General features: G+C 56.2%; 1 protein-coding gene across 1 annotated transcript; it reads right to left on the minus strand.

Annotated features, from left to right (window-relative positions):
• Positions 1 to 381: 381 nt before the first annotated feature.
• Positions 382 to 97,004, minus strand: PTPRS (protein tyrosine phosphatase receptor type S). Its single transcript, XM_066205483.1, has 36 exons — positions 96,842 to 97,004; positions 78,340 to 78,485; positions 77,338 to 77,479; positions 68,279 to 68,467; positions 64,959 to 64,967; positions 61,379 to 61,396; positions 58,886 to 58,996; positions 44,980 to 45,249; positions 41,879 to 42,460; positions 40,947 to 41,080; positions 40,651 to 40,795; positions 34,840 to 35,145; positions 32,190 to 32,383; positions 31,749 to 31,775; positions 29,791 to 29,908; positions 26,769 to 27,359; positions 26,003 to 26,100; positions 25,615 to 25,868; positions 25,162 to 25,255; positions 24,760 to 24,975; positions 22,962 to 23,119; positions 22,029 to 22,040; positions 20,198 to 20,310; positions 17,947 to 17,994; positions 14,428 to 14,525; positions 12,225 to 12,348; positions 9,436 to 9,611; positions 8,765 to 8,884; positions 8,488 to 8,642; positions 6,826 to 7,111; positions 6,254 to 6,432; positions 5,667 to 5,793; positions 5,253 to 5,378; positions 4,081 to 4,235; positions 3,260 to 3,395; positions 382 to 2,588 (listed from the first exon to the last, which is right to left on the minus strand). Exons 1-36 carry the CDS (start codon positions 96,927 to 96,929, stop codon positions 2,520 to 2,522), a joined length of 5,814 nt encoding a protein of 1,937 aa, XP_066061580.1. The 5' UTR covers positions 96,930 to 97,004; the 3' UTR covers positions 382 to 2,519.
• Positions 97,005 to 141,119: the final 44,115 nt, after the last annotated feature.

Here is a 141,119-nt window from a genome sequence, read left to right on the forward strand (position 1 = left end):
CCTCGGACATTCCAGGGGTCCGGGGGCAGCCCCAGCCCCTTCCAGGCTGTCCCTGGGCGGGAGCTCAGCTCCCTGCTCTGCAGGTGACACCACCTGGGCCCTGGCTCTGCATCCTCCACCTGGGCAGGGGCAGGAGCTGAGCCTGTGCCTCCCCAGGGACACCCAGCCAGGGCCAGACCCCTGGAGCTGGATGCAGCTGAGCTCCCACACCCTCCCCAGCCTCGTGCCTGTGCCGCCCTTCGGGACGAGCTTTGCAGCCGCCTTTGGCTCGGGCAGGTGCCTGCTCTCAGCAGGAGCAGAGGGACAGCCACAGTTGCCCGGGCGGCAGCAGGATGGACCCGGGAGTCCCTGCCCCTCCCACACACACAGGGCTGCAGCACGTTCAGACAATCTTCCTTTAATACAAAGTCAATATATCTACATACACCGTGGTATGAAAACCACTTACTGTTTCAGTTTGAAATAACAGTGTGAAAGCAACAGCACTTTGCTCTCATACAAAGAAAAAAAACCTCCCCCCTCCCCCCGACTTGTCCAGTAAGATTTTGCTGCAACATACTTAGAAATTTGGGCAACTTTCACACAAATAAGTAAAATCTCGAAGAAGCCTTTCAGTCGATTCTTTTTTTTTTTCTTTTTCTTTTTTTTTTTTCAGTTAAAGACAGGAAATGGGTTGTGTGGGGGGCTCTGGGCAGCACTTGATGGCCATGATTACCCCTTCTAGAAAAATAAAAAAAAAGGGGAGGGCAGAGGTGAGCAGAGTTTGGGGCAGGGTGGCTTTTCTCAGGTATCCCGTGCTCTGTGCAGGGCTGCAGGAAAAGCCCTGGGCACTGGAGGCACAACCAGCACAGGGACAGGCCAGGCTGGTACCTGCAACACACCTGGGCTGCCAAAACACCTGGTGGGTGCCAAGGCTCCGAAATCACAGCTCTGTCTCCAGGCAGCAGAAGCCACTGGTGGTGTTAAATCTCCCAGTTCAGCCCTGGCCCTGCCTGGCCAGAGCAGAAGGGAACTGGCACTGCCACCACCCCTCCACTGCTGCTCCCCCACCCTTCCAGGGACGTGGGATATGTCTGTGATTTAAAACAAGAGAACACCAAAAAAAAAATAATAATAATAAAAAAAAAATCCAGAAAGGACATTTTGTTCTTACATGAGCAAGTTAAACCTTTTAAATGGTAGAAAAGCAATATGTAGAAGTAGCAATTTGCACTGCATTTTTATATATCACAGCCATTACACGTAACATTTCTACAGTGAAAAAATAGACTGTCTTTGAACATAATATGAACAAATAAGCAAATTTTTTCTTTTAAATTCAGTGACTGATATTCTTTGTCTTTTTTTTTTAAAAAAAAAAAAAAAAGGAAAAAATACACTATTTAAAAAAAAGGTAATGTCACTTGTTACAGTTACATCGATACTTTAAAGAAAGCCACTCACAGTATTTGCCATTGGATGCACCTTCCTGGATCTTTCCCAGTTCTTTTCCAGCTGGGGCATGCTGGGGACAGTGGGATGTGGGAGATGTGCAAGGAGTGCTGGGCCAGTCCTGAGAGGAGCTCCCGAGAGCCGCCGGGTCCAGAGGCGAGGGGCTGGCACCAGGAACCAGCTGCTGGATTTTGGGAATCGATTTCTGCGGGTGTTTCCTGGGGCTCCCGGCAGGACCAGGGGGGCACAGCAGGGGGGTGTGGGGGGCCAAGGGCCCGGGGAAGGGGCTGCCTTTCCTCCCGGGGGTCCCACCCCGCTCCAAGGGGAGCCAGAAGTGCTGGGGAGGGGCCCAGAGCCCGCAGAGACCCCAGCCCGGGCTTGGGGAGGGGCCACCCCCCACAGCCAGCTCTGGGGGTTGTAACTCCAGCTCTTTCTCTAGCCTTTTAAATACCCTAAAAAATAAATTTTGGAATTAGAAGAAATGAGGAATGTTCCAAGTATTCAAAATGTGAGCTATAAAACCTCTGGCGTGGCAGGGGCGTCCCGTGAATGCTGTCTGCAAGGTGCCTGCGAGCCCAGAATCATCCCAATGCTCATACTGAGGTTATTAAGACTCCAGCTAGAAGAACTCCTGACCCTAAGTCTGCCTAAGTGTTGAGATTTAGTTCCTTTTCTTTCACAGAACACCTCCAATTCTGCAAGTGACTTCCTTTAAAGACTGCCAACTATATTAGTAAATAAACTGAACTCTAATGATGTAACCAAAGTCGGTTTTTCCTTCCCTTCTCCAGCAGAAACGGTTCCCAAGGTGTGTTGGAGCTTCTGGATCAGTCCCCGTGTCCGTCTGTCCTCCCCAGCAAACACCTCCTGAGGTTCCAGGGCGGTCCTGAGCAGCCTCCCAGGCTGCCCCTGCCAGGGCCAGGTTACAACATGGACTTCCCCAAGGGGTGTTCCTTCCAATCCTCCCCCCTGTCCCGATGAAAAGGTTCTTCTTCTGAGTCAGTTTTGTAAGTTCAAGCGCTCCTCCTGGGTCAGGAGAGGCCCTCCAGGACTGAAGTGGTTGGTAGAGTCTGCACAACGATGGCTTTTTATGTTGCATAGTGATCAAAACTTCCCAGATACTCCAGAGCTGCCTGGTAACAGAACTGGTATTCATCCTGCCAAGAGCAAAGAGAGGCAGCTCAGAGGTGGGAGCGGGCTCCTCGGGGTCCCTGTCCTGCCCTCAGACACCACGAAGCCGAGCAGGAGCCTCTGGCAGCCTCCAAGGGCTCCCGGGAGGGGAACTGCCAGCGCTCCCCTTTCTGCCTGTGCCCCAGGTCCCGAACAGCCGCACCCGCCTGCCAGCCCCCCAGGCAGAGTCTGGGTGTCGGGTGAGAATCGGGGCTCCAGACCGGGAGGGAATACTTAAGAGACTTTATAACAATAGAGAATAGAATAGAATTATATTATATATTATAATATCATTATAATATCATTATAATAGCATTGTAATATCGTTATAATATCGTTATAATATAACAATAAGTTTATATACGATATTATATATAATTAATATAAGAACACATTATATTATAGCATATATTATATTGTAACGAGAGGATTTTTTTTTCTTAAATGTATTTTGTATTTCCTTAGAAGAAGTCAGCAGTGAGTGCAGCCTTGCTGAGGGAGCTCAGGGAAGGGTCTGATCATGGCTAGAAAGGCCAGGCCGGGCAGGGCTGGGAGCAACCTGGGCCAGTGAAGGGAGTGAAATGAGAGGGGCGTGAGGTCCCTCCCAACGAAGCCCAACCCCACCCAGCCCAGCCCGTTTTACGATTCCTCCTCTCACCTCTGTTTGCACCATTGCAGGTCGTTGTGTTCGCAGCATCTTCACTGTCTGGAAAATATCTACAACCCCCTCGTAGCGCATCCGCTCCAGGACGATGCTCAGGGTGATGAACACCCCGGTCCTGCCCACGCCAGCACTGCAGGGAGGGGAGGAGACAAACAGGGGATTGTTTAACGTCCAAATGCTCCTGAAAATGCTGGCTGGGGTGGGCTAGAGCCCTGTGAACATGTTGGAAGTGGAGAGCCTGGGTCAGCCCTCCAGGAGAGATACCCAGAAATAACCCAAGTGCCAGAGCCTGACCCAAAAAAGTGTTTGAGAAAGGGAAATTTAACAAAAAAGCTTTGGGTGGTGGCAAACAGCATTCAGTGGGAGAATTATTCCTAATATGTAACACTGGGCTTTTGAAATGAAATAATCTTAATAAGAATGGATCATCCTGTCCTGCCTGTGGGTAAGGAGGCTCAACTCGTGCTAGCAGCAAACACAGCCCAGCAGAGCTGGAGGTGTACATCGGGCTGAGACTGCTAAAAAATACTTCTGCAGGTCAAATATGGCAGACATTCCATAGACTTGCTACACATAACACTGCGCTTCCCATCCCCTTCAGAGGCACCTCATACCTCTCCTGCAAATATAAAAAAGCCTTGTGGGCAGTGCCAGGGCTGAAGGGAGATGAGTTTGGCTGGCAGAGGGAAGTGTTTGGCACTGGCACCCCCAGGAAATCTCCCTGCAGGGACGGGCTGGGAAAGGGGGGATTTCTGGATTTGATTTCCTTCTGCTCTCCTGCACCCCACGTGGACGGGGTGTGTCCCTGTGCCTACCTGCAGTGGACAGAGATGGGGCCATCCTGGCCAAACTGCTCCTTGGTCTTGTGCACCTGCCCGATGAAGTCGATAAAACCTTCTCCCGATTTTGGCACGCCTTGTTCTGGCCAGTCAGTGAACTGGAACTGACGAACAGTTCGTGACTGACCATCCTGGGGGACAAAGCAGGAACAGTTAAACACCTGGACTCGTGACAACAGGCAGGAAAGGCAAAAAACCGCCCTATTTTTGCTGCTAGTTTGTTAAAGGGCATGAAAAGTTGAGGCAACTGAGTGCTGTAGTCAAGCGCACACATATTTATTATCCAGCCCCACCAGGATGAGGCTGCTTGTGCTGCAGTTGACGTTCCTGGAGTCAGGCTGTCAGCACAGATCCATATCCTGGCAGGTGCTGAAAGCTCTGACCACTGCAGACAGCACAGATGGAGTCTTCAGCAAAGGAACGTTCAAGGTGAGGTGTTGGCCTCTAATCAATCTTCACAAAGAATTGCCACAGTGTCAGAATTGCAGCTGACAGGAAGATAAATCTTGTTCTACGAGGACTGATGAGGCATCCTCCTCCTCAACCTTGCAAATTGAATTATCAGGTTCTGGAATACTTTGGCAACCTCAAAAGCTGTGCTGTGAGAGGGAGGGTTATGTTTGCTACAGAAATTTGAGAAGGTATTGAAATGTTCCTTCGGATGAGAAACCCGACACTGAATCGAAGATTACTGGAGTGAATTTGTCCCTTTGAGCATGACTGACAGTGGCTCCTCTCCCAGCCATAGAAGTGCTCGTTTTCTGAAGGGTGCCGAGAAACCTTTGCAAGGTTTTTATCACCTCTTGGGGGGAAATATTTTCTGCTCTCACCTCAAATAAGCTGCAGCTAAACCTCAAAGCCAGGCACACGTCTAACAGAGCAACTCAAGGCAGTGAGAGAGGCTTGAAACTAATTTCAATTTGTAAGAACAAATATTCCAGCACAATCTGGGTGCGTGTGTTCTGTTCCTCATCACAACTGAGCACCTTGTTCTGTGCAGGGGCTGGACCCCATGATCCTTGTGGGTCCCAGCAGGATATTCTGTGAGCTCTCCTCCTCTGACAATCCCAGAGAAACCTCAGCCAAGCCCACCAGAGCCCCTTTCCTCCAGCGTGCACTGCCCCAGGCCGGCCCACAGCAGCACCTACCCTGGCATCCGTGACCTTGAACTCCCTCAGGATGTACTGGGGCATGTTGTACTCAGCCATGGGGTCCACCACGAAGTACTGGTACCGTGCCGAGCGCTCTGCGGGCCAGTACTGATGGCACTTCTCCTGCCCGGGACAGACAGGTCCCAGTTAGTGCCTGTCCCGCAGGATCCCCCTCCCTCCCAGCCCCTCCTGCCCCGCAGGATCCCCCTCCCAGCCCCTCCTGCCCCGCAGGATCCCGCTCCCAGCCCCTCCTGCCCTGCAGGATCCCCCTCCTGCCCCGCAGGATCCCGCTCCCAGCCCCTCCTGCCCCGCAGGATCCCGCTCCCAGCCCCTCCTGCCCCGCAGGATCCCGCTCCCAGCCCCTCCTGCCCCGCAGGATCCCCCTCCCAGCCCCTCCTCAGCCCCACTCACCCGCCCCATCTCGCGGAGCTTGGTCAGCATCACCACGATGGTGGAGTTGTTTTCCCAGAGCATCCTCCAGAAGTCCTCGGTGGTCTCTGCCAGCGGCCCCTGCGTGGCTATGTAGGCCTTCTGGTGCCTGGGGAGGCAAGGAGGGGTCAGGGGGTCACTGCAGGGGCAGCAGCTTTGGGAAGTGCAAGGCTGGGGAGTGGGAGAGCAAATGGAAACGCTGGGCAAGGACTGGAGCCGCTCAGGGGCTGAAGGGGTTGGGATGTCTTGGGTGCCAGTGGTGAAGCTCTCCTTAAATGTCACTTCCAAGGGGTAAAACCCAACCTGCAGGCACGGGGCTGCCCTAATCCCTGTGTCACAGGTGTGGGGGGGATTTACCTCTGGCACCTGTGTGCAGATGACAGGCCCCTGTGGCAGCCCCAGCGCACAGAGATGGCACACAGGTGGCCCAGGTGGCCCCAGAGTGGCACACAGGTGGCCCAGGTGGCCCCGAGGTGGCCCAGGTGGCCCCAGAATGGCACACAGGTGGCCCAGGAGTGGCACTGAAGTGGCCCAGGTGGCCCCGAGGTGGCCCAGGTGGCCGGCCGTACCTGTAGCCGTCGATGAAGCTGGCGTTGATGTAGTCGGAGCCCTCGACGCCGCGGATGGGCTGCAGGCACACGCGCGTGGTCTCGTAGGGCATGATGTTCACCAGGCGGTTCTTGAACTTGTTGCAGGGCAGGTTGGCGCTGATGAAGCGCGAGGTGTGGGCCTTGGAGTTGGCGAGGCGCTGCGGGCAGGGAGGGACAGCGTTCCCTCAGCTGGGGGCAGCCTGGCCCCGCGCCAGCCCCGGACCTGTCCCGCCCCTCTGTGCCCTCCCGGGGTCGGGTTTTGGGGCTGGGGCACGCAGACTGAGGCCTTTCCCTAAGCAGAACTTCCGGAAAATAGCACTGCTACTGAAAAAGTTAACCCCCCCAGTTTAAGAGGGAGCAAATTCAGCCTGGACGCGGAACGGCCAGGGAAGGCGCCTGCGCGCCAGGCGGGTCTCCCCGGGGAGCTGCAGAACTCAGCCACGTTCACCTCCCTCACGGAAGCAGCAAGGTGCCCGCAGCCTGACAAAGGCTCCGCGCTCACGCCGCGCCCTGGGCAGGCCCTGCCGCGCCATCCCAGCGCCCGGGCTCACCTTGAACTCCAGCTCCATGCCCGTGACGTGCTCCCTGGCCTCGATCTGGGCCAGTTTCTGGATGTAGCTGTAGAGGTTCCGGGCCGGGACCTCGGTGTTGCCGCAGGCCACGGCCTCGAGCAAGGCATCGTGGATGAAGCTGTACTGGTCCTCAGTCTGCACCATGTAATTGCGCTGGGACCTCATGAGGGTGACGTGCCCGTAGATGTCCACGGTCTTCTCGTGCTTGATCCTCTCCAGCATGGCGTCGATCACGATGAAGCAGCCGGTGCGGCCCACGCCCGCGCTGGGGACGGGGACAGGGAGGTGAGGGACTGTCCTCCCACTGGGCCCCTCCACACCGTGTGTCCCCTCTGTACTGCCCTGTCCCCTCTGCACATGCTCCATCCTGTGTCCCCTCCACATGCTCTGCCTCCTGTCCCCTCCACTGTGACACCCCGGGCCAGGCACAGCTGCGGCAGCCCGGGGCTCCAGCCCGGGGCTCCAGCCCGGGGCTGGTGGGATCTGAAGGCTGCAAACGCCCGTTCCATCTCTCAGATCTCAGCCGCTGAAACGCCACCGACGTTGTAATGAGTAACATGCGTCACCTCTCTGCCTCCACGCTTTTGTGCACCGAGGTCACACCAGACCTGCGTGTAATGGCATTCGCGCCTCAGCAGGGCTCTGTGCTCTCTCGTGCCACTGCTAATGAAGGGTTTCCTCTTACCATTCCAGGGCTGTCCCTTTTTTCATCGAGCCCCCTTGATCTCTGTTAATTAGACTGCCTAACACCTGAAGCAAGCAGGTGACTGGAGCTTTGGCAAGGATTTAGCAGCTGATCTGGGAGCCGGTTGTGAGCTGACAGCTCTTTATTCATTTTCTGAGGTGCACAATAATTGCCATCTGCAAGGGTAGTGATAAGTTGCCCACTCGCAAAGACTGTTTAAATGGCATCGTGCGGCAGAGGCAGGATTAGGCTCCCCAGCAGCCTGCACAATTCAGATCTTCCCCCGGTGCCCAGGAACCCGCGGGCTCCTCCGCACCCTCCGAGGAACACGGGCATTTATCTGCATTGAGGCTTCAAGGATTCCTCTCGGGGTTGTAAATTGAATTAGGGAATGTCACCTGCCTTCAGCCTGGCATTATCAGGAAGGCTGCAGCACTCAGGAACCCTCTGTCAATCACTGCCAGCTCTGCCTCCCAAACACCCTCCGAGGTCCCACCTGATCCTCCTCCTTTGTCACTGTGACCAGAGACAGCCCCACCGCACCGAACCAGACACTGGAGCAGCACCAGGCGCCTCCCACTGCTCAACAAGATCATCAAATCCCAGAACGGTTTGGTTCCAAAGGAACCCTAAACCTCATCCAGCCCCACCCCTACCATGGGCAGGGACACCTCCCACCAGAGCAGGCTGCTCCAAGCCCCGTCCAGCCTGGCCTGGAACGCTGGATCCAAATGGTTCGGCACCAGTTACACCCCTCATCGTCTCAGGAAACGCTGTGGTCAGTGGAATCCCCGTGGTCAGTGGAATCCCCGTGGTCAGTGGAATCCCCAGCCTTCCTTCTCCGATGCTGCCTGGGAATCCACCCGTGGCTAAGAGCTGTCCCTGTCCCCCAGGCAGATCCACACCCTCCTGAGCTTCTGCCTCCCTCACAGGTGCCAGGGGAAGGGAAGCAGTACCTGCAGTGCACCACGATGGGCCCAGCATCGGGGGGGTTGCAGGTTTTGACCCTTCTCAGGAAGGCCAGGAACGGGGTGGGGTACTCGGGCACGCCGTGGTCGGGCCACGCCGTGAACTGGAACTGCCGCACCTCGCGCTTCTCGCTGGAGCCGTTCTGCAGGACAGAGCACAGGGTCAGGGGCAGCAGCGCCCAAACTGGGCTGGGCTGGGCTGGGCTGGGAGTGCACACTGGGCCACAGCCCGCCCCAGGGAGAACAGCAGCAGCAGCCAGCTCACCTTGTGAAGGGAGAACGTCCGGACGCAGAACGTGGCCAGCTCGATGGTGTCCAGCAAGATCACCTGGATCATCCCATAGGTGTCTGAGCCTCGGCCTGGCCAGTACTGGTCACACTTGATCTGCAAGACAGGAGGGACGGCTCAGTGCTGGGACAAACCCTTCCCTGCTGGGGGTGCTCATTCCCAAACTGCCCTGTTACAGGTGAAGCTGGGCCGCTGGCAAAGGCAAAGGCAGGTGCAGAAGTGTCTTTGCAGAGCACCAGGACAGGGACAGGCCCAGCAGAAAAAGCTCCTACTGACTAAGCACAGACTTTGATGCTACATCAATCCCATAGACAGCAGACTGGAATGATCCCGAAGATTAGAGGGAATGTACTGGGGCTTGTTAAACAAGAGAACTGAATGTGAAACTTGCCACATGATTAACTCCTAGACAGACGTGCAGTGGGATCCAGCAGCCTCTTCTCCTGGAGTTGCCAAGGAGGCTGCAGCTTCCCGGGGTGAATGGTTTGGTTTTTTACAAGCAATGAATCACTGAACTTTCAGGGTGCTGGCATGGCAGGCAGAATTCCCCCCCTGGCTGCACATCAAAGGGATTTGCTGCTCCCCCAGCTCTCCCCTCCAATCCCCCTGGATTATGACTAACCAGTCATGCCTCTCGTGCGTCTTACCCGTGATTTCTCCTCCAGCTTAGTCATCATGACAATGGTGGCAGAGCGCTGCTCCCACACCATCCTCCAGAAGTCCCCGAAGGTCTCGGGCAGCGGCCCCTGCGTGGCAATGTAGGCGTTCTGCTTCCGGTACCCGTCGATGTAGTTGGCATTGATGTAATCACTGCCCACAATTCCTGTGTCAAATCAGCAGAAATCAGGGGATTGCACAGGGCTTCACACAGCCGGGAGCACGAGGAGATTTTTGCAGGGATGCTGTTAGAGAGAAGCCCCCTGCAGAAACACCAGAGCCTTCGTGGCTTGGTGGGTCAGAGTCACGCAGGCTCTTGGCGAGGTTTCCCCAGCTCGAGCTCCTGCACTGCAGAGAGACAGTAACTCCTTGCAAAAGATATTGAAGAGACCGAATATCAGGCCCTGAAGCCGTGGTGTTTTTACTCATGTGCTCAACAGGAGCAAAGTCGTGGCCCAGGGCTCCTGGTGCATTGGTGTCCAGTAGTACAAACCCAAGTCCTTGTCCCAGCCCGCCCCAAGCCCAGGCAGCAAATGCACCTGGTCAATGACTGTGTGGTCCAGGGGCATTGAGCTACAGCTGGACAGAGTAAAGAATAAAGCCAGGCTTGATTTAGCCAATGAAGGCTTTGAAATTACAGGCTTTGACTGGCTGTAAATTGCCCGCTGTCATTTTTAAGAGTGTTTTTTTTCCTACTCGCATGAGTTACAGGCTATTGAGTTCCAGCTGCTCGCCTGGGTCCCTGCTTGAGGGTTTGGGATGAGCAGGAGGCACTGCCAGAGTGAAGAGGTTGATTGGGACATGGCAGGAGAAAGCTGCTCTGCAGTGAAAACGGCGCTGGCAGGCGGTGCTGCCCAGGTTGGGCTCCGGAACCGGCGCCTGGCACGGAGCAGCCGCACCCGGGGCTGCCTTGGCTGCTCCCGAGCACAGCCAGCGCCTGGCAAGGCTGGCAGGGTCTGCAAACCCACGGTTAACTCGCCGCAGAGCCCTTCACTCCTGTCTCAGGGGAGCAGCACCAGTGGGGCCCTGGGCTGCTGCTGCTGCTGCTGCTGGCGAGGGGCGAGCCCAGAGCAGCCTGCCCGTCCTCAAGGGCACTCGGGAACTTCAGCTCCTGGATTCAATTTCTGGAGTGTTCCCTACCCTTTCTCCCCCCAGTCTGAAATTTCAGGAGGGAGAGAAGGTGGCTGCAATGGCAGGAGTGTGTTCAAGGCTGAGCTTCTGGAATTAATCTCCTCTCCAGCCCCCTGGGGTCCCCTCTGTCATTTGAAATGGTGGCCACGAGCTCCTGCAAGGTTTTGCTGTGTGACAGACCCAGCCTCAGAGAAGTCCCAGAATTACAGCCACTACTTCTTCCTGACCAAGCAGCCAGCGACAATCTGCAGCCTTGGCAAATCCAGATTTAAAACAAAGAGAAAGCAACAAAACTAATTCCTCCAGCTCCTTTCATCTTCCAGCCTTGAGCATGAAATAGAGCTCGGTGGGAAGGAGCACACCAGCCAAGACATGTCAGAACCTCTCAGATGCTTGAAAATTCAACCTTGGCCCATCATCCTTTCACTGTTGGTCCCTCACGGAGCCCTGGGCAGAGCTGGGACTGCTGCCTGCATCCAGCCCCAGATCCAAGACCAGCCCAAGTGTCCTTCACTCCCTCACTTGAGCTCCTCTCCCTTCCCTTGAATGACAAAGCAACTTTTTAAAGCCTCTGCTTTCCTTGGCTCATACAATATTAATCTCGGAATTAAACCAAGGCAGAGCACAGTCAGTCTCACAAGGAGAAACATTTAAAGCCCTCTAATAGCAGACCAGAGCAATCCAGAATTGTGCAGTTTGTTGGCAAACCACCGTGCTCTGCTGCTGCCTCAGCTCTCCCCCTTCCCCGTGCCCCTCGGAGCTACCCTGGCACGGGGAGATTATTTTAGCAATTCCCTGGTCTCAAAGGCTTTGGAATTAACCTCTCCATTCACCAGGCAGTTACCAGGACATCCCACATCCTCTCTGCTCTGATGATCAGCTCTTGGCAACGCAAGACTGGCTTTATCCTCCCGGCACAGCCACATCCTGAGCCCATGAAACTCCACTAGTATCTCGGCAGCAGCAACCCGAGCAGGTGCCCTGCTCAACTCCATCTCAAGCCCCTCTTATCCTGGCGTGCACTGGAGCAGCTCTGTCAAGAGCCACGAGTTGTGAAATTTAATGTAAATTTTCTGACTGCACCATCGCTCACATAAGCAGCTCAGGAAACAATTTATGACCCGCCAGGCTCGCGCTAACCCCTTCTTACCCCGAGCCCTTCAGGGGCCAGGGCTGCAGCAGGGGCTGCGTATCAAGTGATCTTTGTGCCTGCAGAACTCAGCAGCCACATCTCTGCTGCTGCTGCCTCTCACATTTGTACAGTCAGCCCTGGGCTTGCTTCCCCCTCCTCCCCGTGCAGCCCCGCTCCGCGTTCCCTGTTCCTGCTCCCTCTAAAGCGCAGTGTGGTCTGAATTCTTCCTCTTAGTCAGAGATGAATCAAACAGGCATCTCCAAGCAAAGGGAAGGTGGTTTCTTGATAAACCAGCCCTTGATATGAGGGATTGCAGCTCCAGTGGAATGTGTCAGTCACCAGAATTTAACAAACGCCTGGTTAACAGAGGAATCTCCTGCCTGCCAAACTCCCGGGGAGACGTTCAGAGAAGAACATAAACGGAGATGAGAGCAGTGCCTGTGGGATGTGCTCCCTGCAGGAGCTGCATCCCAGCACTGCTGGGGGAGCGGGGATGCTCCGGGGGACGCTCCATACCTTCGATGGGCAGCAGGATGACCCGCGAGTGGTCGTAGGCGATGACGTTGGCGTAGCGGTTCTTGGGCTTGTTCACCTCCAGGTTGGAGTGCTCCCAGGTGAACTGCTGCCCCGGGTCGATGGACTGGAGGGATTGGGACAGGAAACGGGACAGTCAGTGAGGAGAAAAGCAGCAAAAGCAGCTCTGAGCACTCGTTCCCCGTGGCTGCGAGGTCTCACTGAGGACAGCAGCGATCACGGTCTGCGTCCCACAGGAGCCCAGCCCTGCTCCCCGTGGGACAGCTGATGTCCCACCTGCCTCGGCCCCAAAGGTGTGGGAAGGCCCAGCCCCACGGGACAGCTGATGTCCCACCTGCCTCGGCCCCAGGTGGAATATCTGAGGTCATTCCTCCTCTGCACTCAGCACTGAAGGTTTCCCAGTGCAGATGGGGAGGAAGCCCCACAGGAGCCTGGCCGGGACAGGAGTGCATCCCCCAGCACGAAACAGGGGTGAGGACCCCGGCCCTAGGACACTCAATCAACATGGATTTTTCCTAGAAGGGACGAAGGAATAAACAATGGAATGCACTGGAGAGAAAAATCCCCTCTGCCCGTCCTAGTGATTTATGCCAGGTTTGGTGGTCAGGTTTTTTTCTCCTCTTTAAAGTCCAGCTGTCCCAGATATGGAAATTAGGTTAATTACGTTTACCTCTAAATCCTCAGCCAGAGAATTAAATAAAACAAGGGCTTAATTCCTTCATCATTTTGCAGAGCCCTTGGGGTTTGCCTCAATCGGAGGCTTGGCAGAAGGTGGCCAGCTGTGTTTGCCGCTGCCACCCCTTGGGGACACGGCCCCGGATCCCAGACCCGGCCCCCCGAGCCGACCCTCGCCCGGCGCTCTGCCCGCCCTGCCCGTGCCCACCGCGGAGCTCCCCGGGCACAGCTGGTACAAAACCACCCACAGAAAGAGCTGCGGCGCTCCGGCTGCGGAGAATTCCTAACTAATGGGTATTTATACTATTGTAATGTGTCTGTTTGCTCTCCATCCCTCTAATCACGCCTCGCCTTCACTTCATTAGCGATGTTTGTTCAGCTCTGGCTCTCCCTCCGGAGGAGGTTGGGCTGGCTCGGAGCCAGGGCACTCGGGATGTGGCATTATGCAGATCAGCCTCTGGAATCTGGATGGAGCACGGAACGAGCTGCTGCTGCTGCTGCTGCCGCGACCCAGCGTGGGAGGAGAGACCCCGGCGGGGCCGAAAGCGGCTCTGCCAGGCGTGACCCCCGCTGGGGGCGCCGAGCCGCTCCCGGGGATAGCCGGGGGTCGGGGCAGGGAAAAAGCATCCCTTGGTTTGGAAAACATCCCTCGCTCCCTGCCTGCGAACAGACCTCGGCAGTCTAGACTCGTTATCAGGCTAAAAATACCAGCGCGTTTGATGTCTTTCAACGACAAAATCAAGAGCGGAGAGAGGCTTTTTACAAGGGCATGGGATGATAGGAGAAGGGGCTTTAAACTGAAAGAGGCTTTCGATTGGATATTGGGAAGAAATTCCTGCCTGGGAGGGTGGGCAGGCCCTGGCACAGGTGCCCAGAGCAGCTGGGGCTGCCCCTGGATCCCTGGCAGTGTCCCAGGCCAGGCTGGACAGGGCTGGGAGCACCTGGGACAGTGGCAGGTGTCCCTGCCATGGCAGGGGTGGCCCTGGGTGGGATTTAAGGTGCTTCCAACCCACACCAGTCTGAGACAGGGAAACCAAACACTGCCAGGAACAGGGAAGATGTGCACAAACCCCTCAGACACGACAAGGGTTTTCTCTGGCTGCTGATGGCATCAGCTGTGGAGGAGATGATCCCTGCCCGTCTCACTCAAGCTCAGCCGTACAAGCTGGGTGTTGCAACCCTTCACTTGCTCTCCTCTGTGTCCAGCAGCAGGACGTTCTTGGGGTACCCCAAGGACAGCTCCCACCCACCCAGCAGTCACCTTCCAGGACTGCATCCCCTTCTCCCCTGCTCACCCCACAGGAGCAGCTCATGGACCAACCTCATCTTTATGAACCAGAACTGAACGCAGCAAAGTGCTCAGCAAGTGCTTAATTTCCAACACATAAATAGCTTTTAAATTTCAGCTAACCAGATCTTTAAAAAAGCTGTTCATTTGGATGAAGGGCTGTCTGAATTCCCTAATTCCTGGCTCTGCAAACCCATGCACAGCACTCACTCTTGCTCATACCTCATACTCTTGGGATAATTTCAGGTTATCATTAGCTTTGAGATGCTCTGTGTGTTCAGCCAGCTCGGAAACGGGGATGGGTGGGTGGCTGAGCATACCTAAAAGACAAGACAGCAGGAAAAGAATCTCATTTAATAATAACTAAAATTCAGAACCGTTGCGCATTTTATAAGAAAGAGGGAACAAGGAAAGAAAATAAATTACAATGTAAGATCTGCAATGAAAGTAGGGAGGTTAGAAGAGAAGAATTCAGGGCTCGAAATTGTGTCCTTGGAAGTAAAAAAATAAAAATCAAGGAAATTAAAAAAAAACAAACAGTAAAATGAGAGTGTTCCCGTGATGGCCCCGTTTTCAATGGAAATCAGAGCAAAACAAAAAGGAAAATCCGAAGAGCAGATGCGTGTTAGCGATTCCAAAGTGGACTTGGAATGAGCAAACGCTGCCAGAGGAACCCACGCAGCAAATGGCACAGCACCCGCCGGGCCCAGGAACCAGCTCCAACAGAAAGGGAGGCAGGGGCAGGATCCAGCCAACCATGGAGATGTGGGCAGGAGATGGGAATATGCAGATGGGGGGAAGCAGGGGAGGCTTTTCAGGAACTGCACTGGATGATCTTGGAGGTCTTCTCCGACCTCAGGGATTCTCTGTTGCCTTTTGCCCATCAAGGCTCTGGAAGTTCTCGGTGTGCTCATGGACCCTGAGCTCTGACCTGCACCGTCCCCAGAGTGCAGCCAGGCCTGGAAGCACCCAGAGCTGGCTCCTGTTCCCACTCCTGGCTGGTGGGCGATGTTCCCTCTGCAGCACAGCCCTCCCTCCCTCCCTCCCACTCTCTTGGGTCGTCCCGGGCTGTGCTGGGAGCGTCGTCACCTTTTGGGATGGGCAGGCAGCAGATCCTCCTCAGGAGGGGGACTGGAACAATTTGCTGCAGGGCCTGATGCCCCTGAGCTGGTTCAGCTGCTGCCCCTGCAATCCCCCCCAGCACTTTGGTGCGCTGCTGTTGAGGCAGCCAGAGCTGCAGGGAACTCGGCAGTCACACTGGGAGGTCCCACTGGCTCAGACTGCTCCAACTGGGGCACATAGCCACCACTGGGCTGAGCAGCCACAGCTGGCTCAGTTCTCAGCCTGGGGTTTGCGCATCCTGCTCTGGAAGGGGCAGCTGGAGCTCTGGGAAGAGCAGGGACCCTGCCCTGCCCTCGGTGGCTGCACTACAACCCCAGGGGGAAAAGCTCTCCGTGCTTTGCTCATCTGCATGGGATCATGTCTTTCCAGAGGCTTCCCATGCTGTCTGCCAGCCCCTCCCGGGGCCTGCAGAGCAGCATCCCCAGAAGCCCTGGGCAGTGCCCCCGATGAGAAGGACAGGAGTGGAGAAGAGATGGAAGCCAGGGAGAATTTCGAGCCCCGTGGGTGTTGGTGGGTGACAAAGCAGCGGCGTGGCAGCAGCATGGTCAGATACTCTGAAAACTCAGCACAGAGATGGCAAAGCAAGCATGACATCCTCAGTTTTACAGTGATTTGGGAGAGGGGCTGCTTCCCCCAGGCCTGGGCACGGGAGGAGTCTGCCATACCTGGACAGGTTTCTCCTAAGCTCACCACACATCTATTTTCAGCACAAGGGAATACAGCTGAAAATAGAAGGAGAGGGGAAATACACCGAAAAAGCTCACAAAAATAACCCTGAACTGTCCTGGGGGCTGTGCTGGCTCCATTCCAGCCTGCTGGGATCGGGGCAGGAAACCTCCCTCAGCTCACGGAGGAAAAACTCCCATTTCGTCTCTTGTTGTCCTGGCCCATCACAGCTGCAGGAGGATTATTTCTCCACCTGGATGGAGGATTATTTCTCCACCTGGATGGAGGGGGCTGCTGTCCACCCCAGCACCTGACCGGGGTGTTGGGAGGAGCTGATCCTCTCCCACTGTGGGATGGGGAGGCCACCCTGGCTGAGATGCTCCAGGTCAGACCAAACCAGTTTAACACCACCAACACTCGATGGACATGCAGGTTAAAAGGAGAAAATAAAGAATCTGAAAGCCCAGGAATAACGAGCCAGAAAACCCCCAGATCCTCCTCGGCTCAGAAGTCTTGGAGCAACAAGTGCAAGAACCTCTGAGCCAGTGGGCTGCAAGGGCAAGGCCCCACTGTGCCAATCTGGAATGGGGAGTCACCTTCCTCTTGAAGGAATTTCACAAGTTTCCTTCATTAAAGCTCCCGGGAAAACCCAGAGTGGGACCAGCAGCTCTGCCCTTTGCTGGGGGTTGTCCTGCCTCCCCTCCTACCCTCCCTGCACAGAACCCGCCTGGGAGCACACGGGAACTTCTGCTGCTGCTGTTAAGGAGAGAAACTCCTCGTGGGATTGATTTCTAGGGCTCTTTGGAATAAAAGAGCCTCTGCAGCAATAAACACTCCCCTGGTCAAAATGCCAAGTGCATGGGGTTTCCAACAGGATCCGGGAGTTTGCTGTGAAACGAGGCAGGAGCGGCGCTGCCTCGGCTCAGCTGTGCAGCTGCTCTTCTCTCCTTTCATTCAGGAACTCATTCTGGGGCATGAAGGGCTGAGTTCAGCCAGGAAAGTACCAAAGAGACCGGTATTGGGATTGAACTATTCGGGGAAATATCCCAGCCCTCGCATCTCCGAGCACAAGCAGCACCTGTGACTCTTCACATTCATCAGCTGAAGCCTCACATCCTTCCCTGCCCAGTATTAGAAAAAAAAATCCAAGCCCAAACCACCCAGCAAGGCTGGGATCTTGGCTCCTAATGGGATGAAATCTTTTCGAGCCAGTCTCATCTAACATTTCAATCACTCGAATCTCTCTAATCTTATCACAAAAGACTTGATTCTCCGCGCAGCAGCCAAGTCGCCAGAAACGTCACCCTAACATCTGCTCCGTGGGCCAGAGCCCATTTATCCTGCAAAAGCACCGTGGCTGGAGGAGCGTTTCACCTCCTGTGAGATCCTGGGGTGGCCCCTGCGCTCCTGGGACAGCTCGGTGCCAAGGAGCAGGCACCTGCCACAGCTGGGCAATGTCCCCACGTGAATGCGAAGGTGCCTGGGTGGCTCTTTCGGAGGGGCAGCAGCAGCTGCAGCTCCAGTTTCCCTTTCCCTGCCTCGCAAACACCACAGCACAAACCCCCCAGTGACAGCAGGGCACGAGCACAGGGGACACTGAGGACACTGAGCCAAGCACCAGCGATGGAACATCGTCCACAGGGGGGAAAGGCAGCCCTGGACGCTCCTGGGGACACCAGGGGGGACAGGGAACCCCGGCCTGGGGCTGCCCCCGGCTCCTCCTGAGGCCTCCAAAGGGAAACTGTAAAACTGGAAGCGCAGTTCAGACAAACAGATGGCACAGAGAAGGGATGGGATGGGCAAACACCGCAGGAACACGGAGAGGTCGGCAGAAAACCAAAATATAGTAACAGGAACGGAACAAGAATTGGAAAGGAAAGTGACAGAAGAGGAAAATAATAATGGGGAGGGAAAAAATGAAACCAACAGGAACAAAAACACACAGGAACTAACTTTCCAAGTCAAACTCAGGGTCACTGAGAGGGCTGCTCAGACCAGAATCTGCAGAAAACAGTAAAAAATAAATAAATAAAAGATACACTTTTGTAAAAATTTCATGCTAATTAAAAGAAAAAACCAAAAACCAACATAAATCTAAAGAGGAAAAGAAAGGTATTTTTTGTGCTGATTAGGACAGGATATCTAAGATGTGCTTTGCTTTCCCCTCTCTGAGCTGCACATTCCCATTCCCATGTCCCTCCTCACCTGTCTGCAGGAGAGCCTACAGGCCCCTTCTGAACCACACTATATTGAATTTAAATGCCTTTAACTCAGAGAGCACCTGTGGACTCTTCCCCTGCAAACTGCACCACAACCTCTCCATCCCTGCCAACACACTCCAAGCTCGTTTTCCATTTTCACCCAATGTTTCCAAAATTCTGTGGGAGGCAGGTGATCAACTCCCCCAAATCCTTTAAAACCTTTTAGTGCTTCACAAATTCTAGAGCAGGGTAACACCAGGTAGGTCAGCTGCGGCCAGATAAACCTGGAAAGGAAAGGGCAGCACCTCCTAAAGCCAGACCGGACACAGGCAGTGTCTTCTGGGATCTGCGGAGCCTTACTGCAGGTTCTGGTGTCTCACAAACCTCTCAGAGCCAGAATTCAGAGGTCCAGCATGACCAAAGCAGAGGGGTCAAGAGGAGACTGACTCCCCCCTCCATGGATCCCATTACCTGATGGAAGCACCCCCAGCTGACCCTGCTGTCCTGTGGGACACTCAGGGAAACACAGGAACCAGCACTTCCAGCTGCCTCCTGGCACCACGACCAAGCTGGAAGGCCACAACCTTTCATTTCTATCTCAGCACAGCCTTTTCATCAGAGGGAGTGCAGCTCCTTCTCTGGGGTCTCCCACCTCCCTCCCCCTGGAGCACCCACAGAACGCTCCCAAAGGCGCCCAGACAAGGGCAAACTGCTGCTGAGCTGCAGCTGGGGGCACCCGAAAGATCTCAGACACCTCCAGACTGTCCTGCAAGAGCAGCACTAAGAGCTGATTCAGGGACCTACCTGTGCCGGACTGCTGTCCCTGCACGCTGGAGTGAACCCGCTGCCATCCCTCAGTTGTTCCTAAGCTTGGCCGATCCCAGCAGGTGCTTCCCGACCCATTTTGGTAAGAGCCCCTCAGCTCAGCTCTGCCTTGTGCTTCCCCACAAATCCCTCCGGGTCCCTCCTGCCAGCCCCACCCTAAGGAAACTGGACAAGGCTAAGGACAGGACTGGGACGGGAAGGGGAAACAGGAGCTACAGAAACATTACCAACGAGCACAAAACAGCAAAAAAAAAAAACCAAAACAAACAAACAAACTGAAAACAACAGCCAGCCCCCAAAAAGCACAATAAATTCCCTTCCAAATCCTCAAGCACCAGGAACTTGGAGGCAGAGGCGTGGCCAGGCACGGGGTCAGCGTGTCCGTGTGTGTGAGGACGTGGTGGCTGCAGAGGTGCCATGCAGCAGCTGGGACATGCACGGACATGGGGACACGTGTGTGCAGGAGGGAGGGTGCACAGAGCCTCTGCCCAGAGCTCAGAGCTGCAGGGACAGGCTGGGCCAGCCCTGGCAGTGCCCAAGGCCAGGCTGGACAAGGCTTGGAGCAGCCTGGGCTGGTGGAAGGTGCCCTGCCCGCGGCAGGGGGTGGAACTGGGTGGGCTTTAAGGTGCTCCCAACCCGAACCAGCCTGGGATTCCACGGATTCCACGGCAGCACCTGCACCAAGCCAGGAGACGCTGCCTCAGCTGCCCCAGGCAGGCAGCTGCTCTCTCCCTGCACGGCCCCGGGCAGGCCTGGCTCCCAGCAGGGCTGGGCTGGCACCAGAAAACACCAGCTCCACGTGTGGCTGGAGCACAGGGGGCTGGGCAGCTGCCACGCTCCATCTCCCCACCCAGGAGCTCCCGGCTGGGGCACGGGGCAGCCCTGCTGCTCTGGTGTGGCTGGCACAGCCCAGAACGCACCAATTTATCTGGGAATCCAGGAAAAGCCTTCTTCTGCCTTGCCAGCACTGGTGCAGGGTCCTTGAGGATCCCAGCAAAGGCTCCTTCCAGCATTCCCACCGAGCACAGAGCAGGCTGGGGCTCCCGGCTGTGCCCAAGGGCAGCACTGGCTCTCCAGGCAGAGCCTCAGCAGCTCCAGGCAGGCAGCCAGGGCTCAGGGAAGGGGCAGGTGCTCCACTCCTGCCTTCCCAGCGGGACAGGCTGGCCAGCGGCTGTTACCTGGAGTCTGGAAGTTGATTCTCCTCATTTCCACGGGGTCCTTGGGGTGGTGGGGGGCGATTTCTGCGTTGTTCAGGAGGCACTTGGTCCGTGGCTCGGAATCTTTCCGTTTGCTTCACAACAAACCCAGAATGACACAAAAGAGACCAGAAAGAAAACGCAGCTTAGCTTGTGGGCCTTGTGGTCTCAGCTACTCGTGTTCAGGCACGAGCAGAGCTCCCACCGAAAATCAAAGGCGCAGCCAAGGGTTTAAGTACATAAAACACATCAGAAGAGGGAAGAGGTTTGGAAGCGTTGCCAGTGCTGTGTTTTAGGGGTTGACAATGGCCTGGGAGCCCCCGAGCAGCTTTCAGGTAAGTCTGGAAGTTCCCCCCTTCTCCAGCAGCAGCACAGACTGGCAGCCAGGAGCAGCTGAGGTGCTGTGAACACACAGCTCACCCTCCCTGCTCAGAGCAGCCTCCACTGAACTCTGCAGAGCAAAAATGTTCCAACTCTGGCCAAGCCACTTCCAGCCTGAGAGAACCAGAGCCAGCAGAATCGTTTGGAAAAGTACAGAACCTCCTGGCTGTGACCTTGGATGTCAAGCTCTGATATTGCTGTTGGCTGGTTCAGGAGCTCTCAGAGCTGCCCTGCTGCAGACAGAGAAGTCAGAGCAGCAGTTTTCAATCTTTTTTGAACTGCAGAACCCTAAAAATCTGGGTTCAACAAACAGTGCAGACACATCCTCTCCCAGCACAGCTGTGCCTGCTGAGATCCACCTCTCCCTGCCAGCAGCCAGAGCCCGCTCCAAGCCGCCAGCTGAGCTGCACATGGAAGTGCTTCCTAATATATTTTCCTCCAAATGGGTTAGGTTAGCTCAGGCAGTTGGAAAAGTCTTTGCTGACCTGGCTCATTCTCCTTGAAGAGAATTTAGAAGCAAAGGTCTGTGCTGACCTAAAGATGTGATAAGTTCTTGCAAAGAAACAGTGCTGGGAGCTGAACTTCTCCAGGGAGCAGAGAACGTGGCCGCCACCCCGAGGCTTGGAAAGGGGTCCCAGCCCTTCCAGAGAGGGGCTGAGCTCCTCACCTCCCCTGCCTGGGCTGCACAGGAGCCTCCAGTAATTTGCCTGCAGCAGCAATGGCAGTTACTTAGGCAGAGAGGAGGTTATTCGGGACATTTTCAGCTGTCTCTTGATGTCATTAACAGCCAGAAGAAGTGGTCTGAGCCCTGCCAGCACTGCATGGGGCAGCACTTTGGAATGACACCACTTGGCACTTCGGGAGATGTTTATTTCTGCCGCAGTTCTGAAACTGCTGCGAGCAGTTCAGGGACTGAACCCATCAGTTACTTCCACTGAAAGCTCCTCCAGTCTTGGAAATGGCTGGGGAAAAGTCTCATTTCTGCAGCCATAAACACTCTGTCAGAAGCCCTTGGCTGAGGGGGCAGGAGCAGCTTCTGCCACGGGACAGGGACAGCTCCGCGGTGAGAATCTGCCAGTGGCTCAGGGACAGCCCTGTGGAGCAGCCAGACATGAGAAACTCACTCACCCTCACCTCTGCCTGGACACAAACGAGAGCTTCTCTGCTCCATCAACCCAGCACTTTGTGAGCATTGACTGCCACTGCTGCTCAACCTGAGAAACGGCCCTTTTGTTTAGGAATGGACAACAGGAGGAAACTGGCCTTGCTTTGCTTTTCCTGCCCCAATTCAAACATAGTCTGACACGGGGTTTCTGTGAGGACAGATCTAGAGGTGGGAACTGCACCGACAAAGTCCCAACACCCCAGAGCAAACACTGCTTAACACACAGCAAGCAAGAACCTGAATAAATGGGAAATCCGGTGCTCTTACCTGTCTGGTTTGCTGTCCAGGAAAGCAGCAAGTGGAGGGAAGACAAGACAAATGTTCACGTTAGAAAGGACTTGCAGGGGGAAGGGGAAGCATTTGCTCAGCTCTAACCCTGGCAGCAGAGGTGGGACCAGCACAGATCACCCAGGCAGAGGAGCACCAAGCAGGAGCCCTGAGCCCCTGCCCCAGAGCAGCCTCGCACGCTGGGATGCAGAGGCCACACTCCTGTCAGAGGGGAACACACCTGTGCAGGTCAGAGGTGGAGCAGGGCTGGGAGAGCTCCCCCCACCCTGGGACTGAGCTGTCCCAGCTAAGGAGCCTCTGCTGGCCTCTGCCACCTTTATTTCCTTCAGCCCCTGCTTCCCCTCCCGTGCCCTTCCCCTGCCCTGCGTGTGCTCAGGGGACCCCCAGTTCTCCTCCACACACCACCAGCTGCTCAGAAAGGGAAAGGGAGACGCTTCCAGGGGTTTTCCCTTCCCTCTCCTGAAGACTCACACCCTGCTCCCGTCCCCCAGCTCCAGCAGAAAGGCAGCCTGAGAGCAGAGGGGGTCTCTGGTGCCCCAGAGCTCAGGGGTGCCTTCCCTGCAGCCCCTCACTGCCCACAGGGAGCATGGAGAGGGGTGCCTGGGGCTGTGAGCAGCAGTGCTGGAGTCCTGACACACTCGCTGCACGCAGGGCCAAGGGAGTGTCTGTGGGACAAGCACAGCTTTCCCTGGGAGTGCCCTGGGGCAGAACCTGCCGCAGCAAATCCCTCCGAGCCCCGGCTAGTCCCCCTGTGCTGGGCAGACTCTCCCTTTCCAGCATCGGCGCCTCAGGGCTCCTCTCTCCTGGGCCCAGGGAGGGGCTTCCCCGCAGCTGACCAGGACAGAAATCCCCTTCAGGGAGCCCTGGGGACACTCAGAACCACCCCAGGCGTGGGCAGACAGCAGCTCTTACTTTTTGTAGAGCAGGATGGCGATGACGATGCAGATGATGAAGACCACGGCCAGGACGGGCCCGATGACCCAGATGAGCCCCTCCTCACCATCAATGATGGGCTGGGGGTCAGGGTTGTCCAGCTGGATGGGGTCGGAGAAGGGGCTGGCAGCATAGGTCTGGAACACAGGGAACGGGAGGAACACAGCTCAGAGATGGGATGAGGAAGGGGCAAGCACACGATATTCCACGGGAGGAACTGCTGGACAGGAGGTGAGCTCTGTGCAGCACACCCCAAATGGCAACGGGGAAAATGCCCTCCTCAGCCTAGAGGGAATGCCCTGTCCTTCTCCTCCTCAGCCTAGAGGGAATGCCCTGTCCTTCTCCTCCTCAGCCTAGAGGGAATGCCCTGTCCTCCTCCTCAGCCTAGAGAAAGTGCCTGTTCCTGAGCACCCACATGAGGGGCATCCTCCACTTCCAACACTCCAGAGACAGAGCACAGAGAGATCACACCCGTGCGAAGCTGCAGCCCGCCCTGTGCCTGTGGCTCACCCCTTCTCACGGCCAGGAAGGTGCTTTTAGAGGTCCAGCTGCTTCTGTTCCACCACAGCCCTGAGCCCTCAGCACTGCCACAAACACACAAACACTTCCCAAGCTCTCGTGTAACCGTCTGCATTTTGACAGTCAGATGGGATTACAGAGCAAGGGGGAAGGGATTAAAACAAGAATTAATGCTTGGTCTGGTGACTGAAAAAACCAACCCTGACAAATAGATATAAAGAAGTAAAACAGTGCGTGTGTCCTCTGCTGCCTCTGCACTGAGCCGGGTCCTTGAGGAGGATCAAACCCTTCAGAGTCCTGACTAAGGAGGAATTCCCATCCTACACAGGAACTCCAGAAACTGAACAGCACAGAGAACTGCATGGCCTGGTCTGGGGGAGCAGCCAGGGACAAGGACAGGGGCTCTGGGTCCTCGAACTCCATCAGCTCTGAGCAGGCTGGAACCCTGCTCCACACTCAGGAGCTGCTGTGGATCCAGGCCACGGGGAGTGAGTCTGCAGCACCTTGTTCTAAACAGAAATTACCTCAAGCTGCAGTAATCCGATTGAGAAACCCATTCAGGAGCGTGTCAGCCTAATCCTTTAATATCAAATACACAACTAAATATTTATTTGGGGAAAAAACCTCTGAAAACCCTTAATTTCCAATAGCTCCCTGCTACAATTCCGTAGGGGGATTTACAAACAACAAAGTATTAGGTTCTTTCCCATTGTGTGTGAGGGAGGAGGCAGGTAAATATTAAAATAGTTGTTTTCATAAAGGCCAGGTCCAGCCCCAGTGAAAACAGCAGAGATGCTGAATTGGTAGAGAGAACTTGTAGTTTTCCATAAAAAAAAGATCCCCTCTGTGCTTGGAGAGCAATGCCCAGAGCGTGACACGCTCTTGGAGCAGAATGTCTGGGGTCATTGCTCCGAGGAGTTAAAGAACAGCCTTTAAAGGAAATTATTGTTCAAAAAGGGGTTTGACCCGGGGCTCTCTGAACTCCTGTGCCCTCCTGAGGGGACAGTTCAGTGTTCCCCCATTCTGGACTCCTCTCTGGAGCCACAAGTGCACGAGTTCTGCCCTCAGAGACTGGGGCAAGCACGGCTGCTCGTGTCCTCGGTGCTTGGAAGGCACGAATGCAGGCACAAGCACAAGCAGCTCACCAAGCACAAGAGCCACATCCAACAGCCCCACAGCTGGAAGGAAAAGCCCCTCAAGGACACCAGGAGGGCAGTGGCAGGGAAGGGAGAGGCCTGGGGAAGCCGGCAGCACTCACAGCCTCGGGTTCCTGCAGCACGGCCAGGATGAAGAGCACGTATCTCTGCCCCGGCTCCAGGGCTCTGTTCTCGAAGTTGTCGTAGTGTTTCATGTCCCCCAGGACGAAGTGGGAGGGCAGCGAGCGGAAGCGGGCGGCGATGTAGGGCCGGGGGAACTCCAGCTGCCGGGAATGCCGCAGGCTCCGCCGCCGCAGCCTGGCGATGTCCTGCACCAGCTGGGGGAGGCAGGGGAACAACCCTGAGAGCCTGGAAAGCCAGAGCAGCCCTCCCAGACTGGCTGCTCCTTGGTGCCCTGAATGAGGAGCACAGGAACCCCAAAGCCCCCTCCCAGCCCTCAGGTCCCCATCCCGTTCCAGCTGTTCTCTCCCACCTAAGCTGAGTCCAGTTTCAGCCACGCTCACCTCCTCCAGGTCCATCTCCTCAGGGCTGCCCAGGGGGTTGAGGAACTGTCCTCCCCGGGACTTCCTCAGAGGCACCACCACAATGTAGAAAGCTCTGGGGGTTGGGGATGAGAAGAGCAAACAGAAGGAATCAGCCACGGAAGAAGAGAGCACACACTGATGTGAGTTTGCCCAAACTGCCCCACTGGCCTAAGCCCCTTATTTTTCATTCAGCACGGTTGTTGTTCCTGGAAGGAGCTGGATTCAGTGGCAGCTCCATGTCTCCTTGTACTCCCTTCACACTTCCCGTTAGTTGTGGAAATGCCTCCAAAAGGCGACAGTCAGGAAGGCTGGAAATGCAGGGATCACCCTCCTGGTACTGCCCCTGTGGGTCTGTGGTGGTCTCCAGCCATCAGGGCCGACCCCCAAAACACGAACTGAGCACCCCACCCCAGCAGTTAAACAGAAACCTACTGGACAGGCACAGAGCTCTTCACGTCGGGGAGAATCACCACCACGTTGCCATCAGCATCAGGCTTGTGGGTCACCTCTGGCTTCTTGGACAGCATGTCAGCAGCAGTCCAGGCTGCAACGTTCTGCTGCAGCCCCCCCATGCTGTTGCCCTGGTTCATCAGCACAAAGTTGTAGAAGGTTCGGGGCCTCAGGTGGGTGATGAGTTTCTTGGTGGTTCGTCCATCCACGTCGACGTGCAGCCCGTTGTACTGGATCTGTGGGAGGGAGGAGGTTGTTCCCTCAGCAGGGCTGCTCCTGCTCCAGCTGCTTCCTCCCCATCCCTTTGGTTTGCAGGAACACCCAGCCCTGCAGAGCTGGGGCAAACACGGGAAAAAACTCCTGCACTTGCCTTGTATGGGGTAGGGGAGTTGTAATTCTCAGGGAACTCCCAGCTCAGAAGGACAGACGTCTTTGTCACCATCTTCACCTTGAAGTTTTTGGGTAAAACTGCAGAGAAAAAAGTGAGGAGGAAGGGGAGAAAGGAGAAGAAAAGGCAGCAGAGGGAAGGAAGAGCAGGAAAGAGAAGGAAGAGAATGTCAAGTGCTGGAAGAGGGCCCTGCCAGGCTGGCTCTGGCTGCGGCTGCAGGAACAGAAGGGATTGCTCCCTCCTCCACTGTGCTGGAGTTTTGCCAAGGTCCATCTCCCAGTGCTCCCTGTCCCCGTGCCTAACCCCAGCAGGGCGCGTGGCTTCGCCCCCACACTCTGGGCCTGGGTGGCTGCTGCAGGAACGAGGTGCTGCCTGGCTGAGCATGCTCAGGTGAGGAAAAACCCATCCCAGGTCACGGCTTCAGGGTTTGCTTTGTTTAGAAATTTTTGCTCTTTTCTTTTGGCTGTTTGCAAAAGCTGAAGAAAACGCTCTTCCCACCTGTACAGCGACCGGCCCCCCCGCGGGTGCCAGCGACAGAAGGTGTCCGGACTTAACTTAGAAGAAAGCGGTAAAAGGGACTTACCTGGCCCAAGGCAGAGAGGAGCGGAGGGACTGAGTGTGACACCAGAGTGCTTTGCATTTACTCACGAGCCCGGCTGAGCCTGGCCTGACCTCTCCAGCTCTCTTGCCTCCCGGCACCAGCCCCGGACACAAGGGGAGAGAAGGAGGAGAAACCGGTGAGTCCTACCTTGGTCCAGCTGGAACGTCCGATACTGGACGGTCGGGCTGTAGGGCCCGGGGCCTTTACTGGTGTGAGCACGGATTTTAACATCATAGGCGGTGTTGGGTTTGAGGCCGTTGAGGGTGTAGGAGTTCTCTGGGGAGGGGGGCAGGTCTTTTTCCAGCAGGTTCCCGGGAGAACCGGCCTCCCGGTAGGCCACGGTGTACTTGACGATGGCTCCGTTGCGCTCGGCCAGCACGGGGGGCAGCCAGCCGAACTGCACCGACACGGCCGTGACGTTGCTCGCCTCGAGGATCTGCGGGTAACCCTTGGGGATGTCTTCGGGGGTGGTGAGTTCCTGCACGGCTTCCTCCCCGAAGCCAGCCCGGCTCTTCACGGCCAGCTTGAAGACGTACGTGGCGCCCTTGTGGATGCTGGGGGCGACGTACTTGTCCTCCAGCGCCGAGAACTCCAGCGTGGCCAGAGGGTCGACGTCCTTGCGGCCAAACTGCAGCCGGTAGCCCAGGACCTGGCCCTCCGCGCCCAGGGGGGGCTCCCACTTCACCAGCAGAGTGTTCTCCTCTGTCTGGTGCACAGACAGGATGGGCTTTCCTGGGACTAGGAGAGAAGAGAGACACCTTCAGCCAGGGCTGGGGCAGGGGACAGGAGCTGCAGGGACTCCTCCGCTGCAGCAACAGGTTCCTCAAGTCAGCAGCAATGTCCCAGCTCGGCCTCACGTAACCCAAACTGCTGCCACCCTGTACAGGTGGACGGGCCCTAAACAGTTTGGGACACGAGGAGCACTGCCAGCGTGTCAGCTCTGAGCTGCTGACACACTCATAAATTTGTTTTCTTCCCTTCGTTCAGGATGGAAAGATGTGCACGGCTCCTCCCCTATCCCTGGACCTCTCACCCTCCCACTGCTGGGAAGAACAGGCTCAGGAGTCCTGACTCCCAGCCTCCTGTCCCAACTGCTTCCCAGGGCAGGGAAAAACAAACCCGGAGTCCACAACGTCCCAACCTCCCTCCCTCTCTCCATTACACAGCCCAGCTCATGCAGAAAGAGACTGGAACAGATTGGCCCAGGCTGGGAAGTCCAGAGCAGCTGAGGGTGAAGCAGTGAAGGATGGAAGGAGGTCTGGGCAGCCCCAGGTCCCGAGCAGCAGGCACGGGGCCAGCTCACAGGGCTGGCAGGCAGCTCATCGCCCACTTGGGTACAGGAGCAAGCGCAGGCAGAGGAACCAGAGCCCAGACTGTGTGTGAGGCAGGGGGCAGGGAGAGCTGCTGCTGGCTCTGTGCTGCTCCTCTCCTCTGCAGGAAGGGAACTCCCAGTGCTGGTGCACTTCCAGCGAGCTCCCCGTTACCTGTCAGCGAGCTCCCCCACACGTGGGGGTCTGGGGAGCTCAGCAGTGCCATGTCTCTGCCTAATGAGCCCTGGCACTGCCTGCCTGCCAAGGCAGCCCACAGCCACAGTTAAATGACACGTGCGGGCCCAGGCGCTGCCGAAGCCGGGGAAAGCAGAGCATTAATTCCAGCAGCTCACGCGTCATTGACGCTCAGCCCCGCTATTAGAGATCCAATTTCCTTCTCTCCTCCTTGGTATTTCTCCCGGTTGGACAGGAGGAGAGAAAATGGAGCTGGGAGAGATCCCAGCCCACTCCCACAGCACGAGCCCGACCAAAGGTGAGGGCTGGAGTGTGGCGGAGGGAGCAGGGCAGGACCTGCAAGGGTCACACCGGGGAACCCCTGCCTGACACCTCAGTGGGGACCGGGGGCTGTCTCTGAAACAAATGCTGAATTCCTTCCAAACTGCCAAAGAGCGGCAGGGACGGTGCTGGGAGAGCCAGCCTCCTCCCTTGGGAATGCCTGAGGAGCACATTAAAGAGAAAAAGAGTGCCATTACCTTTGTGTTTCAGTTTTTATCACAAATGTTACTGTAATCAGCTGAGCTTGAAAGTATTACATCCGCACAACAAATACTGTTTGGAATAAAGGTGAGAAGAAAGAGCAGAGAAGGGGAAATGTTTTATTTTGTAATTGGTTTGGACAGCAAAGGAGAAAATTAGATGTATTGCTGTATTTAAATTCAGCCCCCAGCCCTGAATGATAGAGAAAGAAATCTCTCCTCTCAGAAGGTGTATTGACTCAAAGAAGGTAAGAATGTTACAGAGCCGTTTGAAAGAGGTGTTTTTTTTTTTTTAATAGCTATTTCAAGTTGGGGGAAATTGAGTTTCGGGTAATAGCTGCTGTGCTGGAGAAAACATCCCTCTGTGACTGATCACCTGCACTGCAAATCCTAATGGGAGGAGATGAGGGAGGGTGACAAGGGAGAGTGACAAGGGAGCCAGGCAGAGAGAAAGGCTCCAGGAGGGGAAAACACAAAGGGTGGAGAGCCTTGGGAAGAAGGAGAGCAGAGAACCAGGGAGTCAGTGAGGAGAAACATGGGCAGAACTGGGGGGGAAGGAGAAGAGGGTGAGGGAGGGAAAAGGCTTTGGCTGGTTTGGGCAGGCAGAGCCCAGGTCCCAGAAATGGGAGGCAGGAAAGGCCAATACTGTCAGAGTTTCTCCCTCCACCAGTCCTGCACACAGGGGACGTGCATCCAGACGTGGCACCAGAAGAGAGGAGTGGGCAGGACAAGGCCACTGTCTGCCTGCTGCTCTGCAGGTCTCTGCAAGCCCCCACCCCGACAGCAGACTCTCCTGTCCCCAGTCTACCTGCGTGGGGTCAGACCAGGGAGAGTCACTTTCCTTCTGCTACACTGGGATTTACAGCCCAAGAGATTACAAGCGACAAATTCATCCTCTGTTGTGTTTCTGGGTGTGCCTGGGCTTTCTGAGGCACTGGTCAGAAAACTGTGACATTTGGTGAGGGCTGCATGTGAGGAATGAAGGGGTTTCTGCCTTACTGAATCTAATTTTGCCCTTGGGGCAGCCTGGCTCCTGCTGCAGAGTCCGTCCTTCAAGAAGGGAGTGGGATGAAAGAAGGTGGGTCTGCAGCAGCTCCCTGGCTTTAGGAAAGGGGTGAATCCCACTGAGGAGAAGGCTCTCACCTGCACCCTTGGTAGTGACCACTTTGGGTTTGCTGCGAGCTCCGTCTCCCTTCATGGTGTAGGCGGCCACGGTGATGGAATAGGCAGTCTCCGGCTGGAGCCCAGCAATGATCATTTCCTGTTTGCCACATGCCAAAGGGAAATCGTGTCAGTACTCAGCCCCGCACCCAAGAGCAGCTCTCTCCCCCTTGCAGGAGCCTCAGCCCTTTCCCAGCATGCAGGAACAGCGAATCCAAGAGCACGAGACACTCCGGGGCTTCTGTGGGAAGTGGCAGAGGGGGAGAGCCCTGTTCCCCTGGCGAGGCACCCCCAGCTCTGCACACACAGCCTGGCTCTGCAGGGCCCCGTGCAAGGCGTCCTCCTCCAGATCTGCCTCTCACACATTCCCTGTCTTCACACAAACCACTTCAGCATCCAAATGCTGCCGCTCCCTTCAAAGCTCTCCTCTCCACTGTGCGGCCTCAGAGGAGGCTCGGAGGTTTCAGGGAGATTACATTTTTTTCGCCATTACCCCTCTCTTCTCTCCTCAGAGATATTTTTAATGCCTTCATGATATTAAAGGGATTGCTTGAATGCAAAGTGCAAGACGACACATTCCGCTCACGCTAAAGCTCCCTGCTAAATCCCACCCCCTCCTTCCCCATCCTCTATCAGCCTCCCCACACCTGGCTCCCAGGAGCTTTTGTTGGAACACTGGCCTCAAGAACAGCCCTTCCCCAGGAGGGATCCAGCCTTTCAAAGGGCTGCGTTGGGAAAGGAACACCCGTGCTAAATCAAACAGGATGACAGCACATGCAGCAGGGTTTTCCCCAAGGCCCCAGAAAGGAGGGAGATGGGAATGTTGTGCATGTTTTATGGCTTCCCCCTCTCCTCACCCCTTTGTGCTTTCGGTATTAAATCTCAGGGCAGCACTTGGGAAGAATTTGTTAGTCCTGAAAAAGCTATTTCCCCGATGGTGAGCTGGAAACAGCAGAACTTTGGAACGGTGGGATTTTGATCAGTGACTGTGGAGCCGTCGGCTGCAGGGACAGGTCTGACTTCTGGAAGTCAAGAAACCTGTTCTGCTCTCACACCTGCCACTGAGTTTTATTAAGATCTTAGGCAAGGGGCTTTGCCTCCCATGAGACTCATTCTCCATCCCTCAAAGGAGAGGCCCCTCACTTGTGCAGGGCTCCTGGCAATCCCCAGGAGACACAAACACAACCAGGTTAGCCTGTGTTGTCTCAGGACCCCGTCATTCCACGGAGAAAATGCTTTCTCCTACTGCTGGGTAGCTGTAGGATTTTGGAAAACATTTATCGTTTTAGCAGAAATAGCAAATGCCAACCAGCCAAGCTGATTTCAAGGTACTTCAAAGGTAAAAGGCACCAATAATGATTCAGTGCTTTGCGTCAATGAGTTCCTAAGAGTCTTTGCCCTTTGAGAGCACAAAGCATTTGCCCATGCCGTGATAGCGCAGGACTCGTGGATTCTGGATTCCCAGTGCTCCCCAGGTATCTTTTCCAGACACAGAGGTGCTGCAAAGGAGCCCATCGGAGCTCCTGCTCTGGTGGAAGGTGTCCCTGTCCCAGGCTGGGAGTGGAACAAGATGGCCTTTAAGGTCCCTTCCAATCCAAACTATTTTAGGATTCTCATATGTTCAAAGCAGTCCCAAATTCAATATTCCATCTGCCTCCCCACGGAGGAGCAGCAGACCCATCCTTCCTTCAGAGCCAAAGGGAAAACCCTGTGGGATTGCTGCGTGCTGACAAACGACACGGTCACAGAGGGTCACAGAGCAGTGACAGGGAGGGGACAGTGCATGGGAACACCAAAAACAGGCTCTAAAACAGGCACACTGGCACTGCAAAATAAAATAAAAGAAAAAAAAAGGAAAAGGAAAATATCACACCACAACAGGAAGTGGGAGAAGGGAAGAGGCAGAACCAGCACGGGAGGATTTTTCTGTTTTTACTTACGTATTCAGCAGTGTCATCTGTTTCCCACTGGGCAGAGAACAAGAGAGGTTTGGCACGTGAGAATACAAGAGGGGAAAGAAGGGAAAGACAGAGACACAGCATGAGGAAGGAGTCCCTGAGCAAGCAGCCACACAAGGTCAGAAGTTACCAGGCAAGCATGAGGGAAGAAGTAGAGTGGGAGAAATTAGTAGATTCCTTGTGGCCTTGGCCTGAATGAAAAGATTTCCCAGACACAGTGAGGATGGGTGGACGGGTATTTATCTCAGTGCTGGGACAGCAGTTCCTGCTCCTCCACAGCGAGATTGTCTGGGAGCACAAGGGAAGTGCAGAGACACAGCCACGGCTCCCCGTGGGCCTTCTGCAGAGTGACACTGCCCGGGCTGCGCCAGGACCCCCCCGGGCCCCTCCCAGCCCCCGGGGCTCGGCCAGGTGAGGCCTTACCTGTGCGTCGGCCAGCATGATGTCCTTGATGTGGGGCAGCCCCCTGGCCTCGCCGTTCTCCATGCGCACGTAGTGCACCTGGTAGCCGCGGATCTGGCCGTGCTGGCGGCTCGGCACCGGCGAGCGCCAGAACACCTGGATGGCCGTCGAGTTGAGCACCTCCACCTCCACCTTCCGCGGCGGGGCGCTGGGCACTGCGGGCACCAAGGGGTGTGTCACTGGGGGTGTCCCCGGGGACGAGGACACACTGAGCTGAGCCCTGGGGGAACCTGAGTGTCCCACCTCCTGTCACTGGGGGTGTCCCCGGGGACATGGACACACTGAGCTGAGCCCTGGGGGAACCTGAGTGTCCCACCTCCTGTCACTGGGGGTGTCCCCGGGGACATGGACACACTGAGCTGAGCCCTGGGGGAACCTGAGTGTCCCACCTCCTGTCACTGGGGGTGCCCCGGGGACATGGACACACTGAGCTGAGCCCTGGGGGAACCTGAGTGTCCCACCTCCTGTCACTGGGGGTGTCCCCGGGGACGAGGACACACTGAGCTGCGCCCTGAGTGTCCCACCTCCTGTCACTGGGGATGTCCCCGGGGACGAGGACACACTGAGCTGAGCCCTGGGGGAACCTGAGTGTCCCACCTCCTGTCACCGGGGGTGTCCCCAGGGACATGGACACACTGAGCTGAGCCCTGAGTGTCCCACCTCCTGTCACTGGGGGTGTCCCCGGGGACGAGGACACACTGAGCTGCGCCCTGAGTGTCCCACCTCCTGTCACTGGGGGTGTCCCCAGGGACGAGGACACACTGAGCTGAGCCCTGGGGGAACCTGAGTGTCCCACCTCCTGTCACTGGGGGTGTCCCCGGGGACATGGACACACTGAGCTGAGCCCTGAGTGTCCCACCTCCTGTCACTGGGGGTGTCCTCAGGGACATGGACACACTGAGCTGAGCCCTGAGTGTCCCACCTCCTGTCACTGGGGGTGTCCCCGGGGACATGGACACTGATCTGAGCCCTGAGTGTCCCACCTCCTGTCACTGGGGGTGTCCCCAGGGACATGGACACACTGAGCTGAGCCCTGGGGGAACCTGAGTGTCCCACCTCCTGTCACTGGGGGTGTCCCCGGGGACATGGACACTGATCTGAGCCCTGAGTGTCCCACCTCCTGTCACTGGGGGTGTCCCCGCGGACGAGGACACACTGAGCTGAGCCCTGGGGGAACCTGAGTGTCCCACCTCCTGTCACTGGGGGTGTCCTCAGGGACATGGACACACTGAGCTGAGCCCTGAGTGTCCCACCTCCTGTCACTGGGGATGTCCCCGGGGACGAGGACACACTGAGCTGAGCCCTGGGGGAACCTGAGTGTCCCATCTCCTGTCCCTGCAGTTCTGTGGGACCCACTCTGCACGGCCTGGAGACAGCGGTGGGAGCGGGCACGTCCCATCACCCAGCCTTGCACAGGCTCCTCCGTGCCCGGTTTGCCCGGATGGAAGGAGCCATTATGGCTCCAGGTCTCACTCTGAGGGCAAAGGTGATTTCCAGCGAGCCAGAAAAGCTCTGGTCCGGCCTGTGGGAGGTCAGGGTGCAGAGGATCAGGACAGGGCTTGTTCCCTCATCCCTCTGGCAGGATGGGGGCTTGGTGGCTACAACCACTGTGGAATCTCAGGACAGAAAACAAGAGATGGCTTGGATGGAATTTGGGCTGAATCTTTGGAAATACTACTACTATTACTACTACTACTACTACTACTACTAATCACAGAGGGCATCTACCAGAGTTCCTGAGCAGGGTACTCTGTTACATTTGCATGTGGGCAGAGGCTCAGGGAAACAGGACCAACACTGGGGACAAACCTGTTGCTTTTTTTAAAATTCTTTTTATTTGGAATAGATGAGGAACACCTGAAAAATTCAGGATTTCTATGTGTTATTTACTTGACCTTTATTATTTGAGCTCCTACCCCCACAGTGAGGGTGCTCCTCTCCCTTCATGCACCCATTCATGCTTTTCCCTGGTTTATTTTACTGTAGGAATACCAGGAAAATTAAAGGCTCTGAGTGGGGCCACTGAACTGTTGTCTCTCAAGCTTTTGAAACTTTAACAGATTCCTCCTTTCTACGACTGACAAAAACTCTGGCTTAAGGAGAAGGCAGTAACAAGGAGTGTAGTAACAAGGAATGTGTGGGAAGGACTCTTTAATATTTTAAAACGTGCTCTCAGGGGCAGGGTGGGATTCTTGGGGCTGTCCCATGCAGGACCAGGACCTGGACTTGGCTGATCCTCGTGGGTCCCTTCCAGCTCAGGATATACAGTGATTCCAGGAAACCAAGTTCTGGCAGCAAAGGCTTCCTCAGAGCAAAGGTTTCGGTGCCTGGGCTGCTCCTGGCTCAGGGAGAGCATCTTTTCAGGAGGAGTGGTGCAGTTGAGACTCAGAGATATTAGGAGAGGCGCCATGAATCCAGGAAATGCTCTAAGGCACCCCAGAGCCCAGAGGGCTCATCCAGGAGCGACGGCACAGAGGACGCTGCGCAGCTCAGACCTCGGATCCCCCTGCACCACTCCAGAGCCAGGGCAGGGCCTCGCTGTGTGCTGCCAGCACGGGAGCCACCCCCGCAGGGACAGGAACCCCCGGAGCCCCCGCAGCAGCTCACTCACCATCCTCATCCGTGCGGACGATGACCGGCGAGCTCTCCGGGCCCGGCCCCACCTCCGTGTGAGCCACCACGGTGACGCGGTACTCGGTCCACTTGTCCAGGGACTCCAGCAGGATCTGACTGGTGGTTGGGGGGATATCATTCACCTCCTTTAGCTCCGTGTCCTCCGAGTCCAGCGCTCGATAGTGGACGCTGTAGCCGGCCAGGACGCCGTTCTGGCTCTCGGCCGGAGGCGGCCGCCAACTTACCAGAATGGCGGTGGAGCGGGTGCTGACACATTTTACATCTTGAGGGGGGGCAGACGGTTCTACGAGGGGGGAAAATTCAGGAGCGGGAGAGGGGAAAAGAAGGGAGAGGGGGGGAGGAGGGGTGGGGTGGGGGGGGAAAAAAAAAAACAAAAGATGGGAAAGATAAAAGAAAAAAAAAAAGGAAAAAATGATAACAAAAAAATCTAAAATAAAACGTACAAAAGTTTGGTTTAGGAAGATAAAATTAAAAGAGAAGAGAGCTTTTTTGTTGTTGTCTTTTTTTTTTTTTTTTTCCGAAATGAAGAGGGTTTTTTTTTAAAAAAAAAAAAAAAAAAGCCAACAGAAATTAAATGGAGCATCAAAACTGAAATGGTGTAAAGCAAAGGACTAAACCAGCAAAGCGGGCCAGCCAAGAGGGATCCTGCTGCTTCCACTAAGCTGGCCCCAGCTAAGCACCCAGCTGCACCCTATAAAAGCCCTTTCCTTTGGCTCCCTGTTTTACAGCAGCCTGGCAAATCCTGCTCTGGCTGGGAAGGCACTTCTTTCCAACCTCAGTCTCTGGGATCTTGAATTTCTTTGAAGGGATCTGTGAAAATTAAGTAAGAAAAGCAAATCTTTTGCCAGGAGGCTTAAATTTAAGAGTCTGTACCTCCAGATGGAAGTGATTAGTTGTCCCCAGACTGGAGGAGGCCAAATCCCACGGTGGGAATGCCCAGGACACTGCCAAGCAGCCGTGTTTGAAGAGGAGGTTTTCGAGAAAACGCTTGCAGAAGGAGGGAGGCAGTGGGTTTGGTGAGGTGTTCAGGTATCCAGGGGATTTTCCAAAGCAGCAGCAGGTCTAATTCCCACTGCACCCTCTGCCTGAACTGCGCCAGGGTGTTTCTGAAGATCCCAGGAGAAATCCTTGGCAACTGTGGCCCTACCCAGGCACCTTCTCAGGGGGGCAGCAGACGCCTGTCCAGGGGTGACCAGGAGGTGGGGAAGGTGGAACCCACAGCTCTCCCTTAAAGCTCCTCTCCTTCCACCCGCTGCTCTGGGCAGCATCCAGGGTGAACACTGCCAGGGACCAGATCCCACTTCTGCCAGTCACCAACGACAACTGATCAGCCCAGGGAAGCAGAGTGTGATACATTTTCAAGGCAAGTCGATAAAGCCAGTATCACCCAACTGCAGTAAAGAGCTTTTAACTCTCAGCAGACGGGGCAGGAAACTGGGCTGAGCTCACAAGCCCCCCCAGGCATCACCTGCAAGAAGCAGTAGGTCAGTGCTGGTCACTGCTCCTCATTCCTCTGATGCTTTCTAGTCAACAAAAAGCTCTTTTAGCGAGGAATGATTGCTTCCAAGCCTCTTACTCCCGTCTTTGAGTCAAACCCAGATGTTTAGGCCCGGTTTGCCTTGAGGACTCTGCTAAATCCAGTCACACTTGGCCCAGTTGGCACCGGAGCGAGAGGCACACACTTTCCAGGAGCCTCCAGGAGACTGAGGGAAACGGCTTTTCCAAAAGGGCAGAGATAATCCTTGCACTGCTGTCTGAGCACCCTGCCCAGTAGGACATTTTGGGTGTTCTCCTGCTATTTTTATGCGCTGTTGCTGTCTTCAACCTGGCAGAACGACCCCCTTCTCCCCAGCGCTCCCAGTGAGGAGGCTGACAAGCCCTGGCCGTGGCTGGCCACGCAAAACAACACAGAAGATGTGAAATGAACCGAACCAAAAAGAACAAACTGGAAAATAAAACACAAACCAAGCCAATAATTTGAAACAAACAAACCAAAAAAAAAACCAAAACAAACACCAGAAAGGAAATCATAATAATAAAATAATACTGATATAAAAAGTGATTCCTTCCAGAACATTCCCAGTCTGTTTACCTACCTTCCATGCTTCAACTGCTAACTTATCAGACTTTCTTACAAAAGAACGAGAGGAACTGAGCTACGAGGCCAGACCAAGCTCCTGGTGGGTTTCTGCACATGACTGGCTTTTAAAACGCCACTCTGCTCATGATGAGCCCCCCCGCGTCCTCCCCCACCAGCAGAGCCCCAGCTATTGCAGAGATGGCAATTTTGGACCCCAATCTGTTCTCTTTTGCTAAACTGTCAGCACGAAGAGCAGGACAGCACATTCCCAGCGACAGATCTCCTTCCCTCTGGCTCTCTCCATCTGCTGTGATTGCTGCAGCACCTCTCCAGGACAGAGGTGCCCGTCCCACGTCCCAGAACCAGCTCACGGGTGGTTTCAGGGTATGGAGGGACAGGCTCAGCCCTCCCCCATCGCTGCCACGGTGCCCCTCCCTTCCTTCTTTTGTCCTCATCGGAGGCTGGGCACGTTAAAATCCACCTTTGCCTGCTCAGTTCCAGCCAAAGCCAGCACAGCTGAGAAACCCACTGCAGAGAGGGTCTGACCTGACCTACCCTTCATCCTGCACCTCATTCTGAAAGCCCCAGGAAGCAGAGCTCAGCTGCAGCTGGCCCTGGGCTCACTGTCTGCGCTGCCACGCTCGCTCACTCACCCTCTACGCTCCAGCACAGGGACCTACTGAGAGGCCCTGGGGTGAGGCCTCCTTTGGGGATGGTTTTGCACTTTCTCTGGTCCAAAAGGCGGGGTGGGGCGTGGGTGAGGGGGGAGAAGGCCCAGGTCCTGCCCGGCCCCCTCCCCGTCACCCCTGGACGGCAGCAGCGGAGGAGAACGGCCAGGGCTGCTGGCTGGCCACGCTGGACACGCCTCTGGGAGCTCATGGCACTGTTTCCTTCACAATCCAGCCCACCCTGTGTCACCCTGGGGGTGCTGGGGACAGCACCAGGAGCTGTGGCAGGAGCCCAGTGCCACCAAGCCCAGCGGGGCTGGGAGCTCAGCTCTGCTGCCAGCCCTTCCCTGGGCTGGGGAGCCAGGCACGGGCAGAGCCCCGGGCAGGAGAGCACTGCCCTGGCCCGCTGGCCGTTTTCAGCAGCGTTTTGGGACCCCTCCCCACCCTCCCAGGGCTCCAGGACACCCGGGAGTGTCTGCAGAGCCACCGGGGTGAGCCCGCAGCCACAGGGTGGACTGTATTTGTGAATCTGCTTGAGACCAGCCAGTACTCACCTGAGCTGCACCTTTTACATGCTTTAAAGTTGACTGTCCAAGCCACAAGAGTGACCCTTACTGACCTTGCACAAAATCATGTTTTTTAACCCTTTAGGTACCACAGACTTTGGGTATTTCATTCACTTCACGTACTGTGAGGAGGGGGGCGGGAGGGAGAGCGGAGCTACGTGGGGGAAATCCTTTCTTGGGCAGGAACGGGGGGTGAGAAAGCCCCGCTGTTCCTCCACACCTGCACGTGCAGCCTCACGGCACCCACCCTGCCACCCCTGCCTGCTGAGCACGCTCTGCCCTCCGGAATTTGCGAGTGGGAGAGTTGCCAGGGAGCCTGGGAAGGTCGTGGCTAAACCAGAAAGGGCAAACCAGCTTCTCCCAGCCACGGGGAGCCGGTCAGATTTACGAGCTATGTCTCTGGTACTTGAAGAGTTAAAACCCAGCCACTTCAAGAAGAAAAAGATACTTTACCTTTAGTTTAATGGATTTTACTTTGGTTATGATGCTCAGGAGGAGCCACCCTGGCAGGGAGGTGCGGGGAGGGGCTGCCACATGCGGGTGGGCGCTGGGAGGGGACAGCAGGAGCGGGGTGGGGGGACCAGGGAGAGGCTTTGTCATTCCAGAGACAAGATGCCGTCGCGGTGTGACATCGCCCAGGCAGGGACAGGGACAGGGACAGGGACAGCGGGGAGCTGGCTCGTCGGGTGCAGGGCATGCAGGCAGGCAAGCAGAGAGCAGAAGAGAGAAGAAAGAAGAGGCATGGAGCAGGCCAAGGAGGAGCTGAACGGAAAAGGAGCTGAGGAGGGAAGACACAAAAGCCTGTCCCGAGCCAGAAGGTCTGTGAGCCGCAGGATGTCACCCGGACCAGGGAGAATTGACTCGTTCCTCCAACAGCCAGCCAGGAAAAAAATGTTTCACCGCGTTACAGGACACTGACAGCTCCCAGCTGAGGTTCTTAAGAGCGTTAAATTAATGAGACTCTCCCTATGACAGCTGAGCTACAGAGAGAGAAACCCGTCCGTGTTCTGGGCAGATGCCAAGTTAGAAAAAGCCCCAAAGCCTTCCCTTTTCCCAGACCCCCTTTTCTTCACCCTTAAGGGACAAATTTTCACTAAGCCCTACTGCCACCAGCTCCCACACCCCTCTTCCAGCTTGTTTTAGTGAACCAGAGAGCACAAATCCCAGACCGTCCCTGCCTCCCATCCCCACAGGTCTCAAGGAGAGAAACCCCTTGGAAAACAGCAGCAGAGTGTAAGTTGAACACTTGTTTTTCAGGTCCTTTCAGTTCATTTCCCCCACCCCACAGAGATGCTCCCTCTGGCAGTACCACACTGGGATCAGAACCAGCAGCAGAGTCAGGAAAGGATTTTCCTATGAAACGTAGAGAGAGTATGGAGAAAAAAGAAAAGAAGGAAAAAAGGGGAAAAAACATTTGAAGGAAAGAAAAACCAAAAAATCTTTGAATGGAGAGGAGGCCTGAGAAAGCCCCAGTAAGGAATTCTGTCTGCGCAGAAACAGACTCCCCTTTCTTCCCACTCCTCAGGGGACAGAAAGAGAAGGAGACAGGGAAAGGGAGAGACAGCAGGATGTGACAATTAAAAAGCCCAGCTGAGAGCCTGCTGCTCCCCCTCGTTAGGGACTCTGAGGGACGGGAGCAGGGCTGTCCCCGCTCACACTGGTGACCAGAGCCACTTCTGAGTTAGTTCTGCTCCCGGCTACTCCAAACTGCAGCGGAGTGATTTAGTAGAGATGAGAGGAGACAGAAAACACAAAGAACAGCTGCCACAGCCACTCATGCAGTGAAAAAACACCTCATTTAAAAGCAAAGATCTGTGAAAAGCCCAGGTTGAAATATTGCCATCCAGGGTCACTGTCCCCAGGGCAACAGCGAAGGGAGACAATCCATTAAACTAAAACCAGCACGTTTTGGTTGCACAGGCTCCATCCTGGTACCATCAATATCCCCCTCCCAGCCTCCACAGGGCTCCTCTCTCCCGCTCTGCCGGAGCCCAAACGGGACCATTTCCAGAGCTCCAGGCCTTCCTCCCCTTGGCTGTGGAGCTGCTCGTGGGGAAGAGCGCGGGGACGGCTTCCCCAGGGGCCGGGGAAGGCCGGGCCCGCGAGCGGTCACCTTCCCCTCTCCTCTGCCTCGCGCTTCCCCGCCACGTCCCCGCTGCGCTGCCCGTGCCCCTTCCTGCCAGCTGCTGGTCTGCGTGGGCTGTGGCCGCCACCCCGAGCATGCTCAGCCATGGCCAGCGTGGCCACCACGGAGCCCCGTCGGCTCCCACCCCGCGGGGACGGCGCTCCCCGGCACCCCGGGGCCCAGCTCTGCTCCTGGCTCACGCCTCAGCACCGGGGAGGGGAGAGGGGAGCGGGCCCCACAGGTGTCCTCCCCCTCCCTGCAGCGACACGCCGACCCCCAGCTCCGTACCCCCGTGCCCACCATCTCTGGCTCCCTGACTGGAGAAGGGTGGGAAAGGAGAGACACCTACTAGACTGCAAGGTGCGCTCTCGGACCTCCGGGGTGAAGGCCCCCAGCCCCAGGGCCGAGCGGGCGGCCAGCCGGAAGACATACTCAGTGTTGGGCTTCAGGCCTTCCACCGTGAACGAGGTCGTGGGCTCGAAGTTCTTCAGCACCTGGGATGGGCGAGGGGGGAGGAAGAGGAAAATAAACCCAAACAACAGGCAGCAGAGGTGAGGCCTGCCCAGAGACACCTGCCCTGCTCCCCTCGCTCCCACTGGGCACGGGGAGCCCCTCAGCCCCAAGGCTGCTCCGCTTCGCGCTCACCTCCTTGCTGTGGTCTCCTTCCTTGTAGAGGAGCTCGTACTTCACTATGATCTCCTGGCGCGGGGGGCTCCACGACAGCACAATGCTGGTCTCCGTCTTGGCTTCCGCTCGGAAGTTCATCGGCTGCCCGGGAACTGGCACGGGGAGGGAGCCGACGGGGCAGGGGAGGCAAGATGAGAAACAGGAGAAACCACATTAACTTGGCTAATTAGGAGGCTCTTGCCCTGTTTTCTTCAAAGCCTGTGTGGGAAGAGCACGTCAGCAGCAGAATGCCACACGGCAGCGTGGGCAGGTCCTGCCTCCAAAGCTGTGGAGCTACATCCCACTGCAGGACTCCAGCGTGTCCAGAGCTGCTGGAGATGGAAGAATCCCAGTGGATCAAATGCCTCTTTCTCAGCAGTGCAGAATACAACCCTTCCCATCAATCCCAGTATTACAAAACTCTGGAGGACGGAAGCCCGTGAGCAGCCCATTGAGGACACAGGGTTTCCTCCCATACCCCAGGCCAAAAATGTGCTGGGTGACAGCCCACGATAAAACACCTTGTGTTTGCAGCTCAACACATAAGGCCCATTCCCCACCCATCTCTGACAACGTGGTTCCTGGGTACTTCAGGGAGAGTTAAAGTGTCACCACTGCCTGGGCAGTTTTACATCTGTTAAACACACTTGGAATCATGGAATGGTTTGGGTCGGAAGAGACCATAAGGCTCATCCAGTTCCATGGGCAGGGACACCTCCCACTGTCCCAGGCTGCTCCAAGCCCCATCCAGCCTGGCCTTGGGCACTGCCAGGGATCCAGGGGCAGCCACAGCTGCTGTGGGCACCTGTGCCAGGGCCTGCCCACCCTCCGAGTAAATAATTCCTTCCCAACATCACATTTAAATCTCCAGATCCAACCAGCAGCTCTTCCCCCCGCCCAGGGGTGCTCACCTCCTTGCTGTGTCTTAACCTGGATGGGGTCGGACAGGGGCCCGTCCCCCACGGAGGTGAAGGCCAGCACTCTCACGGTGTAGGTCTCGTCCTCCAGCAGGCTGCCCACGGTGGTCAGCAGGCTGTCGTCCACGTTGTGCTTCTGCCAGTTGCTGACGGGCTGGTCGGGCTCCATGGTGTAATAGACTCGGTATCCCCGGATCTGCCCGTTGGGCTCCACCGGTTCCTCCCACTGGATGATCATGGTGGTGCTGCTCAGCATGCGGCCCTGCACGTTGCGGGGGGCGCTGGCGGGGGCTTGCTCCCCAGTTCGGGTGACCACCGACTCACTGGGAGGGCCCTGCCCGATGCTGTTGACTGCAGAGACCCAGATCTCGTACTCGGAGTTGGGGCTGAGCCCCCCGATGCTGTAGCGCGTGGTGGTGATGTCCTCCTTGATCTGGTACGGCCCGTCCTGGCTCTTGGACTTGTACTCAATGACATAGTAGGACACGGGGTCTGGATTGCCAGAGTCCCAGGTGATGGTGATACTCGTTGCTGTTGTCTCTGTCACCACTGGCGTCCCAGGAGCCTTGGGGAGTGCTGAGAATCAGGAAGAACAGGCATTTAAAAAACCCCACAGGTGCTGAAATGGCGCCTAATCGGTCTGGTTGGGGCTGCAGGAGCTGGAGGCACAGCACCAAGCCCGGCAGCTCAGGAAAGTGCTGCTGCAATATGATGAACCTAGTTATCCACTCTATAATCCTCCTCAAACTGCTCCATCAAAGGCCAAGTGTTCAGCTAAACATCTGGAATCATTGGCACAGGCTTCAGCTGCACATCCGCCGCTCCCGGGGCAGGGAGGGAGAGCAGCTCCTTCCCAGCACGTGCTCACGTCTCCTGCGCGGCTCTGCTGAGCCTCTGCAGGCAGGGAACGGCACAGGGCGGGCTCTGCTCTCCACAGCAAATCCCCTGAAATGCTGGGAGGGCTTCCCCTCAAGCCACAGGGCCGTGTTCATCCCCATCTCCCCTCTCCCTCAGCCAGGGAGCCCCCAGGAGCCCGCTGGGGGCTGCACCTGCAGAGCCTGGTACACGTTCTAACTCCGCCTGTTCTCAAGCTCTGTGTGCTCCCCTCACCGCACACTTTAGACCCTTTTCAACCTCCCTTTTCAACCTCTTCTCACCATGGAATCCCAGGATGGTTTGGGTTGAAAGGGGCCTTAAAGCCCGTCCAGTGCCACCCCTGCCATGGGCAGGGACACCTTCCACTGCCCAAGCCCTGTCCAGCCTGGCCTTGAAGCCAAACTTCTCTAGACCTGACCACAGTAAAGCTCAAACTTCTTTCACCTTCTGCCCGGGAGAGCCGCAGGTGCTCACACACGGGAACAGAGCAGGGAACAGGATCCGAACAAAATTACAAAAGACAGAAGGTGCCAGCAGGGCGAGATTCCCCACGTGAGGAGATGGGAGAGCTGGAAGCAGAAGCAATCTGCCCTACACAGCAGCTTTTCAGATTGACAGGGTAAGACAGGGAAAAAAGGGAAGGAAGGAAGGAAGGAAATACTCAGGAAAATAAAGAGGACCTGAGTCCAGCCCCAGGCATTCTTCTGCTGGCACTGCCTGTGCAGACACTCAGGACGGGTGTCATGCCAAGATTCTCCAGTCCCTACTCATTTCTCCTGTCAGACCTTCCTCAGACAGATCCTGATACAACAGGATTGGTTTTCCTTATCCCTCCCTTACTCCCAAGTGCTCCTCCTCTCCCCACCGGCCGGTCCTTTCCCACCCCGCCTCTCCCAGATCCCTCACGGGCAGCCGCAGTCCTTGGAGCAGACAGCAGCTCACACAGAGCTCTACACTCACCCAACCTCAGGGGTTCCTGCTTGGGTTTAATACTCCCCTGCTGAGGACAGAATAGATTGAAGATGGCACCCGTGCTCCTCTTGGGAATCACTAGCTGGAAGCCGGGCTTATTCCCCATCTTGCTGAGGCAACAACGGCCACTAAGATGCTGGAACTAAGCTCTACTGCAAGGCTGCGCATGCCAGAGATCCTCAGGGCCTTGGCCGACTCTCAGGCCTTGGAACAGGCTGGCATGCAGGCTCCAAGCCATCCAGGGCTCCTTGCACAGTGCCCAGTCAGCCTCATCCGTCAGGACAGACACAGCATGCGGGGATGTGAGCCACAGCTCTCTTCATAACAACCAGCTCAGGTGTCCTAAAGCCAGGGAAGGTCTCCAGCCACCAGCTTCCCCTCCACTGTGGGTTTCCCTGTGCGTGGGATCCCCAGGACACATGCACAGATCCCAGCACGGGGCACTCACGGTGCACACGTCTGTCCTGCCACTCGAGCTCACAGAGCTCCACGTGTCCACACAGGTAAGGACAGGGACTGACACTGCTGCAGCCAGGTGCCCACCATGCAGCCACGGTGTTCCCGGCCATGCACACACATCCCACTTGTGCAGGAGCACCTGGACGTGCAGAACTGTGTCCCTGGCCATGCACACACATAAATCCCAGTCATGCAGGAGCACCTGGACGTGCAGAACTGTGTCCCTGGCCATGCACACACATTCCACTCATGCAGGAACACCTGGACATGCAGAGCTGCCCCTACCCATGCACACACACACATATCCCACTCATGCAGGAGCACCAGGACATGCAGAACTGCCCCTACCCATGCACACACACACATCCCGCTCATGCAGGAGCACCAGGACATGCAGAACTGTGTCCCTATCCATGCGCAAAGACCCCACTCGTGCAGGAGCCCCAGGACATGCAGAACTGTCCCCATCCATGCACACGCATCCCAGTCGTGCGGGACTGTCCCTGGCCATGCACACACACATCCCAGTCATGCACAAGCACCAGGACATGCAGGACCGTGTCCCCTGTGCAGGTCAGGCAGCCACAGGCTCTCCCCGTGCAGACACACGACGCCACAGGCACAAACCAGGGGCCATTCCCACTCTGGTGACAGGTGCCACCACCGCTCCCATGCACGGGCAGGACACGTGCCCAGGTGTCCCCTGCCCTCATGCTGGGACACTCAGCCGTGCCCCCAGCACGTGCCCCCTCCCACACGTGCAGCCCCACCCCGCTCCCATCCCTTACATTTCACCGTGATCTGGGCCACGGCCTCGATGACCCCCAGGCTGGACATGGCCACGCAGGTGTAGTTGGCCGAGTCCTTGACGTCCGTGAGCTCCAGCACGTTCCTGCCCACGGGCATGTCGTCCTCGGGCGTCAGGTCCTCCGCTCCCTGCATCCACTTCACGTAGGGCATGGGAGACCCCACGGCCACGCAGGTGATGTTGACGTTGCCCCCGGGCATGATTTCATGGCTGACAGGGAGGATGGAGAAGCGAGGGGCCACACGGCGAACTGTGGACGAGACGCACAGAGGTAACAAAAAAACAAAACGGAAAAAACCAAACCAAAACAAACGAACAAAAAAAAAAAACAAAACAAAGAGGAAAAAAAAAAAGGAAAGAAAAAGAAAGGAGAAAAAGAAAAAAGAATAAAAGATAATTTAAATACAGATGGGGTTTGTCATCGTTTATTTTCTTCCTTCATTAAAAACGAAACAAAAAAACCAAAGAAATTAAAAAATCAAAAACCAAAAACCAAAAAAAAAATAAACTCCAAATAAATTTGTACTTCACAAACAATATATAGAATATAGACATAAAAGCGATATTTCATAGCAACAGGGTTCCATTGATCAAGATTAGACCCATCACAGCACAGATAAATACACAAAAATTTATTAGCAATTTCTCATCTTTACTGGCAAGAGCTGGCATGGCGAGCGCCCAAACTTCTCCTCGGCGGCCGCTGGGGCCCCCAGCTCCCCGCTCCACACCCCGGGCACCTGCTCCTCCCTGTCCCAGTGGGCTCTGAGCCCGTCCCCTTGTCCCGAGGGACAGCCACCACCACCCGGCGGGGTCCCCTCCGGAGAGGGGCCCTCTCCCACCCGGGGCTGCTGCACAGGTGGCGTGGGGGGCCAGGAGAAGCTTGGGACGGAGATGGAAACTTCTCAACGTTTTGCCTTGTTGGACCCAGAGAATTCAACAAAGAGAGAAGTGTCGCATCCCCAGATTCCAGACGCTCCACTGGAGAGGCGAAAGGCAAAGGGATAAACGAGGGAGGAGAGGGAGGCCCCGGAGTGGGACAGAATTTAGTCGGTGTCTGCGTGTGAGAAGCGTCCAGGGGAACACAGCCCCCCTGGAGCGAGAGAGAGTGTGGAAAAGATGAGAAACTCTAATGAAATTTTTGTGGTTTTCGGGTATAGAAACCCTAACGAAGCCTCTTTAAGATCTGACACGGTTCCATCGATAGATGCAGCTCTCAGAGTCACAAACATCATGCAAAATAGGTAAAAAAGAGAGACAGAGAGAGAGAGAGAGAGAGAAAGAGAGAGAAGGAGAGAGGAAAATGCAGAGAAATATAATTTCTGGGCGGCAGCAAATGCCCACATGGATACTGGATAGAAAGTGAGCGACAGAGAGAGGAAGGAAGACCAGGAGAAGGAGAACAAGAGGGGAAGGGAGAAAGAAGAGAAAGAGAAAGGGAGGGGAGGGGGAAACCCACTTTAATGCTGCATACTTTTTCTAGCTGATGTGACTCAATGTGGTGGCTCACATTGTCACATCTCAGCCCTGGCGGAATAATAAATAGAATAGAATTAATAAGAAAAACAAGGTAATGAAACTTTTAACGTTGAGAAAACAGTGACATGTTCTGTGCATCTCCTTAGCAGAGAGGTGGATGCAGCTTCCAGACCTTACACAGGAAGAACATGGACGCAAAGGGGAGGCTGTGGTTTCCTTGGCTCCATTTTCTGAGCTACCTGGGCTGGCTGGAGGGATGCTGGGGGCCCTTCCTCGGGGGGGAAGCAGGGGAACGGACAGAGGAGAACGTGTGTGGATCAGAGAGGGCCCAGGGAGGGGGCTGAGGGCAGGGTCTCATCCCACAAGAAAGACAAAAGGACGCAGGACCCGGGGAAAACGCGGGAACCGCAGCAGGAGTGCAGGATTCCTCCAGCTTCAGGGACAGCCATGCAGGGACTGCCACAGGCAGGGTGGGCGAGGGGCCAGGAGGGTCTGGCGGGCTGAGAACTGCCTGTCCTGCCGTCTGCCCCCAGGTAACCTCGGCACAACCTCTCCAAAGCTTGGTGGCCTTGCCTCATGCCAAAGCAGAGCACAGCAGAGCTGAGCCTGCCATTGTCCCTCCCGGTGTCTTCAGATGTCCCCTGGAACAGTCTTGGGGCTTCCAGTGTTCACCTTCCGGCTTTGGGGATCTTTCCAAGGGGAAGGGCACTGCCCGGAGAGAAAGGGGCTCTTTGCTGTTTAGTGGGGCTTTGGCAAACAAAAGCCTCCTGCAGCCCCTGCACGGGGACAGGGGACAGTGTCACAGGGAGCTCTGCTCTCCCCACCGGGCTGTCGGAGCCTTTTCTGTGGGATCCAGTAGCCAGGAAGCAGCACCGGGAGGCGAGGAAGGGAACACTTCCAGACTGGGCGGCAGGAGCTCAGAGGTGGCACGGGGGAATTCCTGCATGCACGGATTTGCAGAGGGAACAACGGGGAGCATGCCCTCAGCTGGGACAGGGGTGGGGATGGCGAGGGAGGGGCTGCAAACTCACCTGGCCACTGACACCAGGAGATGATTTTCTACCTGCAGAAAGGTGTAGGGAGGTACCACGGTGTTTGTTCCACCTCAGGCAACCCGCTCCCTGCTCCCTCCTGCCACTATGGTGAACACCCAGCCCTAGGCACGAGGGTACAGCCCTGCTCCCTACTCCATCCTGCTTCCCACTGCTTCCAGAGGGACCACACCGCAGAAAATGGAGCCAGGTGGAAACCACACCTGTCACAGTCTGAGACAAGATGGAGAGAACTCGGAAAGAAACGAGTGGGGTCAACATGCAGACAGATCTGGGGTGGGGATGACTCTTCTGAGGGGGGGGCTGGTGACCTTCTGGAGAGGGGAGGCAAGGTGGGAAAGGCGAGGAGGAATGGGGAGACACATCCGGACAAGATCCGGTCAGCAAACAGCATCAACAGCAACAAACAACGGCAGGTGGGATGCAAACACTGAGTTGTCATGGGAACAGAACAAGACAATTAATCCAAACCGAAGCTAATCGCAAAGAAATGAAACCCAACTGAAAGAGAAAGGGAAAAAAAAAAAGAAAAACAAAGAAAAGAAAAGAAAAAGAAAGAACAAACCAGAATTTAATAACTGAAAAGCATCATCTGATGTAGGGCGGAGTGCTGAGAATCGGAGTCTGAAGGGAACCGACTGTTCCTGGCTGTGGTTTTGGGCAGGGAAGGAGAAATCCACTCACAAAACACAAGCTCAGGGGCTGCTCAGAGCACGATCCCAAAAAGGTGCAGAGCAGCCCTGCCCTCCTCCTGACAGCTCCCGGGGGTGCAGGTCAGCCCTGGGGGCTCAGGGACCCTTTCTCTGGGCTGGTTTCGTGGCATTTGTCACCCTCCAAGGGAAGCAGCCAGCACCTCTGGGTGCCAGCCCTCAGCACCACCCCTTCCACAAGGAGGGAGAATTTGGACTGGGGCTGACACCAGCCCAAAACAGGCAGCGGCACTTCCTTGGTGCATCCTGGTTTAAAAAAAACTGGACTCTCCTGCGTGCACAGCTATACCAACATCCACACACTGATCTAGGACGGGAAAGGAACTCCAGGTAAATGTTGGGGACCTCAGAGAGTCCCCCGGATACAGCCCTGCGATGGCTCAGGGCTGTGACAACCGCAGTGGGCACAGGGTTCCTCTCTGGCTACCCAGAGCCACCAGGCTGCCGTTTATTTTAATTGCTGCGACATTTGCATTTGGCTGGAGACAGGGAATCTGTCAAGCTGAGAATCTCTGGGTCAGCCTTTAGGTCAAGGCCCAGGAGGAGGAGGAGAGCCGTGGTGGAAAGGAAGCTGGAGATGGAATCAAGACCAATTGCAGCCCTGGGTCCAGCTCCACGGCAGCTGAAGGAGGGGACTTTCACAAGAAAAAAAAAAATCGGGTGAAGAGATTCCTTCCATTTTTGCTATCCAAGGCTTTGAAAGGATCGGGAAGAACAAAACTCCCTCTCTGGGAAGGAAACCTTGGGAGGGGGCAGTCAGGGCTCTGCTTTACAAACACTTGTCTAACAACACTTTTCCCAGTTTCTGGTTCAAGAAGGACCTTCCCTGAGTTCCGGGGCTGTTTGGTTCCCAGGACAGCTTTGCCAGACCCTGCATGCGTACACGGATGTGCATGCTCCATGTGCAACAGCTCCCCACAGACACACACAAGCAGGCACACACAAACAGACATTGTCCATGGCCAAAAAACTCTCAGGAGCTTTTTTTCAAACAAGGATACAGCTTGTTACGGACAGAACCAGATTCCAGGACTGGAGCTGGGTGTTTGGGATGCAATTAAATTATTTCAGTGCAGAGAAGCCATTTCAGAGGCACAGGAGAATTTCTTAAGTGCAGTTAGTTATGAGTCTGTTTAATTGTTGGACAAGCATTTCACACTGCAAATCTGCACCCCAAATTGTGCTCTTTTTTAGAAGCAGAACAGATCCATAACTTTTCACACCCTTGGGAAGCCAATTGGTTTTGTTGCTGCTCACGGAGGCAGAGGTTGACCCAGTTTGTGTTCTGTGAGTGGCATTTTTGGCTTTTTTGGTCCCAATCAGCACGGCTCAGGTTCCCCACCACCACTCGGGGTCCACAAGGCGGGAGGTGTTTTTGCCAGATTTCCAGAGCTGATGGGGAGAGACACTGGGAGATCCAGGGCTGGCTTTTGCAACACCAGAATCCTTCCTTAAAATGTGTTCCCATGGTGCTGCTAATGAGAGAAACCCGAGGACCCACCAGTTTGTGCTGAGGAACCCCACCAGCTGCTCTTTTAAAGCCCCTTCCAGATTATCTCAGAGAGAAAGAATGTTGGAGGAGGAGCGAGGTGGGGAAAGGAGAATGTCCTGGACAAGAACATGTCACTTCAAACCCCGATTCACATTAAACCAACTCAAAGAGAAACGCATCTTATACCTTAAAGAAGAAATCAATCGAAAAAGGAAACGAAAGAAAGTGAAGTGACTGGTTGAAAGCACCAAACAAAACCAAATGGTATTAAACATTTTGACACTCAGCAAGCTGCTGCTCCAAATGAGGTGAGAAGGCGGACATTATTGGCCATTTTGGGGAGACAGGAGTCATTCCGTCTTGCTCCAAAATGAGGAGGGGTAGGGGAAAGGGTGCCAAAATAATGTGCAGCCTCTACGTTATTAGTGAAGCTTAGATTACACCTGTCCTCCCCTCCCAAAGGTGGTGTGTCCCTGGCCCTGCGGGTCCGTGCAGCCGCCTCTGCCTCCTCCCTGCCCCGTCCCAATTCCAGCCTCATCCCCTGGGGCGAGACCTCCCTGGGGTTTGGATTTCCGACCTCTGAAGCTTCCCTCCTCCTGCCCATCTCCTTCCTCATTTCCTTCACAGCAAATAAAATAAATGCGTAAGTAGGTAGATAAATAAAGAATGAGACCAAGGCTTGGATTTGGTCTGGAGGAAATCCATTACCTTCCCAATAATTGTTACTTTTCACTTAAAAAAAACCACATTAGCTGAGCGACAGGCTGGCTGAACATCTCTGGTCTTTTGCAATTTTCTTTTTCTGTTGTTTTTTACAGGATTGAACAGAAAATAATCAGAATCCAATTGTTTCTCAAGCAGCTCTGTAATTTTAAACACAGACTTGACTGGTTTAGTTTTTGTTATTTTAATTTGACAAGGTGTAATCTAATTTTTTCCCCTAAAACAAAGAGAACAGCGATGCAAAAGGTGTAAGAGACACAGGCAGGCAGAGATTTCGAGATCAGTACAGCACAGTGTTCCTGCAAAGTGCCCTCTATAGAGAGATAGTCATGTATATACATCGATATATACACAGTTTGGATTTTTTTTGTTTGTTTGTTTGTTTTTTTTGGGGGGTGGCTTTTTGTATCCATTTCCATTTCCTGATACCCTTGAGAAATCCTTCTGCAGAAACACAGTGAAGTTTTTGTTTGCTTTGTTCGGTTTGGAACTAGAATTTCAGAGCTGAGGACACCCCAAACATGGACAGGGCGCTCCCCCACCCACAGAAGTGCCAAAATAACCCTTAAAAAATCATCCCAGAGCTCTCCATCCCTCAATTTCAGCACCTGGGAACTGGGCACTGCAGAGGCAGCTGTACAGCCCAGGGGTGGTTCTGCCTCCCTCCTTCTCCATTAAAGAATTTATCAATCTAGTCTAAGGAGGTATTAAAATTCCTACAGTTTAAAATGCCAGTGACTGTTTTGACCTTGTGGCTATTTGTTAAATCTCTAGTGCATGTGGAGTTATTTCCTTCAACCTCTAAATGGGGACTGAGAGGGAAAAGCTCAGCAAAGGCTCCACCTGGAACCGACCAGCAGCTCTGCTCTGATGGTCAAATTACTCATGAGCCAAACTTAACCCAGGCTACAGGCTAAATTATTGCTTAAATTAGTCACATTTTAATCTATTTTGAAGCTTTATTTCCTGAGGTGCTCGGCACACTATCCCTGCCCTTTCTGTGGGTTTTATTTTAATTGATTTCCACTAGTTCAGCTCTTCCATGTTTTGCCCTGGCCTGGTTTCAACTTTGGTCTCTCGACGAGCTGAGGTTTTCCAGAGAGCCTTGGGAGCTGCTGGGAATGTTCTCAGCAGGGCCTGGGCTGCAGAACCTGGCTCGGGGTGACAAAGCTTGTGCTGATGGTGACACACAGCAGAGGCAGGCACCGGGCTGCTCTAAATGCCTGCTGAGCCATTTTCAGCTCCCTGGGCTGGCAAAGAGCAGAGCCACAAGAAGCGGGAGCACGGAGCAGGGAGGATTATCCCTGCAGCATCCCAGCTCCCTCTTCTACCTCCCAGCAGGGCCCCAGTGGGTGAAAAAGGGGGAAATTCTTGATTCTGCTAAATTCAACCACGACAACGTCTGCGGCAGCAGCAGCTCTGCGCCCTCGGGGTATCCGAGGCACAAATCCTCCCTCCTAACCCCTGGGACACGGAGGAGCACAGGGACACGGGGTCCCGACACAGCACCAGGGCTCCAGGCCAGCCAGCAGCTGCGTTTTGGGGTCAAACCTGAGCGATCCCGGTGGCCCTGCAGCCCCCCAGATTAAAGAGGAGAGCTGCAAAGTGCTCTGTTTCCCGGGGAAAAACAGCTCTGGCAACAGGTCCTGGCTGGGGGGACACAGGTCCTGGCTGGGGGGACACAGGTCCTGGCTGGGGGGGACACAGGGTCCTGTCTGGGGGGACACAGGTCCTGGCTGGGGGGACACAAGTCCTGGCTGGGGGGACACAGGTCCTGGCTGGGGGGACACAGGGTCCTGTCTGGGGGGACACAGGTCCTGTCTGGGGGGGACCAGGTCCTGGCTGGGGGGACACAGGTCCTGGCTGGGGGGACACAGGTCCTGGCTGGGGGGACACAGGTCCTGGCTGGGGGGACACAAGGTCCTGGCTGGGGGGGACACAGGTCCTGGCTGGGGGGACACGTCCCCTCACTGGGGTAAGGGCTGAGCCCCCGGGTGGTCCCTGGTTACAGACAAAAACTCCACAGAGTGCTTTGGGCTGGAGGGACCTTAAAGCCCATCCAGTGCCAGCCCTGCCATGCACAGGGAGCCCTCCCGCTGTCCCAGCCCCGTCCAGCCTGGCCCTGGACACTGCCAGGGGTGGGGCAGCCTCTCAAACCCCGCCGTGGGCAGACAGCTCTTGGTTTGCAGGATTTTGGATCCATCCTTTCCTGCAATCACTATGGGCCACAGGTTTGATGCCACTGGCATCCCTAGGGATACAGAGAAGCATCCAAGGAGACTTTAGAAAGCCGGGTGAGCCGTGTGGCTCCCCTAAAACCAGGAGGTGCTGACTCTCCCCTAGAACTGCATCTGTCTTTCCACCGACCACAGGTGACCCCTGGACAGGCGGCTCAGCCTGAACGGCCTCAGTCACACCTGGGCTGGTGGCAGAGGTCCCCTCACCTGCTCCTGGCCCGGTTTGTGGTCTCCACAAAGACGCTTCTGCCTCTGGCCTTGGGCAGCCCCTGTCAGCACTGTGTTATTCTGGCCCATGGCGTTATCTGACCTATTAAAACACACGGGGCGAACCCTTCACCAATAAATTAAGACCGTGCCCATGGTTTGGGTTGGGAGGACCTTAAAGCCCATCCTGTTCCCACAGGACACCTTCCACTGGACCAGGTCCAGAGACAACTTTAACAAAGCCCACAACCTCCTCTAGCCAGGTATCGAGTCTCATTTCCTCTCCCAGTGTCATTCCAGCCTATCATGATTTCATCCCATTTAGCTTTAGTTTATTGTTGTTGGTGTCATTATCATTATTATTATTTTTATTGGCTCTCAAGGAAGAATTTAATCCTCAAGCCTTCTCAGATCACAAGAGATTCTTAGCAGCAGCAGTGCAGTTTGGCCATGTTAGAAATACTTTATAAACGAGAAAATAAACAAATAAAAAATAATGGTGTATAAATCCCTTTTTAATTGCACCTAAATCCTGAAACTCAAACTCCTAGTCATGAAGGAAAATCCTGTAATTAGGAGTGATTATTACCTTTTAGTCCTAGGCAGGAGGGAGGTGAGATGGGAAAACCTCGTTTCAAATGCTATTCCTTTTTTTTTTTTTTTATAGAACAAGCATTTTCTTTTATTTTCTTTTCTTTTCTTTTTTTTTTTTTTTCTTTAAAAAGAGCCTTGGGACTGGGGGATGTTTTTTGGCTATTGTTAGCATCCAAGTCAGAAGAGCCAGAGCTGGTCTCTTCCCGGAGAATTCTCAAGAGCGCAGCATTTGGGAGGGGTACCCTGGTTCCTGCGGGGAGGGGGGAGACTCGGAAGGGGAGGGGAGAATACCAGCACTGAGGGTCCGAGCACTGAAATCTCAGCATTTTAAGAAAAAAAGAGAAGGACAGACAGAGAGAAAGAGAGAGAGAGAGAAAGAGAGAGACAGATAACTGTGTCAATACTGCACTGGATTTCTCAAAAAAATCACACAGCTTTAATACCTGTGCCCTAGGAAAGCCGCTCCTTTGGCAGCTGATCGAGGTGAGGGCTGAGGGGCGGAGGGAAAGGCATTCCCGGGGAAGGGGCTGGCATTCGGCTCTGCACAGGGAAAGCACCAAGCACCACTGGCACCACTGACACACTGCACACCCCTGGGCACTCTCCCATGCGTCTCACCCGCCGGGGTGCTCACATGGGAGGCAGCAGGAGCTTCTGCGGGGTAAACAGGGACGTGAGAAGAGGGAAAAGAGGCATTTTTCAGCTCCAATGTCACCCGCCGGATTGCCGGCTGCTGTTTTGCAATGGCTGCAGCTGCCAGATGTGCGCCAGCACTGTTCCAGCGCCGGCACAGCTGCATTCTCCTCCCACGCTCCTTTAGGACGGAGCCTCTGCCCTGTGCCCGGCCGGCTCGGGCGGCGCCTGCAGCAGGCAGCGAAGGGTAAATCACCGGGAGGGGAGCGGGACTACGGGGAGGGGCAGAGCCAGGAGGCAGCTGCCCGGCTGCCCTGCCCTCCCCGCACGGCCAGGACGAGGGGTCGGCTCCTCCAGGGGACGTGCCGGGCTCTGCCTGAGCTGCGGCTCTGCCTGAGCTGGGGCTGTGCCTGAGCTGGGGCTCTGCCTGAGCTGGGGCTCTGCCTGAGCTGCGGCTCTCCGGGCGCTCCTGGATTTGGGAACAGCAGGACGCTCTGTCAGTGCCACGCTGGGCTGGCAGCCCCTGTCCCCGGGGTTACTGGGGGGAACTGGGCCGGCAGCCCCCGGGGTTACTGGAGGGAACCGGGCCGGCAGCTCCTGGGGTTACTGGGGGGAACCGGGCCGGCGGCTCCTGGGGTTACTGGGGGAACCGGGCCGGCAGCTCCCGGGGTTACTGGGGGGAACCGGGCCGGCAGCTCCTGGGGTTACTGGAGGGAACTGGGCCGGCAGCTCCTGGGGTTACTGGGGGGAACCGGGCCGGCAGCTCCTGGGGTTACTGGGGGAACCGGGCCGGCAGCTCCCGGGGTTACTGGGGGGAACCGGGCCGGCAGCTCCTGGGGTTACTGGAGGGAACTGGGCCGGCAGCTCCTGGGGTTACTGGGGGGAACCGGGCCGGCAGCTCCTGGGGTTACTGGAGGGAACTGGGCCGGCAGCTCCTGGGGTTACTGGAGGGAACTGGGCCGGCAGCTCCTGGGGTTACTGGGGGGAACCGGGCCGGCAGCTCCCGGGGTTACTGGGGGGAACTGGGCCGGCAGCCCCCGGGGTTACTGGGGGAACCGGGCCGGCAGCTCCTGGGGTTACTGGGGGGAACCGGGCCGGCAGCTCCTGGGGTTACTGGGGGGAACTGGGCCGGCAGCCCCCGGGGTTACTGGGGGAACCGGGCCGGCAGCTCCTGGGGTTACTGGGGGGAACTGGGCCGGCAGCTCCTGGGGTTACTGGGGGAACCGGGCCGGCAGCTCCCGGGGTTACTGGGGGGAACCGGGCCGGCAGCCCCCGGGGTTACTGGGGGGAACCGGGCCGGCAGCTCCCGGGGTTACTGGGGGGAACCGGGCCGGCAGCTCCCGGGGTTACTGGGGGAACCGGGCCGGCAGCTCCTGGGGTTACTGGGGGGAACCGGGCCGGCAGCTCCCGGGGTTACTGGGGGAACCGGGCCGGCAGCTCCTGGGGTTACTGGGGGAACCGGGCCGGCGGCTCCTGGCGTTACTGGGGGAACTGGGCAGTGACCAGCGGGCGAGTTCCCATGGCTGGGGACGCCCTCGGAGCAGGGTCAGGGCTTTTCTTTGTGCGCAGGAGGCGGAACAAGATGCACACCTCAAGAAACAAATGAGCAATAACGTGACCCAGGGGCTGCTCTGACTCTTGGAATGACCCCCTGGGTTCTCACCATCTTTTCCACTTCCCAGATCCCTCCCTCCCCCAAAACAAAGGCTTGTCCCAAATAGCAGGGCTTCCATGGACAGGCGTTAGAGCTGTGTGACTCCTTTCCTCCTGGAGGGATTGAGGAGTTCAGTTACCACCGGGTGGGCAGGAACACTGGCTTCTCACAATGCGTTTGGAATAAACTACAGCACAGCATAACCAATCAAAACAGAAACGGGAAATCAAGAGAAAGCAAAAAACCCAACAGAACCAAAAATTTGGAAAGTAAGAGTAAATCCACTTCAAAGAAACCAGAATCGTATAACGAAAAGAAATTATACATATTTATATATCGAAAAAATAACTCATAATTAATTTAAAAAGTGGCATGCAAAGAAGATTGTTACATTCTCCTATCATGCATCAGGCCCAATGTCCAAACGGCAAGGTAACCATGACGACAAAAAAGTGCAAGAACTCAGCAACATTACCAAAGGATGCATAGAGAGGCCCACAATGCAACTCAACTCATCTCCGAGAGACCCGGGAACGCGCGGGTCTCGCTCATCTTAAAGATTTCTTGCTTTTTCTCTTTTTCATTTTTTAAATTTTTTTTTCATATTTTTTTTTTTCTCTTACGAATGTAAAAATGTGGGTAAAGAAAGTAAAAAAGAAAAAAACCACACCAACCTTCTCGTAGCTCTGAGGGATGTTAAGGGGGTTTGATGCGGAACACAATGACATGAGGAGAAGAGAAAAATAGGGGAAACACAGAGAGAGTAAAAAAAGGCCTTCTCAAGGCTGTCAGCTGCAAATTGATTGATTTTTTTTTCTCTTAACCAAAATAAAAAGAAAGGAAAAAAAAAATGAAGATAGTAACGACCCTCTTTCCTGCCTTCCTAACGCTCCCCCTCCCATCCCTTTCAGCCCAACCAAGCTCCGCAGGGAGGCCGGGCTGGGAGCAATCCTGGCGCAGAGTCAGCCCCCTGAGGGGTCTGAGCCCAGGCAGGATTCTCCCTCCCTGCAGTCCTTGTGCTCCTCGGAGAAGGGCAGCGGAGCAGCCCCGGGCAGGTCCCCCCAGCCCCAACCCAGCCCTGCTCACTCTGCCTCCACCATGGGACTGAATAAGGAAAAAAAGAAATAATTAGAAGAAGGAAAAGAAAAGCAAAACCAAACCAAACCATTTTCCTTGCAATGTTCAAACTTACAACTCCTATCCCAGGTGGTCTATAGAGACAAGCATGTTATGGGAGAAACAAGTCAATTGGAAACACAAGAGTGCTCGAGACTCTTTTAAAACAACAAAAAAAAAAAAAACGGGAAGAAAAATGTGCATGAACTCTCCCACCCACCAAAGCAAATCCATTTCAGAAATTTGTTACCTTTCCACGATATTAACACACAAGAAACAAGGAATTAAACAGCATGAAAAACACCCAGACCACAGGCCGAGCTGGCACACGCTGCTCTCTGCACTCTGTCAGTGCTGGTTTGCAGGCAGCCCCAGGTGCACACTGGGCTATGGGAACAGGAATTTCACCTGGAGCCCCCTCATCCAGGTGTGGAGACAACACCGTGTTACAACCTTTGTCTCCCGGGCAGTTTCCGAGTGGCCAGAAAAGTAGAGGAAATTTATAAACAAAACAATAATGAAAAATCCCCACTTTTTCCTGTTTCTTTTCTTTTTAGGTTGTTTTTTTTTTTTTTTTTTAAAAAAAAAGAACCCAAACCATTCCAGCTAAGCTGTCTGCAATGGATTCAGCCCTGAATTAGTATCAGATCCAGATTTACGTTCCCAAAAGCGGAATTTCGGGGCCCAGGCGACAGGGCAAATTTCAAACGCAATTTTCCAGCTGGCCACAAAAGGCTATTTAAAAATTTAGCTTGGAAACATTAAATTATTAAAAGCCTTCTCTCCATGTGCATGTGATTTAGTGAGCGTGAGACACGAGAGAGAGAGAGAAAGAGAGAGAGAAAGGAGTGCACACAGGAGCATGGCTCTGCATTGGACTGCAGATTAACGTGAGTGTAGGTGGGAGGCGCCTCCTCTGTCGATGGGATGGAAATGGGAACACTTTGCCGGGATGTAACTTTTCTTTTTTCCTCCCAACGGTATTTTTCCTTTTTTTTTTTTTTTTTTTTTTAAATCGAGAAGGACCAGCCCTGCTCTCTCATTACCAAAAGGGCTTTTGCTGTGGAAAGATGTTAAACCAAAGCTACACGCAAAATATTACAGGTCAGAGAGATTAAAATAAGAGGAAGTGGAGAGGCTGTTGGCCCACGGGGTGGGAGACATGGGCGGGGAGCCCATCCCCTGTCACCTGTCCCCCCCTGGGGGTGACTGAGGCAGGGGTGTCACTGTCACTGAGGCAGGGATGGCTGCCGGTGTCCCCAGCCTTTGTGCCCAAGGCACCGGGGACAAATTACTGCTGGCAGAGGGAAAAGCAGCCGGGGCTGAGGGAGCAGTGACAGTGCGGGGACACTGAGCTCCGTGCCGGGGGCTGAGAGGGTCCTCCCCTCCTCTCACACCCACGGCAGCCGGAGAGGACCCTCCCCGCTCCCAGAGAGCGGGGCTGCTTTGGGAGAAGGGGAACTGTGGCCTCTCTAAGCCAGAGGGGCTCACTCCCAGGCGGAGCATCCCCAGAGAGCGGGGCTGCTTTGGGAGAAGGGGAACTGTGGCCTCTCTAAGCCAGAGGGGCTCACTCCCCGGCGGAGCATCCCCAGAGAGCGGGGATGCTTTGGGAGAAGGGGAACTGTGGCCTCTCTAAGCCAGAGGGGCTCGCTCCCCGGCGGAGCATCCCCAGAGAGCGGGGATGCTTTGGGAGAAGGGGAACTGTGGCCTCTCTAAGCCAGAGGGGCTCACTCCCCGGCGGAGCATCCCCAGAGAGCAGGGATGCTTTGGGAGAAGGGGAACTGTGGCCTCTCTAAGCCAGAGGGGCTCACTCCCCGCGGGCTCTGAGCCCGGCAGATTTTGGGTGCACCCCCGGGCCGTGGGCGAGGCAGCCCTGCCGCGTGTCGGGGATGCCCTGACCGGGAGGGGGCCGGGGGGCTCCGGGGGGCTCCGGGAGGAGGGTCCGGGAGGAGGGTGAGTGCCAGTGAGCCGCTGTTGTGAGCTCCCTACCTCTCACGTAAAGGTTAGCGGGGGACGAGTAGCGCACCCCGGCGCTGTTGCTGGCCACGCACTCGTACTTGCCCTGGTCCGTCTCCTCGCTGCTCTCGATCTGCAGCCCACCTGCGAGGGGAGAAGAGACGGCAGCACAGACACATGGTCACGGCTCTGCTGGCTCTGCGGCCGGGCAGCAGCCCCGCGGTTCCGCCCGTTCCTCCCCCGGCGCACGGACACGGGCTGGGAATGCACGCGGGCACGGCACCGGGAGAACATTCAACCCCCCCCGGCAGTCGGTGCTGCTCTTTGTCCTCAACTCATCAGCAAAAGCGCCGAGTTTTGTGGCTTCTGCAATGCAGGCGTTCTGCACCAGAACTCCCGAAATCAGCCTCAATAATCCATATTACTGTGATCCCCAGAAATCCATCAGCAGGCAGTTGACTTTCCCTTGCTCAATTTGAAGCGGTGACCATAAAAGTGAAAGGCTTTGTCACCCACTGCCTGGGGAATTTCTATCACCGCTGCCTTTGTTTCGTGCCCAATACGTGCTCCTCAGGAAGCCTACGGGAGATAAGAGCCCCCGTGAAAAGCACCTTAGTGAGAGTAAATATTCCCCAGGGAAAACCCTGTAAATACTGCATTGGAACTTCAAAATTGCCTGCATGGTTTACATCATCTGGGCCGAAAGGATTAAGGCTTTTCTTAAACTTGTATATTATTGCAGGCTACAAGAATATACCCAGAGCCCAAACTAAAGATTCCTGTCAGCAAATATGCAGAGAGATGCAGCATGGAACTACATGGAAGAAAATTGCCTCATTTACCTCAGAAGGCTTCATCCCTGCAAAACTCCAGTTAAAATACATACTACATAAATAATTCAACAGGCTCTCAAATGTTTTATGTATTAGGAGTACATGATTATACTACAGATATGGACAGAGCTCACATGTGGTAAGATTCTTAACTCCCATCTCTGGAAAAAAAACCCACCTAAATACGAAAACCAAACAATTCCAGCCCAGCGTAATAGTATTGATAAAATCTTAAGTGAGAGGAGTGCAAATGAGATCATTGTTGGTTGCAGATCCAGCCTTTTCAGGAAGGAAAAAGCCGTGTGTTCACAGAGGACACAGAGCTCACGTTCCTCTGCGTGTGCGAGGGTGGGAGCGATGCTGGTGGGGGGACGTGGGGCTGCGAGAGGGTTTGGGACAGGGCTGGGGTGTGAGTGCAATTCTCCCTGTGCCTGGGAGCTCCCAAAGGCAGAACAGAGGGAATTAAACCCCCCCAAACCCCCACCCAGGCCAGTAAACCAAACAAAACCCATTCCGAAAGGATCTGCGGGTATTTCAGCACAACAAGAGTTAAACCCCAAAGTGGCTGGAGCTTCCCACCGAGCACCCAGCTGAGCATATTTCATATGGAATTACAGCTCCAGCTCTGCTGTTGGAGGGCTCCACTTGGGTGGAAAGCTGGCTGGTGAGTTTTCCCAGAAATCTCTGTTGATTTGGACAGATCTGTGGGTTGTTTCCACTGGTTCCAGATCCATTTCCTGTGCTGGCCATGAGCGTCACTGGTCTGAGAGTACCCAGGGGAGACGAAGCCCACTCCAGAGCAGGAAGGGAACCAAGGACTGCAGTGGGCAGCTTTCCCTGGGGAACAGGGGCTCATCCCTCCCGCCCTGCCCACTCCTCACCCCTGCCGGTCAAGGCAGTGGCAGAAATGAGGCTGCAGAGAGGGTGAGGAGTGTTCAGCACCTGTCAGAGGCCAGCAGAGACGATGTGTGAAAACGTAAATCTCACCTACTGCACCTCCTGTTGCTTTTACCAGCAGAGAATTACGGAATTTTAAATGTGCCAGTGGAGATAAAATCAAAGCAGGCTCTTCCAAGGGGTGCACACCCAATTCCTCCTGCCTTTCAGCTTGAGGTCAATTTTTGACTCCATTAAAGAGACAGTGCAGAAGCTACTTACCGTGGATCTTTCCCAGAGAAACCTAAGGGTAAGAGAGTGGGGAGGAAGTGGGAAGAGGCTCTGGAGCCAAACAAACGAGGACGCTGAGATGGTGAGTGCTGAGGATTTGCCCGAGCAAAGGACTGCAAAACTCTCATCACCATCAGCAGCTCGGGAGCACTTTGCACCAATCAAGAGAAAGTCCTAAGTATTTACCAAGCCTTGATAGCATTTAATGCTCGAGATAAACTTCAGTCCTTCATAGTCCTGGAGAGATTAGCTCTTAAAACTCTGCCATAAATCTGAGGCAGCGCAGCCGGAGGCGTTATTAGAATAACAGTATCAGTATTACCAAGTGCACCCAGCAAACAAAAAAGGACATTATAACCATAGATAAAATAAAGACAGGTATAAAAAAGAAATATCCAGAGGTGAAGCAGGACAAGAAAACATAACAACAACACGAATCTGTATTGAGCACAGGGCAATGAAACGGGATCTGTGTGGAGAGAAGTGTTTGGAGAGTGGGTGAGTGAGTGAGCTGGGGGTGTCTTACCTCGGATCGGTGTACCTTCTGCAAAGAAAACAAAGAAAATGAGTGAAATGACTGCAAAACCCCAAACGCCTGCACTGCCCGTGGGAAAAGGACCTGAGTCAAGGAAGACAGTTCCCAGTAGGAAACTTCTTGCTCTGTCTCATCTTAAATTACAGGACACTGAAGAGGGCTTGGGGGACTTTAGGTGGGGTGTCCTTTTAAGCAGCCCAGTGCTGTCTGCAGAGCCTCTGTGGCTCTTGGCTTCAGAGGGCTCGAGACTGGCTCCATTTCGTTGTGGGAGTGTAAGGAAACCCCTCAGGCTCTGAGCTAACATCTCTGTTTGCTACTCACTGAGCACGGGACGGCCCTGCATCTGCCTTCCCCGCTCCTGGGGACAGGGTTGGCACCGGGGCTGTGCCAGCCCAGGCAGGGAGAGGGACACACGGGCACCCTGCACCACGTTAATCTGCAGGTTTGATCCCACCTTGGCCAGCAAATCCCCAGCTCCACACTTCAGCTCTCGGCGCAGACGCGTGAGGAGCTCAGTGCGTGTCCTGCCCGGGACCTCCGGCCATCCCTCGGGGCTCCGCACAGGGGCTGAGGCAGATCTGGGCACGGAGAGGAGCCAGGGCTGCCTGGTACCCCCTGCCCGGCCCTGGAGCCGCCCTGACACCGGCCAGGAGGGGCTGCGTGGACAGCAGAGCCCTGCTGCTCCGGCCTGCTGGCTGCCTCTCCCTCGGGTGGTTTTATTCCAAGCCCCTCCTGCTGCCTGTCAGTGCCCAGCCTCGGGCAGGGCTCCCGGCTCGGAGGGACACCCCTGTCCCCCACCTGACCTCCTGAGGCTGCAACCAAACCATCTTCCTTTGAAAACACGGCAGGTCCTTTTGCTCACGGTGGCATTCAAAGCTTATCAAAGAAGGGGGTTTAGCTGGTGGGTTTTTACCCCAATCCTGAGAACAGGGCAGACCCCGCAGTGCCAGGATTTGCCTCTCCCCGGGGAGAGATGCACGAGCTCCGCTGCAGTGGTGACACTGCTGCCACTGCAGCTCTCCCAGCCAGGGCTGTAGAGCACATTAAATGACAAATATCAGCCTCTCACCCTCTCCTCTCCCCTGGGGAGGAGCAGCAGAGTTATGATCCTGCTTTACACACGGGGAAACTGAGGTAGAGGTGAAGCAATTTGCCCAAGGTCACGGAGGGAAGACTGTGGCAGAGGCAAGAACAGGAGTCAAAGCCTCCTCCGTGCCAATCTTCTGCCTTAATCACCAAAAAACCCTTCCCTCCTTCTCCTTCAGCCCTGCTCATCCTTCTGCTGCGGCTCAAGCCTCCATTCTCAGGACAGAGGGTAAAAATACAGAGACACTAATTAGAGTTCACCTTATTTTTCAAAGGAGCTAAGGGAGCAGAGGCATTATAGTGTTAGGGATTAGACTCTAGTTAGACTCAGCTTCTAGTTATGAGGTTAGGTAATTAGCTAGAGAAAAGTTAGCATCTAGTTAGGGTTAGGAACTAGCTAAGGTTAATGAAGCAGGTTGTTAGCTCTCAGGACAAAGGTTGGAGAGACAGCGCTTGGAGGAGGTGGGGGAGCACGGACTTGGGCAGACCCCCACCCAGGAGGTGGCAGGAAGGTTTAAAAAGCAAGAGAGAGAGAGAGAGAGAGAAAGCAGCAAAAGGTTATAGATCAATTCAGTGGAAATAAAAACAGCCTCTGATACGTCCTTCTGTCTCAAAATTGGAGTGAAAATCTGCCATCTGTGGCGCCAATATGGAACAAGGGAAGAGGGTAGAGGAGGGGAAGAGATCCCAACATCCCCCGTGGCTCAAAAGCTTCTCTGGCCTTGGCTAAGCCTGGCAGTTTCCTGCACAAGTTCACTCTAATCGACAGCAGAAACACGCTGGAAGTTAGAGCAGTGCAAGCCCAGACACAAGATCAGAGTCACCTCTTGTGTCACTGCGGGTTTGTCACTCCCTGCCCCCCTGAGCACCAGCACCGGCCCCGGGAAGGGGCTGCCGGCAGCTCTGGGGACAGCCTGGCCTGGGGACAGGGCTCTGGGGGAGCAGGCAGTGCCACCCTGGGCTCCCCAGCTCTGACTGGGGCACACGGGGAGGGGCAGCTTTGGGACCATGCCCCACGCCAGAACTGGAGTCAAATGAGCCCCAGCAGCGCTTTGGGGGGGGGCACAGACACAGATGGGAGATTTTCACTGCTGGAGTTTCACATCTAACCAGCTCCGTGTCCAACACAGGGGCAGCAGGAGGGGGCTGCAGGAGGATGTCCACCCCATGAATTATCCTGAGGGACTCTGACAGGTCCTGGAGGGGGTGAAACGGGGTCGTGGCGGTGCAGGGGAGGCACCTGCAGTCAACACCTGGCCTGGGGTCCTGTACAGGGCACGGGCACGTGCCAGGGTGCAGGGCACAGCGAGGGCAGCAGCTCTGCAGGACTGCAGGAGGAAGAGCTCACACTGGCTGCTGACTTTTGGAGCGAGAAGCTGGTTCTGAGATGCCACGAGCAGACTTCTCCCAGTGCCTTGCGCAGCCTCCCTGCATCTCCAGATCTGCCTATTTAGGGCGAATTCTGAGGCTGCCTGAGCCCAGATGGCCAGCCCGGGGTTTAGCAGCAGAGGCAAAAGGCAGCTTAAAGGCCTTGCCTCTGGATTATAACGGGCCACGGTGGTGCCAGGCAGAATTCCCCGTGCAGGTGTCCCCCCGGTCCCTGAGGACGGGCTCTGCTCTCCCACCAGCCCTTCCCCAGTTCCCCACATGCTGCCCACAGATTCCCTGAGCCCGGGCAAGAGGAGAGGAGGACAAGTCACCATCGCCATGGCAATGACAGAAACACATCCCCACCTTCTGTCAGGCCACGTGTGGGAACATGTGTGTGCTGAGCTGCTCTCCCCAGGGCTGCAGCAGCTCTCTGTCTGTCTGTCTGTCTGTCTGTCTGTCTGTCTGTCAGTCCTCGGGCTCTCTGCAGCTCTGCAGGGCCGGGTCCTGGCAGCTGCACCCTCACACCCAACCAGGGGACGTGGCCCTGCAGGGACGGGGACAGCGGCTCTGGGGAAGGGTCCCGGGGCCCTTCCCTTCCTCAGCCCTTCCCCACGTGTCCTGGCACTCACAGCTTCAGTTTGGAAACGCTGCACCCCCAGTTCTCCCTCCTCAAAATGCCACTAACCCCGTTAGATGTGAAACTCCAAGACCTCCTGCAGGTGTGAACACAATTATCACAGTTCCAGGGTACAAGCTATTGTGTAATTGGGGAATTCCAGGACAACTGTTGCTAAGATACCAAAAAAAAAAAATTTCTATCCAATGTTAGGAGGTTCATATTTAGCTGTTATCTCTTTATACAGATAAATTAATTAGAATTATTATTACTATTCCTTTTTTTTTTTTTTTGTAGCCTGCAATACCCCTGCAGAAATTAATTTAGAGGGCAGAACATCCCTACTGAAAGAGTTAGTAGAAGAAATGCAGAGCATGCCTCTCAAGAAGCTGTTACAAAGGAATTAGTTTAAAGGGCAAGGGTTACAAATCTGCACGTTAGCAGGTTTGGGGTTTTTTGGTTTGATTTTAAATTTTTTTTTTAATTGAACAAACTTACCAAAGGTCTCTGAATGTTAAATAAAAAGTGAAAAAAAAAAAAGAAAAGAAAAGGTTGTTATAGCCAGTTATTTAGAAAACAGAAGACACACACAAGACACAAAAGGTTTTAGTGTTTGAGTGCTGAGGAAGGTGGCTGAAGGCTGCCTCCCGTGTCCCCCCTAGATGGCAGCTGAGCAGAGGACATTGGCTTTGCCTTCTGCTTCGAATGTCCCAAGACAAACAGAAATATCCATTTTCCGAGGCCACTTCAACTCTTGTCCAACCTGGATCGCTAAGGCTGAGGTGTTCTCGATGTCTAAGGGAAGCAGGAGCCCAGACAGAGCTTCTTCCCATTCTCCTCTGGCTGACAGCTGAGCTGTGCACTCAGCCAAAACCCCCAAGCACTAAAAGATTTCCAACTGCTTGGAAATTTCATCTGGCGATGGAAAGGGGAAGCAGAAACATCCGCTAGAGAAAAGCCACTGTGGTTAATGAGCTATCACCCGTGCCTTGGTTAGAGTGAAGACCCACATTCCAAATGGGTTCCTGGGATGATGGGAATATAATGACCACGGTCTCAGAGGACTGTTTGTATTTTTGTATTGCCAGCCAAACGTTCAGATTTAACACAAATGAGAACCAAACCCGGGCCCGGAACCCGATCTCACCGAGCTCCTGGTCTGAGATTTCACTTGTTCCCTTTAATGAGCTCGTTTGTGTATTTGCCACTAACTCATGTATTGATAAAAATTCAGATCTTAACAGCCCCTGTCCTCCAGCAGCCTGGCTGTTATCCTGATGGCTCCATCTCCGGGGGGATCCGGGTGTCTGTCCTGCCCTGCCGCTCCCTCAGCCTGGCCAGCCTGGAGCACACACAGCTCCGGCTTCAGCGGGAGCAGTCACTAAATCCCAGACTGGTTTGGGTGGGGAGGAACCTCAAAGCTCAGTTCCATGGCAGGGACACCTCCCAGTGTCCCAGGCTGCTCCCAGCCCCGATGTCCAGCCTGGCCCTGGGATCCAGGGGCGGCCCCAGCGGCTCTGGGCACCCTGTGCCAGGGCCTGCCCGCCCTCCCAGGGAGAATTCCTTCCTAAATCTTGCTAAGCGTGTTGGCACAAAGTGCAGCTGTGATTTGGCTGCAGAGGGCTCCTGTTCCCAGAGGGTCTGTCCAGCAGCCTCCAGCTGGGTGTCACTGGGCTGCAGTCCCACTGGGGGCTGGTGGGTGAAAGGCCCTGAGGACATCAACAGTGCCCTGAGGTGTGCCAGTGCCACCCTTCTGGCAGCAGAGTTTCTTTTCTGGAAAGATGAATATATGAAATTACGATCTGACTTTAGCAGCTGAAACAGCAGCTCAGCTCACACTCAAATCTGCCTCAGCCTTGACTCCCTTCCACAGACCCCAGTGCTGACACAGTACACAGTAACATCCCTAGTGCTAATATTCTGCACTTTGGCAGCCCTTTCTGTGCAGGACATGCAAGGTTTGGAAGGCCGTGAGAGCAGATGAAGCTGGAGAACTGGGAATGTCCTGACTGCCCAAGGATCTGCACCCCCTGACACACAGGCAACAGGTCTGTGCCCTGAACGCAACAGGGATGCTTCAGGGTTTCACCAGTTTACTAATTTAAAGCAGCTGCAAATGAGATTAAATCTCAGCAGGTATCTTCTGTTTAACAGGAGGGTCAAGGGTTCACTGGGAGGTTAATAAATTCACTGGAATGAAAAGGCAGCACTCAGGTGGCTTCAAGGAAAGCACCGGATCAAACTGAGCTAAAGAGTAAAGGCATTCTAGCAAGATGATGAATGTATTAAAAATAATCTGCCTGTGCATTACTCACACTTCAGATCACGGTCACAGAGCATGATACAATTCTAGTTTACCTCTCATTATTTATGCTGAGTGATTTTTTTTATTTGCATTTGCCTCAGCTGTTATGATAAAACAGGGAGGTCAATCTCATCTGCGTTCGTGGGATTCAACAAGCCATTCTAATTCAACAAAGCAGTTTAAGGATCTGCTCGTAGCTTTGCTTCACTGAGCAAGGAGACATTTATGCAGGTGTGGAAAAGCTACATTAAACTGGAGCTGCGCTAAAGCTTTTCCACCGGTGGCCCGCAGAACTAAAATCTTTTCTGTGGAATCTTTGCCAGACCAAGCAAGAGAAACACCAGGTGTTTCCATGCCTTGCTGTCCAGATCCAGCAGGACAGAGTCAGAACTGATTTCTCCAGGGCCAGCAGAGTTCTGGGCAGGAGCACTTGGTTATCACTTTACTGGAGAACTTGTGAAAGGTCTGATATGAACAAATCAACTGCAGTTGCCTCACCAAAGCCTCTGCTTTCCCTGTGCCTACAACAATGCCTTTCTTTTTGCCAGAGAACACTTAAAAATGAACCATGGACACCTTTCTCTAGGCTGGGTCAAAGCAGTCAGCCCCAGCAGTTTGTGAAAAGGATTATTTCTTGGGTTAGTTTTTGTCAAAAGGTGGAACTTACAAAACTTGTTTCATTTTTGCAGCTATCAATGGAAGTGTTCTATCAGGAGTACTCAAAAATAAATCCACCTATGCCCTCCTTGCACACACTCTCACACAGAGAACGGGCAGATTTCTCAAGTAAAGAAACAGCTCCTGAAACGTGAATATTAAGAGACGTCACGTTGCCACACACACAAAACAGCAAACAGAAAACAAACAAGAGAGACAGATGGACAAGCAGATGGGGAAAGATGGAAAACTGACAAGAGCCACGGAGCTGGGGTACATCTGTTGGCGGAGATGGGCTCCCTGGGCAGAGGCACCGAGGGGTCACTCCGGAACATTCCCAGGGGCTCTCCAGCGGCGGCCGCAGGGACGTGGTGCTGGGGACTCCCTGCAGGAGCTGCTCTTCACCACCAGCTCTCGGTGGCTCTGTTCGCACCCCCGTGTTTGACAGCAAGAGGCTGCCTGAGCACGGACCCCACGCCAGGTGTGTGTGGCCTAAAGAGCCGTGTCTGCCAGACTGGGTCTTTGTTCCTTCGCCAGTTGTCGCCCTGAGGAGCAAACCCTCAGCCCCCATCCCTGGAGATGCCCCTGAGCTCAAGAGTACCAGGATCCTGGGAACTTGTCTGGACAGGCACCAGCTTCCCTGCTGTCATTGCCCTCATGCCAGCTGGGCAGCAGGGAACACCAGGAGGGCTCCAAGTGGAAACTCCAACCACTCTTGGCGTAAAACCCAAACCACTCGGGTGCCCCAATCCGCAGCAGTGGGGCTGTAGCTCTGAGCCCTCTCCTGTGCTCCAGGCCCCTCTGCCGCCTCCTCACGCCTCTGTTTGCTCCCAAGTCCTCCAGCCCCAGCCCCTACCTGATCTCAGCTGTTTTATCCTGCCGTTGCTGGCGCTGGGGTCCACGGGCAGGAAATCCTTGAACCAGGTGATCTCGGGGTCGGGGTTCCCGCTGGCGGCGCAGAGCATCGTGGCCGTCCGCGTGCGCTCCACCACCTTCAGCTGCGGCCCCATGTCGATGTTGGGGAAGCCGGGGGGCAACTGGTCCTCTGGGGGTGCAGAACGAAGGGAAAGGCTTCAGCAGCTGCCAGGGCTCAGTGGGACACCCCGAGAGAAGCGCCTGGCAGAGCCCGCCCCGCACGAGGCGAGTTCAAACACTGGGGGCTCCAGGATGGAAAACGCGGGACAGGGTAAGATTTACCAGCCTGTCCATCTGGGGTGGCCACTGCAATGTCCCTCAAGATTCTACACGGAAATGCAAACTTTTAAAACCCTTCGGGGAATAGCAGAATAGAGTCAGAGAATCACTGGGGTTGGAAAAGGCCTCCCAGATCCCCAGGTCCACCACGTGCTCAAGTGCCGCATCAACTCATTTTCTGACCACATCCAGGGACGGTGACTCCACCAGGCAGTCTGTTCCACGTTTATTCTCTCTTTCAGGGAAGAATTTTTTTCCTGATATCCAACCTGAACAATTTGGAGGAAGTTGAGGCCGTTTCCCCTTGTGCTATCACTTGTTACCTGGGAGCAGAGACCAACCCACACCTGGCTGCACCCTCTTGTCAGGGGCTGCAGGGGGTGAGAAGGTTCCTCCTGAGGCCGCCCTCCTCCAGGCTGAGCCCCCCAGCTCCCCCGCCTGCTCCTCACGGGGTGTCAGAGTCTCTCTGCAGGTGTAGGAGGAGAGCTGTGCCAGGTTTGCAGAGCAGAGGCTGTGCAGGGATCCCTGCACTGCCCAGGACGCTCTGAGCAGTCACAGCGAACAGGAAAAGCTCCCCTTCCCCCTCCAAACCTCTCAGTACAAAGCACACTGCACAAGAGAAACGACGGAGGGAAAGGGCTGTCAAAGGCCCTGGGACCGGCAGAGAGGAGAGGGAAATCTCCTCCTCCACTGCAGTGACCAGAGGGGACACACACAACAGCAACACGCCAAGTGCTGTCAGCCAGGGTGTGAGTTCTGGATTTATTATTTCTGAGTGCTGCTGCCCTCCAAGAACAGTGGCACCAGCACCCAGCAGAGAGGCTCAACTGCGCTTCCTGCTCCTGCCAGTGCTGCTTTTGCCTTCACTAATGAGGGTGAGCAGGGCGATCCCAACAAGGCTGACTAATTGGTGGTAACTCCTACAAACCCCAGATATTATTCCCCAGGAATGTCTGACACAGCCCCTCACTCCCGCGGGATGGGGAGGGCTGTCTCCTGCTGGCTGCCACAGCTCAGGAATGGGACGTTTTCCCCCCAGAACGTGTCTGGGGAGGAGGATTCCAGCAGCAGGGTGAGACTGGGGAGGGATCCTCTGTCATCTCCAACGAGCCGTGTCAGGGAATCACAGCCTTGGGAGCCTGTGCCAGGGAATCCATCCCAAAAGCAGGTGAGGGAACAGAAGGGAATTAACGCAGGGAATTTAAAAAAGGTGGGATTGTTAAAAAATGAACATCCATCACAAGCAGCCCCCCACTGACCTGACAGGAGCTCTCAGAGAGGCCCTGAGATGGAGCTGGCCTTGGCTGGGAACCATCCTGCCAACTGCAGACACACCCAGAGCCTTTCCTACGGCTGGCACAGGGTGGACACGGAGGAGTGGAGCCAAATACAAATGGCAGAGCCCAGAGACAGCGCGACGGGGGACAAACCAGTGGCCTTGCTGTGGTGCCTTTCCACAGAATCCCAGAATGGTTTGGGCTGGAAGGGACCTTAAACCCACCCAGTGTCCCCAGCCATGGCAGGGGCACCTCCCCCTGTCCCAGGTGCTCCCAGCCCCAGTGTCCAGCCCGGCCTGGGCACTGCCAGGGATCCAGGGGCCGCTCTGGGCACCTGTGCCAGGGCCTGCCCGCCTCCCAGGCAGGAATTCCTCCCTGGTATCTAACCTAACCCTGAACTCGTTCAGTTTAAAGCCATTTCGGTGCATCTGAAGCACCTCTTAACCGGAATTTAGTACCATCAATCAGAGCTGTTCTCACACATCTTTAACCAGGGACTGACCCAGCCCTCGGAGCTCCCTGGGCTGTGCGGGGGCACCGCAGGACCCCCCAGACGGTGTGTTCCTGCAGCCCCCAGCAGTGATGCCGGGCCAGCGCAGGGACCCTGGGAAGGGCTGTGGCTGAGCTCAGCTCTCAGCCCGGCTTTAATGGTCCTCCCTCCCCTGCTCTCCCTCGGCAGCCGGGGGAGGGCGAGGGCTGGAGCCGCATTGGCTGCAGATGACATCACCATTGATCCCTGCTTTTCTCCTCTCCCCGCCGATGCTGCTCCAGCTGCCTCCAGCCGCTGCCCCTTCCCTCCGTGGGCGATTAATGCGCGGAGGGAATGACGGTGCCCGGCGGGGTGTGTGCGCACACGCGTGTGTGTGAGCGTGTGCTGGGGGAGGCCGGCTACAACCGTTATTACCGAGTGTTTCTAATTAAACAGAAATGTTCATCTTGCAGCACAATGTGCAGAATTCCTCTGAGTTTAATTAAAACAACTGCGACGAGAGGCGTGCTCGGGTTTGAGGATGAGCCCGGCAGAGGAGGCGGCTCTGAACATCACAGGCTGCTCCGATTCAAGCGCTCACATTTCCTTCCTGCCAGGGAAGTGAAACTCCTCCGGCCCCTCCAGCCGGGTTCCCTCTACCAGTGCAATTACAACCTCATTGCGATCCCACAAGACGCGCACTGCCGCCCTCCCCATCCATCCCCAACACCCCCAGACCTGCCCCCCAATAAACAAGGGATGGTTTGGGTGGCGAGTTCTCTTCCTGAAGGCAGCTCAGGCAACTGCAGGAACAAAAGAACCAGGCACAAGCTGGAGATGCTGCAAGGGCACATCTGGGCAGCTGCTGCTGCTGCTGGAGTCGCGCTGGCTGACGCGGGCAAAGCTTTTCCTGAGGTGCAGCTGCCATATGAAAGGAACATCCCGACACCTTGTTCCTCCCTGACTCAGAGCCGGCTCCTCACAGCCCCCCCGGCTGGTGAATCACCCCCAGGCCTCACTGAGCAAAGGAGGGTGAGAAGGAACAGGGGAGGAGGGATGCACAGAGAGGAGCACTGGAGCTGTCATTTGGAATAAATCCCACCCAGGGACACGTTCTGTGCCCGGGGACCTGCCTGGGCCCAGCTCAGGCTGCCACACGCAGCGAGGGTCCCCAGCCCCAGCCAGGGGACAGGGCTGCCCTGTCCCCCTGTCGCTCTGGAAGGTGGCAGCCCTGGGTTTAGCTAATTAGCTGAGCTGGAAATGAGGATGATTAAGGAAGATAAAGCGGGTGTTGCTGCTGCTCTTTTCCCCGCAGGGTGTACACAGTTGTTTAATAATTTAGAGGAGGAGGGTGTGAGCGTGAGCAGACGTGCCATGGAGTCGGTGCAGAAAGCCAAGAGGATGCTCTGAAGGGAGGAGGAGGAGGGATTTTTCACTCTCCTCTGGAGATATGGATGTTGGCTGGTCTGACTGTCCTCATTCAGGGGGGAAGAAGCAAGAGCACAGAGATGGAGCAGCTCGAGTGACACAAGTTTTAATCAGGATCAAAATCAAAATCCAGCACTCCTGAAGCCACCCGTTCCTTTCCTTATGTTTATGAGCACTCGGGCTGCCCTCTCCCCAGGTATCCTGGCACCACGAGCCTTGTGTAATTCCATCACCAGGTCCTTTCCACCCCTGTGCGTGTACCTGTGCCTCAGTTCTCTGCCACTGCCCAGCCAAAGACAATTTCCATGCCGGGAGGAGTCCCCGTGATGTGCTCTGTCTGTTGGTCCCGTTTCTTTGGAGCTGAATGTTTCACTGTGAGAACAGTAACAGCCTAACAATGTTACTGAGATTTGTGGGCCCACAGGCAATAAATGCACCCTTAGACAGGTGTGCTGGGCCCCAAACCAGGGCAGGTGATGCCTGTGTTCCCTCCACTGACGTGTCCCCACATACCCTCTGTCTACTGGCATCTCGGTTGGAATTACTTTGATGTTATTCAGAAGCTACAGAATTAATCTGCTGTCAATGTCACCCAATTTTCAGGTCACTACGAGAAAAGCAAAGCAAGTCAAGTTTGAAGAAAGACTGCCAGGAATTCTCCGAATGGCAAGGTAACATTTCAGAGGGGGCAGCTTCCCTCTCCCCTGTGCTCCCCTGGGACTCTCTGCTGAGCATCCAGAGCTGCTTCTTGTTTACCTTTTGTGATTTAAAGCCAACAATTACAAAAATAAACCCCAACAAACCGGAGGGATCTCACTAGAACTTCACACCTTCCCACACCAGATGTGCTCCCGGAGTAGGAAATGTGTGAGGGAGATTTCAGGCTGGAATTGTTAAAGAAGTGTCTGAATACTTAACGACAGGAACCCGAGAGGGAACCACCAGAAGCTGTGAAAGTCTGTCCCTGGCGGCCCCAGCGACAGTCCAGGAGGGAGCCCCACAGAGCTGAGGAGCCCCACAGAGCTGAGGAGCCCCATAGAGCTGAGGAGCCCCATAGAGCTGAGGAGCCCCACAGAGCTGAGGAGCCCCATAGACCTGAGGAGCCCCACAGACCTGAGGAGCCCCATAGAACTGAGGAGCCCCACAGAGCTGAGGAGCCCCACAGAGCTGAGGTGTCTCACAGACCTGAGGAGCCCCACAGAGCTGAGGAGCCCCATAGAGCTGAGGAACCCCATAGACCTGAGGTGTCCCACAGAGCTGAGGTGTCTCACAGAGCTGAGGTGTCTCACAGAGCTGAGGAGCCCCACAGAGCTGAGGAGCCCCATAGACCTGAGGAGCCCCATAGACCTGAGGAGCCCCACAGAGCTGAGGAGCCCCACAGACCTGAGGAGCCCCATAGACCTGAGGAGCCCCATAGAGCTGAGGAGCCCCATAGAGCTGAGGAGCCCCATAGACCTGAGGAGCCCCATAGAGCTGAGGAGCCCCATAGAACTGAGGAGCCCCATAGACCTGAGGAGCCCCACAGAGCTGAGGAGCCCCATAGAGCTGAGGAGCCCCATAGAGCTGAGGAGCCCCATAGAGCTGAGGAGCCCCATAGAACTGAGGAGCCCCATAGACCTGAGGAGCCCCACAGAGCTGAGGTGCCCCACAGAGCTGAGGTGTCTCACAGAGCTGAGGTGTCTCACAGAGCTGAGGTGTCCCAGAGCCCCTTGTCCCCCTGCCCAGCAGTGCAGCAGCCCCAGGAGCAGAGAGCACTGCCCAGGGCTGGGGAGGGCACTCCAAATTCTGCTCCTCACACTGAACTGGGCCAGTCACTGCTTTTTGCGCTGCATTTACCAAGAGCTCGCCAGAGCAACCCCACAGAACTCCCCCCACCAGCTTCCACAGAGCAGAGAATGGAGCCAGCCTGGTCCTTGTGTGAGACCCAGCCCTGCCTCCCGCAGCTGAGGGTCCCTGTGCCCTGCGCCCGCCCAGCTCTGCCAGCACAGCACCAGAATCTCTCCCAGGCTACTAAAGACGTGGAGGGAAAGGGTAATCTGCGTCCAGGAAGTAATAATAATCATCATAACGTAGACAGAGATGACTGAGATATAAATGTAGGCACAGACAGGATCCCAGGGTGGTCTGGGACAGGATCAAAGCCCATCCAGCCCCACTCCTGCCACGGCAGGGACACCTCCCACTGTCCCAGGCTGCTCCAGCCCTGTCCAGCCCCGCCTGGGCACTGCCAGGGATGGGGAGTCCACAACCTCTCTGTGTCTACCCCAAGAGATACAGACACAAACGTCTTTCTTGGGAGTGGGCAGCTTAGGGAATCTACACCAGCGGGGAGCTGCTGTGCCTGTGCCACGACCCTCCCTCCTGCCGAAGTTACAACAGAAAACAACAGCAGCTGGAGTCAGGGACAACTGGAAAACGCTTCCCAAATCTGCTTTTTTCTCCGAGCTCTGCAGGAGTCAGGTTTGCAGGCACTCTGTCTAGCCAGCTGTGAAGGGAACAGCCAGTTTCCACAGCCCTACCAAACTGGGGTCCCTGGAGGAGCAGAGCAGGAAGGACAAACAAGGCAGCAGAGCTGCTGAGAAGGGACTCTGTGAGTTGAACAGCGTCCATCACAGCTCTGCTTCTCAGATCTCCCCAAGGTTTCCTCCCCTGCAGTTTCCTGTTTTCAAGTGAAGGCTGTGGGTTTCTACCAGGGTCTGATCCAGGAGCAATTGTGTGCATAAGCAAGAGGGGCTTGTGCTCAATCCCTTCGCCAGCTGCGTCCAGCAGGGAAGAATGTATCGTCTTCTGCAAAGAGGAAATCTTCTCTGTGCTGTTCGCTGTCAGGGCCTGCCCTGGCGTGGAGGAAATGCTGCAGTGCTGGTGCAGGAAGGTCCCCACAGGTGTGTGTGGGGTCACAGCAGCACAGGCTGCACAGCCACCCCAGAGCCCCCCGGGCAGTCTGCGGCAGCTGGGGCCAGGTTTGCACTCTCCAGAGCGTGCCAAGGTAACAGGTTCTGCAAGTGACAGCTCCCATCCATCTCCAGAGCAGCCCCCTCCCTCTGCTCAGCATCAGCTCTGCAAGTGAGAGCAGAGACAGAGGAGGAGGCTGAGCAGGGAGAGAAAAGACAAACAGGAGAGTGGGTGAGTGCAGAAGAGGGGAGAACAGGAGAGGAGTAGATGCCAACATGCTCACTTTGTCATTGTGCAGATCAGTGCGTTTGGCTCGGTGCTTTTAACTTTCCCAGCGCTTAAAAACGCAGATAAAGAGGAGACAAACTGTGCTGTGTGAGAGCTGAGGAGTGGTGAAGGATGGAGGAACTCCAGCTGAGCAGGCAAGGGGAGGATTTGCTACAAAATCTGCCTCCCTGATGCTCCTCAACATCACCTTGGCCCAGCCTGCAGGTAATTCCTGCTCCCTCAGGTTCCATGGACAGGCACCCCCAGCGCTCCAGGAGCCTCCAAACCAGAGCAGGGGAGCTGGGAGAGCAGAGCCACAGCCAGAACGTTCTGGTGGGATCAGCAAAGGCTGGAAGCAGTCAGGCAGTGGGAGGATGCAGCCCCTGAGCTGTCAGCTGGCTCTGGCTGACGCGGATGGTGCTGATCCCAGGAGGAAGAGCTGCACAAAGATGTGCAGAGAGCCCTGGTCCCTCAGGACGGTCCCTGAGCACGGCTCACTCCTGTTCCAGCTCCCTGACAGGAGCTGTGGCCAGGTGGGGTCGGGCTCTGCCCCCAGGCAGCCACAGAGAGGGGCAGGAAACGGCCTCCGGCTGGCCCAGGGGAGGCTCGGGCTGGACACCAGCAGGAATCTCCCCATGGAAAGGGCTGCCCAGGGAGGTTTGGGGTCCGCAGCCCTGAAAGTGCCCAAGGAACACGTGGACATGGCCCTCAGCGCTCTGGCTGGGGGACAAGGTGGGGACGGGTCAGGCTTGGTGATCTTGGGGGTCTTTCCAGCCTCGGTGATTCAGGGACAATGATCCCCCAGCCGGCAGCTCCTGCTGGGGACTGCACTGGAACCACTGCAGGAGGGGAGCAGAGCCTGCCCTGGCCTGTGGCTAAACCCAAGGGGTGCAAACCTGGAATACGACTGCAGGGGCCCCTCTCCCAGGCTGCCACAGCTCCAAAGGAGCTCATGGGAACAAGTGTGAAGGATGAGGCTCCCCCGCTCCGGGACGAGCACAGTCAGACACCCTCCTGTCACACCGAGCCGTTCCAAGCTCCTGACAGCTCCATCCCACCTCCTTCCTCCAACAGAAGGTTAAATGCCACGCCAGGCACAGGAGCTGCACACACATCCAAGGCACCTACACAAATCTGTCAGGCATGACTGGACCACGGGCCCCCACGCTCCCAGGCAGCCAAAATCCTGACAGCTCAGAGCCCACAGCAGGGATCTTCCCAGCTAAAGGGGAGGCTGGGGGCTCTGTGCCCTCCACGTCTGGTGTTAATTCTGCTGCACACTGGGGAGTCACACACCAGGTTTGCTCGGCACTGTGAAGGACGTGCTCGCTGCCTGTTCAAACAAAAGGATTTGAGCTGCTCCCGGAGGGAATACTGGACTTGCTGAAGGAAAAGCAACTGGCCCATAGGCAGAGCTACCCCTTGGCCCTGTGGGGCTCCTGCCCGGAGCTCCTGGAATTGTTTTCAGTCTTGTTCTCTGCAGAGAGAAGGGCTTTTACTGCCAGTGCTACCCAACCACCCATGGCTTCATCCACAGCCAAGCTGAATTCCCCTTGGGAGCTCCCAGGCAGTTATCCACCACCCCATTCCCGCCAGGATCACCTGCACTGCCCTGAGGTGTGAACAGAGAACACCACTGCAGGGTGTTCCAAACCCAAACCGGGTCAGTTTGAGCAGCCGGCCTCGCTCAGCGCTGCCCACAGTGATTTTAGGGATCTCCAGGGCAATAACAGCAAACATCCAGAGGCATCCAGAGCAGCAGCATATTGTTCCCTCCCCCACATCCAGTTCAGGGAGCAGATTTCAAACAGATGACATGAGGGAGGCATCCATGTAAACATCCTCTGCAACGGGGACAAGTGGGAAAAAGAACCAGAACAAAATGGAGAATGGAATTGTTTTCCTGGAGAGTGCTCAGAGCCAAGGACCTCTGGGAAGAGGGGAGAAGCCCAGAAAGGCACAAGAGGAATCCTGCACAAGGAAAAACGTTCGCATTGCTGCCAAATGTGTGGAAACCCATGCAGACCCATAATCATCTCAACCCCAGCCCATTCAGTGACTCCTCAGTGAGGGTTTTCCTGGAGCCACGTTCCTGGGTGTGTAACGGGGAGCTCCTGGTGCTGTTCATAAATCTGGGGAAGGAGTTTTTGGAGGGGAGGAAGATCAGGTTGGAAAGAAACCCCAGCACATCATCAGTCAAAGCTCCTGGAGTGGCCCAGCTCCCACCACAGCAGTTTTGTGTCTCTCTGGGGTAAGAACAGCCAACAGATCCGACGGGTCAGAACAAACCCCACCAAACCCAGGAGGACTTGGTGCCTCAGGCAGGGATTTGGAGCAGCCTTCCCACCCAGCTGAGGGCCCTTCCCTGGCACTGGGCAGGTTCTTTACCTCTCAGGACGGTGAGCTTGGCGTGGACAGTGACCTCCCCATGGGGGTTCTGAGCGACACACTCGTAGATGTTCTCGTCGCGCGGTGTGCGGAGGGGCTGGATCCTCAGCACGGCTCCTGCACTTTCATCAAACTCTATGGTCTGGGGACAGAGGCACCGAGACACACACATCATGGAGAGACAGCAGCACACACCACAGCAAACCCCCCGGCAGCTGCCCCTCAGCCCCCGGTGTCCCCAACAGGGCTCTCCACCGACCCCGGGGTGACAGAGCTGTCACCAACCCCCGCAGTGGCCACTGACCCCCCAAACCCCCAACGTGCCTCTCAAGGGCTCTGAAGGAACAGGCCACAGTGAGGGGTGTGGGGTGGGAGTTCAGGGCACAACTGGGGCGAAGGAGGGCCAAGCCGACCAAAGGAAAACAAAATGAAAGGACCCCCGCCCCGCTCCTCCGTCGGCAGGGGCAGCTGACTGCACAGAGCTCTCTCAGCACACAGCTGCCTGGCAGGGCTGAGTCCCACGGCAAATTCCACAGGATGACCTCCCAGCCCTTGTTCCTCTGCTCTCGTTTCTATCTAAACAATGCCAATTGCTTGGCTCTGGTTGCCAGCAACTGCAATTTAAAAACTGCAGTTTACTCCAGGCTGTCCCAGGATTAAAATGCTGAGCCATGGAGGGGTGTGAAAGGCACATTTACAGAGCTGAAGTACCACCAGCTTAGCTGGGGTTTCTTAGGAGAGCAGGAAGTTATCCAGGAAGGGAAAAAACCCAACAACACGAAATAAAAAACTTCAATAACATAACTGAGCCAAGTTCTCTCTGGCTTTGGAACAAGCCCAGCTGTTGACATGGCCAAGAGCTTGCATTTCACTCCTCCTGCTGTTAAAACTCCTCCCCTTCCAAATTTCCCTTTATTATCAGCTCGGCTGCAGAGGAGCAGGGGCTGCTTTGTGTCAGTCTCTCTCTTCACAGAGACACCAGATTTCAGGGACATGTCTCACCTCGAACCTCTGAGAGTTCACTTTCTTCCCTTTCTTGTTCCAGGTGACCCTGGGCTTTGGGTCTCCAGTGGCTTGGCACACGAAGGAGGCCACCCCTCCCGACACACCAATTTGGTCCACAGGCTTCTTAATGAACACAGGGGGACCTGGGGGGCAAAAAGGAAATATCATCAGCGGCAGTCACAAAGACAAACTCGAATAAACACCATTTGTAATTAGCAGTAGCGTTGTTGCTGCTATTCTTAACGATCCCAGCCGAAATTAAACCTCTTGGCCTTTTTCGGAACAGCCTTTACCTCCATTTTACATATGAAGGAGCTCCAGCAGAAAATGATTAAAGGCCTGATCCTGCTAAGAGGTTTCAATGTTGCAAAGCCTCTTTTACTCCTGAAAAGTGGACTTCTAAATTGTTTCGTACAGGGGAAATCGCCCTTGCAAAACCCATCTAATGAGCATCACCAAAAGCTGGTAGAGCTGAAAACAACACTTAGGAACGGTGAATTTCACTTCCCAGCTCCTTGGAGAGGACCAAAACACCGAGGAACAGGGGGAGATTAGCAGGAATATTGCCAGGGACGGGAGAAGGTGGGAGAAGGACCATGGAAGAGATGCAGCAGGACTTGGCACCCAGAGATTTGAGGACAATGGTGTGAAAGGGGCTGATGCCTGTGGCTTTAGGATGTGAAATCCCCTTGGCTGAGGCACCTCTGCCTTCACCTGCACGTCCTTCCCGTGGCCCTCACAGGTACCTTTACACAGACCAGGTCAGTGACCCCGCAGAACAGGCGGAAATTGCCCCCAGACCAGAGCTGTGATCAGGTCAGAACCACCGAGTTCAGAGCCCAGCTGCTCCTGCAGCTCCCCTTCCCCTCTGCTCAGAGACTCCCAGGGCAGACGTGGAATCCCTGCAGCCCCAGGAGGAGGCCACGATCTCCTCCCAGAGCAGCAGGGCAGCGATGCCTGAGCACACACAGGGGCTGGGGCTGTGCTGGGGGCAGCCCAGGCCCACAGAACAACCCCTGAGCCCCTCCACTGATCTCCACCAGCATCCCGAGCAGCTCTGCAGGACGGCAGGAGGCTGGGGTGGGCTCTGGGGTGGGCTCTGACCACGGCAGGTGTCAGGGGGCTGCTCATGACAGGAAACCATGGCCAGCAGCCTTTGTGCAGAGCCCACGTTGCCCCCACCCACTGGGAATCCTCCTTCCGTGCTCCAACCTGCTTTCCTTGCGCTGTTTCCTCTCATCTAGTTAGTTCAAAATTTATTGAAATATTTAAATCACAAGGCCACAGCTGTGTTCAAATAAAATCACTCAGATCATAAAGTTGCCGTCTGTTTTCTTGAGAAAAGCAGAGCACGTGACCATGGAAAGTGTGTATTTATCTGTTCATACTCCAGAGTCTATAAAATAAGATGCAAACAGCCTCCCACAGAGCTCGACAGGAGGACGAATGGCAGCTGGGGAGAAGTCTCCAGGGTCTTTTAGGGGTCGAAAGACAAAAGGAAGCCTTCTCCCCGTCCCTGCCTGCCGTGGCCAGCAGTATATAAATAAAAGGCACTGAGCAAGCTCATGTGATGCAATCAAGCATTTGTTTCCATGCTGGAGGTAAATACAATTTGCTGGAGCTGTTTACGTCCCACCGAATGCTGTGTGTACAAAGCAGCGCGTTTATAAATATCCAAATCTATATTTAGAGGTCAGAGTCTTCTTTGCAATGTTACAGCTAAAGGTTATCAGGCAGGTCCCACTGGAGGAACTGGCACCGGGGGATCTGTCTTCCATCTGAGAAAGGTAAAACCCAAACTCTGCTCCAGGCTAAAATATAAATGCTCACTCTGCCCCTGACTTCCTTCCTCCCCTCACCTCCGCTCGATATCTGAAGAGTTTGCAGAAGTCAATTCTGAAGGTACAGCTAAAAACATCCAGGGCTTTTAAGAACACTTTATTGATGCGAGTTCATTTCCTAAAATAAAAGCCCCTAATAAACCTTAATGTCACGTATACATTTAAATGGGTGCAGGCTGCATGATGAGAGCTCAGCCAAGGAGAAAAACAAGGTTCTATTTCTGTCCTCGAGGAAGGGATGGTGCTCCAAAACCCGCTGAATTTGGAGTCATTGCTCAGCGTCCCTTTTTGGGGTCCTGTGCAGCCTCAGTGTGGGGTGACAGGGAGCTGAGCTGCCTGTGCCTGGGGCTTTTCCTGAGCTCCTGCAATTCCCAGCTGCACACAAGGGACTCACTGCTAGACACAAAATCCCTGCCACCCAACTTACCAGATTTTACTATTCACCTGGAAAACAGGTGAGAATCAGAGCTAAACTGTTGATTTGAAAATTGCCCAAGCCTCTGAGCTGCAGGTTTGATTCCGGCCCCCCCGTGCTCTCCACCTCTGCACCCCCAGTCACTGCAGCGCTTGTCTCCAGCCCACGCCGAGCACCGAGCAGCCCCGTCCCCTCTGGGGAGGACAGAGCCACACACTGCCACCACGGTGCTGGTGACCCAGGGTGCTGGTGACCCAGGGTGCTGGTGATCCAGGGGGATGGTGATCCAGGGGGATGGTGATCCAGGGTGATGGTGATCCAGGCTCTGGTGATCCATGGTGCTGGTGATCCAGGGGGATGGTGATCCAGGGGGATGGTGATCCAGGGTGATGGTGATCCAGGCTCTGGTGATCCATGGTGCTGGTGATCCAGGGGGATGGTGATCCAGGGGGATGGTGACCCAGGGGGATGGTGACCCAGGGGGATGGTGACCCAGGGGGATGGTGATCCAGGGGGATGGTGATCCAGGGGGATGGTGATCCAGGGTGATGGTGACCCAGGGTGATGGTGATCCAGGGGGATGGTGATCCAGGGTGCTGGTGATCCAGGGTGATGGTGATCCAGGGTGATGGTGATCCAGGGTGATGGTGATCCAGGGGGATGGTGACCCAGGGGGATGGTGACCCAGGGGGATGGTGATCCAGGGGGATGGTGATCCAGGGGGATGGTGATCCAGGGTGATGGTGATCCAGGGTGATGGTGATCCAGGGGGATGGTGACCCAGGGTGATGGTGATCCAGGGAGTTGGTGACCCAGGGTGATGGTGACCCAGGGTGATGGTGATCCAGGGTGCTGGTGATCCAGGGTGATGGTGATCCAGGGTGATGGTGATCCAGGGTGCTGGTGATCCATGGTGCTGGTGATCCAGGGGGATGGTGATCCAGGCTCTGGTGACCCAGGGTGATGGAGATCCAAGGTTCTGGTGATCCACTGTGCTGGAGATCCATGGTTCTGGTGATCTGAGGTTCGGTGATCCAGGGTGCTGGTGGTCCAGGGTGTTGGTGACTCAGGGTTGGTGATTCAGGTTCTGGTGACCCAGGGTGCTGTGATCCAGGGTGACGGTGATCCGGGTGCTGGCGATCCAAGGTTCTGGTGATCCAGGTTCTGGCGATCCAGGTTCTGGCGATCCAAGGTTCTGGTGATCCAGGTTCCGATGATCCAGGTTCCGGTGATCCAGGTTCTGGCCATCCAGGTTCCGGCGATCCAGTCCCCTGGGCTGTGTGGCACAGCCTCAGCTGTGCAGTGCCAGGCCCAGCTCGAAGGGAAATGCAGGTGAGGGCTCTGGGAAGGGACCCTGTGAAACCCCATCAGCCCCCTCGGAGGCCCTGAGGTGTTCCCCCTCGTCTGCCAAGACTGCAGGACCACGGCTTTCAATTAATCAATAAATAAAAATCAAAGAAACGCATTTTCCAGACAACATACTGACAGTCCAGGGGATTTTATATCACTTCACCACCCTTCCCTCACAGACAGCTGAGAACGAGTCAGGTTTGGAAAGGCTGAGCCTGAGTTCTGTCAGTCCAGCAGTCACACAGATAATTTCTCCCCCTTTCTCTGCCCATTTTTTGTGCAGTATCAAAATAGGAATGGAAAAATCTGGAGCTTAAAAGAATTTTCCTACTACAAGAGGCTTCCTGCGGGGTCCGGGTCTCCAGAGGGAAGGCTGAAAAGACCGGATGGCTGCTGTGTACCTGTGATCCTGCTCCACACTTAATGGAAAGCCATCAAGTCAAAGCGAAGCTTTCACTCCTGCCCACCGCCCACACACTTCTCAAAAACAACAATCACCACGCTGGAGAGCTGCCACGGAGTGCAGGGAACAGGGACAGATCCCTCCTGCCCCCCGTGCCCTGCGGCTCCACCGGCACACGTGTGTCCAGCCCCGGCCACCCCTGAGCACCCCTGAGCACCCCTGAGCACCCCTGACCCATCCTGATCACCCCTGAGCATCCCCTGAGCACTCCTGAGCACTCCTGAGCACTCCTGAGCACCCCTGAGCACCCCTGATCACCCCTGAGCACCCCTGAGCACCCCTGAGCACTCCTGAGCACCCCTGAGCACCCCTGAGCATCCCCTGAGCACTCCTGAGCATCCCTGATCACCCCTGAGCATCCCTGACCCCTCCTGATCACCCCTGACCATCCCTGAGCACTTCTGATCACCCCTGAGCACTCCTGATCACCCCTGACCTCCCCTGAGCATCCCTGAGCATCCCTGAGCATCCCTGAGCTCCCCTGAGCACCCCTGATCATCCCTGAGCACCCCTGAGCACCCCTGAGCATCCCTGACCTCCCCTGAGCACCCCTGAGCACCCCTGACCACTCCTGACCACCCCTGATCACCCCTGATCACTCCTGATCACCCCTGACCATCCCTGAGCACTTCTGATCACCCCTGAGCACTCCTGATCACCCCTGAGCACTCCTGAGCACCCCTAAGCATCCCTGACCTCCCCTGAGCACCCCTGAGCATCCCTGACCCCTCCTGATCACCCCTGACCATCCCTGAGCACTCCTGATCACCCCTGACCACTCCTGAACATCCCTGACCATCCCTGAGCACTCCTGATCACCCCTGAGCACTCCTGAGCACTGCTGATCACTCCTGATCACCCCTGACCACTCCTGAACATCCCTGACCACCCCTGACCATCCCTGAGCACTTCTGACCACTTCTGACCACCCCTGATCACCCCTGAGCACTCCTGATCACCCCTGAGCACTCCTGAGCATCCCTGACCACTCCTGATCACCCCTGACCACCCCTGACCATCCCTGAGCACTTCTGACCACTTCTGACCACCCCTGATCACCCCTGACCATCCCTGAGCACCCCTGACCACTCCTGACCACCCCCGCCTGCTCCTGCCCCGGGCCCCACACACGGAGCAGCTCCCCTGGGATTCCCTCCCCAAATCCCAGCCTGGGGAGCCACGGGCAGCGCCTGCTCTAGGGGACACTGCCGGGATTTGGGGATTCTGACACAGACTCTGGGAAAAGGTGAGAGGTGGGAAGGGTGTGGGTCTCCTCCTCATCCCCCAGCCCACGGGGGCGGGCTGCACACCCCGGCAGCTCCTCACCAAACATTGAAACTCGGCGGCCTCCTCTCCTCCTTCCCTCCTCCATGTGACACCAGAGCAGGAGAAGTTTTTTCGAAGGCAGTCGTGTAAAAGCCACCCAACGTCTCCCTGCTGAGGATGACACAACAGGCGGAGAGGGTTTGCAGCAGGGAAGCTGGAGGGATGCGGGAGTGGGGAGAAGGAGGGGACAGCTCAGCCCGTGAGCCCAGAGTCCCTCGGGAAGGGCTGCCAGGGTGAATAGCCGTGATGGACGAGCAGCAGGGAGACAGCCCGGCCACCATATGCCTGTCTGAAACATCAAAAGCCAGAGACAGGGAGAGGGATGGAGAACCCAGAGGTGCTTTGAGGGGTGGGAGAGAGGCAGGAGAACAAATGAGCTGCGCATATCCCAGTTGACAGCTGACGGGAGCAGGGCGAGAAGAAGAGAAGCCACTTTTGGACGTGCCCTGCCCTGCCCACCTCTCCTGTGGCCCTGCAGGTGGGTTATGGGGGAGCAGGAGCCTGGGCAGGACCTGAGGCTCCTTGACTCACCACGGGGCAGGAGCAGCTTTCTCCAGAGCACCCCGAAACTGCTGCTCCCTCCGGAGCTCCACCTGCCGGCTTTGGGGCGGTCCAAGGCAGGAAGCTGCTCCCACAAGGACGGGGACATGTCCCCTTCCACTCAGGCTGGCCCCCCAGGTGCCAGGGACAGGCTGGAGGCCGCTGACCATCAGAGTGTGTTTGCCCCAGCGTGGGGGACAGTCCCTGTGTCCCCCAGGCTCTCCCTGAGGCGCCTCTGCATCCTCCTGACCCCCATTCCAGCTCTGCCCCCTCCCCTCCAGCCCCACAGCAGGGACCTGGTGCCGAGTGCAGGTGACAAACCTCACCTGTCACCTCCTGCCACCCTCAACAATGGGCTGCCACTCAAGACAAACCCCCTTGCTTTCCGCCCGGCCTCAGCACAGAGCAGCAGGGGCCTGCCTGAGAGGGCCCCTCGCCCACGGCAATCCACGGGGACAAAAGAAAGGCAGCCACAAAACTCGTATTTGAGGAGGTTTTTCCCCGTTTTTGGAGCCCCGGTGCCCGCTGGCAGCTCTGGCAGCCCACGCTGCCGTCCCGCCGACCCACACAAGGCTCCAGCTCCTCCCCGGGCGGTGGGCGACCCTCGGCACCCCAGCCCGGCGCAGGAGCAGGGTCTGCACCCCGAGGGCCCCAGGAGCTGCAGCCGGGGCACAGCAGGAAGGACATTTTCTGCCCCTCGGCCGCTTTCGGAGCTTCCCTGCACACCAGCCCAGCCGTCCTCCCGCTCACCTTCCCATCCCACCTCCAGCACGCGGCCCCGCGGGGCTGAGCCAGACACCCCACACCTGCCTGTCCTGTCCAGACACCCCACACCTGCCTGTCCTGTCCTGTCCTGTCCTGTCCAGACACCCCACACCTGCCTGTCCTGTCCTGTCCTGTCCAGACACCCCACACCTGCCTGCCCTGTCCTGCCCTGTCCTGTCCAGACACCCCACACCTGCCTGCCCTGTCCTGCCCTGTCCTGTCCAGACACCCCACACCTGCCTGCCCTGTCCTGTCCAGACACCCCACACCTGCCTGTCCTGCCCTGTCCTGTCCAGACACCCCACACCTGCCTGTCCTGTCCTGTCCAGACACCCCACACCTGCCTGCCCTGTCCTGCCCAGACACCCCACAGAGAGCTCAGAGGCCTTCCCCAACAGGGGCTTCTCGGGGGAAGAAGATAAAAATTGGAAGCCAGACAGAAGATTTTTGGAATTTCCCAATATCCAAGTCATGTCAGCTGGAGTGAGACATCTCCCTGTTATTTCTCACCTCCTGCTGATTTCCAGAGCAACCTGGAAGGAATCTGATGGCCTTCCCACTGCTGTGCACAGAATTAAACCCTCTCTCCTCCTCCTCTTCCTCCTCCCTCTTCCCTTTGGTTCCTGGGCTGGAGCTTTCTGCTGGTCCAGCGGGACTCCATCTCCCTTTCCACGGCTGCTGGTGGGCTCCCAGGTGGGGAACGAGCCCAAGGTGCTGCACAGCCACAGCCCTGGGCAGTTGTGCTGTCAGCTCCTGCCCAGCCAGGCGGGGTTGGGGCCCAGCCACGCTGCCAGGGTTTGCCTGCTGCTCAGGGAGCAGTTTTACTCAACCTTTACACTTCTCACAGGTGCTGCTGTGCTCTGCCTCTCCATGGAGATCCTCCTGAACTGGAGGATGGGGACGGGGACAGCCAGAGGAGCAGCTCTGTCACCCCAGGGACAGGGAGATAAAATGGGGAGCAGAAGGTGGGAAGGATGGGAGAATGGGTGGGAATGAGAAGACAGCAGCAGGGAAATGGGACACACTGCCGTGTGCTGGGACAGGAGCTGGACTTTGATGATCCTGGTGGGCCCCTTCCAAGTCAGGATATTCCACAGTCCTGTGCAAGAGAACTGGGGCAAGCTGGGGAGGAGGGCGGTGTTCAGAGCCAGAGCAAGGAAGTGAAGATTAGATGGAGGAGACAAACCACAGAGCAGATGAAAAGAGGAGAGAGCAGCCAAATTTGAGACAGATGGAGAGTGGGGAGCAGGGATGTGCTGTTTGGAGTGGGTCTGTGTGCCCAGGCAGCGGCCTTGGGGAGCTGGAGACAGGGGGACAGGCAAGGAAGAGAGCTCCAGAGTTTACATTTTCCTTCAGGACAAGTGGGAAAGCTGCAGACTGGGAGAAGGGCTGGGGAGGAGTCTCTGTGGAGACACTCCACAAGACTGAGGACACCCCTTGGAGAGGTCCTGCAGAGACTCCGGGCCCCGTGAAATCCAGGCTTTTATTGACAGATTTTGCACTTTTTCTTTCTGAGGGCTGTTTCCCAGTGCCTCACAAATAAAATTAAAATGCGGGTTTTCTGACAGAACAAACAAACAGGGAGTGAATTATATTCCATTTCCCCGTCAATAACTTCTCCTCAGCCCAGTCGTCTTATCATCATAAAAAGTCCATTAGGCAGTAATTGGGGAGGCAGGAGCAGGCAGGGCTGGGCCGGGGAACGGGAGCACACTCGCTCCCCAACTGGCCTTTTCTGGGAAGGCAGACAGGATAATTATAGGCTTCAGATGGAGACTTCCTCTTACTGTCAGCAGCTCTTGGCTCCCTTCAGGGAGACGGGCCTGGCAAGGTTGGGCAGAGGAGGGTAAAAAAAGATCAAGGATGTTTTTTTAGAAGTGAAATACTTCCACCTGGCTATTCCCCTGCTGCTGCTGAGCCACCAAAGGCCTTGCCTGAGTCAGGAAAGCTGGGCTGCCCCGGGCTGCAGCCTGCTCCCCTGCGGGCACGGGGAACGTCACTGGGAGGATCGCCCCCCTCCTCTCCTGCAGGGCCCCGGAGGAGGAAGGGCAGCAGGGAAGGGTGGCACCAGCACGGGCGGTAACACACGCAGAAAACGGGTGAGGAAGATGAGGAACTCGTCTACTGCACCTTTACCACGCTGGATGTCCAACAACCCCACCCCTGTGCCAGCTGCCCTGTCCCCTCGCTGGGATGAGGCAGCAGACCCTTCCCGGCCAGCACATGCCGAGCTGCTCTCCTCGGTCACCGTGAGGACGTGAGGACGGGGATTTGGGGATCTGGCACACCCACACAGCCTCCCAGCTCCTGTCTGCACGGCACTGGCATCCAGAGCCTTTGGGAGGGAGGCACGAGCCTGCAGCACTGAGGCAGGAGGAGGCTGAGGCTACAGAAATCTGCTCCTAGTTCTGACATCCAAGGTGAGAAGAACCACGTTATCCTGCCTGCTGCAGGGGAAGCGTAATCCTTCCTCCTGGTCTATTTAAGCTGCTGGTTTCCAGGGCTGGGGCCGTTCCTTATCACATGGGAGCAGCCAGCTGGGATGAAGTCATCCCGTCCCCACAGGACTCCCCCAGGCTGCCACTGCACATCCCTGTGCAGGGAAAGGATCCACCTGCCTCCATGGCAAACAGGATGAGCCCCAGCTCCAGTGACTGGCACCTCCATACGGCAGGGGCCCAGTGCCGCTTCCACCCCCTGGTACCCACAGCCCCAGGGCCAAGGAGGAGCCTGGAGGGAATGCAGGGGGACCTCAGGCAGGATCCTCCTGCACCCTCCGGCACCACAGGGAGAAGGCAGCAGGAGCTGGGGAGGTGAGCACTGCTGGAGGATGGCAGCCCAGGGGCAGCCCAGCACAGGGGCGCAGCCAGGACTGGCCAGGCAGGACCCTGGGGCTACACGAGCGCTTCCCATCAGCGGTAACAGCATCTCCTCCCACATCTCTCCACGAGTCCCGTAACGAGGCAAAACAACCCAGAGCAGAGCCAGAGACCCAAGGAGCGTCCTGGCGACTTAATGAGGGCCCCTTGTCCATCAGTGACAGCAATCCCAGGTCGTTTGCAAGCAGAGGCTCGAGGCAGGGAGCTCTTCCTGCCCCTGCCATATCACTGTGACAGCTTCTCCTGCAGCCATGTCATCGATATTGGCGTCCTGGAGCAGCCTGGTCCACCACCTCCCCAGAAAAGACCCAGCTAAAAGGGGTTGGGCTCTTTGCTCAACTTCCACTGCTCTGTTTGAGTCACTAAAGAACCGGAGGCCACAGGGGACACCAGAACATGAGAGAACATTTCCGACGGGACGAGCCTGGAGGAAGCAAAGGCTTAAGGAGCCCAGGCCCAGCTCCCAGGGGACAATGCCATCCCAACCCAGCCCAGCCCTGGCCCTCTGCCACCACGGAGGGACAGCAGAGTCAGCAGCAGGGGGAAAACAAACTGCTCCGAGGGTGTGATGAGGGAGATCAGCTCCACTCCAGTGACACCAAGAGAGCTCTGCAAACACACAGGGAAATCCTGCCCTGCATCCCCAGCCCTGCAGGGCTGCAGTGCTGCGTGCACGAGCCCAGCCAGGCTCACACGGGCACGTGGGGACCTTTGGGGACCGAAGGCACACCAGGCAAATGAAATATGTCTGATAGAGCTCTGCTCTCTTACTCTGTAAATAAAAACTGTATGACTTCCACCCAGTGCTTCTTTCCCTCAGGCAAGAGAAGGAGGCTCTTGGTCTGCAGGAACAGGGTGAGGGCCAATTCCCAGAGCACAGAATTCGGGGTGTTCTCAAGAGAGCATTTCACCATTCCTATCCAACCTCTGGTGAGAGACTTCAGCCCACATTTTCCATGGAACAAAAGGAGATTCTGGATGTACAAGCTTGAAACGCCTGGGACTAAACAGTGTATTATTATATATATTCATATATATGAGCCTGCACTGCTTATTGAAACTGGGATGTCGAGGGAGCTCGAGAGTGCAGATCCTGAAAAGGAGAAACCAAGACCGAAGAACACCATGACTAATGGATGAGCACAACCTCTAACAGTGATGAACTTCGACTCTCACCACATGAGTCATTACAATTTCTGCCTCTGAACCACACTGCTCGTCATTCAGATTTGCAGTGGGAACATCAACACAAAAGAATCAAGAAAAACACGAGACTTCAACAACAGTGCTGAGAACTGACAGCAGTGGGAATGTGATGAATTCAGCTTTGGGACAACTAGAGACTCAGCGAGCCAGAAAAACAGTGCAAGATGTGAGTGAGAGAGAAATGGAAACATGGAAAAGCAGCAGCAGCACCCCAAATCCTTCTGTCAAAGCCAGTGAGTGAGGAAGGTGAGCTTTTCTGGAGTAGGACAGTTCCTGTTCGTGTTTGACACCTGTCCAGGGACGGCTTCTTACCAGGAGCTGTCCTGCAGCCCTTCCAGGCAGCAGGAAGAAGATCCCTCTCCTTTCATTGCCTCAAGTGGCAGCTACCGGAATTAATCACAATTAGCAGATCTTGGAAGAACAGGGGTGTATCACAGTACTCATCCAGAAAAAACCACACAAACCCCCGCAGTACCAAGCAGATCCTCCCCAGACAGACAGACAAAGGAAAATGAGAGCTGGAGGATCTTCCTGGCTCCCTGGGAGATCGCTGGAGCCAGTCTCAAGGTGATCTTTAAGAGCTGAACTGAAAAAACCCTCACACCATCTTTTCAGAAATTCATCCAAACAAATCAAAGTCCAGGCTAAAGATTTGTAAGTGTCGGCACTCCTAGCAGCGTGCTCAGACTAATTTATGAATAAATCCATGGATTCCAACGGAGGTGAGGGAGGATGAGGACACAGTCAAATTAATTTGACTTTATTAATTAAAAAAACCACCAAGTTTCATCACCCCACCACTCTTTAGAGGTTGTGTGAGAGTGGGGGGAGCTATGCTCATTAATTATGCAGAAAATGCAAAACTATCATCCTCTGAATGAGTTTAAAATAAGGAGAAACCCTTTCAGAATGGGGAGAAATTACTCCCCAAGGCAGCTGAAATTTCTCTTGCAACTTCAAAGGACAATAAATTATTCAAATCACTCGCGCCACTCGCACGCTCTTCTCACTCTCTCCCCTTCTCAATTTTATGCTCCTGAGTCAATTAAAGATTTGGAGGACTCGGAGAAACTTTGTAGAATGCTAAACCAGTTGCAGCTCCTTCTATTTATTTTTTTTTCCCTCTTTAAAGCTTTGCTTTTCCTCTCGGCCTCAAAAGGAAACAGAAATGACTGCGTGCGCTGCAGATGAAACGAGCAGCGTCGGTTTCCACTCGCATGGAACGTTTCATGTCTGCCAGCACCAGGACATGCTCAGGGTTCTCTGTGCAGCGGTTCTGTGAAAACAGGTCAGCCCAGAGTCCCTCCTGTCAACGCCTTAAATCATTCATCCCAATATCCCCTTTCAAAGTCAGAGCAGCAGACATCCAAAATATATTTATACTGCTCTCTCCTGGCACTCCTCGGGGCCGCGCGAGCCGTGATCGCTGCCCCCTCCTGCTGCTCTGGGCTGGCCCTGGGATGGGCTGGCAGCTCCCAAAGCTCAGGGTGTGCAGGGGGGAACCCAGGCTGGATCCCAAACCCCCTTGTCTGCTCAGGGTGTGAACCCAGGCTGGATCCCAAACCCCTCTTGTCTGCTCAGGGTGTGAACCCAGGCTGGTTCCAAGCCCTTGTGTCTGCTCAGGGTGTGAACCCAGGCTGGTTCCAAGCCCTTGTGTCTGCTCAGGGTGTGAACCCAGGCTGGTTCCAAGCCCTTGTGTCTGCTCAGGGTGTGCAGAGCGAAGCCAGGCTGGTGTAACCAAACCACGTCTGGGGCTGATCAGACCAGGCAACAACACGGCAAGAGAAGTCCTTGCTCAAGAAAGCAAATCCCGGCAGGTAAAAGGAGGGTTGGGAAGGTGCAGTCGCAGAGTGAGGATGCTCCCGGCTCCCTGGCCTGCAGCCCATACCCTGGTTACCTCCTTGCACACAGCAGATGGTGTAAAACGTGACTATTTTCATGAACTTTAACAATCCCCCCAAAATTAAAGGCAGCTGCAGCGCACAGAACATCACAGCTTTCTAAGGTGGGAACTGGGACCAATTATGCTGCAAGAGAACATCCTTGACTGGAGGGGAAGAGTGGCACAGAGAAAATAAAACCGTTCTTGGGAGATTGTGTCTCGCAGGCCAGCTCGAGCCCAGATTCCATCCCACGCATGGAGGAACGACATTCCTCTGCTCGGGCGTCCTTGAGAAACACTCTGCTCGCCTTCTAAGAATAACGCTGGGCTTGCCAGGCCACAACAAGGAGGAATCCCTCACGGATCCCCTTCAGTGACCCAGGAGATTCGCATGGAGCTGGTCTTGGAAAGACACAAGCACAGAGAGAGAAGAAAAGCTGATGTGACCCAGGGCCTGGGAGAGATCCCGTCCTTCCTGGCAGCAAGGGCAAGAACTGTTGGTGTGCAAAGGACAGCCAAGGGGAAGAATCATAAAGAAAGAAGTCTTGGCTTCTTGGCAAAGCCTGGCACAGAGGAGCAGCCCCAGTTCTGGCATCCAGGTATGAAGACAGACACTTCCTCCATCCCGATCCTCTGCAGGTGACATTTTCACACAAGCCACTTGTTTACACAACAGACAGATGCTCTTTTCCCCTAACTTAACCATCTAATGAAGCTGAGCAGAAAGAGCCTCTGGTTGGGAAAAGATCCTTCACCAGGAGACACCCATGGCTGGGTCCCAGCCACCGTGGCTGCTGCTGTCCCCAGGTGCTCCTCAGCAGAGATTAATTTAACGAGCACTCGCAGCGTGGGGCACAGCTGAGACCTGGGAAGTGACAGCCCCCTCTGCCCCCGAGGAAGCTCTTTCAACAGATGATTTATTTCCTCTCCGGGTCCTACAGAACACACAAACTTTCCAATTTGAGTTATCTCAAAAAAGAAAAAAAAAAGGGAAAAGAAAAAGAAAAGAGATACATCACTTGATCCAGTCAGCCAAGGTTTAATTTAATCAGGCACTTAAACAAGGTGACACAGAAGCTTAATTCAGTGTCCTTGAGCGAGACAACAACCAGTCCAGAACCCTCGGCAAGATCACAGCTGGCAGACGGGGGAGGCTCTGAGGGAAAGGGCAGCACCAAGGACAGGGAGGTGTCCCCTGGTCCCCACGAAGGCAACTGGTGCAGAGGAGCAGGAGCAGCAGGTGGGTCTGGGCAGGGATCTCTGCCTTTGCAGGATCCAGCTGCTGTCTCCTCTCTCACGCTCCACTCACTGCAGGGACAACGTGCAACTCCGGAAACTCCACCACCCTCCAATCGACCCCGGAACCTCCTCTAGGCTCCCACCTCAAACTCATGAACTGTGCTCCTCCTCCAGCCCACCCACCAAGGGGAAAAGCCTTTCTGCAGCATCTCCCTGGCTCCTCGGCCCCTGCAGGTTCCCTGTGCTTTTGGGGGTCCACAAAGAGTCAGGTGTGCTCAGCCTCAGCACAGCTCCCCTCCCCTGGGGCAGCGCCGCTGCCTCGTCCCGGATCCACCTCAGACGCTCCAGACTGGAGCAGCTTTCCCCCAGCACGGAGACATTTCCTTCCCACTGATGTCGACTTCACGTGCCTCTCAAGCCCTAAGATGGAGGCTCCTTGATTTTTACTCCCCTCTTACCTGACAAGTGCTGTCTTGGCCAACAGCAGATCAAAGCCTGGACCTCCAGAGCCGTGAGCTGTGAGCTGTGTGTGCAGCAGGGGCTGATGCTGCAGCCATGAGAGCACGGGAGGGACCCGGGGAGGCAGGGACACCTGTAAGTGGCTGGGATCTGGATCTCAGGGAGCCAAACCACGCGGCCAAGCCCCAGCTCCTGCCCCTGGTGGCACAGAGCACACACCTTCCACGCCTCACACCCTTGACAGGGCACCAGCTCCCCAAACACGGACCTAGAGGAGCTCCGCTCCCATCCCATCACACGTTTTCCATCATCTCTGTGAGTCCCACACGGTGCAGACCTGGCTGCTGCCTCTGCCAGCCCCAGGGATGCTCACGGAGCACGAGGGCCCCCCTCACACGCACCTCCCATGAATTACTGCATAATTCTGCAAATTAATGATGGAGCAAGGGCAATTAAAAGGGAAGAAAGCCAGGGTAATGCATCATAAAAGGGGCTTTATTCTTTTATTTTGTCAATTGCAATTTAGATTTAATTATTTATGGTAATACTTCAGAGTGTGCTAGTAAGGGTTCTATACCGTGATTTATAAAAGGAAGGAAACGTAAGTAATAAGTAATGTTCCCTGCCCTTAAATCCTTGCTGGGGTGGAGAGAGCCACGCACCAGCCTTCTGTGTATGCAAAGTGCCAATTAGCAAAGTGCTATTGTAAAACACAAAGGTTTAATCAATGAGAAAAATCCACTTGAAAACAGTGAGCGTGCTGATTCCAGTCAGAAAAATGGCCACATTTCCATGCAGCAAATGGCTTTTTATGTGCAGCTGAGGAGCACTTGGAGCAGGCCCGTGGCTCCTGGGGGTGGCAGGGGAGGGCAGGGGGCCTGAGCGCTGCCCTCGGCCAAAGGCAGCCCAGCACGGGCGGGAGCAGCCCTGCCCAGCGCAGCAGGGCTCTGCCCGCGCACAGGGAGATGCTGTGGGCTGCTCTCCACAGCGGCTTTCCGCCCCAGGCGGGGTGGGTGAACAGGGAGCAGCAGGACTTGCTGCTGTGCCCAGGTCCATCAGCAATTTGGGAACCCTTCCTCTCTCGCTCTCTCCCCGTGCTCATCTCCAGCCTCATCTGTCTCTGCTGCCCGCTTTCCTCCCTGCTCCCAGGGGCACGTTTGGCTGTGCAGCTCCGGGGAGGCCTCCCCGAACTTCCTGCAGCAATCCATGGTACTCACACCAACAGCAGAATCCCTAAGGAAAGGATAACACTTCCCATTTAGCGACACCACTGAAAATAATCACGGAATTAGTAATTTCCAGTTCCATGGCTGCCTTTGACCATATGGAAGGAACAAAGAAAACATCCACATGCAACCAGAGAAAAAGAGGAAGAACGTGTTTGTGTCACACCTTTCCATTATTGCTCTCTTCAGCTTCCCAAGGAGGAGCAGCAGGCAGAAAGTAGTGTGGTGCTTTGGGTGTTTAATTTAAATGGCAGTTTCCTTTAAATAGAATGCTCCTGCCACAGAAAGATTGAAATCGCTGACTGAGATCAATTAGCCTCGGAAACAAGGGAAGTATTTTAATGGTCCTTTGATTGCAGAGGCCACAGCTCCCCCAGAGCTGCCCTGGGAGAGAAGCCCCAGCCCAGGCTCTGCTCACTGGGATCTGCTCCCCGCGGAGCTGGGAGGGTGATGCCCTCCAAAAGCCCAAATCCCTGCGGTTCCCCATCTCCATCCTGGGCTTCCCGCCCCAGGAGGGGCAGCAGCACCCCGTGCTGGGGGCTGCAGGGCCTGGGGGAATCAGGGCAGGAAACGGGGTCAGCGCCGTGGCCAAGTGGAAGCTGGCCAGGGGATTACGGGAATGTGACAGAGCCCGGGGCCATCTGATGGGAGAGGACAGTGCCAGCGCGGAGTGACAGCTCCTCACGGCCCCTGCAGCTGTGACACACAAAGCTGTTCCCTGTTTGCAAGGCTCGGCGGGGAGCAGCACGGCCCAGCTCGGGGGCTGAGGCTGGAACGGGATCTCCCAGCACCCCGTTCCCTCCAAAGCCGGGAACCATCGACCCAGTGCCCACTGCCCCTCCCCAGGCACAGAGCAACAGCTCCAGAGCAGCTCAGGCACCAGGGAGCACCCCAAGGGCACCGGGCAGGCAGGAGAGACAACACCTGGCCCAACATCTGCACCACGGGCAGGCAAGAGCAGCCCCGTCTCAGCAACCTGCAAAGCTCCTGCACGGACATCTGTGAGCAGCCAGAGGAAGAAAAGCACAAACCTCCCCAGTTCAGGATCCAAGGACACTGCAGAACTACAGGAGAGGGAAACTTGGCTGCCAGCAGCAAGGAGTCTGCAGAGCAGTGACAGATTCCAGCAGGGCTCAGGCCACACCGCCGGTGCACCGAGTGTCTGACCAGCACCAACCCCTCCTGAGGGACATTTCCCCCACAAGGGCTCTGTGGCAGCCAGGCAGCACGTGGGACCGCCCAGCTCTGCTGGAAGCCCCGCGCAAACCTCACCCCAAAGATGTGGGACAGACAAGAGGCTCGTTCCTTCCCAGGAAAGTGAAAACCACAGGAGACCTGAGGTCACAGCCATGGTTTGGAGAGGCCACTCCCAGCACTGAGCACAGACCTCGCTGCACACCCCAAATTCCAATGGACCCCAGTTTCCACAGGCACTGGGTGTCACTGGGGGTGAATCGGGGCTCTGCTCACACAGAGGGGCTGTAGAGCTGCAGAACTCCTGAACCCTCCATCCACGCCTCCAGAGCTGCAGTTTGCTTCGCAAACTGAGTGGTTTTGCCAGGCGTTGTTACAGCAAACCAGCGGCAAGAACAAGACCCTGGACTCCAGGTTTCCACTGATTCCCCACTCCTGACTCCCCTGCACACAGAGCCAGGAATGGAGACTCCCAGTGCCCACCCTCACAAGCTGACAAAGCCCCCTGGGCCCACAGAGCAGCACCCACGGGTGCTCATAAAGCCCCTGCAAGAGCATCGGCTCCAACAGCAGAGCAGGACCCCGGGCACATCCTTGGACAAAAGGCTCGTGGCCGTGCCCCGGCAGGCCCTGCACTGCTGCTGCCAGCCCAGCCCAGAGCTCTGGGTCTGTCCTTCTGGACACCACTGACACCATCCGAGGTGACCCACGGACTGACCCACAGCCAACACTTCACCCTGCAGTGAACCTCCCCAGCCCAGCTCACTCCCCAGGCTTAGGAAACAAAAAAGAAAAAGAAAACATTATCTTTCTGCACATGTGTGTTCTCTCTGCAAAGAGGGATTAAGCATGAACCCAGCAGAACTCAGGGGAGAGGCAAGGGCAAACACATCCCACCTGCCTGCTACAGAGAGGAAAATCCCATTCCAAAAACATCTCCCAGCACAGAGAGGTGGCGGATCCATCCAATCCCCTGGACCAGCACAATAAACCCTGATAACGAAGTGATTACATTAAAAGCTGTCCAGGGCTACGCTGACCAGAGCAGCCCTCTCACCAGCCTCAAGCAGCTTTTCTGGGGAGGAAAAAAAAGTCGTAATTCAATCAGCTTGGAAAAGTCTATTCTGCACTGATCCCAAATGATCAGCCTTCGTGTCGAAGGAACATTACATTCAAGTCGCTGAAGATTTTCACTTTTTTTTTTTTTTTCCCCCTTTTCATTTTTTAAAGCAGGGATTGAAAGGCAGCAAAGATAAAAACTGTGTTGAACTGGAACTGGTTCACTCAGGGGAAGGAGAAACATAATACTCTTTCTTGAAATGCTGTTTGGAATCCAGCCCCAGAAAGTAACATGACAGCAGTGACCAGTGTCTGACAGATCCCGGGAGGCAGGAGGGGACCACGCGGGTGAGCCGGGTGGAGATGGGGCTGGGAGAAGGTGGGGGAAGGCTCTGGCAGGACCTGCCAGGCAGCTCCCTCCCTTCTCTCCAGCTCTTTGGCAGCCTTGGGGACAACCCCAAACTCAAAGCGGGCGGTGAGAACCCGGCTGCCCTGTGCCCCCCGAGGCGGGGCTGGGAACAATAGGAAGGCACCGGGGGAAAGTTCAGGATGTTGGAAAATGAACCACTCGATCAGGCACTGAGTGAGCTTCACTTCTTCAACAGCGAAAGCAGAAGGATGAAAAAAGGAGCGGGGGGACAGCAGAGTCACTCACTTTCAGCGAGGCAGTCCATCAGCAGCACGGAGAGCACGTTCACGAGAGAGACCAGCGAAGACATTCCAGGGCTGGGAAGGATCCTCATCCTCTGCAAAGGCCTTCGGCCCCAGCCGGAGAGACTCCGGCTCAGCGGGAACTGCAGCGTCTCCCCAGCCTTGTCAGCACCTGTGGGGCACAAAGGGACAGCTCTGAGGGCAGGCAGGGGACAGGGGACGAGCAGAGCCCCAGCGGAGACAGAAGCGCGCGGTCCCTGCGCGGGGGACACGGGGCACTGCCCCAGGGGGGCACTGGGCACCCACCCGGCTCCAGGGGCCGGCTCTGTGGGGAGAGCCCAGCTCCATGGGCCAGCTCCATGGGGTAAGCCCAGCTCCGTGATGGGAACCCAGCTCCATGGGCCAGCTCCATGGGGTGAGCCCAGCTCCGTGATGGGAACCCAGCTCCATGGACCAGCTCCACGGACAGAGCCCAGCTCCATGATGAGAACCCAGCGCCATGGGGTGAGCCCAGCTCCATGGGGAGACCCCAGCTCCATGGGCCAGCTCCAGGGGGTGAGCCCAGCTCCATGGGCCAGCTCCACGGACAGAGCCCAGCTCCATGATGAGAACCCAGCTCCATGGGGTGAGCCCAGCTCCATGGGGAGACCCCAGCTCCATGGGCCAGCTCCAGGGGGTGAACCCAGCTCCATGGGCCAGCTCCACGGACAGAGCCCAGCTCCATGATGAGAACCCAGCTCCATGGGGTGAGCCCAGCTCCACGGGGAGACCCCAGCGCCATGGGCTAGCTCCACAGAGCGAGCCCAGCTCCACGAGGAGAGCCCAGGGTTCCAACACACGTCTGAGAGCCCCTACCCTACTCGGTGCCTCAGTTTCCCCACCTGCCCCACCCAGAGGAGCTGTGTCACTGGGAGACACAAAACTGGAAGAGGGAACACCAACATCATGGCTGATCCTGATGGATCGAGCAAATGCAGCCCCCACAGGAGGTGGGAGAGGTTTTCTCCTGACCAGTTCTGCCCTGGACGTGGCAGAACGTGGCAGCAGGACGGAACCAGCAGACCAGGGCTGTGGCAGGGGCGATCCAGCTCAGCACCAGCCTGCTCCCCTCACCCTGCCAGCACATTTCCATGGAGACAGCCCCCGGCTCCAAGGGGAGCTCCCCGCTTACGGCTTTGCCCCGATCCCTGTGCAAAGCTGGGATGGCATTACGGCAGCTGCATTCCCAGCCACCGCCCAGGCCTGTGTCAATGCCGGTAAACGCTTCCCTCAGGCACAGCGGTGAGATCTGCCCCAGAAGGGCTGAAAATAGAGTGAAAGCTGCAGCCACAACCTCCTCACAGGGTCGGCAGCTCAGAGGTTTCCCATCAGCCAGACACTGAGCCCCGGATAATGGGGCAGAGCCGTGGAAGGACGCTCTCAGATCTGACAGATTCCTTCCCGCTATCGTTACTCCAATTAGAAATCAAACCCGGGGTTTATCACCTTTTGGAGGAAAGCCAGGTAGGAGATATTGTGCAATGATCAAAGGCTTCGAGAGGACTAAGGGGATAGCGAGGCTGTTTAAGCCTTCTGACACACATCAGGGTGGGAGAGCGTCAGGACAGGCGGTGTGAAGGGGCATTTTAATCTTTTTCTGTCCCATTAACTCTCCAAGGCAGAACTCTGCAGAATTAAAAGAAAAGCCAGGATAAACAAGAAGTCCCCATATGTACTCAGCCCTAAAGAACAACTTTTCAGAGAGAAGCTTTGGACTTGCACTTTGAGGATTACAAAGCCTCTGCTGTGTGCTCTGTGCTAGCCCAGATCCACCGTGAGCGCCGGCTCACCGAAAACCAGCGTAAATACTGAAACAAAAAAGAGGAAAAAATCTGAATCCTATCACTGGGAATCTCTTCAAATGTTTGTTCTAGACGCACTTAGGGAAACACAGAGAGGCTCCAGCCAGCCCTAGCGCGGGGTTCTCTGGGTTCCAGGGCACAGAACAACACGTTGGGGTTTCTTTTGTTGCTGTCAGGGGCGAGCAGAGAGAGGGAACACGGTGAATAGCTGCGATGGGAACTGTTAATTAAACTGGGGATGTGGCACCGATGCCAGCACAGCAAATGGAGCCACGCTGCAGCTCCCTGGCTCTCCCTTCTTCCTCCCTCAGCCACGCAGCTCCCGTTCCCACCAGCAAGGCTGGCGCTGGGGAGAGCAAGCATCCACCCGACTATTTTAGGTGCCTGCATTAAAATAAAATCCAACAGACCCCGCCGGCTCAGCCACCATTTCAGAAACGCTTATTTTCCTTTATCAGAGCAGTATATCCACCCCCATCCGTGCCAAAAATGCCACCAAACATCTCCTGGAGCCTCGTGTGCTCCCCAAACACGGCACCAAGGATCTTCCACAGCTGAGAGCAGCCGGGAGCCCGAGCTGCTCCCTGCAGCACGTCCCCAAAGCGTCCCCAGGATGGAGCTTAGGCAGGGAACCGAATGCCAGGGGAATGTCCTGCCTCCTCCAGAGAGAGGAGCCTGGCAGAGCCGCTCTCCCACGCCCAGCACGGCGTCTCATGCCACATAATGGGCTCCGATGGGGAAGGTCTGGAAAAGGGGATACAGCAACAGCTCCAAGATTAGAGAAGGAGATGCCAGAGGGTGACACTTCCACTCCGGTGCTAATGTGCTCCCCGAGCCCTTGACAGAGACAGAAAATGCTGGCAGAGATATTAGGACATGTCAGCTCCAATCCAGCAACTCATCCTTCAGAGCAGGTCCATCAGCGGCTGCGCCCCCACTCCGGGGTTTTCAGGACAGCAGGATGTGCTCCCACCTGCTTCCCCTGCGGATGGGGAGGGCAGCCTGGGGCAGGCTTCGCTCTGCTTCCCTGGCAGGGCCCTGGCAGTGGGAACAGACCCGTCCCCTGCACCACTCCTGCCTGCAGTGCAGCTCCCTGCTGGAGGAGGCTGAAATCCAGGGGGCATTGTTCTGGCGAAAGCTCAGATCCCAAGGGCTCTGTCACCCATCCTGTCCCCTCCTCAGGGCACAGCTTACCTTGCCTGCGCTCCCTGGAGCAGGTTTGCTCGGCCCTGCCTGTCTCTGAGCACCCGGCCAAGCTCCTGGCACCAGCCAAGCCAACATCATGGCACTTGTCCTGGGCTGCTCCACGGGCCTGCAAGCCCTCCCTAAATTCTCTGGCACAGGATCCCCTGCAACACAAGCAAACCACCTAATAGACCTCAATCCTTGCTAAAGAATGCAATTAAGTGAAGCCATGGCCCCCAGTGGGGTCAGATTTGTGCTAGATACGGTCACATTTCAGGAATAAGATTAATTCTTACAGTAAAAGAGCTCCTGTAAGACATTCATTCCTGTGTGCTGCCTAATCTCCAGCTCTAAGCAAGGCCATGTGTGCAGCTTGTAAGCACCGAGCACGGGGTCTTGGGGAGCATTGTTAAAAATAATAAAACTGAGAATGCAAGGAGCGGCTCCTGGGACCCAGGGGAGAGGCACAGAGGGTGAAATGCTCTCAAGCACCTACATTTCTTAAGAGCTTACGTTCCCCTGGGAGTCAAAGGGACTTAACCTAAGCCGCTAAGATGCTTTTGAAGATTTTGCCCCCAGCAAGTCCCATTTCAGAGGGTGCTGGACACCAAACTCCCTTAAGCTGCTTTGGGTATCAGGGGATACAGGAGGAGGGGTTTGGCTCCCTTGGTCCCTTGAAGAGGGAAATGCTGCTGAAGGGCAGGGCCTGCACAGCGACAGACACTGGCATGGGCCAGAACCCTGCAAGGCTTTCCACAGAACACAGAGTGCTTTGGCGTTGCAAGGGACCCCGAAGATCCTGCTGCTCCAGCCTCTCAGTGACAGGGACACCTTCCTCTAGCCCAGGCTGCTCAGAGCCCCGTCCAGGATGCCTCCAACACTCCCAGGGATGGGGAGTCCACAACCCCTCTGGGCAACATTTTGCCATATGTCACTGGTTCTTGGCCCCCATGGAGCTGGTAATTGAAACATTTGCTCTGCGTTTGAAAAAAATCCAGGAGGGAGGGGCCGTGCACTCACTTCAGAATCATTACAACATGACAACTTGGAAGAAAAAAAAGCACAAAAAAAAAAAAACCAACCCACTAGGGCTTCTTTTCTGTTTCACCTGCCTGTGGAAAGGAGAAGGGCGATTTTAAAGAAATTCTCTGCAAAAAATTCCACTTGGATCTAAAAGATGATTAAATATCTTCATTTTCAGCAGCTGCTGTGGGAGAATTGCTCCCATTAGACACATCAATGGAAGCAAACACCTTGCAGGCAGAGGGCTGCACCGAGGGCTCTTCCTTCCAGCAGCACCAGCTTCGTTTGTGCTGCGTATTAACAGAGGTCAGTGGGTCACTTCATTTCCTCCCAGCAACCTCTTTAAAGAGAGAAAGAAAAGCTTTTAGCACAACCACCAGCTCATTTGTCACCTCCCCTGGGGAGGGCAGAGATGAAATTTGAATTCACTGCCCCACGATTCCAGCTTGCTCCTCTCCAACAGCCTGTCCCTGGCAAGCCCAGGCTCAGCAGGGCTGGGACGGGGACCCGGCCAGGAGCCCCCCGGGGACCTCCCCACTGGGGCTGGGGGACAAGGAGATGCCAAGGCGCAGAGCTGCCTCTGGAGCCCTGCACAGCCCCTGCCAGGGGACCACGGCGTGGTTTGGGCCGGAGGGACCTCAGGGGTCACCTCGTCCATCAGAGATCAGCCCTGCCACAGCCAGGGATGCTCCTCACTGGGTCAGGCACCAGGGCCCCACCCAGCCCGGGACACTGCCAGGGATGGGGCAGCCACACCGAGCTCCACCAGCTGCGCAGAGCTCAAAAGACGCCTGATCCTGCCCCAAAAAAAGGAGGTGATGGAGCATTTCCAAGCCAGTGCCTTCCTCCCCAAAGCTGCTGGACACAGTTTCTCCCCTGGGCTGGAATGCAGCTCCCCAGGCCACTCCCGAAGGCAGGCCAGGGGTTTGGCAAGCACAATTAGAGCAGGCAGCAGAGATGCTTCAGACTGAAGCATGGCTGTTTATCTATCACCGAGTTACTTAGATCTTAAAAAAATATTTACAAGAAAGAGGCAGAGTATTATCTTCCATGGGGAAACAAACACAGATGGAGAAAAAAAAAGAGCTTTGATCAGGACTGTCTCGGTCCTATTCGCTGCTTTTCATCCCCAGATCTCCAAGTGCTTTAATATGACAGTATTATCCCTTTTTACAATGTGGGAAACCAGAGGAAACTGCACACTGAGACAGCTCGCTGTTCGCACGTACACACACACAGAGAGCCTCTCTCTCTCTTCCCCTGTGGCACTTCTGGTCCTCCCAGGTGTGTGAAGCGCCCGGCAACAGGCACAAGGGGCATTTTGGGGCACAGCCGCGCGGGCGCTGCAAGAGCTGCTGCTCCGCGCCCGGGGGGCGATGGCACAGCGAGGGTCAAGCCGCGGTCACTGCAGGAGGAATCAGCCCGGAGGGCTCCGGGCGGGGTCGGGATCTTCGGATCGCGGCGAGGAATTGATGAACCCCCCGGCGGCGCCCCGCGGGGACGGCTGTGACACGCTCCGATGTGTCGGGAGCGCTCAGCAGGGGCGGCGCAGCGCCGACAGGGCACAGCGGCCGCGGCCCGCGGCACGGGGCGGAGGACGAGGAGGACGAGGAGGAGGAGGAGGAGGAGGAAGCACAGCTCCCCTGGCCTGGCTGCACCCTGCTGAGCCCATCCACGCCCCGCGGGGCTGCGGCCACAGCCCAGGGAGGACCCCAAAGGACCTGGAGGGACCCTGCTGAAAGGCGAGATGGAGACACCGCCAGAAGGAGCAGAAATCCCGGGAGCATCCTCCTGGAGCAGAGCAGAGCAGGAGAGGTGGCCTCTCCTCTGCAGGGCTGGGCTGGGCTCTCCTCCGGGATGCCCAAGGGAAGGATGTGACCCAGGACCACACTCCCCTTCCCCTGGCTCCCACACGAACGCAGCCCTTCCTTCGGCACTCCCAGCAAACCACGGCAGCGCCCGGCGGCCTCAGAAACCGTCAGCTAAATTGCCTTGTGGTCCAGGGTAATGCTTCACGTTTCTCTTTCCCTGCCTCTGAGCTTTATTTATTTATTTAGGAAGTCATTCATCATTAGCCCCAGCTTAGCTGCCTGACAGGCTGGGAGCTCCTCGGGGCTCAGGCTGCACCGGCTCCATGCTCGCCACGCGCGCCAGCAGCGCCGGGGGAAGAACCGTCCCTCAGCCACGGCCCACAGCATCCCCGGCCACAGAACCAGCACCAGCCTCTGACAGAGAGCACCGCCAGAACCACCACAGTCCCCTCCCAAAGCACCAACACCAGCCTCTGACAGAGAGCACTGCCAGAACCACCACAATCCCCTCCCAAACCTCCACCACCAGCCTCTGACAGAGAGCACTGCCAGAACCACCACAATCCCCTCCCAAAGCACCAACACCAGCTCCTGACAGAGAGCACCGCCAGAACCACCACAATCCCCTCCCAAACCTCCACCACCAGCCTCTGACAGAGAGCACCGCCAGAACCACCACAGTCCCCTCCCAAAGCACCAACACCAGCCTCTGACAGAGAGCACTGCCAGAACCACCACAGTCCCCTCCCAAAGCACCAGCACCAGCCTCTGACAGAGAGCACTGCCAGAACCACCACAATCCCCTCCCAAAGCACCAACACCAGCCTCTGACAGAGAGCACCGCCAGAACCACCACAGTCCCCTCCCAAAGCACCAACACCAGCTCCTGACAGAGAGCACCGCCAGAACCACCACAGTCCCCTCCCAAAGCACCAACACCAGCTCCTGACAGAGAGCACCGCCAGAACCACCACAGTCCCCTCCCAAAGCACCAACACCAGCCTCTGACAGAGAGCACTGCCAGAACCACCACAATCCCCTCCCAAAGCACCTGCACCAGCCTCTGACAGAGAGCACTGCCAGAACCACCACAATCCCCTCCCAAAGCACCTGCACCCCAAGCCTGGGACCTGGCCCCATGGCTGACAGCAGGTTGCTGCGCTCAGCAGAGGAATAAAAAGACAAAAAAAGACAGAAACTCAACAAAGAGTCCAACCAACCAGCCGCTTTTGCTGCCCACACCAACAAAAGTGCAGCAGCCTTCCTCATGTCTGGGCTCCAAGCTAAGGAAAAGCCTTTTTCTGAGATCAAATGCAGGTTCAGATCAGCTCCACATTCCTGGGGAGGAAAGAACTGCCTGGCCTCGCATCTGTGTGTGTCCAACTAAGAACAGATGAGGAAACCACTGCGCAAAGAGGAGCTGGTGCTTTCCTGGCTTGCAGCACGGCACCAGGATGACCTGCACTGGGAAGAGCCCATCCAGATGGCACCAGGCCCTCCGACCAGGCTAATCCCTCCAGCTTTGGCTTTCTGCTCCCTTCACACAGAAATTTGGATGCTGCTGCATCTTGTGACCTTCTCCACCCTCCAAACCAGCTCTGCCAGGTCTGCACAGGGATTCCCTTTGTGTTCAGCAGGAGGGAACGACAGTTATCCCCCATACCTGAGATGCAGAGGGACTGTCCCTCCTTTCTCATGAATTCCAGCCCAGGAACATCCCCAGCCCACCCACAGGCAAGCCAAGAGCCTTGGGAAAGCAAAAAAGAAAAGAAATAAATTTCCTTTTTACGGCCTGTAGACCTCATGGCCACTCCTGTCTGCACATCCCTGGGCACCGGGCTGGGAGAAGCCACGGCATTGCTACAGTCCCTGGGCACAGCACTCTGCTCATCAGCAAAAACAAATGACAGGAAATAAAAGTAGTGAAGCAAACACGCAAAGTTTCTCCTAATTGCTGTTTGATGGTAAATGAAAACCGTTGTGGATCAGCGCAGCTGATGAGCTGTTTGCTTTCCTCCCAGCCCGTGGAAGAGGCAGGGCTGAGCCCAGGGACGAGGGATGGAGGGGCGGGAGGGTGAGTGGCAGCCACACAACCACCCCGGCAAATCCCGCAGGCGAGGCCGGGCCGCTGAGCCGCCGTAAGAAGGATAAAGAGGCTTGTCTTGCTTTGTCCCTGGCGCAGAGCTGGCTTCATCGCCACGGCTTGCATCTTGCTGATTAGTGACCAGCAAGGAAAGCTAATCAAGGTTCTAAGGAGATGTTGTGTTCCCCGGGCTGCAGGACACGGGGCAGCGCGGCTCCCACAGGCCCGGCACCGCTGCCGTCTGTCCACCCCCGGAGGCCAGTGCCCCGCTCGGGGTGCAGCCCCCGGGCGCTGGGATGTCATTCCTGGGGCTCCCCTCGGGGGCTCACCCTCCCTCCCCTTCAGCATTCATCCCCTCCCCACGTGCCAGGCGCTCCAGCCCTGCCAGCCAACACAGGGGGTTAAATTCCATAAAGAGGATTTGGTTTAGAGCTTGCAAGACAGAAGATGAGCAAATCCCCTTCCCTTGCTCTGGCAGGAATCCTGTGTCTCAGACCCACCAGCCAGGGGAGATTAAGAAAGGAGGAGAGAAAGCAAAAACCCCATCCATCACTGGCTGTCGTGATCTCATGTGAATTTAAGAGCTCAGCTGGGAGGATGCTGGGTCACTGCTTGGGCTGCTGGAGCCCTGCAGACCAGCAGACACCAGAACAGACTGGACAGTGCTTAGGCTGCTCTGCTCAAGGTCAGCAGTGGGGTCAGGAAGACACGTCCACGCTCCGTGCTCGCTTTCCCTCTGATTTAATTCTGGGCTGGGGAAGCCTCTGGCTCTTGTCACATCCTTGCAGAGAGCCCCAGCTGCAGCAGGTGCCTCCAGGAATCGCCCTCACGCATCCACTGCAGCCCCACAAACCACCCCAAGGTGCAGCAGCCCCCAGAGGGCACAAGCCAGGGGCTCTTCCAAGGCCAGCAGCTCGGCCAGGCAGGGCTCTGCTGCCATTTTCATCTTTCACACAAAGCGCAAAATTAAGAGGCTGGCGACCAGGCAGAAAGTGGGACTAACACCATCCTCACAGCGCTCCAGCTCCTGCCTGACAGCCTGGTCTCACCTCACTCAGCTAGTTTGTTTCCACTGAATCTGGAATTCCTCCCTTTCTGCTCCCAGCAGCTGCAGAGGCTGGTCCAGACATCCCAGCCCAGAGGTGGCTGCTGCCAGTGGCTGGGACACAGCAGCCCCTGCACAGCCCAGGCACAGCCCAGGCACAGCCCCTGTACAACCCATGCACACCAGGCACAGCCCATGCACACCAGGCACACCAGGCACAGCCCGGGCACACCAGGCACAGCCCAGGCACAGCCCAGGCACAGCCCAGGCACACACCAGGCACAGCCCAGGCACACACCAGGCACAGCCCAGGCACACCAGGCACAGCCCAGGTACACACCAGGCACAGCCCGGGCACACCAGGCACAGCCCAGGTACACACCAGGCACAGCCCAGGCACACCAGGCACAGCCCGGGCACACACCAGGCACAGCCCAGGTACACACCAGGCACAGCCCGGGCACACCAGGCACAGCCCGGGCACACCAGGCACAGCCCGGGCACACACCAGGCACAGCCCAGGTACACACCAGGCACAGCCCCTATACAACCCATGCACACCAGGCACAGCCCAGGTACACACCAGGCACAGCCCAGGCACACCAGGCACAGCCCGGGCACACCAGGCACAGCCCGGGCACACACCAGGCACAGCCCAGGTACACACCAGGCACAGCCCCTATACAACCCATGCACACCAGGCACAGCCCAGGCACACCAGGCACACCAGGCACAGCCCGGGCACACCAGGCACAGCCCAGGCACAGCCCCGGCACACCAGGCACCCCAGGCACGCAGCAGAGGTGCCTTAAAACATTTATAAGCATTTGGAGATTGATAACATCCCTGCTGGAGCAGGCTGTAGGAAAGGAGCTTGTGAGAGCACCAGGGGAGAACCTTCCCATTACCCAACATCCAGAGAGCCTCCACCTGCTTGGCATGTCGTTTTATATTTTACTTTAAACCAACATAAGGGCTTTTTCTGACAAGCTGCTGAGATCATCTCAGTGTCTTTGTAGCAGTCAATCATCAGAAGGATCAGGCAGGGAGATTTTTCTGAGGAGGCTGGCTGAGCGTTCCCGGCGATGTTTTTGCAGCGCCATGAATTAAACATGCAATAATAATATTTCCTGGGCAGGTGGGGACGATCCACAGGCTGTGCCTGGCCAGGGAGGAGGGTGCTGTGTGCCCTCCATTTCCAGCAGGGCAGGGCAGAGCTTTGCCCCACAGCAGCAGATTCTTCCCCTCTTGCTCACCACGGCTGCAGGAGCTCCCCAGGACCCCGACCCTGAGCCTGACCTGAGCCACACCCTGAGCCAGCTCTCAGGACTGACCCAGCCATCCTCAGGGGCTCCGGGCCAAGCAGGAACAGCCCCAACGACAAATCTCTCCATCGGACACGCAGAAACCTCCATATTGCAGAAGACAGCTTCATTGTCACTGCACCATCTGCAGCCTCCAGGAAATGCAACTTTTTTGTCCCCATCAATTACCGAGGGGAGAAATCTGCTGTCCCCTGAAAGGCAAAACTTCCAGGGGAGAAGACGTGGGTGAGGGGGAGCTGAGCCCCCCCAGCACCTTTGGATTTACACACCCTGTACCCAGCTCTGCTTTAGGGAGCTGCCCCACAGCCTCCCCCTGAGAACGCCAGAGTGGTTTGGGTTGGAAGGCACCTCAAAGGTCCTCCTGTTCCCATCCCACCACCTTCCTCTAGGAGGGGGAACATCCCAGCTCAGACCTGCTGGCAGCACGCAGGGGTTCCCACCTGGCTGCAGAGCAGGAGCTTCCTGTGGTTAAATTTCCTCAGACCAGAGAGGTGAAAACCTCCATTGCATCCCTTTCACCAGAAGCTGTGGCGGCTCCAGAGGGGTGCCGGGAGCATCTCCCAGTGGGAGAGGACATTGCTGGTGCCCCGTGGGAGAGGCTGTGGGGCTGAGCCAGCCGTGGGGCCACGGGCAGGGACCCAGAGAACTGCCCAGGGATGGGGACACCACCACGGCAGGTTTCGGGAAGGCCAGGCACGGATCTGCCTCCAACGGCTCCCAAACACACGGCGCTGCCTTGGGCCAGAGAGAGGCACTAATTGACCTCCCAACCTCCCTTCTGTCGGTACTTTCTGTGATTTTACAACCTCTCTAAACGGTTCATTTATCCTGAGTGAATTCCTGCTGCATCCTGCTCATCAGCCAGCTGTGAGCACCTCACTTGTGCGAGGGCAAAGCTGCTGCAGGTTCACGGACGGGCCCAGCACGGGGACAGGGCACAGGGAAGAAAGCAGGGGGTGGGGGGAGCCCCAAACTACTCCTGCTGAAAGAATGTTATTAAGAAGCATCTTAAATCCCTCAACTTCAGGCCTGTTTATTGGCCTGAATTAAGCCCAGGCCCTGCAGGTGATACCTCAGCCAGGGCGCTCCTGCCTGGAAGGGGTCAGTGATTCCAGCAACAAGGAAACCAATTAAAGCTTTTAACGATGCAAGGCCGGGACCTTGCAGAGCCCTGAGCAGCCCCTGCGCAGAGCTCTCCCTGCTAACAACCCTGCGCTGTGGCCAGCCATGGTGCTGGAATATTGCTGAAATATTTATGGCAATCCTGGATTGCTTCTCTCCCCCGTAAGGAAGCCCCACACGCTCCTCCCCAGCACAGGTCTGCGAGCGCCTGTCACAGCCCAGTCTCCTCCCAGGGCCTCCAAGAGCATCAGCACGTCTCTGGAGCAGCGAGGCAGGGTGCCAGGGAGGGATTTTATTTTGTTTTTAAAGCCTCCCCCCAGCCCTTTCCCACTCCAGCCTCGGCTCGAGCTCTCTCGTTAATCTAATTGTTCTCCTAATGAAGATCTGCAATTCCTCAAACATTAATTACCAACGGCAGCAGCAGCAGCAGCTGTGGAACAAGAGCTCCCTGTTCCTAATAATACGCTTCACACTTTCGCCTGCCACAGCTCAATTTAGTTTTGCGTGATTTGGCTGGGGGCAGATAAATAATATTCCAGCTATGGGGCTCAGCAGACAAGCCCAGGAGGAGGCAAAGCTCTCCCCACAGCCTGGAGCACAGCAGGTCCTCAGCTGGGGCTGAAAATCCCTGTTCTACTCCACCTGCAGCTCTCAGCACCGTCCTCACCCTGCAGCTTCGGGCAGGAGCAGCCTGGACCCTGCCCGGGAGGGAGAGGAGAGGAGCCCATCCCCATCCCTGCCCGTGCTGAGCACCGGCAGCACAAATGAACCAGCGAGGAGGGGCAGGGAGGGAGCAAACGGCAGAGGACGGGCACCAGGAGTGAGCCGGGGGATGGAGGAGAGGGGAGGGACAGCAGCTGAGGGAGGGCGACGCTCCAGCCATGATTTGTTTCACTGGCAGTGAAATGGAAAAGAAGCGAAGGGAAAGGTTGGTGGGCACGGTGAAAGTCAAGCAGGACCAAAGCTGGGGCTGCCCCAGCGCTGGCAGTGCCCAGGCCAGGCTGGACAGGCTTGGAGCACCCTGGGACAGCGGGAAGTGTCCCTGCCCACGGCAGGGCATGGAATGGGACGGGCTTTGATGTCCTGCCAAGACAAACCACTCCGCGATCCCGGGATTTTGGGGGGTGGTTGGTCTCTTCCACACCCCTGTTCCACCGTGATCCATATCACAGGAATGGAAAAACACTGCTCACGTTCACTGAGGTCAGGCCCTTCCCATCCATCGCCACCTCCAGCCCAAGGGCACGTGGGGGAAGCCGTGCCCAGGCAGGGGAGAGCTGCCAGGCAGGTCCCACCTGACAAAAGAGGCTCAGAACCACGGGGTGGGAGCAGCAGCTGGAACGGCCGGAGCCAGGAAAGGCTGTGGCAGCCCCCCTCCATGCCAGCACTGCGCAGCCAAAAATACACGAGGGGAACAAAACAACGCGCGCACACACACACAAAAAAGCCCACAAGAGTTTTCAATGACAAAAGCAAACAAATAGATTTGTGAATAAATATTGATTTGACAGGAAGTGAGACAAACCCTTCCAAAAACACTCGCTGGCAGCAGGTCCCTCTCCCAGCACAATGAGCAGTCATCATTTCCTGGGTGCCTTTGCACGGTCGGCAGCCTCAGCTGCTTTGGAAGGTTTTGGTTTGTGGGGGTTTTTCGTCTCCCCTGTGCCTGGAACACCCTGAGGGATCCCAAGAAATAAATGCACAGCCTAAGGAGCCTGTGCTGGGCAAAGTGAGCAAAAAACCCCACTATTCACCCTGAGACCTCTGCAGAGGTGGCCACTTAATTCCCTCCAGCCCTGCAGGCTCCGCTTGGTCCAAAGCGGTTACGTTCCCTTCAGCCAAAGCTCAGGGCTGAGTCAGAGCCAGAGGGCAGAGGGATGCTGCTTCACTCCCTTCCTCCTGACCACAACCACATCTGCACACACCCCGGTCCTCCCCAGACAAACACGGGCCTTTCATCCCGGGAAAACCCCCACAGCTCTGCTGCTTTGCAAAAATTAACGAACCTGCCCCTGCGGGGAATTTCGAGACTCGGTTCCCACTACAAAGCAGGCGAGTCCAGGGGAGATGGGTGGGGGAGATGGGCTCTGGATCCTCCAGGGCAGCCCTGGGACCTGGGGGGAAGCCCAGATCCAGGAGCTGCCCTTCCCCTGCCTTGCAGAACCCTTTGTGCCACGTCAGTGAACGCCCTGCTGAGCCCACCGTGGCCCCTGCAGCCCCCAGAGCCACACTGGAGCAGCAGAAAGCACCAAGACCAGCACTGCTCGGATTTGCTGCTTTCCCACTCAATTCCCAGCCTTGCTCTGCTTATGGAACCCAACTGGGGGATCAGGCTGGCAGATTTCACCCGATTCACCCTCAAAACCACCACCTGTGGGGATTTCAGGGAACCCAACTGGGGGATCAGGGTGGCAGATTTCACCCGATTCACCCCCAAAACCACCACCTGAGGGGATTTCAGGGAACCCAACTGGGGGATCAGGGTGGCAGATTTCACCTGATTCACCCCCAAAACCACCACCTGAGGGGATTTCAGGGAACCCAACTGGGGGATCAGGCTGGCAGATTTCACCCGATTCACCCCCAGAACCACCACCTGTGGGGATTTCAGGTCATTGCACACTGCTGGAGGTTCGTCCTGGCCAAGGTGGAGGTGCTGCATCCCAGAGCTCCCCAGGCACCGGGCAGACACGTGAGCATCTCAGCACGGATCCCGCACGCCTCCAAAAAAGGCTTTTCTTTGTTCAGCTTCCTCCCAGCACAGAAATCCCAGCGCCGTGAGGGGCCGGTGACGCCGCTCGCAGCTTTCCTGCTCATTTCGTTTTCAATGAGTGAATTAGCAGGCAGCCAGCTGACTTGAACATCCCCTTATCTCTGCACCAAGCTCGCTGCCGAGGATTTGCATAATTTTAATCTTTCCCACCAATGAGCATGAAAAAATTAGTTTTCCACTATTTTATCTTCTATTTGTGTTCAATAAACAGAGCTGGCGGCTTTGCTCCGTGGATTTATACTGGGAAGCATGAGGAAGGAGGAGGAGGGGGAAATCCCCCGTGTCCAGCACCCAGACATGTGGAGGGTTAAACCGCAGGAGGGAGGCTGGGGGAAGGCTCTGCAAAAACTGCTCCACAAACTGCAGCTGGAGATGGGTTTGAAGCCCAAATTCTCTTTATCCAATCCCAGTTGTTTTCTCCAGGGTCCCTCTCCTATCTCCCAGCTCCAGCTGTCAGGCTTCCTCCCATCACTGAGACCTTTGATTTCCCTCTCAAGCAAAGAGTTTGCTGGACTCAAACACGGGCTCCAGATCCCGAGAACATCAGGACTCCAGGGATGGGGCGGGAAGTGTTTGAACAATGAGGCCCCACCTGGAGGAGGCTCCTTGTGCAATCACGGGGAACCATCAAATGCGGGGACACAGAAAACTGCCAGCGCTGAGCTTTGGGGATTTTTTTTTTAAATTAAATGTTTTAAAAGAAACGTACACACCCAATATTAGGCTTGTCTGCATTAAAATAAGGCGCTGAGAAGGAAATGGTCCTGCCTCACCCTTTCTGCTGCAGAACAAGAACATCATTCGGGGCAGCACACAGAGGCAAGACGCGAACACTGAGGACCACATCCTACAGCGTGCGCCTCTGGGTTACAGCTGGGAACCAAGGCTGCTCCGGAGGAAAAGGAAATGCAGAGAAAACTGGGGCTCTCCTTGCAGGCTCCCCACTCAGGAGCAGGGTGGAAGGCACGAACGTGGAAACACTTTTTAGATGTCTTTCCTCCCTGAGGAGCCAAGTGCAGGTCAGGGCACACCCCAGCCAAAGGCAGGGGCACATCTCCACGTTCTCCAGAAAACCCGGACTGCTGTGCCCAGCTGTTGCAAAATGTGGAATATGTAAGATTTTCTTAAGTAAGAATCTTCTTCGATGTTTGGTCTTTGTGTCCCTCCTAGCCTGATCAACAAAAAGGGAGATTTAATCCATGAAACAGAGTAGCAAACAAGCTCCAAGTGATATCCAGGTGTTAGAAAAAGAAATTACTTGTTGGTAGAATTGCCTTGTTAAAGTTTAGGGCTGGACATGCTCCTCACCATCTCAGACCTAGAGGGAGGTCTACAAAGCCTGGAAAGAAGGATGGACCAGTGCTGATGGATGCAAAGAATGCAGAATTTACAGGCCACAAGGACATCTGGCAGGACTCCAAAGATAAGGAAGAAACTAATAAAGCCAAGTCAGCAATTGTGCTGAAATCAGCTCCAAGTGGGTAAAAGGTAATTCCAGCAGGGGCAGACCACGACCACGATTTTTGTGGACAGCACAGGGAGGGCCCAAGGGCGGGTTTGCCCCCAAAAGGAGGATTAATGGCCGTGGGGTGACCCACAGGACTGGTCCCCACCTTGACGGGGCTGTGGGTCCCCCATAAGCACCACGGAGGGAGAGGATGGGGTGTCAGGAGCCCGGGGTGCAATACTGGGGCAATATCCCACAGCTCCCAGGAGCCCGATTCCCCCTCTCCCTGCACCTCTCCCCACGGGCCCTGCACTCCCCACGGCCTCTGCCTGCTCCCAGGGGTGCTCTATTTATGCTCCAGGAACCATATAATTGTCTAGACCAAAAACCTAATTAAAGAGTCCAAGTGCCTTGGAATGGAGACCTCTCTCCTGCCACCACTCTTATCTCCTCTAAAAATACCCCGTGCCAGGGGCAGCCCAGGGCAGGGCTGAGCCACGGGAGGAGGAGGAGGAGCAGCCCTGTGTCCTGTGGGGGAAACGATCCCAAATGTTCCCACCCTGGCCCAGGAAGGGGCTGCCCCGAGGGGAAGCAGTTTGCTGCCACTGGGGCTCCCAGGGGTCGCCTGTGCCAGGAGAGGTTAATTCAGATTTAACTTCTAATGTGCTTTATCTGACCAATTTTAAAGCCTCGGGTAGACAGACTAATTGAGAATTAAGGGACTTGTGATGATCACTGCTCTCCCAGCAGAACCAGTCTGGAGTTACACCCAGTTTATTCCAAGATAAGTCCAGATGAGATGGAAAGGCAAAGGGAAATGGAAACTTGCACAGGGCAGTATCAGACCCCAAAGACTTTTCCCTGGAAAACAACAAACCAAGCTGTGGCTGCGGCCCAGCCCCAGGAGGATCTGAGGATTCAGGAACTTTTCCAGCCAGGGCTTTTCCCAGGTGCGGGAGGAGGTGCTGATGCCACAGGTCTCAGACACAACCCGACACCTCTCCAGCCACCACCAGCCCCAGCACAGCTCCCGGGTGAGAGACACGGCTGGGCACAGGAGGAACCGCGGCTGCACGGCGCACTGCGGGCTCTGCACACCCACAGCCCGCTGGGCTCCCCGCACACCGCCCTGCGCCCGCCCGGCTCCGGCAGCTCACGGCACCGCGGGCCGGGCTGCGAGGACCGTCAACCTCGGCCAGCCCCAGCCCCGGCGGGGAGAGGAACCCCAGGCTGCCCAGGGCTGCCCATCACGGCCCCGGACACTCGGGGATGGGGCACAAAGGCGGCACAAAGGAGCTGGAGCTGGAGCTGGGACCGGCCGAGCCCCGCGGGCGGCACGGACACAGCGGGAGCGGAGGGAACCGAGGGAGATGCGGGAGCGGAGGGAGATGCGGGAGCAGGGAGATCTGGGGTCGGGAGATCTGGGGACCCGGGAGATCTGGGGACCCGGGAGATCTGGGGCCGGGAGATCTGGGGCCGGGAGATCTGGGGCCGGGAGATCTGGGGTCGGGAGATCTGGGGGCCGGGAGATCTGGGCCCGGGAGATCTGGGGCCGGGAGATCTGGGGCCGGGAGATCTGGGCCTGGGAGATCTGGGCCCGGAGATCTGGGGCCGGGAGATCTGGGCCCGGGAGATCTGGGGCCGGGAGATCTGGGCCCGGGAGATCTGGGGCCGGGAGATCTGGGGCCGGGAGATCTGGGCCCGGAGATCTGGGCCGGAGATCCGGGCCCGGGGCCGCAGCCCGGCCGGCGGTGTCCCCGCTCCGCTCCGCTCCGCTCGGCGCCCCGCTCCCCCGGCCGCAGCAGCTGCGCTGGGTCCCGTCCAGCCCTCCCCGCACGGCTCCCGGGGGCCGCGGCCGCCGCCCCCGCTCCCTCCCAGCTCCGGTTCGCCTCACCCCGCGGTCGGGGCTGTGTCCCCCCGGGGCCCGGGCAAGGAGCGGGGTCGGTCCCGCAGCTGCTGCGGCCCCGCACGGGCGCGGGGAGGCGGAGGGACGAGAACAATAACACGGAGCAGGAGGAGGGGGGAAAAGAGGAGCAAAACCCAACTCTGAAACAGCCCTGGGGGAGAGTCCCTGGCCCAGACTTGCTGTAATTACACTCCTGCTGCTGGGTACAAAGCTCCTGGCTTGGCCCTCTCATAAAGCTGGAAGGAGGAAGGTGAAAGAAATATTTAAAAAAATAAAAATATCCCGAAGGGTCAAAACAACCTTTTAACTTGTCAGCTAACGAGTTCGAACAGGACTGCAAGCACTGCTTTCCATAGCTCCCAGGGAGAGACACCCAGACCAGTCACCCGAGCTCCAGCCCTCCAGGCCCTTACGGTTTGTTTGACAGCCAGAAGAATCAAGGTAAAGGTACTGGCAATGAACGCCAAGAGCACTCCCGGCAGGAGCAGCAGCAGGACACCGTGCCCCAGAGCGCCCGGCCCCAGCCCAGCTGCATCACCCCACGGCCTGGGGCAAACCCTGCAGGTCCCCACATCCTTCCCTGGAACTGAGCCCTCCTCCCTGTCAGCACGGACCCAGAGCACAGAGCACGGCTGGCCCACTCCCTCTGCCCCGCTCTCCTGCACCTCTGAGCAGCCAAACCCACCCAAATCCCCAAGAAAAACAGTTATTTAAGAGCCCTGCTCCTCGCAAACCCAGGGCTGGCACGGCTTTGGCCTGAGCTTGTTCGAGCATCACCCAGCAGCCAAAGCACACACGGAGCTCCCCGGGCCAGGCAGGGAAGGAAAAGCCAAGGGACACCACAGGTTCTGCCTTCACTTGTTAATTTACAGGAAAATCTAAATCTGCTTCGATGTAACCTTCTCCTGAGGCTGCTCAGCCCATACTCGGCCTCAGAGTAAAGGGTGAGCACCTGAAGGAGAAAAAAGCCCAGCATCCACAGAGCTTCTGGTGCCTATTTCAGTAAATTCACACCTTCCTCAGTTCCCCTTGGCTTTGTGTGCCAGGTCTGTGCACCCTCCACGCCACCCCAGGGCTGCTGCTCCTGCTGAAACCAGTGGCAGAAAACTTCCTAAAAACTCCCTTTTATTGATCCCTTTTATTCCCCCTGCTGCCCTGGGGATGTCCTGATGGGGCCAGCACAGGCTGGGGGCTCCTCTGCCCTTGACTTCGAGGCTGTTGCACGTGCCCTTCAAAGCCCCAAGGTAATCCTTCCCAGCCGGAGGCTGATGGATCCACCCGAGGGCCCGAAGGGGTCTGGAGAGCCCTGGGGGTGCTGAGCCCCTGCTCTGTCCCAGCAGAACCTTCAGAGGAGTCACTGCTCTGGTTCAAAGGTTGGGATGGGTTCTACAGGTCTGTCCTCGGTGCGCCTGTGGGGACGCATTTGCCACACAGCCCACAGCAAAGCCGATTTTCAGGTTCTGGAGGGATCAGAGGAATGGTCTGGGGAGGACTGTTCTTGTCTGCTCTCTCTGTTTTTCTTTTTGGCTTCTTACACAATATTTACAAGGGAAAAAAGGTGTCTGAAGCAGCAGCTTAAAAACACAAGCATTTTTGTAAATCCTCCTCCCACTTCCAAGATTGTATCAACAAAATAAAAGAGCAGGCAGAAAAAAAAACCAAACAAACCAAAACATAAATAGGAGTTTCACATTGACAGAGTCTCTTTGAACAACTTTCAAAGAGCACCACTACCTGTTCTCCCATTTGATTTTGGTTTTTTCAGGATATCTGCAGCGTGTTCCTGAGGAATTCACCAGCCCAGGTCCCTCTCCTGAGCTGTTCCTTGCAGAAACCACCCCGGGGTCAGCAGCTCTTCTGATCCTGCCCAGGACGGGGCTGTGCCAGGGTCTGTTTCAAGGTTTGCTCAGTGGATGGGGGATTTCACCTGAATGCTGAAGGGGCTGGAGCTGTTCCCAGCTCAGCTGCTGCTCTTCAGAGCCTGATCCCCCCCAAGGCACAGCCTTGACTCCCACCAAGCATGGAGAAGAGCTTCCAGCCCGGGGAAGAGCCGAGCCTCTCCCTTAGGTGGGATCATTAGGAGTGAAAGCGAGTAGGAATCTTGAGCACACACCGAATTTGGCAGCTGAAGCCATTCAAAGCATTGCAGCCCTTTGCTGGATGCCATAACCTTATTTTTAAATGAGCACTTCCAGGTATTGACCTCCTACACTCAGGACTTGTAAGAACAGAGAAAAGAGTCCCCAGATCCCATCACAGACAGATTGCAGAGACCAGGGAGAAATCGCCCCTCAAATCAGCCGCTCCTAAACCACAGAATTTGTGCACCATCCAAGTCAGGAAATCATTTATTAGCCTAAATCTGAGCCATGAATTTCACACACAACCTTTGCGGGGCAGGGGTCTGCCCCTGCTCACAGGGGCCTGGCAGCTGCAGCTCCCTGAAGCAAATTCCAAGGCCAAGGTTGAAGCAATGCCTACAGACATCCCTCCCTATCCTTCAGAACAGAAAATAAAATTAAAAATCAACCTGCACGAGAGAGGCAGCCCAGGGACCTGCTCAGCCAGTGCTGCAAGTGACAGTCAAATCCAAGGCACAATCAAGTTTTGGATTATGATGGGAAAGAAGAGCTGCATATACATGAGCACAAACCGTAAATAAACTGGAAATAAATCCCAGGGATATGGTGACAGCAGCTCACAGACAGATCTTTACAAATTGCCTTTTACAAGGAAATACCATTATATCAGGGTTTATGGGCCTGCCTGAGATGGGCAGAGGCAGAGCTGTAAATATTGCCACAGCAGCCATTAGGCAAAGGCAAACCCATGGGGAATTCTTGGTGCCAACAGCAGGGCGAGGCGGGGAGGAGGATCCAGCACTCCCAGGCAGTGGAGGCTCGGCTGGACAAGGGCATTTTCCATTCCACACCAACCCCTGTGAATAAATTCCCACTTTATCCTTCCCACGGTGAACGAGCTGCCCAAATCATCCTGCCTCAGTCTCCTCCCGTGCTCCATGAACAGAGGTTGCCGAAGAGCTTTTTAACACCACCAAGTATCTAATTCACTGAAGATGATTAAGTGCCTTAAAGATTTCTGAAGGAGCTGCTATAGGAAGGCATTAATTTAAATATCTAGTGGCACAGAACATAATGCCAGGCAGATTTTCTTCCATTCTTTTATAGCAGCTTAATAATCCTCAAAATAGTTTCATTGTTAATGCTCCTGTTGTGTATTTTATTAGAGCTTTTGAAATTGTAAAATAAGGTAAACACTCCACATTTCTCTAACACCTACCGAAGAGCTTCTCAGAAAGAATTACTCAATCTTCACCAACACCCGTGGCGGGGGGGACCCGTCTTATTCCCCACCGAGAGCATCATCCCTTTTTCATCCGGAGCCACCCAGGATCCTCCGAGGCAGCGAAAGGCTCGCTCCTCCCTCCTCCCCCGGATTTCATCACCAGTTATTGTCTCCTCTGCTCGGAGCCGCGATCACCGCGAACAAAAGGAGCCGAGTGCCCCAGCCCGAGGCTCCGGAGCTCACCGGGACACGGAGCCGGGACACGGAGCCGGGACACGGAGCCGGGACACGGCGATTTACTCCTCTTTGAAACCGCCCGGGGCTGTTGGAGCCCGGCCGGACCGAAGGGAGCCGGGGCACGAACCCTCCTCCCGCTCCCGGCGCCTGCAGGCGATGCTGCCGCGGGTCTCACCCGCCCCCGGTGCTCCTGCTGCATCTACATCGTTATCAGCACCCCAAAAAACGCTGAACGGAATCACAGAACCCCGAGCTGGGAGGGACCCACGGAGATCACCGAGTGCAGCCCCCGGCCCCGCACAGCCCAAAAATCCCCCCCCGGGCATCCCTGGGAGCGTTGTCCAAACCTCTGGAGCTCTGGCAGCAGAGCTGGATCAACGCTGTGGCTGGAGGGGAGTGGGAGATGTTCAGTCGGTGGATAAATCTCAGCTTGAGACAGGAAAAAAAAAACAAACAACCAGCAAACAAACAGGTTTGGCTCTCTTGAGAGGAAACAAAAAAACCAAAAAAACAACAACAACAAAAAAAAGTTTTCTAAGGTCCACAGCAAAAACCACCCTCCCCTGCAAGAAAACACACCGAAAGAAAAATGCAGGATCAGCCAGAGTTGCTGATGGAGAGGCCCCAGGGTACAGTCAGTTATTGAAGTTTTGTAACATAAAGCCTAAATTATTTATTATTATTATTTTTTTTCCTAGAAAAAGAGAGGAACAAAGCATCTCCCTCCTCAAAAGTTAACAACTGTGCGACATCATCTCCACATTGTCTCCCTGTTTTATCGCCACAGCACAGCGCTGAGCAGATTCCACCCCAGGGCAGACACAAAACCACAGGGCCACGGTTTCTAATTATACCCTCTATTCTCAGGGAAATGGTTTATTTATTAGCTCTTTGAGCTTCCCTTTCATTCATTCTCAGTCCCAGTCCCGGCAGCGAGGGGCTCTCGACGAGAGGAAATTTATGAGGGTTCCTCCGTTCTGCACCTTCCCGCTCTCCCACCCGGCCTCTCCCTCCTCTCCCCGCTCGGCGGCTCCGGCAGCCTCATCACTTTTAATTCAATAACTCGCAGTATAATTACTCCGTAATAACACCATTATCTTAACATTTACTCAGCAGCTGTGATCCCGTTACAGCGAGGCGAGGAGGGAGAGGAGAGGATCCTCCGGGGACAGCGATGGGGACAGGGGCCAAAATTCCCCAAAATTCCTCCCGGCTGGGGCGGCGGGGAAGGGGCGAGTGCCGGGGGGCTGAGCCCGCAGCCCTGCCCCAGCTCCCCCATTCCATTTCACCTCTTCTCCTCGGGACCCGGCAGGGTCTGCAGGGACCCAAGGGCCGCTCAATCCGGCTCCGCACCGCCAGGGACTCCAGAGCCTCCCCAAAACCCCTGGCGTCAGGGACAGGCACTGAAAGCAGGGGCAGGAAAAGCTGAAAACGGGCAGGCAAGAGGGGGAGACCCTCCGGGAGGACAGGGCTGTGCTCTCCGCAGTAACAAACAGCGTCATCTGCAAAGCCACCCCCTTAAATACAAACACCAACCACCGGCACATCATCCCAGCTACCGCTCGCTGCAAAGACCGGGTTTGATTTTTACCCCAGAAATCCTGCAGAAAAGGGTTTTCACACCCCACAACAGCACATCTGGTAAACAGGGTAAGAAATGCCTCTTCTAAAGGCAGACACTAAAACGCCAATAACTTGTGCAGCAAATGAGGCGGAGAAGAGCCCGTTTAATATCAGCCAAGACCAACTCCAAGGCTGCCTAGAAAGGGAGAATTTCAGCTTCACCCAGCCCTGACACAGAGCTCAGGTGCTGGCACCTCTGCCCATGCGGTTTGATTTGCCGTGATGTTTAAACAAACAAGCCCACTGCATATTTAGGCAGAAATGTTCCTACACGCACCACAGAAAAGGCAAGTTACTACAGCCCCTGCTGAAGGCAGCGGGATTTTGAAGCCTACGAGGCGAGGTCAGGTTTACACAGATATCAGATCCCAAAATCACGACCGAAACTCCGCACAAACGCCGGCGCTAAGGAGCAATTCCCGCTTGGATGTGTCTGTTTCGCACACACGCTGCAGCAGAGGGGTAAACACCGTTTATTTTGATTGATTATCCATCGTGTAATGCAGAGCTGTAATTCCATCAAGCCATCAAAGCGACTCGGCAATTATATAAATCATGGGAGGAACGTGCGGGAGCTTTGTCGTTAGAAACTCAAAATGGCATTTCCTCACATTCTGTTGCTGCACATTGGCTTGTGTTTTTTAATAATACACAGGCAGATTATTTTGGTTTGGAATTTGTTTACATGCCTCTCATACACCGATTCGCTGGGTGTGCCAAGGCCAGATCCCATCAGCATTAATAGGACATTTTACACCGTCCTCCACTCCACAGGAAATTTCCAAAGCCAACTCCGGCTGGAACGCAGGCGCCGTGATGAAAAATCACACCCCTGCCACAAGCCAGCCCCCTGGAAATGGCTGAACCTCAACAATCCAGCCCCGTGTCACTCACGGGGAACGGGAGACTTCCCACTTCCCGGGCACGACGAGGGATGCTACAGGGAGCTCCTGCCACAGCTCAGGTTTCATTATTTATGACGTTATGTAACCCCTCTACTACTGAACGGATCTTGTGTGATGATTATATGTACGTGCATTATCATAATTAAATCCACAATACGGCAAATCAGGCGGTTTATGGTGCGTTATCTAGAAACTGCCACCGGGTTTTTACACCTTTTTGGTTCAGGTTTAGCAGAAGTGACAACCCCCAGCTCCAGGACATTCCCAGTGGCAGCAGCTGCTCTGGAGGCTCGGATTCCTGTACATTCCCTCCTTGTTCCTCTCCCACAGGACCTGGGCAGAGGAAAGCCCTCACAGTTCCCTCAAGCCTTCTTCCAGTCCAGAAGAGGAGCAATCCCCAAAATCGGGGCAAAGGCAGCAAAGATGGAGCCCCACAGGTGCCAGCGGGCTCGGGCTCAGCCACATCCCAGGTCCTGGTGAAGAGAAAAATCATGAAGGATTTGCAGGAGTTGATGGCAAAACCATCCCTGCCTCCGATGGGCACAGATTCCTGTGTGCTCCTCTGCTCTCCCAGCCCAGCAGGGAACTGCCCAGGCAGAACTCCACTGAAGTCACCGGGATTATTTGCCTTTGGTGGTTTTCTTTCTTTAAAGATAAAAATAAACCCAAGCACTTGGCTTGAATTGCGGGCCCTAAATCAGTACCCATAATCTGACTTGTAGAGTTTTTGGGGGAGGAAAAAAGGAAAGAAAAAGCCATTCTGAGCTGTGGGCTGAAAAGCCACCCAAGATAAACCAAAAAAGCACTAAACATTGAGCCATTAAGTGAGAAAAGACTACAACTTTGATGTGACACTTGGCTGTTTGCTGGCACTATAAACTATTGCACACTAAAAAAGTTTGTTAAATGCTCCATAAACTTTAACACATTGCTGAAACACTTTGAACCAAGAATTTTATTTGGCTATCCACAAACCACGCTTGGTTACGGGCAAGGGAGAGCAAATGCAGATTTTTCTCAAAACAAATATCTCACTCTGAACCAGTGAAATGAACGCAGGTAGATTTAAGAATTTGTAAGAGAGCACCCACAACATGTCTGTGTTCGGAGAGCCAAAGCCTCAAACAGGGACTGAGTCTTTGGGGTTCATCCCTTTCCAGCACCCCTGACCTTTACATTTTCAGGAACAACCAAGTCCTGGACGTCAGGCAGAGCCAGGAGAACGCTGGAGCACTACAAGAGCTCTGCAAATCATGAGGAAAACAGCCCAGTGGAGTCCACGCTTCACCTTTTCTCTGTGTTTGCCTAAACTTGCATTTCCAGAGCAATTCCAGATCTAAACCAGAGTACAGCCAAGAAGCAAAACTAATCTTAAAAAAAAAAATCCCCAGAAGTTTTAATATTAATGTTTATTCCTTCCACAAAGAAAAATGTGTCTTCCTCCTGACTCTGACGTTTTCCTCCCCAAAGCAGGAGGGAAGAAACTCAACTCCCCAAGTGGCAACGAGGTGTGAAGCACAAGTCACCCATTCCCATCACCTTGAATCTGCCGAAATTTCACACTGGACCACAGACACCTTCCAAAGGAATTTTTTTTCCCAACAAAACTTGCTGAAAACCCTGAAATCCCCCAGCTGTCTTAAGCATCACTGGCTTTGCATAAAACCTAAAGCCACTTTTAACATGTCACTCATCTTCCCTATTAAGCCCAAGGGAAACTGTGCCACGGCTCCCTGCTCGGGGAGGGTGCGGATTTGGATCTCTCGATCCCAGAGACAGACAGGGATTGACACCAAGCCCACCCTCCGTGCTGGCACAGGGCCCGGGGCCGCAGGGGACACAGAGGGGACAGCCACACCCTCTGCCACAGGGGCTGCTGCCATTTCCTCCTGCTTTACAACCGCTCGTTGCTGCGCGGGCACGAGGGAGAAGCGGGGACAGAAACTCATCCTGAATCCCAACCGCACCTGGGGAATGTTCCATGGCACACAGGGAGTGACCCATGGCACACAGGGAGGGTTCCATGGCACACAGGGAGTGATCCATGGCACACATGGAATGATCCATGGCACACACGGAATGATCCATGGCACACAGGGAGTGACCCATGGCACACAGGGAATGATCCATGGCACACAGGGAATGATCCATGGCACACGGTGAGGGTTCCATGGCACACAGGGAGGGTTCCACGGCACACAGGGAGGGTTCCATGGCACACGGTGAGGGTTCCATGGCACACAGGGAGGGTTCCACGGCACACAGGGAGGGTTCCATGGCACACGGTGAGGGTTCCATGGCACACAGGGAGGGTTCCATGGCACACAGGGAGGGTTCCATGGCACACAGGGAGGGTTCCATGGCACACGGTGAAGGTTCCATGGCACACACGGAATGATCCATGGCACACAGGGAATGATCCATGGCACACAGGGAGGGTTCCACGGCACACAGGGAGGGTTTCACACCACACCAGTGAGGGTTTCACGGCACACGAGCCGGGGGCCGGGCGCTCTGCCCTCGGCAGGAGGAACGGACTCGTGGACTCCTGGTACACAGACTGCAGCTCCTGCCCCTGCAGACAGCCCTGCCCCTGCAAACACTGCTGCTCCATCCAGCCCCCAAAGGCTTCAGAGGAACCTCCTGCCTGGGTGAAGCTTTTCCTGTGCCCAGGCCACCCCTGCTGGGCACAGGACCTGCAGCAGGACTGGGCAGGGCAGCACCTGCCCGTGGGTTTCTGTGGCATTGGAGACACCAGATCTGTCAATGCTGGAGAACGGCAAATAACCACATTCTCTCTCCTCCACACGCACTCAGTGCTCCAGGAACAAGGTGTGGATGGTCCGAGAGCACTCCCAGAACAGGATCCACAAGACCCTGCAAACCCAGAGCCTCCCTGGCTGCTGGAGCCCTTCCCCAGCAGGACAGAGCCCACCTGGGCAGCCTGGAGCAGCCTGAACCTCCGCAGGTCCTTTCCAGCCTCACCCATCGCGTGACTCTGATTTTTCCTCCTGCCTGCATGCTTGGGGCTCCAGCTCCAGAGCAAACACCAGGTCTTGGTTAGTGACATAATCCTTTGAATCCCAGCAGCTCCCATTTCACAGGACACAGCTGTTCACTTCCCTGCATGCATTTTTACAGTCACTTCTTCCATCCTTTCCCCCTCCCCTGAAATTTTCTGCCCTTTGCTGCTAAAGTCAAATAAACACATTTTCAGGATGGGAGTGGTAACTTTATCTCTTATTTTTCATTCCCCTATCTTCTTTAGACCAATATTGAAAGGCCTTGTACACTCAGAGACCTTGCAGACACGAGGTTTGCTGCACTGCCATGGCCCTGGGCCACCACTTTGTTCAACACACAGAAGAAACCAAAATTCACAAGGCACTTCGGCACCTGGACACTGTGCAACACGAGGAAGGACCAAAGACCCCACAGCCCCAACGCTCCTCGTTTCACGTTCTGCAGTACCACCCTCATCCCATCCCAACGTTTCCTTCACTGCACACGGATTTCCTGCTCCTCCTTGCTCCCAGTTTTCTCAGTTTCTGATGGAAAAGCAGTAAAGAAAATCACCCACTCATAAGGGCTTATTCTACAACAGAATCAGGGAATTCCCTGCCCGGCTGGGGCTGTGTCCGTGCTGCACGGGGCCAGGTGAGAAGGAGCTGTGTGGAGAGCAGCCCCGTGCTCCTCCCGCGGGGAACAACCCAGCCCTGCCCAAAGCACACACTGTGGGCACGAGCAGCCCCTAAACACGAGTGAAGGTCTGGCTGTGCCTCCTGGAGAGGTCACCTCCCTCCTTCAGCACTGCCAGGAGCCAAAGCCAGCAGACACTGAACGTCCTGGGCAGATCTCACACGGGGATTTGATCCTGGAGCACAGCGCCTGGCCAGGATTGGATTTCACTGTGCCTGTTCCTCGAGGTCCCCATTTTGGCCAGTTCCTGGTGGCCTCCATGGCTGTGAAAATCCTCCTGCTCCTGCAGGCAGACAAGTGACATTTGCGTGGCCACGGGCTGGCACAGTGACCTCCGGGCAGGGATCCTGTGATGCCACCAGGACACAGCAGGGAGAGCAGCCGGTGTCCCCTTCCCAGGCCAGGGCACATCGAGTGATTTACCCTCAGGGCAGCTTCTAAAAATCCAGTTTTTCTTTCCTGCTCCTTCACTCGAGATCAGCAGCAGCAGCAGGTTTCCCTCATGCCCCTGCTGTGCCCCAGAAGTGCCAGTTCCCAGGGCAGCCCACTGGGTGACCTCGGGGCACGGGGATGGACAGGGCCACGCAAAGGACCCAGACCCTGTGACAGGGCACGGGGAGAGGCCGCTGCCTGCCTCCTTAAGTAAAGGATAAAGTTTTAATTTAAGCTGATCTCCGGGGAGAGAAGGAGGTTACTGAATCCATAGGAAGCAGCAGGGGATGAACCGGGTGACCCTGGAGCCAGGCACGAGCACCCAGGATTCCCAAGGGTGACGAGGCTGGGGGGACAGGCCGGCACCACATTTGCTGTGGATTTTTTCCATCCCCTGCTCCGGACAGACACATTTCCCTTGTGCTGCCTCACAGAGCAAACAAATGTCATCTCTCCGGGAAAACTGGGAGGACTGTTTTCTTCCCGAGCCTTCCCCCTCTCCGAATCCTCCCCCCTTTGCAGCAAAGTGCCCCTAATCCCCAAATTCTCTCTCTACCTGCAGGGAGAGCTGAAACCCTACCCGTCCCCTCCCCCAGCCCTCCAACCACACTAATCCATCAAATTCCCCGGCCCTGCAGCCCACCCCCAGCCCGGCAGCAGCAATCCTGGCACCAGATGTCCACTGACAAAGGCAGCGCCAAGCATCAAAAAGCGATTGCCCATCACCCCTGTCCCGACGGGGCCCGGGGCAAAACGCGAGTTCAAAGCCCAACAACCAGAGCGGCACCCGAGCATCTTCTGCCACTCACAGCCCGGGCACACGGAGCGGCCGCTTCCCTCACCGGGGACACGGGGACAAAACCCAAACCGCGTCTGAGCCCACCGAAGGGTTACAATTCCCCTCTCGCATCAGGGATTTAAACCAGGGGTCACTGATGGAAAACAAAAGGGATTTTATTTAAAAAAAAAAAAATCAAACCCTGAGCAAGACATCTGTGCTCTGTCCACACGACGCCGGAGCTGCATTAGCAAGGACTTTGTTTGCAGAGCGCTGTCGCTGCTCCCGGCGCCCCCCAGATCTGGCTTTGCTGGCCAAACCTCGCTCCAGATTGGCCATCTGGATTATCTGGTTCTGCTAAACCTGACCACGAGCCCGGCCTGCGAGACAACACACCCATCCCCGGCGACCTGCACACAGAACGAGGTGGAGGGGAGGACGATTTCCACTCCACACCTCAATAACCTTTCAAATGCACGAATTTTTCACCCCTCCTTCCCTTTTCCTGCAGTTTGGTGCTATTGCTCCCAGTATTCCGGCATGCTGCTACGTCAGCCTCCCCTGTGGCTGTTTACTCTCTGAACCCCCCACCCTCATTTCACAAACGCAGTTCCAAGCTTTCCCACATTTCCCTCGGAGAAGCGACGTGCACAGACTGTCCCGACAGGCGGGGCACGCCAAAGCCTCGCCCGAAACCCATCCCCCAAAACCCGGGAACAACACCCAGGACAGGAACAAGGTCTCCACAACTAATTAATGGCACCAGTCTCCCCGGCTGGCTTCTGAAGCGGCTCCGGCTCACGGCTCTGGGAGCGCAGAGCATCCCTCCTCCCCCGGTGCGCATCCCTGCCCGCGGGGACAGCCCCTGCCGCCCACGCTCCCGCCTCCTCCGCGGGCAGGGCCCTGCGCCACAAATCCGGGGGAAATTCGAAGTGTCATTTTCCCCCTCACACCCGGGTTTAGTGCTGCTGCTGCTGCTGCTGCTGCTGCGGCGTCATTTTATTTATGGCATTGCTTCTGCCGTTGTAACGATCCTACATAAATTCCACATCCCGATTCCCTAACAATACTTGCTGCCATTATAATAATGATCCCATCTGAATGGCACAGGTGCCATTATCAGAAAATCTGTTTGTAATAGGGAAGCAACTGTAAAAAAAGGCATTACGCCCAAATGAACTACTTAAGGATTACCATAACCAGGGGCCTTGCCTCAATTCCCTCGGCTGCAGCGCTGCTTCCTGCCTGCTCAGAAATAGATAGCAAGTCAAATTTAGTGGGTAAGTCATCCTGTGATTTGGGAGCTGGTGCTGAAACTGAGCACTCCGTGGCTTCAACACACAAATAAAATCTACCTCCACACGGATTCTGGAATAATTTTGGCAATGGATTTACTAAGTGCTAACGAGAGCTCTAATCAGTACATGGAGAAATGGAAACACGCCCTTACCCTTACAACCTCATAAAAGCTACCTGTAAATAGCCAGGAAGGGCAGAAAAGCTTCTTAAAGAATCCAGACTCACCCAAGTGCACAGGAGCTCATGCAAAATTAAGGCAGAAGTCACTTCAGAAGTGGCATAAGACAGACAAGAACACTCAAGGCCTTGCAGAGCTGTGTTTGACAGAGCTCAGGTCTCCATCCCCGCCTCAGCCTGTGCACGTCCACAGCTCCCAGCTGCCTCCTGCTTCAGGAAGCTTCACCCACCACAGCAGTTATTACTCCTACAAAAGAGCTCTGGAAGGGCAGCTACTCCTTCAAAGAGAGCTTCCAACAGATGTTTTCCCACCGTCAGCATCTGAACAAACACGGTGTCTCACACCTTCCACAGTCCCTAATTTTACCAGTTCGTTCTTCGCACCCGCAAACGCAGCATGAAATAAATTCAAATGTAACAAGATTGCACTTCCCTGGTGCCATGAGATGTGCTGCAAACTCTGCCCACTCCGACAGCAAAGCCTTGCATGGGAACAAAATATACACAGGGTTCAAAATCCCTTCAGACAGAGGGCAGAGGATGGTTGGGGGGAGCGGTAATGGGATGCAGTGCCTTTTATCTCCAGGTGAGCCATCCAGCCCAGGTGAGCAGCCTCCACAAAGCTGCTACTCCACCAGGGCCGCACAGAAACCAGCACGAAATGAGGATCAGTGGCTTCGCTCCAGCTCTTGGCTGAGCCGTGTCAGACAACGTGTCACTCCTTCACCCGGCACCGCAGGGCAGCCCCCAGAAAAGCACCAAGGACGGGGTTGTGCAACCTCCACTCTCTCCTCTGCACGTAGCCGGGCGACACCGGCGCTGCTGCTCCTTTTGGCCCGTGCCCACACGCCGCAGCCAGCGAGGCTGGGGCAGGAATCGGAGATACCGGATCTATTCCTGGCGTCGCTGCCGACCTGCCGCGGGAGCCGGGCGAGCCGCGCCTCTGCTGTCGCCTCGCTTTTGGCGGAATGACTCAAGCACGGCACTGCGGCTCTGCTCACCGGTGGACCCTAAAGCTCTTCCCAGCAAGGAGCTGCGCGCTGCCATTCCCACTCTGCAGACAAGGAAGCCAGCAGATTGCCATTCCCCCAAAGGCTGTTTTTCTGGCACGCTCCTTAGAGATTAAATCTAGTGAAATAGCTTTGCCTTACAAGAATCTGTACCCACAGGGCAGACTCAACAGCCAGGGTAAAGAAGGTGTTTGAAACTTGCTGTGATCAAGGTTAAGGAACACAATAAAACACCATATCCTGCTTTTCCAGCTCTTCAGGGTAATGAGGGATTTCCTCATATATCTGCTGCAACTGTCACCTCTGCAGGAATTTAGTACTTAATACTAAATTCACTCTCTGTCGGCACACTGAACCTTCAGCCGGTTTATTTTGGAACCTCCACCTCCCAAAACGACGCACATCTCTTCCAAGTCAAAAGTATGACTGGGCCTTCTCTGGTTTCAGTGCCTTTGATAAATCCCTGCTTTGGCTGCAGAGCAGCAGGAGAGCAGAGCAGGAGCCCCGACACCGCCTCACTCCCTCGGCTCCACTCTGACTTGGCAGGAAGATTCGGGAGGGTTCTCCGGGAGATGATGTCCCTCTTGCCGCCCTGGGGACCAACGACACGCTCCCGTGGTGATAAAAGACAACGATCCCTTTCCCCTCCCGGCTGCTTCTCGGAGCACGAACACGAAGGGAGGCGTTCCGGGTCCCTCTGCGGGGATGGGCGGCGGAGGGGGGGAGCGCAGAGCCGGGCAGCCCCGGGCAGAGCCCCCCGTCCATCGCGGTGCCCCCGGCCGGCCCCGCTCACCGAGGGGAGCTCAGCCCCGGCCGGGCAGCCCCGGGCAGAGCCCCCCGTCCATCGCGGTGCCCCCGGCCGGCCCCGCTCACCGAGGGGAGCTCAGCCCCGGCCGGGCAGCCCCGGGCAGAGCCCCCCGTCCATCGCGGTGCCCCCGGCCGGCCCCGCTCACCGAGGGGAGCTCAGCCCCGGCCGGGCAGCCCCGGGCAGAGCCCCCCGTCCATCGCGGTGCCCCCGGCCGGCCCCGCCGGCCGCCCCCGGCCCGCCCCCAGCCCGGCGAGGGGGGCGAGGGGCGGCCCAAGGCTCCCACCCCCAGCGCTCCTTTTACGTTCGAGACCACGCAAACCGCGGAGAACCTGCTAAAACAGCCTGATTCACTCAGATTTTTCACTTCTTCCTTTCTGGCGAAGCCAAAACCCTGAACAAAGCCCAACCGACAGAGTCAGCCCCGAAAATCGCAGGGGTGGCCAGGCCCGCGTGGAGCCAGGCGCGGCCGCCCGTGGGCTGCAGCCCCACACCGACAAACGCTGAGCTGGCTCCAGAGGAGAACCGCGGCTCAGTGCAGGTGGTTTGTTATTTTGTTACTCTCACAAAGTCTCTTTCCAGCAGATGTTCCCCTGTACCACGTGTGGCAATCCCAGCGCACTTGAATTTGTGATTTTTCCTCTGCTAAGTGACGTTTTCAGGAAAAGGGAAATTAAAGGATAACAAGATGCAGCTATAGAAAGCTGGAGCTCTACAGGCTGGAGAATTCGAATTCTCTCTCTCTCTCTCTCTCTTTTTTTTTTTTTTTTTGTTTTTAGAAGAAGAACCATAATGTTAATGTTAGAAACCACTTTTCATATATAGCAACGATCAGCTTCATCTTTACACTTCTTTCCTTAGCTGCAGGAGAGTTCTCCAACAACGAACAATATAAATTTAAATTTAATTTCAACTGTTGCTATAACTGCCTCCAGTCAGACCAACTGCTGCGAATTCAAGTCAGAGCCTTGACACAAAAGTTACCTGAGTTACCTGCAACAGAAAAGTTCTTTGTTTTTGCCAAAGTGAGAAAAGAATAATAAAGGGATAAACTGTGGTTATCTCTCCTGAAAGTTCCAGCTACAGAGTTCCCGCAGCTAAACAAAGCTTTTTCCTCCACATCTATTATGTTTCCGAAATTACACATTTTAGACAAATCTGCATCTTGAGCCCGAGCGGTAGCCTAATAGCGCCAGCAAACAAACCATGGAAAGCCGAGAAAACGAGTTCTATTTAATGCCGGGAAGGGAGCGCAGGACTCGGGCAATGTTTACAGTGAACAAATTCTGTCCGTTACTCAAAGGCTGCGGCCCGTGTCCTGCCGGCAGCACCGCGCGTCCCGCAGCCCGGGCTCATTAAAAATAAAAGGCATTTCCAGCACGGAGAGGAAACGCGCAGTAAGAGCGGAGATTTGGGGAGGGGGGGAGCGCAGAGCCGCCCCTTTGTGCGGCACAGGGGGACGATGCTGGACGCGCTCCTCGCATTTCCTCGCTCCGCAGCAAAACGCTCCCCGAGCGCCGGGAAAAAGGGGAGAGGGGAGAGGAAATGGGAGAGGGATGGGCAGAGTCGAGGCAGGGGGAGAGGAGAGCGGAGAAGGGAATTCCCTGCCCAGCGCCCCCCGCTGCCGGCCCCCCCGAGCCCCCCGCCCGCTCCCCGGCCCCGGCTTTCCCTCCTTAGAAACGCGGTAAAGAACGGAATTTTTCAATCAAACCGACCGTCTCGGAGCCGTCCCGGCGCCGGCGGGGAGCGGAGGCTCCGTGGCGAGGGCGGCCCGGGGACCCCTCGGCGGAGGGAGGGACCCCGCGACCCTCGGCGGAGCCCAGCGCGGCCCGGCCGGGCGGGGCGGGCCCGGGGCGGGCCCGGGGCGGGGCGGGGGCGGCTCCGGGGGCAGCGGGGCCCGGCCGGGGGGACCCTGACAGCGACCCCGGGGGCTCAGCCCCGCCGGCTGGCCGCTCAGCATCCCTCCGAGCCCGCCCGCGGGGTTCCGACAGAGCCGCTGGGGTCTGTCCCCCCATTCCGGGCCCTCTGGGGTCTGTCCCCCCATTCCGGGCCCCTTGGATGCTCTCAGACCCGCCCGGTTCACGGATCTCCCCCACAATCAGAGGAGAATCCCCCTGGCTGCGCCCCCAGCGCCCCGTTCACGTCCCCGTTCACCCGCCGCCCCAAAGGGGAAACTGAGGCACGGCACTGCTGGGGAACCCTGGCCTTGAGATTCACGGCGATACTCGGGGCCATACAGAGCCCGGCACCGCTCGTCTGTGATGAGATAAACTCTCACCTCTAAAAACACACAAAAAAAAAAAAAAAGAAAAAAAAAAGAAAAAGAAAAAGAGAAAAAGAAAGGAAGTAAAACCATCAACAAAAGCCACAACCTCCTTCATTTATTTTTCATGGAGCTGCACAGCCGTGCTGAGCTCTTGCAGCCATCTGTAAAGGGAGAAGGTAATTCCTAGCCTAAGGACTTAAGAGTTTAAATAAGATATAAACGCCGTGTGAGAGGACGGCAAAGGGAGCGGCAGGAGGGGGTGTGCAACAAAAGGGTTTCTTCAGAGGGAGATTAGGATATCACGATCGCAACGTATACGCCTTTGCATTGACTCTATGTGGGATTTCAGAGCGGCTCTGTTATCTCCGGGCAGGAACAAAACACTCTGTACTTGCTCTTTTCCAAATCAGACCAAAAAGTTGGAACTAATCAGGAAAAAAAAAATCACAACAACAAAATTCCTTCTTCCCTCTGCTCCTCTCTCAATTTTGCCTGGTTTTTTTTTTTTTTTTGGTGTTTTTTTTTTTGGGTTTTTTTTTTTTTTTTTTTTTTTTCCACACAGAGAGATATTTTTCTGGGTTTTTTTGGTTTTCTTTTTCGAAAGCTCTGGGTTGAAAATCCTGGGTCATTTGGGAATTCTCCGAGCCAGCGGCCGTAGCGGGGCTGAGCACAGAGAGGTTCTTGGCAGGCCCCAGCGTGGGGAGGGCTGCGCTGGAGCATGTGCCTGGGAGAAGGGGGGCTGCGGGGGGCAAGAGAGGCCACATACATTTTTAGAAGGAAAAAATAAAAACGAGGAGAGAAAAAAAAAAAAAAGAAAAAAAAAAGCGTCAGCGAGGCCTGGCTGGCGCACACGCCGGCTCCGGGGGCTGGGAGCGGGGGAGCGCGGGGAGGAGAGAGCCGGGGTGGATGGAAGTGAGGATCCAGATTGAAAACAGATGGGATTTTTCTTGCCAACCTGACATCCGAGACCGCGGGAGGCGGGGTGAAACTTCCCTTCAGAGAGGCTGGCAGCCAGGAGATACGCTGGGGGGGCCCCCCAAAAAAATCCCAGTTTGGTTTGAAATCCCTTCTCGTTCCTGCCGGGCTGGGGCTCTGGGGTCGGCAGAGAGGAGCCCGCTGGAACTGGGTTGTTTTTTTTTATACTTTGAGGGATTCGATTTTACCATTAAGTGTCTGATTCATCTGTTCCTGCCTGCTGGAGCCCAGCCGAGCCTGGCAGTTCATACTTGCCCTGGGAGACATTTTAGGGGCATTTTGCACCGCCGCGGATCCCTCTGCGTGTGCTCGAGAGGGAAACCCGTGTCCGTGCACAGAAATAACCCCGCAGGGCACAGGGGCCACAACTCCCCCCAGGGGTGAGCCGGGATGCAGGAAACGTGCCGGAGTGGGGCTGCAAAATCCACATTTCCCTGTAAAAAGGCACCATAGAATGCTGGAGGACCTCAGGCCCCTTGGCACAGCCCCGGGCACCTGAGCTGGCCGCCACCAGCAGCCCGGGATGGGCAGGTTTAACAAGGCCAGGATGAAGGACGTGAAGGTGCTGGAGCGTGTCCAGAGAAAGGAAAGGAGCTGGGGAAGGGGCTGCAGCACCAGGAGAGGCTGAGGGAGCTGGGGAAGGGGCTCAGCCTGGAGAAAAGGAGGCTCAGGAGGGACCTGGGGACTCTGCACAGCTCCCTGACAGGAGGGGACAGCCGGGGGGTCGGGCTCTGGGAACAGCAGGACAGGAGGGAACGGCCTCAGGCTGGGCCAGGGGAGGTTGACTACGGATACTGGGATAATTTTTTCACCCACAGGGTGCTCAGGCACCGGCACAGCTGCCCAGGGCAGGGGTGGAGTCCCCAGCCCTGGAAGGATTTAAAAGCCACGTGGATGTGGCACTTGGGGACACGGGTCAGCGGTGGCCCTGGCAGCGCCAGGGTAACGGATGGGCTCGATGATCTGAGAGGGCTTTTCCAGCCTCAAAAATTCCACGATTCTAAGCTGCAAACAAACGATACAACAGCCGCAAAGTGACTTCGCAGTGATTCATGCAGGAGTCAATTTGTGGCCGGCCCGGAGGAGCGGCGGCCGCCGCGGGTCACTCCTCCGGCCTCCCGCACACCCCGCTCGCCCCTCGGGCTGCCGAAATCCCCGCCGGAGGGGCAGAAGGGTCCCTGGAGGTGCCCGGCCACACCAGTCTGTGTGATGGGGGGAAGTTTTACCACACTCTGGGACAGAAATCACTGCAAAAGGCTCGTTGTGCGCGGAGCCCAGCCCAGCCCGCGGCCCTGGCACAGCCGTGCTGCCCCTCCAGCAGAACTCGGGCTCCCGCGGGCCTGGCAGGGACCTGGGGTCCCTGTCCCCCCCCGGGATTTCACAGCTACTTTACAAACCAGAAACAAAACCTTAATGGTGTGGGCTTGACCACATATTTTCCAGGGGCTCTGGGAGACCGGCTCTCCACAAGCCGGCTCACACACACTCTTTTCATTCAGAGCTTTAAATACCCAATTGTGTCTGTTTTCAGCACGCTCATTTTTAGCATTTTAATGATATGGTCCCCGGCTTTCACCCTCCTTGGATTGGCCCCAGCGTGGGTTTCTTTTTTTTTTTTTTTTTCCCCTTTTTTCCCCCTTCTTTTTAACATCTTGCAGAGCGAGAGGGGAAAGGGAAGAGGGTTAGCAAGAGGTCACACATTTCTCCTAACCCAAGTGTTTCTGCAGCAGGCAGGGGGTCCTGCTGGGGACAAAGCCGAGCAGCCCCTGGGGCTGTGGGTTGGCTCGGTGTGGGACGGGCACGCCGCCCTGCCCTGCTCCGTGCAGGGACCTTCCCGGGACAGACGGACGGACAGACAGACAGCAGCGCCCTTCCCTCGCCCTGGCACGGCCCAACCCTCACCCACCACAGCCGGCCCTGGAAGGAAGAGTGGGATCTGCCATTGCAATAATCGCTCTCCCTCCCTGCCCTGCGGACAGAGCCGTGTCCCAGGGCCCCCGGCAGGATCTGGGCTGGTGTCCTGCTCTCCTCAGGGATGGGGAAAAGACCCCACGGGCAAACGGGACCCGGGCTGGGCCGGCTCCAGCAGGATCTGGGTTGGTGCCCTGCTCCCCTCAGGGATGGGCAGAGGATCCCACTGGGCTGGGCTGGTTCTGCCTCCCCAGCAGCTGTCACTGCACTGACACAGCAAAGCCGCTCTCGGGTCCAGGTTCAGCTGCAGCATCAACACCCCAAAGCTGCTGGAGTGCTCTGCACCCTGCCAGGAGAGCCAGGGAGACAGCAGGAGACCCAGGGCTGCACCTGAGAGAACCAAACCAACCCAAACCCACCCAAACCTCCCCATTCCCACCTTCCCCAGGCATGCTCAGCCCCATTTCCTTTCGGATGTGACCCAGCCCCGAGGGATGTCCTCTCCTCCTGTCCCCACCACGCGGTGCCAACACGCAGGGATGTCCCCAGCCCTGTGCCCCGGCCCCACACACACCACGTCCCCGTCAGGCACCTCCACAGGGCGCCTCAGCATCAGCCGCTCAGAGGATTTCGATTTTTTTTTTCCCGCCAAGTAATATCGAAATGATATTTATTAAATTTGCTCTCTAAGTCCCTCAATCTGCTCCATAATACAGTGAATCTGCGAGGTGGTTTCACTGATCCCGCCTCAATGAGACCAGATTAACACAGATGATCCCGGCTTTGCGGCTCCCCGGGCCCGGGGAGGGTCAGAGGTTGTGCAGAAAGGCAAAACCCGCTGGCAGCGCGGGGCCGGAGGAAGCCACGTGCCCCCGGAAAACGATTTCCGAGGTTAATTCCAGGTGGGAAGGAGGGAGCACTCAGCGTGGACGGAAAGCTCATTTGCCTCTGTAGTCCAGCCTCTCCTGCTCTTATCTCCCTCCTCGAGCGCATTGATTGCACCTGCCCCCACCCCAGCAAGACGCCCATTAAATCTCAAATCAGCTCCAGAAAGGTTCATCAGATCCATTATCTCTGCATTCAGCTAAATTATGAAAATCATTAAGATAAGGAGGCATGGAGCCTATTAGTTTCCTGGAGAGGATGCTTTACAATCCTTTTCCTTCTGCTTCCACATTTAATTACCTTAAGTTTCACAGTATTTAATTCCATTTATTAAACCTTTAATACGTAAAAACAACACAACAATAAAACCCAGTGCCTGTCACCCTTTGGGAGGGCGCAGGGCTGGGATGGAGGCAATCCTCCATCCATCCATGCGTGGACACTCAGCTGAGCTGGAGCTGTGCTCGGGGCGGATGCATCCACTAATTAAAAAATTAAAGACGTGTCCCAGAGTCCGCGCAAAGGGAAAATGAGCAATGCCAGCCCAGGGTTGTCCCGCGGGCTGCCCCAAGCCAGGCTGGTTCCTGAGCCAGGAGCTGTGAATAACCCCGAGGGATGACACAAAAAGTAGTGGGATGGTGGAACTCTCTATTCTTTTCTGGCAGGAGCACAGTTCATCTGCACCACCCCAGGGAGCCCCAGGGGGACGGTGCTCCTGCAGGTATCACCAGGATCGACTTGGATTTTGGGTTTTCCTCCTGGGCAGATGCTATTTCGGGACACTGACAGCAAGCCCGTGGAAACAGCCAAGCCCCACACGCTCCAAGCAAGGTCAGTCTGAGGCATCAGCTGCTCCCTGGCTGCATTTTGCCTTCCCAGAGATTCAGCAACGCTGGTTCCCACCAGAGCAGCACCCAAAGCCCCTCACCCTGCAGAGACACACAGAAACCCTCACGCTGTCCGTGCCAGCTCACAGGACACCACTGAGGAGAGCAAACCCAGCCAGAGGCACAGGAGGGGAAATGTTTGGTGCAGGGACACCAACTGTGCCACGCACGGAGGGGAAGGCGCCAAGCCCGGCCGGTGCCCAAGCCCAGCCCACCCAGAGCACAGTGCAAGGGCTGCAAATCCACTCCCTGCCAGCACACAGACAATTGCAGACCCACACACAGCACCTCCAAACACCTTCTCGCAGGAGATTTCAACCTTTGGACAATTTATGGACAACCGAAACTTCCTACGAGGAGCTGGGGACAATCATGGAGCACCTTGAGCCATTCCTAAGTGTCCCAGGCCAGGCTGGATGGGGCTTGGAGCCACCTGGTCTAGTGGAGGGTGTTGGGGGTTTGAAAAACATTATCTTGAAGGTCCTTTCCAACCAACCCAAAGCATTCCGAGATTCCTTAATTCAGACCCTTCTCTCCAGCACCGGCACAGCGCAATTTCCAAACGCTGCTGCCTTCGAGGCCTGTCCCATCATGCATCCAAACTGGGCCCCACAGCTCCAAGCAGTGCAGTTTCTTCCCATCAACATCCTCTGCAGGATTAAACCTCAAACTTGGCCTGCATTTCGCATTTGGTTTCTAACTCATGAACCGCTCTGGAAAAGTAGCACCAGGAAGAAAAAAAAAACCAACTTGCTAGAGTGTTCCCCAGCAGCATATCCACAGACTTTAATATAAAAAAGCTGCTGCTAATTTAAAAAACAAATGTTTAAGCAATCAGGCATGTTTATTTAATTTGTCCTTTCTGTGCCAGAGAAGGGCTGGGCTGCTGGCAGCCGCTGCCACACGACGGTATCAGGGCTCGTGGTGAGGGCCCTGCCTGGTGGGACGGGGGCAGCTGGAGGCTCCAACACAGCCCCGAGGCTCTCCTGGAACAATCCAGCCTCACAGCCTGAGATGACGACATCTGCAGCACAAGGATGAGACGGGATCCAACCCACTGCTGGCATCCGGCGTGAACCAGGTTACAGCCGTGGCTTGGGTTGGACCGGCCTTTAAATCACCCAGTTCCACTCCCCTGCTGTGGGCAGGGGCACCTTCCACTAAAGCAGCTTCCTCAGAGCAGCACAGGACAGCGACTCTGTGGATAATCCACGGAAGAATTTCCCATGTGGCCCAAAACACCTGAAAGGACCCAACGTTCAGAGTACAGACGAGTCCCCAGAGAGGCTGGAGAGCCCCGTGTTGCTCCTCTCAGCGCTAGAAGGGCCCAGACCTGGACAGCAGATCAGGTTCTCCTTTCCCACCACAGCACTGACAGGAACAGGGATGGTTCAGAGACGTGCAGGATCGTGAGGGAACCCACCACGGGCAGGAACTCATCGTGCCCACCATCATCACCGGCGTTCACAAGTCACTGCTGGGGTTGGCAGGTTCTTTATTAACTTTCCCCCCACGCAGCATCAAGGATGACTGAGGAAATCCAGTGGCCTGTTGATTTGCTTGTCTCCCTGGCCCAAATTAACCCATTGTTTATTTTTAAGCAGCAGGATGCACCAAATCCTCACATGGAGGCCACAGAGCTGGGAGGAGACGCCACACACATCCACGGCACCAGCACTGGACAGAAGGTCTCCACCTCATTCTCTGCACTGGGAAGAAGCTGGGCCCAGGTCTTCCACTTGCCCTCCAGAGATGGGAAAAGTGAACAAAGGGATTTTTCAGTCCATGGGGTGTCTCCTGATGGATTCACTGCCCGCCGTGCCCGAGCTCTGGTGCGCTGGAAGTGCAGGGAGGTTTGGGGAGCCTCAGCCTCAAACACAGCCTGGGACTCCTCTGTGCACCCCTCTGGGGCCAACTCAGGTGCTCTGCTGTCCCAGTGCTGGGGTTGTTCAGTGGGAGGATTCAGGATTCACCATGTGCCTTCCCATGGGATCGCTCCAAGCAGCCACTGCTGCTCGTGCAACCAAAAACCCCAGGAAAAGGCCACTGGGGCTGTTGGGGGTGTTTTGGTGCTGCTCTCCTGGGGGCTGCAGGTGTCAGAGGGGGCAGAGGGAGGGCCAAGGACACCCACAGGACGGGACACGGCCTTAGCTCTGCTCCAGGCCCCGCAGGAAGGGGCTGCTCCAGCCACACAGCCCCAGCAGACACCAGGCGAGGCAGCTCCGCCGTCTCCAGCCCGTCAGGCCCCCACTGATGACCTTTGTTTGTGTTTTTTTAAGCGCCATCTCCATTCCTTGTGGCTGCTGAGAGTGTTTTCCATATGAGCAGCACTGGAGAGTCTTCCAGAGCCTGCAGCCATCCCACACTGGAGCCTGCTGAGCAGCCAAGCGAGACCTGCAAAACCCCAGCACAGGCTGGAAGCTGCCACGAGCACCACGTGGGCAGAAACGGATCTGCTGAGGACGCAGGACAGAACCACTGCCGGGGAAAGGCTCAGAGCACGGCGCAGACAGGAGGAGCTGCAGCAGCAGCTGAGGGGACACAGGGACGGTGGGAGCAGCACTGCTGGGCCGGCGCAGGTCCCCAGAGCCGCCAGGGAGGGATGCTGGCAGCCCCTGGGCAGGGAGCTCCTCTCACAGGGAGCTGCCTCACCCCAGAGCCTCCTTTGCTCTCTTTCTTTGGAAAAAAGGGAAAAGGCAAAGGGAAGCAGCAGTGCCACTTCCCAGGTACCCAGGACTCCTCTCGGCCAGCCCCAGAGCGGGGTGAGAGTGCACTGAGTGTGAACAGAGCTCTCCAGCAGAGCCTGGCAGCACAAGGAATCCTGCAGCACACTGGGGCTGGAGGAAGAGCCTGGGGGAGATCCTGGACCGTGAATGACACCCCATAAACAGCACAGGCCCATCTGTCCCTGGGCAGCAGCCTGGGCACTGCCCTGGCACAGCCCCGCAGGGCAGGGGCACAGGCTGGGGAGGGCCCAGCTCAGTGCAGACACACCCAGCCCGTGCCCAGCCTGGCCCAGCCCAGCCCAGCCCAGCCCGTCCCCAGCCCATCCCCAGCCCGTGCCCAGCCCAGCCCAGCCCAGCCCAGCCCAGCCCAGCCCGTGTCCTGCCCAGCCCGGCCCGGCCCAGCCCATCCCCAGCCCGGCCCAGCCCAGCCCGGCCCAGCCCAGCCCATCCCCAGCCCGGCCCAGCCCAGCGCAGCCTGGCCCAGCCCATGCCCAGCCCGTGCCCAGCCCAGCCCATGCCCAGCCTGGCCCAGCCCGTGCCCAGCCCGTGCCCAGCCCAGCCCAGCCCAGCCCAGCCCAGCCTGTCCCCAGCCCAGCCCAGCCCGTGCCCAGCCCAGCCTGGCCCAGCCCAGCCCAGCCCAGCCCAGCCCAGCCCAGCCCAGCCCAGCCCAGCCCAGCCCGTGCCCAGCCCAGCCCAGCCCAGCCCAGCCCAGCCCATCCCCAGCCCAGCCCGTGCCCAGCCCAGCCTGGCCCAGCCCAGCCCATCCCCAGCCCAGCCCATCCCCAGCCCAGCCCGTGCCCAGCCCAGCCCAGCCCAGCCCAGCCCAGCCCAGCCCATGCCCAGCCCAGCCCAGCCTGGCCCAGCCCAGCCCGTGTCCAGCCTGTCCCCAGCCCAGCCCGTGCCCAGCCCGTCCCCAGCCCGTGTCCAGCCCAGCCCGTGCCCAGCCCGTGCCCAGCCCAGCCTGTCCCCAGCCCAGCCCGTGCCCAGCCCGTGCCCAGCCCAGCCCAGCCCAGCCCAGCCCAGCCCGGCCCGGCCCAGCCCAGTCCAGCCCAGCCCAGCCCAGCCCGGCCCATGCCCAGCCTGGCCCAGCCCGTCCCCAGCCCAGCCTGGCCCAGCCCAGCCCAGCCCAGCCTGGCCCAGCCCGTGCCCAGCCCAGCCCGTGCCCAGGCCGGCCCAGCCCGGCCCCGCGGCTGCCCCCGCAGTGCCCTGCCCGGACACGCCCGGGTGTGCGCTCTGCAGGGAGACCTTACAGAACCACCCAGTGCCCGAAAGGGCTGCACGGGAGCTGGGGAGGGACTTTGGAGGACAGGGGCAGGGTTAGACGGGGCATTGGGCAGGAATTGTCCCTGGCACAGCGTGCCCACAGCAGCTGTGGCTGCCCCTGGATCCCTGGCAGTGTCCCAGGCCAGGCTGGACAGGGCTGGGAGCACCTGGGACACGGGGAGGTGTCCCTGGGGGTGGCACTGGACGAGCCTTAAGGTCCCTCCCAGCCCAAACCATCGTGTGACTCCATGCCTGACCCTGCCCCATCTCCTCCAGAAGGGCCTCCAGAAATGCACTGCTGGAAATGCAGCAAATACTGCACTGCTGGTGACACCCCTCCCTCTTCCTCGTGTCCCAGACACACTTTCACTCCTCTTCCCACCATCCCATCTGCCGCCAGCTGCAGAGGGGCCCTGCCAGCTGACAGATGAGGCTTCAGGTTAACAAATCCAATTTGTCAGAGACAAAAAGCCAAAGCATTTCATTTCTGCTGGCTTTTTTCTTCCTGTAAAATTGCTCAGACGTTCAAGACTCGAAATGTCACCATGTCACTCGGTGGCAGCTGAGGGCACAGAGCTGGAAAGGTCAGGAGAAGCTCTCCAAGAGTCAGCGCTGCTCAGTTTGAAGGGAAGGGGAGCAGGGCAGACAGGGCCACTGTCACTGCTGGGGACAAGGAGGCCACCAGCCCACACACAGCCCAGCGCTCCCAGTGCACACCATGAGCACCCACTGGTGATTGCAAACAAACCTCTTTGGCTCTCCTTGACCCCCAAACCCCCTCACCGCAGCTGCGACCGTCGCATTCCCCTGAGCTTGAGCTAACAAAGCCAAAGGGTGCTCCCCACAACCACTCGGGGCGTCTCCCACCATGCAGGGCTCAGGGGCAGGCTGGGAGGGAAGGCAGAGCCCCCTGTAGCCCAGCAGGAGCTGGGAGAGCCCCGGGATGTGCCAGGGAAGCCACAGCAGCTCTGTGCTCTGAGCCCAGGGTCGGCGCAGGGATGTGCACGAGGGTCCTGCGGTGTGACCCCACAGCACAGCAGCGCTCAGGGCACCCTGACCCGACCCCCGGGGACCCAAAGGCTGTGTCAGCACAGCCAGGGGCACAGCCAGGGGCACAGCCACGGGCACAGCCAGGGGAACAGCCAGGGGCACAGCCAGGGGCACAGCCACGGGCACAGCCACGGGCACAGCCAGGGGCACAGCCACGGGCACAGCCAGGGGCACAGCCAGGGGCACAGCCACGGGCACAGCCAGGGGCACAGCCAGGGGCACAGCCAGGGGCACAGCCAGGGGCACAGCCGGGGGCACAGCCAGGGGCACAGCCACGGGCACAGCCAGGGGCACAGCCACGGGCACAGCCACGGGCACAGCCAGGGGCACAGCCAGGGGCACAGCCACGGGCACAGCCAGGGGCACGGCCACGGGCACAGCCACGGGCACAGCCAGGGGCACAGCCAGGGGCACAGCCACGGGCACAGCCAGGGGCACAGCCAGGGGCACAGCCACGGGCACAGCCAGGGGCACAGCCACGGGCACA

Source organism: Chamaea fasciata, unplaced genomic scaffold (assembly GCF_029207755.1).
Source record: "Chamaea fasciata isolate MVZ Bird 193981 ecotype frontalis unplaced genomic scaffold, bChaFas1.0.hap1 SCAF_28, whole genome shotgun sequence".
Taxonomy (NCBI): Eukaryota; Metazoa; Chordata; class Aves; order Passeriformes; family Sylviidae; genus Chamaea; species Chamaea fasciata.

What these genes read in the sequence shown, in the direction of transcription:
- PTPRS (XM_066205483.1), bottom strand. Translation starts at nt 96,929, where the DNA reads ATGAGGATCCTTCCCAGCCCTGGAATGTCTTCGCTGGTCTCTCTCGTG. An exon ending in CGCTAACCTTTACGTGAGAG is followed by an intron (nt 45,250 to 58,885) that starts GTAGGGAGCTCA and finishes TCTCGTCCACAG; the next exon opens with TTCGCCGTGTGGCCCCTCGC. An exon ending in CCCTGAGTTTGACTTGGAAA is followed by an intron (nt 14,526 to 17,946) that starts GTTAGTTCCTGT and finishes CTTGTCTTTTAG; the next exon opens with GTATGCTCAGCCACCCACCC.